General features: G+C 41.6%; 3 protein-coding genes across 18 annotated transcripts; 1 reads left to right on the top strand and 2 right to left on the bottom strand.

Moving 5' to 3' along the window:
• Nucleotides 1-1,746: 1,746 nt before the first annotated feature.
• On the bottom strand, nt 1,747-15,781 carry LOC118247493 (protein adenylyltransferase SelO-like). Its single transcript, XM_050709242.1, has 10 exons — nt 15,748-15,781; nt 14,914-14,997; nt 13,016-13,057; nt 11,964-12,008; nt 11,795-11,876; nt 11,610-11,702; nt 11,062-11,141; nt 9,826-9,869; nt 4,725-4,804; nt 1,747-4,378 (listed from the first exon to the last, which is right to left on the bottom strand). Exons 3-10 carry the CDS (start codon nt 13,048-13,050, stop codon nt 4,256-4,258), a joined length of 582 nt encoding a protein of 193 aa, XP_050565199.1. The 5' UTR covers nt 13,051-13,057; nt 14,914-14,997; nt 15,748-15,781; the 3' UTR covers nt 1,747-4,255.
• A 10,388-nt stretch (nt 15,782-26,169) lies between these two features.
• Nucleotides 26,170-49,287, top strand: PDSS1 (decaprenyl diphosphate synthase subunit 1). 3 transcript variants are annotated; one of them, XM_035545528.2, is made up of 11 exons: nt 26,170-26,348; nt 28,011-28,075; nt 28,991-29,114; nt 29,485-29,615; nt 37,085-37,226; nt 38,015-38,126; nt 38,217-38,326; nt 44,860-44,940; nt 45,123-45,236; nt 48,012-48,092; nt 48,840-49,287. In XM_035545528.2, the coding sequence occupies exons 1-11, from the start codon at nt 26,214-26,216 to the stop codon at nt 48,978-48,980; spliced, it is 1,236 nt and encodes a 411-aa protein (XP_035401421.1). In that variant the 5' UTR covers nt 26,170-26,213; the 3' UTR covers nt 48,981-49,287. The 3 variants fall into 3 exon arrangements, with proteins under 3 accessions (XP_035401421.1, XP_050565197.1, XP_050565198.1); XM_050709240.1 differs by lacking the exons at nt 48,012-48,092; nt 48,840-49,287 and adding an exon at nt 46,199-47,977; XM_050709241.1 differs by lacking the exons at nt 26,170-26,348; nt 28,011-28,075 and adding an exon at nt 35,469-35,563 and having other exon boundaries at nt 29,096-29,114.
• Nucleotides 49,288-50,580: 1,293 nt separating this feature from the next.
• Nucleotides 50,581-130,912, bottom strand: ABI1 (abl interactor 1). Of its 14 annotated transcripts, XM_035545515.2 has the most exons (12): nt 130,264-130,855; nt 106,932-107,099; nt 81,177-81,353; nt 70,509-70,523; nt 69,669-69,769; nt 66,149-66,289; nt 63,830-63,930; nt 62,587-62,667; nt 60,751-60,927; nt 57,786-57,872; nt 53,373-53,558; nt 50,581-51,630 (listed from the first exon to the last, which is right to left on the bottom strand). In XM_035545515.2, the coding sequence occupies exons 1-12, from the start codon at nt 130,639-130,641 to the stop codon at nt 51,455-51,457; spliced, it is 1,788 nt and encodes a 595-aa protein (XP_035401408.1). In that variant the 5' UTR covers nt 130,642-130,855; the 3' UTR covers nt 50,581-51,454. The 14 variants fall into 14 exon arrangements, with proteins under 14 accessions (XP_035401408.1, XP_035401411.2, XP_035401409.2 ...); XM_035545518.2 differs by lacking the exon at nt 57,786-57,872 and having other exon boundaries at nt 130,264-130,546; XM_035545516.2 differs by lacking the exon at nt 70,509-70,523 and having other exon boundaries at nt 130,264-130,545.
• Between the last annotated feature and the right edge of the window lie 5,271 nt (nt 130,913-136,183).

The following is a 136,183-nucleotide window of genomic DNA, read 5'->3' as shown; positions in this document are numbered from 1 at the left end:
GTCTACAGGGACCCCCTGTGGAGTGCAGACAGGAGCAATGTAAAGGAGGCCACACACTCCACACCAGTGTCACACCTCGCTTACTGGGTGTGAGTGCACTCCCCAGTGGCTGTTTCTTTGAGTCAGGTGAAGTACTTGACCAGTCTGGAAGAGGTGGGGGGTGTTTTTGGTTCTCTGGGGTCATGCAGATGTAGTAAGCTACTGGTGCCTGGCCCATCAGGGCAAAACTTCTTGCAGTCCTACGGTATTTGCAATTTTTGGTGGCTGCAAGAGCATATTCCTTCACACGACTGCAAAGACCAAGACTTTAGTCTGATCAAGCACATGTGGTGAACACGCAGTATCGAGGACACAGAAGCCCCTGACAAGTTGGAGCACCACCAAACAAGATGTGTCTGTTTTGCTACTTCACCGCTAGGAGGAGATGCTCAAAGCACTGCAAGCGAAAGGAGAGGCTAGAAGCGCCAGCAGGGATGGAAGGATGGACACGAGGAGCTTGGGGATCACAGAACAGGGATACTTCAGTCAGGGAAGTGCCAAACTGAGTCACCAAAAAAATGTTTGTGACATACCTCAGCTGCTAATGTTTTCAGCTGAGACAAGCTGAAGAAGCTAAGGCATGGTTTTTCTGCAGCAAGCGTGCCCATCCATCCCCACAGTTACTCAGGTACAGCCTTGGGACAGCCAGTCACTTTTTCCTCCTGCCTCTCTTTGAGCACCCAGGCTCCACTCCCAGAGGACAACATGGATGAGACTAAAAACTGTGCAGCGATCACCTGTGCTGCGGGTATGGCCTGTTAGGGTACCAGGCCTTTTTATTTAATACAGACAGAGCCCATGCAGGTCCTAGTGGTCTTCTAGTTCCCTTGCTTTCACCAAACTGAGCAAAAAGCTTTCAGCTGGAGAACTGCGTTCACCAATACAACAAGTGAAACCTGTAAGTTCTGAACTGACATGCAAGAACAATTCAAAAGGTACCTTACCATCTCCAGAGAGCAAATCTGAGACATTCTTTTGAAACCAGTGCAAGGATCGTAAGCTTAACCAACTAGGTTGGAGATTGAACTAGTTTTAAGTGCAGGAGAAAAAATACTAACTAGCTAAAAGTAGGAAAGTTAAAATTAAGAACTTAATAAATGAAAAAGGTTCTCTATCTCTCAATTGGTTTTCCTATCTACTTGATTTAAACAATGTGCAGAACCATCAGATGCGAAAGAGCTGGGTGGTTTTTTTGTGAATTATTAGGAGTGCTCATCTTTGAATCACTTAAGTGACACCAGCTGTCTGCTACCCAACTACTTATATTTCATAAAAGAAAATCGGTTTGATTTATGTACTCAGCATCAAAATAAGTGGCATATGTTCTTAGACAACTGCAGCACAATGAGTTATTTTCTCTGAGTTCACAAAGCACTACGATTTTTACACAGCCTTCCTAGCGTTCACTCTTCTCACATGAATGCCCAGCCTCCTGCCCTGTTTCCTCCCTTCTCTTTGTTACAGCACAATAAACCCAATTTTATACATTTTACAGCCTCAGTCAATCATAACTCATGTACTTAATTTTACACACAAAAAAGAGCTTTCTTCAATAAGAATCAAACCTGACAGAAAACTCCAGAGATTGATTAAAATACTGCGATGATTAGACCTCTATCACCTATTTTGTGTATGTAATGGTGGCACTGAATTTCTGAAATGTAAGTACTCAAACTTTCCATTCAAATAACAGAGCTACTAGCTCAATGATACACAATTATCTGGCTTTATTTGGCACCAAAAAAAAGATGCTACAAAATAGAAACAGATCTTCAAAGCATTTGTAAAAGAAAAGAGAAATCAATCCTTCTTCCCCTATCTAACCTTTTGCCATATGAAATTGTCTTACTCCTGTAGTTATGTACATTAGCGGAGACTGAAGTTGCAGCATGTTATTCTTAACCTTTCTTCATATCTCAAGTGGAAGCAGTCTCAGCAGCTGTCTTTTTCTTTGGGCTTTTACATCACTGGTACAGAAGGACCCACTCCAAGAGACCATTTTTTTCACATGGAAAAGTCCACACATGGGGGATCACCACTGCTGACCCTCGTAACAGTTCTCCAATACAGAGAGAAGATGGTACAAACAAGTAACTGTTTAATCAGTATTTCTATTTCCCATCTGCTTTTGCATCACTGCTGTGTTTATGTAACATGAAGGAAGAGGCAGCTCCAGAGCAGGAAGCAAAAGCCCATGTAAGAATTTTAGGGATTACATCATGAAACACAGTACTAATGTTTACAGTGTAATCATAAACCATCATAATTAAAATCTAGAAGTAGGAAGTGAGGTGGTACAAAATTCTGAGCATCATGTGGTCTCACTTCTCTACTTTGACAAAACATAAGGTAGTGTTAAGATAACCATGTATTTTTCAAGTACTCTATTTCAGGCACTTCAAGAAAAAGTAGAAATTTAAATGGACCTTGTGGCAAAAGTACAGGACAACTATTACATAGGGATTATTGACAGTCTCCTACAAACTGGGATATGTGCATATTCTCTTTGAGGGAAACAAACAGAACAGAAGAGATTCAGTAGAACTAAGACTTACAAATCGTCTTGGCCTTGCAGAACACCTGAAGGCAGCATGATTACCTGTAACGGTCAGCAGCACTATTATGAAATCGGAGTAGTCAGGATGACATTTCATCACAACACCTTATTTTGCAATTACCCGAGAACAGGTATCATTGGCAATGTTCCCACAGGTTGTAAACACAGCCCACGGCTACAGGGCTTTTACAGAACTCCCTCACCACCCCACTCCTTTTACCCGGAGCTGTTGCCAGCACAAACAGTAACCCAGTGGCTGCAGAAGAGCACTTACTGCTTGCACAAGGAATGTTAACTCAGGCTGAGCAACTGTATATCTGAGGGGAAACCATCCTGAATAAGTGCACTGATTGTATTTAAGAAGCAAAGGCATTTGTGTATTTTTTGTAGTCAGTGAAAGATTTCTAATAACGTAGATTTCTTTTCCCCCACTAATTATATTTCTAGAAATAGATTTGTGAAATGGTAATCATAGCACTTAATACCACTTCAGAAGCATTCCATTTCAGAAGCAAGTGAAGAGATCCAAATCTCTTCAGAAGAGATTTGGATATTCTAAACCAATCCGTTTTGGATTTGGGAAGGGCGGAGGTAACATCAAGAAATAACAAAACCCCAGATAAGTGAATTTTGCTAGCAGAACGCTGCACTTGAGAGCTTGCGTATTAGTTTTAGCTTAATTATACACAAAGTTTTGTGATGTGGAATTGGAGCGTTAAACAAAGATAAATACCAGGACCCTGGACACAAAACAAAGACCAGTCCCACACTGTTACAATCCAAGGCACTGCTATGTAACAGCTTCAGTTGAATTTTAAATATTTTCCCTGCAATATTTTTGTCAGACCAACAGCATCAGGAAGCCGACTGCAAAAGGTACGTTGACCTGACAATGTACCTAATGGGATGCAAGAAAGTCCTTTTCCATGTCCAACCAGTGAATGTTTCCTGAGTCATTATATCCGCACACCAACAATCTCTCTACTACTATCAGAAGATAAACTCAAAGAACAGTAAGCCAGGCTTAACAGGCACCTGACTCCGGCAAAGATACCAAAACCTATTCTGGGGCAAGTCACTCCCAAGACAGGTGTATTTGCTTACAATTTAATTCAATTTCCTCTAAATCTTCATTGGCAGCTTAATGGGACAAAACAAGGTCAAGGAGAGAAAAGGTAATAAGGTCTAGGTGTAAGGTGGTGCTCTGCAAGACTTCACCTTTATATCTTCAGATAAAACTACGTTTGGTAAGTGTGCAACAACAATGAGAACATTAATCAGAACATTCTATGATTAAAAAAAGATGTATTTTAAATTGACCAGACCTTTAGACATTAACACCTGATCAGATGTGAATTCTGCGATGTTAAATATGACAGTTTGGCAAAACTTAAATATTGGGACTCAAATTAATGCACAGCTGAATACACAGGGCAGAGTTATTAAATGCCAATATGATTTGTTGATGCAACCATACATAGTGGTCCATTTCTTTCATCTTTATAAAGTTGGTCAAGATCTTGTCTAGCAGCATAGCAGATTCCAGTCCACACAGAATAAGAGGGACAACTTCCTCTGGCTTGATTCCTGTTTGAAGGCCTGAGCCATTTTTCCAATGGCCAAGACCTTTACCATTTTTCTTGCTTGTTTAACTTCCTCTCAGGATGAACAGCTTACTTTAAGATCCTTGGCCCAAGCTGGTGGGCGTAGGGAATAGCTTGCTTTCTCTGCAGCCTTCTGTCTCCGAAAGGGATGTTGTAAAACCTGTTGTAGGAGGTGAACCTAGAAGCAATTAAAATGAGTAAGTTTTTATACAATATGTTTTCCTGAAATTAAGAAAAGTCTCTGCCACTTTATATTGTGCACCGTCCTGGCTCCAGAAATTGTTCCATGAGTTACTTACTATTATTAGAATTACTATTATAATAATGAACACTTTTTATAATTAATACTGTTAACATTGCTAATATTATTGATAGCATTATTGCTGTTATTAGTAGTGATTGGTATGACGGAACAATGTTGGTCAAAGTGTAATATGGGTTCAAAGTGCAAATGCAACAATTGTTTCATTAACATTCAGAACAATTACTAACAAATATATCAGGAAAGGATTAACTAACTTTACCTCTGAAAAATCATTCAAATTGGCTTTTTGCACTGCTGATTCTGCCATCCAATTTCTAAGCACGTATCTGGGATTAACAGCTGAAACCAAAAGTAAATCATGATCAATTCAGGTAGACGTGTTCAACAAAAACAGAACACAGTCATAGAAGAAAATTCACGGAAGTCTTCAGGAATCTTTAATTTGCAGATCAAAAAAACACATACAAGAAGAAAATAGAATGAATGCCTTTATTTATGAGCTGCTAAAATAATTCTTTAATCTGCAATGTGTAACACCAAAGTCCCATCACCTACATTTAAAATAAAAATTAGAACAGTGTAGAGCATCAGGTTGATAGAAAAAGAACTTCCTGTTTCCAGCAGACTTTTAGTTTAGCTGACTACAGTCTAGGTTCCTGGTACACTGTTGGAAAGTATATTTCAATGTCAATATATTCCTGAGACCAAAATAACGAATAATATTATTTAAGGTAAAAAGGAACTAGTAAGATATTCATAAAACCATACTTAGATTTTTCTTCTTCTATAGAATGTATCAAAAGGTTAGCCATAAAAGCCTTTAATGTTGCATTTCAGCTGTGTTTTTTTGAAGGAACCATTTTTTCAACTTCGTTGTTCCTTTTTATTTTTAATCCACACTTTTTTCCACAACTGCCTGCTGTATCTTTTTCGAAACACCCGTGACTACTGCCTTGCTTCTCTGACATGTTCCAGGCTGATTGTGTCTAATTAATGGTAGGGAGATCATAAGGACCCTGAAAATGAGACTGCTGAATTAATAACCCAGGCTACATCTTCGTGGATGGTAAATAACAGCTTATAAAAAGGAGCTCTACCAAACTGTATGCCAAGGAAAATGCTCATAAGCCTACATGGTTTTTATTATCAATTTGTTAGCAGATAGAACGTCAACAAAACTTTTATTTTTCCTCTGCAATTAAAGCAACGGATTCTGCTTCAGAAACAGTTTTCCCTTTAATTAATGATCAAAACAATGTTACAGATTAATTGTAACAAGTATTTCCAGCTTGCATCATACATCTGATTTTGACACTGGTCTGCATATTTTCCCAAATTCAGTAGCTGATTTATCCCACAAAGAGATTAATTAGTAATGTTAGAGACATTAGCACCTATGACCTGTGATTTATGGACATAAAAAAAAAACCTCATCTGTTCCTTCCCTTTTCACTGACGTCCCAGTAAGGTTTTGTATAAATAGATATTAGCTCAAGCCTCATATTTTATATAATATGAAATATTTCTTTCAAAAAATCAATGCAGCTTTATATTCCTCTTGTCCTGGTTTTGGCTGGGAATGGGCAAGTGGCTGTGTGGGGCTCAGCTGCTTACTGGGGTTAAACCTCAACCCTTACAAATTCCCTTACAGCTTATTTGAAAGAGAAATTAGAGAAAGCAAAGCATTCATGAAAATCTCCACCCCATATTTCCCTCTATTCATTCCTGTAGTCAATTTGTTATCATCTTATTTTATTTACAAATAATAGCATATTATGAGGGGGAGGATCAGAAACAATATTTTAGATAACAAGATTGAACTTAATTTATTTCTGTTTCTCAATTCACTCTATTCTTGCATCTCCTTATACTGCTTCTTCAGCTTGCAGACGTAACTTGTTTATCCTAGTTGGCTACCGAGGCAATTGACAGCTTTGAGGAAAGCTATGACAAACCTCCTCCTACGGTTTTGTGGTCAGACAATCACAGGACAATTCATGATTGAGAGCTCCCTGCAGAGAATTGGTGCCTAGCTCAGTGAACAGACTTCTCTGTAATATGCATTGCTCCTTAAAAAGGACCATTTTACCAGCTGACAAACTAGAATTTACTAAAGCTACGTAATCAGCGAAACAACACTTGCATGATTATTTTATGTCTCACAATACAACTAAATTCTTTATGTTTGGAACTGAATGATAGCCATTTTAAGCCACAGGATTTGACGTAAAGCAGCATTTCACAATGGGTCTTCATGTTAATTAGAAAAGTAAAGGGCAGAAATCACCCTCTGCTGTAAGTCCTGTACCCTAACCACTCACATTCCTGCCAGAAGAGGGAATGTGAAGCTCTTTGACAAGATGAGAATGTGGGTTGAAACCAGAAGCACTTCATCTCAGATGACACTGTCACTTACTAAACAAGCACAAAGCAAGACAAAGGGAACGTTCACAGAACCATAGAGTATCCTGAGTTAGAAGGGACCCACAAGCATCATTGAGTCCAACTCCTGGGTCCCCAAAGGACCACCCAAAAAATCAGACCATATTTCTGAGAGCATTGTCCAAATGCTTCTTTATAATGTTCCTCCATTATAAAAGCTGTCCAGGCTTTTATAATGACACTCAGGCACTGTGTCCAGGTCTTAACTTTCTTGAGAGTTAAGACTGAAATGCAGTGCATCCAGATATAGGAATTATTGTTTTACATATTGCACTGTATGTACTTACATAAATTAAACAAAAGCTGACAAATAGATTGGCCATTGGGAACCCTGATCACCCCTCACATAGCCATAACAACACCCTGCCCTGGCACTAAAAAAAACCTTGGCAAAATAATTTGCTCTGGCTGAGCATTTGATTCAATCCTGTAAATGGATTTTCAATAGTTAAGTGGGATAACAATGTAAAAAGAATACTAAAAGGTGGAGAAGTGAACATATGACTCATACAAAAATGGTAACTCACATTAAAACCATAACTTATATTAGTAAGAGAATATTTGTCCCAGAAATACATTCTTAAAAATTGTAAATTGACAAGTTTCACAGTGGAGTTAAAAATACCTGTAATTGACACAACTGACAAGATAATTATGAAAGAATAAGGTAAGTCAGATAAGAAAAGGACAAAGCATAAGAAATTTGGTGCCCTTACAAGTTTTTTATGATCTGGCCTACAATTTTTTTATTTTTCTCTTTTTAACATATTTCTTTTGTATTCCATTAAATACAATGATAGACTTGTATTGGGACTTGGATTGTCAAAACTTTTTGATTAACTCCTAAGGAACTAGGTGTATGTAGTACATGATAAAGTGCTACTAAGAACTAAAAACTCAGTGAAGAGAGAAAAAAATATATTTTTTTCAGACTGGGCTCTGCTCACAGAGGCCACCCCTGCAGCCCCTCTGCTATTAAACGCAGGTGGATGTGGCCTGGAGCCAGATTTGCGATGCATGTTGTATTGACAAGGGGCAGCTGGTAAAGGAAATAGTTTTAAAAATTATATTTTCAAGAGACCACAACAGGTATCTAAGAGATCAACATAAATGTATGGATGCCACAGAAAATAACTTTTTAAGAAACTTCAGTCACGCTGTAAAATGGAGAAGCTGGCAAAAAATGTAACAAAGTCTGTTGATCTTTGAAAACAAAAAACACAATTTTAAAGAAAACAAAAATAAATTGACCTCAGTAGCCTGTCAGGAATTTCTGCTTGCTCTGTTGCAGAAACATGGAGTGATGACAGATTATATGGAACTTATCTAATTTAACCATGGATGTTTGCATATCAAGCTTCAGTCTGCTACCAAAGCTGAGAACAGTAGCAGAAGTATGATCCTGGGGGAAAGCCTTCTCCTTGTTTTGTCTGTCTCCTATACCATAAAATCCTCTCAGATGTGTGTGGATAAACGTGATGCCGGTTTACAGAAAATCTTCCCAAACTGGGAGCCTTTCTGATTTGGAATGAAAACTCAGAATATCCTAACTTCTCTAAAAGCAGATTCACAAAAACATAGAAAAAGAAAAATAACAAAAATGAGAAGTGTTATTAGATGGCTTTCAGCATTAAATTTGAGCTAAGGAAAGCAGGGAAGCTGGGAACTTCAAAAGAGTAGTAGAGCTAAAAGCCTTGAGTACCACAGCTAAAACTTCCCAACCATACAAAAATACAAATAATAAAACAAGTCTTTATTCTTGGTAACTGTTCTCATATTAACTTTGTAAAAATGCATGTGAAATTGTAAGAAGCATTCTTAAAAATGTATGGAGCATTAGTTAGAAAATGTGGATGAAAACAGCTTGTTACTATCTTATTACTGAAACTCAGTGCTATCTCCTGCCATTTCCTACAAAATCAATTAAAGCTTTTGAACAAAGCAGCCAATCAATATCTAATGAAAGAGTGCAGCCATTTCCATTAGAGATGTGAATAAAGCACCTGCAAAGCAGAATAACAATGAAGCTTATACTACCTCTTGTGCAGAATTTGACAGATCCTGCATTCACTTCACTCCCCTTTGTCCAGAAATTTTCAGTTGTCATTGCCTTTTGTAGGCACATTTCACAAGTTTCCCACTGCTTATTCCAAATCCATAAAAAAGGAAGAAAAAAAAAGAAGAAAAAAAAAACTTTCTCTGGATAACTTCTAGAATTTCATATCCACTGTTTCTGCTGTAATAGCTATATATCTTTACCATTTTGCATTTAGAGTAACTTGGTGAATTAAAGTAAATGGGATATCTAATCACTCAAAACCACACCTTCTTTTCTTGATTGTACTTTCACAAGTATGAAGCTTTTTCCTCCAGGTGCACAAAAAAAAAGTGGTTGCCTATCAGAAACATGAATTCTTTATAATACGTAGAGAGGATTTGGACATATTTGAACGCTCGGATAAATCCTAGCCCATTGAGCCAATACAGGATGGCTATTAACTATTTCTTGATGTTATCAAAGTTTCATTACTGGAGAAGAACAATGTTCTTCTCAGCAATGCAAACTGTTACGATCACAGACTGCTAAAGGAAGGAAGTAAAGATTCAAGGAAAAGAGAATGGACTCAAGAAAGGAGATTTAGCTGAAGTGGAAGGGCATCTCTCACAAGGAAATCAAATCCTAGGGGCCTTTTAACAGAGCACCCTACTTTGTAATGAAACGTTAAATTTGGATAGAAGCCAGAATACATCCACCGTTTCAGGACACTAAGGTGAAGCCAAACTTGAGACATCACAAAACACTGACAATCAGGTTACATTTTAGTTCTCCTCAAGAGGAAAAATTATTAACAGTAAAGCAACGTAATTAAGAATTTAGTTGCCACCTCCAAGCATATGACTTCCTTTGTTTTACTTACCTGTCATTCTTTTTCTTCTCTTGATGTCTGTATCACCCTTGTTACTAAATATAAAAACAAACAAACAAAAAGGTAATTGTGAATGTTGCTCATTTACATTTTTCTCATTCACGTCTCTTCTCACCTTTTTACTACAATACCCATCTACTATTCACAGACAGTAAGCCAATAATTCCACTATTTCAACCACAAGAACTGAACAAACACTAACTGGTATATTTATTTTTCTCTTGTGTTTCTCCTTACCCTTTTTCAAGGTATCAGCCATGAAGTATTCAATTTCCTTTTCAGAACTTGGGTACACATACCTCCTCTGTGTTTCCTCACGGAAGTTCTGCATCCACTGTGCAATAGCTGATTGCAATTCCCATAATGAATATATTCCAAATAGCTTTTGTATCCTACTGTAGATATATATATATATTTACCTCATACTCTTTAAGTTCTAATGGCAAATATTATGGAGTTATTTGTTAAACATAACTGACACACATGCTTCCAGTGGATTTTTTAAGTACCAAATCAGTAACTACAGCTTTGATAACACAGAACATGACTAACACATTAGACTTGGAAAAAATGCACTTTCTTGTAGGTTTTGTATCTCGTATTAATGTTTTTCTTAAGAATTGTATTTACTGACTAAAATTTCTAAGTACCCAATATGCACTTCTTTCCACTAGTCAGCCACGCATAGCATATATGACTAAGAAAAATACATGCAGTCTTTATTGATTTAAGATAAAAGAACTGGTAGAAAGTTCTAACATGAATGTCCCTATCCACACAACTACAGTGGTGTCCAAACACAGTCTGCATATTCACAGCTGTGCAACTTCCACCCCCAGTCATCCCAAGGCAATACTAGTATACAGTAAAAAATATACGTATTGCCAGTAATGAAACACTATCCATTCCTATTTATTTGCACAGCCTGAGTTTCAGGTTCAACTATTAACTTGAAGAAATCTGTTCGGATGTTCACCAAATGACACCAAAACCAGACCACTCCTCCCATATCATTTTTATGTACCTGTGTGTCAAATCAGAACTATAATGGTAATTAAAGAAGTTAGCACCATGTAGAACCTTAAAGACAAAAAAAAGGCATTACAAATCATGTCTAGTCTAGCTTACCAGTCCCAATAAAGATTACAGAAAACACTGTAGATTCTGGCATTCTGGTCAAATACACAGTTGGTGATATTTTTAAACTTGAAACTCCATCAGACTTACTGTTCTAATCGCAAGAGGTACATAGCAACCCATTCCGAAAATAACTTGTGTTTACCCAGATCCTGGAGAGCCCAGAACTCCTAAAGAGAAAGAAAGAGTTAATGGTAGATAACAGAATTTTGTTACTGTTAAGCAAAAACCAAAGTGAGCAAATTTTAAGAGGATATAAAGGAGAAACATGTAATGAATCCTCAAGGATTTCTTTGCCCAAAATTCTACTAGCATCTTTATTTTCTATTTAGATTACTTTGTTTTGCCAGCATTATATATCTATTATTCCACCTCTGCTACAGCAAATTCTACCTTAATACCTCCAGCTCTTAACCCCTATTTTTCTTTAGTTTATATGCTGACTTATTTTATTTTCCTTGCCATTTAACTATAGGTATCATTCTCTTCTGTGCTTTGTACATTAGAAGTTAGGGAAAGGCAGTGGAGCTTCCCAGGAAAAGTAAACATTCCCCACATTATATCAGGGCTCTGTCCAACCTGATTTACTCACTTGATATTGAGTGTTCCTAAAATGGGGTGCCTGTATTAATTAATACCTCAGGGATGTGGAGCTCCTTTAACTGGTCTTCAGTAATTTCACTCAGCTCTCGAAACGTCATTGTAAAATCAGCCCTCCTATCTTCCATGAGCTAGTGAAATAAAGATATTTCTATCAGTGTTTTTTTAAAGTATGGGGTATAAGTTCAGATGTTTGCCAACAGGATTAGCAAACCAAACTCACTTTTAGGAGGAAAGCAATCAAATAGTTGTCATCCTCATCGTCCCCAAGAAGACCCAATTTTGCTCTGAACAATTCTGTAAAACTGAAAATAGCAACATAGTAAGGAAATTGTCACATAAGATGATTTATAGTATTGTGACTACAGGGGGTGAGTTCTAGAACTGCGTACCGGGTATAATAGCGTTGAGCATATCCCTCCAGAATCTGGGAAGCTCTGCAAAAACAAATGAAATGTCAAATTCTACGGAACTACAGTACTACTGTGGGTGCAACCCTACTGTACACTAAGCAATAAAAACTTCTGTCTGGTATCTCACAAACATCAATATGCTGAATCTGAATCAACTGGGATCTGTAGTGGGGAAAAAGACTGAGGGGAAACAATTTCACAGACATCGAATATATCAACAGCTGTTGCAAGGAAGAAAAATGCAATCTGCCTTTCATACTGAGTAAGAAATCATGAGTTTAAACTGCACAAAAGAAGATTCATATCAGGAATCTTTACAGAAGGATATCAAAATACTACTCCATAATTTCAGGAGGCTGTACGGTCTTCATATGTAAGCACCTTAAAGAATAAGTTAGAAGAACCTATAATAGAAAACTACAGGCAAAGATCCTACCTTAGGGTAAGAAGAATAGCCCCCACAATATCTAGTATGGCATTCTAGCTATGTTTTGCTATTATTTATGATTGCTGAAAAACTTTCTCCCCTCCCTCTACCTTATTCTGCCAGATAATTAATTCAGAATCAATTTTCACTTAGAAAAAAAAATGATTTTAAAAGCTAATCCCTTTCTTTCCTATGCATATGGTGATCAGGGGTCTCCCATCTCACTAGTTCTTTTAAGCGTTTAGATATTTTAACGATTACTTACAGCTGCTTTTGCCTGGGATCCAATAAAGGTTTTAGAGCTTGTAACAGCTTGTTCAGATTAAACAGCCCAACATTTGCCTGGTTTCCTATTTTATACCTCCCTTCATCATCAGATGTATTTGGAACAAAATCTGTTTCAAACAAAACATTACTTTTCCCCAATTGAGTAATTACAAAAACAATCAATGTTAAAATATTGAAGTACATTCAATCTTATACTTACACAGTAAACTAATAAAAGTGCTGAAGATATTAAAATATTTAAACTTAGATCACAAGGTTACTTATTTACAGTGGATTAACTCAAGATCTAATATTTGCAAATCTAGGAAGTACATACTTAACAGACGCATTTCCGTATGTCATTGGCGGCATTTTCCAACTTGAAGATACAAAGTAAATTCAGATGTTTAAACATTTTTAACACTAAAAATGTGTAAAAACATATGCAATGTTTTCACTACATATAGCGCTACTATTAAGTACAAAGACTAAGCAAATAATTGTACAACTAAGTTCTGGATTTACTAATAGTTTTGGAAAAGTAACACATACAAACATGCATTTTAAAAAAAAATAGGCCACCTGAACAGGACTTTAGTTGAATAAGGAAGTTTTATGTATTCATTTCTGAAAAATTACATGTGCAAGTAAAGAAATCCATATTTGGGAGATAAATGTGTGATAGGTAAGCCACAGGGTATCAAGAAGTTAAATGTACACATATCTACAGCACTGGTCTCAGAACAGATGCAGTATGAACCGCCTGCCCAGATCAAAAGCAGATAAGCTGATCAATGCATACTGCATTGCCTGAAACCTCAGAGGACATCAATACCAACCAGCATTAAGGAGGAGACCTGTGACACATCTGTCAGGTCTGGAGATCAGTTCAGATCTGAATCTTTAGCTCTAAAGCATTTCATCCAATTCTAGGGTGCAGTGGGTCTGGCTAGGATGGAGCTAATTTTCTTCACGGCAGCCTGTATGTTGCTGTGCTTTAGGTTTGTGACTAAGACCGTACTGATATCACACAAAGGCTTTAGCTAAGCAGTGCACAGCATCAAGGCCTTCTGCATTCTCACTCTGCTCTCCCAGCAAGTTAGGCTAGGGGTAAGCAAGAGGATGGGAGCTGACACGGTCAGGCTGGATGACACCAACTGATCAAAAGAATATTCCATGCCACATTATTCATCCCTGCCTATGGCAGGGGGGTTGGAGTTAAAATAATCTTTAAGGTCCTTTCCAACCCAAGCCATTCTATGATTCATTCTATAATGTCATATTCAGCAAAAAAAAACTGGGGAGTGCTCTTTCCAAGGTACTGCGTGGGGACAGTTGGGCATCAGTCTGCTGGTGCAAGTGACTGCCTTGTATCACTTGTTGTGTTCTCCTCTCCTTTTTTTTCTCTTCATTTATTAAACTGTCTTTAAGTTGACCACAAGTTTTTTCTCTTCTAATTCTCTCTCTCGCCCTGTAGCAGTGGGAAATGTATGAGTGGCTGGTGGGGGCTTAATTACTGGCTGGGGTCAACTCACCATAAAAGACAAGATCTGAAGCCAGAAAAGACCTGTTTTCTCAATACAGTAGAAGTCATATAAAATCTACTCTCATGAGACTTCCTTAATTTGAGGCTGTAATCTCATGAAAACAGATTATACGATAACCACTAGTGGTTCTGAAGCTTACTCAGATGGAAGTTCGAAGCAATAATCAAATGTAATACATTTATGTATGTACTAGACCTACATTTATTAATCTCAGACTGACTGAGTTCATACTTTCAGAGAAAAGGGTAGATTTCGTTTCTTTTCCTCCAATATATAATTAGCTGCTGTGACTACAAAGCCAGAGCATAATGCATACAAAGTTGTATACAATTTTTGGCATAGGCTGCTTATAGAGATATGCAATTTTAATTTTTTTTTGGGGGGTGAGGGGGTTCTATTATGGCATCTATTCAAATGAAGAAATCCATTAGGAAACATTCTTCATGAAAACGGGTTTAATAGTGACACTTCATTTTTAGACTTCTAGCACTTGAAACACAACCTGCATAGTGTATTATAAAACTGGTCTTTGATATATTTTCCCCTAAAATTCTTCAAACAATACACATACTTGGGATTTTTCTGCTAATAACAATGTATGTTTTCATGCACACCAAAATTACATAAACTAATATAAGACATTTATTTTAAGTCAAAAATAATATTTAAAAATGGGTGCTACACTCACTTGGATCATAGGAGTCCATAAATCCAAATGGACCATAATCTATTGTTATGGATAATAAACTGAAGTTATCTGTATTGCATACACCTACAATTAAACAACAAGGAGAAATAAAAGTTAAAGTTCTACCTGAACTCTGTAGTTTCTAGAAGACTTCCTGTGAAATCAATCCACCAAATCTACATAACATTGGAGCAGTTACCCTTAAGAAAACAGATTCAGGAAAATAAACTTGTGTCTATTCTTGACCTAGCAAGCATTTAAAGTATAAAAACTAGGAATTTTTGCTACAATATCTTGCATCTGGTTTTTATACCTAGGTGGCACTGTTTCCTTCTCCATTCAGCACAACACTGTTTTGAAACAGCATCTTGCACAACTTGTCAATTAGTTTTTTCTTTCCAAGTTGACCATGTGCTGTATTAGCAACACAATGCTCTTTTATTTTTCATAATGTAAATCTGAAACAAAGGTGGACAGCACTCTATTCTATACACTATAAAAGAACAGCTTTTTATGTAGGTGAATCAAATTCCCAGCAACACATGACATCAATACATGGTCTTTGTACATCAGACATCCACAACAATTCTGAGAAGCCCATATGCTTGTTCTGTTCCTGGCTTCTGTCAGATACAGTCATGCTTTGAAAAATCAGGAAGTTCTCTCTGTTATGAAAAGAACTGTTCAGTATTAATGCACAACAGATACTGCTGTAGGCACAGACATCAGAAGGACTGAAGAACAAAGTGACAAACGAAAGCCATCTTTAAGTATACAACTATAAAGAGTCACTCCTGTAAAGCCAATACAGTGACAATATCTACTGCAGCTTACCATGTGCAAAACCCACAGACATCCACAATGCAATCAAATTTGCAGTCTCTGATACGACTGTAGAGAAAAATTCCTAAAATGAAATACACATTTTACTTCAAATAAAACTATGGAATACAATTAATAATGTAAACATTTGATTCATTTTAGAAGTACTTAATACATTCTGGTTTTAAACATGTATCTTTGATCTCTGTCAGTTAGGACTGATAATTCACATTCTAAATGATGTGACTGCAAAACAACCTTATCCAGCAAACACTATAGTTAAATAGATTTGTTCAAATATACTAAAAGAAATGTAAAAGTCCTGAAAAGAAATAAAGACACAATATATACTATTTTTATATTAGGAAGAACATAACTGATTCCATCACGACCACAGCTCTTACACTTTAAGTCTGGGCAGTAAGAGAACAAAAAGTAATGGAAAATGGAAGCTTCCCAATAAACATTTCCATAATCGAAAGTGGTGAAAAAAGAACATTCATATTTGATTTTGAGAAAAACTACAAGAAGCAGGTTTTCGTTGTTAGTTTTTTTTGTTTGGTTGGTTTGGTCTGTGGTTTTTTTAGAAGAGTAAAAATTGCTTTTGCTAATAAAACCAGGAAACTTATCTCAAATTTTAAAACCCTATAAACTGAAAAATTAAATAGCTTTGTGTAATTTTTGTTCATGTGATTGTGGAAAATAAAAATAGCTTTATATAGCTAATAAAAAAAGACTTACCAGATATCGATTTGAATCATTCACAACTATTAATGGAAAATGTTCCTGGATGATAAAGTCAAGCAATCTCCTGTAATATGAGATGCAGAATTCATTAAATAAAACAGGTACTTTTAGAACTGATCATTCAAAATTCTTAGTTTTGAATAGAAAATGCTGATCTACAGCCTGCTGCAAACAGGTATTAGAAAACTTAATCTATTTATTCCTATGAGTTTTGGATTAAGCCCTTCCAAAAAGTTGAAGATAAAAGCTAATGTTCCAGTTATAAATATGACTGGAGACTGCCACATAGAGTTAAAACCCCATGTCTTACATTTCCAGAGCACGTTAGGATCTGGTTTAGCATACTGTAATATCAATCTTTTAGGAAAAAAATAATTTGTGGAGAAGAAAAAAAAAAAGTATCACTACAAGGAATAATTGCAGATCAGAATACCACACAAAGAAAAATTTTATGTCTGAATTCTTAGGAAGTAAGGTTACTCGCCACATTAACTGGCCATTAACATGTTCATTAAATCCAATGGGACACAAATACTTTAATTAAAGAAAAAAGAAAAATGCAGCGTTGTGTCATCTTAAATGCAGTTCCTTAATTCAGTCTTTCACTTTACAACAAAACACTGCTGTGAGGTTTCAAAAAAGAGAAAGAAAGACACTGTAGAGTCATTCAGGAATTTATCTTGAATTACCAGTTAATACAACATACAACAGCTGCTACTTCTCTTTCTTGATTTTAATCACCCCAAAACAATTTCTGTTGCAAGTGATTATCTACCAGCACATTACTCCTACGGGGGAATGACCAACATTTAAGTATTTAAAATGGAACTAAAAATTTGCCATGCTAATTGCTTGAGATGGAATAACATAAATTAATATAGCTAAAAGGCTTAAAGCTGTACAATAAATTCTTACCTAATATAATTCTCTGGTTATACGTGTTCCTCAAAAGCACAGCTTATACAACAAACTCATGCTAGTGACTTATTTCACATTTCTGCTAATTTAACTCCACAGACAACCGAAAAATCTAGGATCTTATTCACTAAGTTTACAAATCTTACCAAAACAAACAACTTCCCCCTCCTCCCAATGCTTAATTACCAGAACTATTTTAGCTATAATACCTCTCATTCTATAAGATCCTGGCCTTAAAAAATACGTAAGGGATTTTACCTCTGTGAGTTGATACATTTTGTATGTTTGTAAAAAAAAAAAAAAAATTGTTATCTTTCTGAATTATGCAGTCTTCCTTTCTAAATAACTTATGCCTAAATTTCAACTGTACATATGCAGTCCAATATATATTTAATTGTTAAGAGAATGGTTACTATGAAGATTAAAATCAAACCTTTGTTAAGTCCAGTTCCCCGGAATGAGCTAAGATTTCTAAGGATCCTATACGAAACCACGATTTGGCAAGACGTAGCACTATAGCACCTTAAATATAGACACATGTTTAAATGTAAACAGAGTATCAGCAAAACAAATTAATCCCATAGTGAAAGCCATTGTATGTTGTTTCTATAGACAAGTAATTTCTACATGCATAGTTAAACAAGTATTTCTATAAGTATGCTCAATGCATAACAGATGAATACATATACTACTACTTTACTGTATGCTAATGATAAAGCTTAATTTGCTGGAAAGCAATTGGTATTTTTTACTCCTCCACATCTTCATTTGTTCAGTAGGATACGCTATACCAGCGAACACAAGCAAAACTCTGGTATTAACTTTAGAATTCCCCCAGAGATGCTAGCAACAAAGAAAGAACCAACATAAATCATTTCTGATTTTTCCCCATGCTGTGCCATCCGGCTCCGTTTCAGAACTGGTTTAGAGGATGGAGCAATGGCACAGCCATGGCAGCGTTCCCATCTGGTATTGCTAAAAGAACGACGGGAATTTCCCCTAGATTTCAATATCATTTTTGTAACAGCATGTGAAAAAAATGAACCCCCTGCAACACATATGCCACAATCACAGCAAGTCTGTTCATAGGGCTTCATTTCTTTATCTAAGTTATGTTTGGGACCAACTTCCTTGGGAAAGGTTTTCTACCTCAATAAATGAAATGAAGCCTATTACACGCCTTTATTACACATATATGGCATTAAAGTTGATTTCTGCCATGGGGAATTAAGTTACAGTATTGTATCATATTATTCTGAAATGTGTTCATTACCTCTCTCTTTCTTAATATTTCCATTGTAAAACTGGTCTCTCCACACTTCATCGTCACTTACAACTATGCTGTAAGAAACAAGAAATGAAAATTAAAAGGTTACCTTAGGAAAAATAATTTGCATTGGAGATCAAGTAATATTTTATATACTTTTTCTTCAGGAAAAAAAAAAAAAGCTTTGTTTTCACAAATAACACACAGCAAACAGTAAAGCTGAGGCTCACCAAGCTTTGTTAGCAAGATGTATTTCTTTTTTACTTAAGTTGCCCACCTTCCATTACCTACATTGTTCTTTGGAAGGGGGTTGCGTTCAGAAAAAGTACTGCATTCATTTGAAACTTCAGTGACTGATTGATGTGATGATAACATAAAGAAGTCACAAGTCTCCCGAGGACAACAGCAAAATTAGAAAGACAGAGAAATTAGAAGCCAAATTGTTGCATCAGATGGAGGCTGCCCTTTATATGAGCCAATACTGTTGTCTCAGTAACCTCGGGCACAGATCTGGGATCCTCAGCAATCAGGAGCTCTGCAAATAGTATCAATGCACAAAAAAAAGGCATAATTTTGATGAAGCATTATAATTATTCCTTTCTTCTTCACTGCTACTTGTACTTGATTTTTTAAAAACAATATCCCCCTTTCAATTGCCTTAAAATTCTGCACATCCTATGCATTTTCACATTTATCTAAATATTGAGATTTACAAGTGCTTGGAAAACGACCGATTGTGCTTGCTCTAAAACACATCACAATTTGCACTCATCTTACAAAATAAAATATGTAATTTCACTCTATTTTCTTTTATTATCAGAAAAAGAAAATTGCATCAATCATCACAAACCATGCAAAGGAACTATTTTCTCCTAAAGTTAATGTGTAGGAAGTTTCTCTCCAAAGCAACTGAGATTACATCAACCATTCAGCAGAAGAAATGCTTGGTGCGGTCTTTTGAAGGAAATGTTCTCTTTTCAATAGGGGCAGAATACCTCTTGTTTAAGAGCCTAGCAGCAGGAAAAAATTACCTAATTTTATATAATTCTTTTTTGCTTGCTGAAAATTGAAAAAGGTCTTTCTATTCAGAATAGCTGGATGGCACAGTACTGGAAATTTAATGCAACTAAGTAAAGGTACCTTTTAGGTAGCTGAAGACCGCATGGAAAACAGAACCAAACCTTCCTTGGAGGAACACAGAAAACAACAACGGGCAAATCTAATATTTCATTCATAAATATGACTGAAGACAGTCAAGAGTTGAAACAACTCCCAAGTGTTAAATTTTAAGGTTACCATATAGTTTTTACATACTTTAGCATCAAGAGTTTGGAAAAAATTTAGTTGGACCAAAAATGTGGGGTGTGCATATACACATAAATATGTATGAAAAAATCATTAGAAGGAATAATTTGTCTGAATTCTTACAACAGTAAAAATCAACAATAACTGTGGCTTTGAAACTATATTATAATTCTTTTCTGTATTTCTGAAGGCATCCAGTAACTATCCAAAATGAATGCTCTCTATTAACTGCAAAGAAAAGGCTGTGTATTGTTCCAAAGGCAGGAGGGAAGAAAATATACAGAAATTAAAATATCAAAAGTATTGCTTCGCAAACAATTAAAAATGTATCAGAGAAAATATCAGAGGCTGTAGGGTGGTTTGCCTACACTTTCACTCTCGGTGCTGCTGCTAATACTGAAACAACATTAGGAAATTTTTTCCAGATAAGATTGTTTTGGAAACAATCATCTAATGATTGGTATGTCTGTAAGAGTAAGTATAAGAAGTGCTGACATAAGTGAGATGGAAGAATTGATCTTAATTGAAGATTGATCTCAATCAATCGAGAAAATCAAAAAATTTCAAAGCACTAGGAGAGAGCAGTCAGAACAATAATGTCACTCAGTTCTACTGTTCTGAACAGACCTCTCTGCCTAAAGGGTTGTTTCATTTTGACTGTGTAACTCTTAGCACACTTTCTGCCAAATTCTTACGGAACACCAGCACTTTTCTTATTGCTGACAAAAAATAAAAAATAAAATACAATGGGACAGCAACATTTTGTTAGTTACTAATATAAGTTAATGGACGAGCAACACTTAAGAGCTGGATAGATAACTGAGCAGCCACGTAAAGATACTTACATTACCACTACAAAATAGTTTTCAAATGGCCCCTGACGTTCATAAGTACCATTACTTGTTCAGCAGCACACCAGATGTACATTCAGCCACAGGAAACAGAGCACTGAAATTGCTGTTACATCAGAGAAGCTGGAAGAGCATTCACAGAAGGATGGAGGGACTGTACCCCACCCCACCCCTACTACTGCCTTAAGGGCTAGACTTTACACTCCCTGCATGCTGTTTTGCCTGACCACCAAGTGTTACACAAGTAAGGGCCATTTCACTCTGAAAACTATACGCATTGGCTTACTTTTTTGACCTAGCCCACAAGACTGCTAACTAGTAGTCCCAGTATGTGACTAAAATGGTACCATACGAGGAAGCGTTCTATATCTGGCAGTACAGTCGTAAACTCTAGCACCCCGTCGGGAACACAGTACTTGAAATTAATAGAGCAAACCAACCTGCTGGGTGTTCTGGGATAAGCCGTAAGGCTTATCCCCACACTTCTGCCAAGACTTGACAGGAAGTCTAAGTGAATCTCACCCGCCTCAGTACTACAGCTCCCCGTTGGGAAGAATATGGATATCAGCTGGGGTTTTTCCAAATGAAGTCTTGCAAGCAGTTTGGAGAGCCTGTACAGCAGTTAAGAGAGCCAAGCATTTAACCAATTTGCCGGCAGAGAACTAAAGCACACTGTGTACTCAATAGAATTTGTGCACTGTTAAGGAGTAATTTCATATTGTTTTGCACTGAGCAAATTGTTGAGACGACACCAAAGAAAGGACGTAACCTTGCCAGATGCTTTCCTGCTGATACTCGGGCAGATTTAACATTTTGCATCAATAGCTAACAGCAAAAGGTCTCAAGGTGAAGTCAGTGAATAAACCATCAAAAATGTCATTTACAAACACAGCACTTCAACAGAGCAAATGTGTTAGAATTAATGCTAGAGAGATTTGCAGGCACTTTGCAAATATAGAAACCTAGCCATGAGGCAGCTGAGTACTGGCCTTTTCTGAAGAACATTTACTTCTTTAAAGCTTGAAATTCCGGAGTACAGACATGAGATCCCTTGGAACACAAAATAAACTTGGCATTTTAAACACAATCATCTGAAAAATTTAGTTCACTTCATTCTGAGAAGGTCATCCAAATGAGTGAATTTATTAGTCCTCTTTGGTTCAGACAGAATTAGTTTTAAATGAATTTTTAATGCAATCTCCCTCTCTGCTCAAGGGGTGTTGTATAAATAAGGAATTGGGAGCAACTACCTACACTCAATACTACCTCCAATATTAGTATCTATTTACCAGGCAATTTTTCCTACCAATCTTAAAAATTGCAACTGCATGCCTATGACAATACATAGTTACTTTCAACATTTTCCTACTTGGCCAAATACTTAACTTTAGTGTAATAACAGACTCATTTATTAACCATGTAAAATATATTACTGGACTCATTGATTATCCTCATTCACTAAAGGTATTAGTATCATTTACAGAGCTAGTCCTGCTGGTTTTGCAAGCCTTTCTGGTGAACAAGAAGAAAAGAAAGAACTTCTCTTATTTTTTTAAGAGAATAAACTCGGATTGCAGTACCATAAAAACTGGAAAGGGGAGTTAGTGTCAGATACAATCACTCAAACTAATTTTCACTTCTTATTTTCTTCATAAATGAACTAGATTTCAAATTAAGGTAATTTAGTTATGACAGTCTTACATGCGCACAACAGCTGCTCACCACAATGCAAAGACAGTACATAATATAGTATTTAAACGAAGTAATATTTTAAAGCATACCAAAGATAAAAGTGAATGGATAAATGGCCGGAGCTCGTTATTACTAGAAAGTTTTATCCACAAATCTAAGAAACTATTCTGATTGCATACAGGCAAAAAGAAAGATGTGTCCTGGAAAACAGTTGTCCTGTTTTATGGATGCTCAGTGAAACTGAGAGACAAAATTGCCTTTAAATAAGGATATTGTGAAAAAGAAAAGAAAAATACCTGGCAGCTCTGCTTGTTGGAATTCCAAGATAGTGCATAGCCTCACTACACAAAAATTCTCGCACGGAAGAGCGAAGCACAGCTCTTCCATCACCATTCCTAGGGAGAACAAAGAAATAACCAATCAGTCATAAGATCTATGCAAATCTAAAAAAGAAAACATCCAGTTTTGGTATTTATGAATTAACTGCAACTCACCTGGAGTATGGGGTCTTTCCTGAGCCCTTCAACTGGAGTTCCCACCTTTCACCATGCCTGCAAAAATACCTTTAGAGTTTCTGACAATACTTCTTGAGGTTTGCATGAATCAGTTACACAGAATACGGAAGTGAATCAGTCTTTTCAAAAATACCGCACCTGTTTGTATATACTCCGATCAAGTGAGCTCTTCCATCACCCAGCTGACCTGCCCAGCTACCAAACTGACAAAAATGAAAACCAAGTTATTCTCTTCTATCGGTCATAGCAGTTATACTTAAACAGTACAAATCACATGCAGGTTCACTGTGATCTGTACAATGCAACACGTTTGCTCAGGTAGTAACTTAGATATTGATCCCTAAGGCTGTATTTCCACACTCACATCAACAACAAATCAGAAAACCGTGGAAAAAGAGTAATATGAGTAATTCCAATTTTCCCCCTCTAACTTTCAGCTTCCAGTCTCTTTTATATAAGAAGGTTTTTAACTGACATGGCTTGTAATATATATAAAATATATATACTTTTTTTTTTTAGTGGAAATTACACATCAAATTCTGCCACTGCTTTCCGTGAACAGTTTTATCTATTTCAATGAAATTTAACACTTATTAATCATGCTATTGCTGAATTCAGTGAGGCTCTGACCTTCTTCACTCCTCTGAGCTGGTAATACCTATCACAAATCAGAGCTTGTCAGGCTGCAGGGGTGCGAAGCAGACTCTGCAGCTAACGAAAGTTAAAAGGATAATTTGCTTCTGAGATAAAGAAAAGCAGAGAAAGCAGACATGGTACCATGAAAGAGCATTGTAGTTCTCTTCCACCTGTAGTCCCTATGTAGACCAAATCCACAACCCAAGCATCCATAAGCATTCATGTCCTTTAGGCACATATTCATATACTTACAGGTATAGGTACATATATATATATAATTCAAGTATATAATTAAGTATATAATATAATTCAAGGTATAATTCACATGAAAAGAACTACATAATTCCATCTGGAAGAACAAGCGTTATGGTTACCTGATGTCCTCCGTATCTGTGGGCCAATGGAACAGACCCAAGTATCACTTTCCCACCACTGACAAACTGCAGAAAATCAGATGTTCCTTGGACAGATATATGAAGATCCAAAATATTTTCAATAACATCCTGGAGAGAAAAAGGTAATACATATATATAGTACTCGAGTATAATCAAATTTTCAGTGGCAAAGAATGTGTTTTCTGTACAGGTTTTGTTATTAAAAGACATCTGATGGTATGTTTTAAATGCTCTATTGCTTTAAAGTGAATACTGTTAAGTGTATATCAAGTGTGTATTGTTTATTGACTTTAACGATAAACAGCTTATGAATATTAAAATGTATTTTAGTACGTGTGTTAACAATCACTATTAATTGGAGAGGAACAAAGAAAAAAATAATAGCCAACCTTTGAAACAGCTACAAGAAGAACTTTGGATTTAAAAGGTGTAGGATAGACAACTGAAAAAATGCAGTTTCTCACGGTACGGATATAATTTTCCTGGATTGGATCAATTGGAAAAGAATCTGTAAACAAAAAACACATGAGAAATGTTTAAAAAATAGGAATTAACCATATTATTCTTGATAACTTTCCTCTTAAATCCAATCAAAATGCTTCAGAAACAATTTTAAAAAATCACCCTTTGCCTGAATGTGTATTAAACCTGCATGAAAATCAAGCCCAAATAAATTTAGGGTCTTACTTTGTCTGGGATTTTTGAAAAGAAGGACTGAGTCCTGCAGTTAAGAAACAGGCAGAGCATGCCAGTTTTAAGCTCTAAAACTTATTTTGGAGTAGTTTCAATGAATAGTGATTGGAGTAGTCTCGGGGCAATTTTATATTGCAATTATTTTCAACTCTAAAAGGTATTGTCAGACAGTAAACTCCAGCTTAGCTACTTGCACAGCTGAACGATGCACTGTAACAGAGGAAGACACTGTGCACCCGTAACTGCAGTGTACAGCCCACTGGCAGTGATGAACACCGAGTAACCAGCTTGAAGTCTTCTCTGAGTAACGTAAACAGCAAATGAAAGGGGCAGAAGATGCATTTCTTGCTGTAATAATGTACTTCATCCTTCTGTCAGAGGTACTCTGAGCGATGATAAGAGAGGACAAACGTTGCTTTATGCCCCTGGACTGATGCTGGGGGTTTAACCATCCTTCTGGATTTTTGCTTGCAATAGTCACACAGTTCCATGTTAACTATAAAATTCCTATGCCTTGCAGACACCAATTTGTAAAAACACTAAGTTATTATCCCTGGACACTTGCTGTTGGCTATATTCCTCAATACCTCCAATGACAAATCCTGCTTTAGACAGCTGCCACAAGGTTTATCCCTGATTCTTGTTCTTACACTTGCAAGCAATTCTACCACCTGAAGAAACCATTTATCTGATAGCAATAGGGAAATTATCTTTGCTATTACAGGCAATTCTGTATGCCTGAGCCTTGGGCACTTCAAATCAGGTGTCAGTTTATCGATTTTGCATTAACACATAATTGGGACTCATGCATGATGATAAAATGTCAACTGGGGGGGGGGGAATCAACCAACCTCCGTATGGCCAATCTACTTTTAATATTGAAGGTAGTACTTGATCATCTTTGTCATCACCACAAATCCCTCCAGCTCTTTCGAAACGAGGCCTTAATGACTGCTAATGACTTAATGACAGGGCAGGAGACAGCGTACCTACGAGGCTGGCTGAGGAGAGCCCCCAGGCGTCGAGGCCGGCGGCTCCCCACCACGTCTCCCCGCAGCCCTGCCCCAAGGGCGATGCGTTCAGGCCGAGGGGAGCCCGGCAGAGCCCCCAGGAGGGGCAGAGCGGGTTCAGGTCCACACAGCCGACCCCACAAGCCCAGACGAAGCAGGCGACAGCCCACGGGACGCGGAGCCGCAGCATGTCCCCCAAAAAGCCCCCTTCGACAGGGGGGAAGGGGACATGAGGGTCGCAGCCACCTAAGATGGCGCCGCGCCCCCGCCCCGCGTAGGGGCGAGACGAGGGGCCGGGGGCTGCCCGTCCGTCCGTTTGTCTGCTTGTCTGTCTGTTCGTCCGTCCTCCGAGCCGCCCTGCCGGAGGGTGGCGGCGGAGCAGGGCTTCCGCCTCCGGGTCGCGGCGGGGCTGGGAAGGCGGCGCCGGTGTGGCGGGGCTGGGGGACGCCATGGCCTTGCGCTGGGGGTGGTGGTGGTGGCGGTGGAGGTGCGGAGCCTCCGCCCGCCGGGCGCCGCCGCCGCCGCCGCTGGGCTTCGTGCTGGGACCCGGCTCCCGGCCCCCGCCGCCGGCCCTCGGTGGGGCGGTGAGTGCCGGGGGGGCGCCTGGAGGTCACCGGCAATGAATGGGGCGGAGGGCAGCGGGGGGTACGGGGACGAGCAGGGCGGGATGGCTGAGGTGGGGCTGGGCGGCAGGAGGATGGGGGGAGGAGGTTCGGAGCGGTCCCCGGGGGGGTCCCGTGGGAATGGGGGGTTGCGGGTGCAAGGTTAAGTGAGGGCTTTAGGGTTATTGTAGCCGGGGGTGCTGCTGTGGCGAGGTACATCTCGGGTTGTTCTCTAGGTGGGAGCCCAGAAGGCGATTCATGTTGATAGGGGGTGTAATTAGCGGTGTGGGTTGTGGTCGGGGCTGGCTCCTTCAGTGCCTTACCCCAAGGCCACGCTCCCCTTCTGAGCCTTCCGGCTGCTTTGCGCCCAACCTCATGGCTGGCCAGGCCCTCGCAGCCTTAGGCAGTGTGGTAACGGGCAGAGTCCGGCTGTGACCTCCAAAAAGGAAGAGTGTGAAGAGCTTGGCTGTTTTTTGACAGAAAACGGGAGGTGTGGGAGAGCAGACTTGCAGAGGTCTCAGCCGTGGGACTTGACACGCTTCTCTCTTGGGATACAGGAATCAGACACCAGTGAATTGCAAGTCCTTGATAAGTTAGAGCTCCTTCCTTCCCTCCTCGTCTGCTTCCTTCTTTTCTGCTCTACTTGCCTGGCTTTTTTTGTCCTATACACAGGGAGGCTAGAAGGGTGCCCTGGGGTGTGTGTGGTACTCTTGTTTCTCTCCCTGCACACAAGCAGAGAGAGTTCAAGCTGTGTAAGAGGAGACACGGAGGGGTGAGGAGCACGCTGAGGGCACTCTTCTCCACCTCCAGGTCTTTCCACGTGTCTGTGCGCAGGCCTTAGGAGAGGTGGTTCAGTGAATGTGTAGATTGCCATGCTTTCAGGGTGGGTCAGCCTTACGGGGCCCCTGAGTCAGTGTGTGCACAAAGCAGCAGGGCTGGGCAAGTCTTGGCAGCATTGCCAGGAACATGAAACATGTTCTTGCCATGAACACAAAAAACCAGAAGTTTCCTTTCTCACTTTGTCCCTGCTGCAATCGTGTACCTGGGACCAAGCCTTCTACCAGGGACCTGGTCTCCATCTCCAGGGAAAGGTCTTTGGAGAGATTGTTGGCTTTGGAGGTTAAGTTCTTGACATCTAGCAGGGAAGAAGATATGCAGGTGTAAATTATAATAAGAAGTGAGCAAAATTGTAATTGCTGCAGGGGAAGAAAAAAGGATATGTTCTTCTGTTAATGTAGTAGTTTACAGAAGGCTCTTGCCCTTTGCTCTGTGACTGGTGCTATCTAGATTTATCTGCAAGGCAGGAAATGTTTGAAAACCGCCTTCCGTGAGTGTGAGTGCAAAAGCAAGATTTCGTTAGAGCTGTTCCTTGGAAGTGAACTGATACGCTTTCCTGGCTGTTCCTGAAAGGGGTGAAAGTTCACTGTGCCAGAACAGAAGAGTCAGTTTAAGTCAGAAGTTAACGTACACATTGGCAATTACGCCTCACGTGATACAGAAGGAGATTATGAGACTGCCTATGCTGCTGAGTTGTTAAAAGGGAGAAGTGGAGCAATGTTGATGCAGACTCATACTTTTGTAACCAAGTTTTTCATCAGTTTAAAATTCTGTATTTTAAATTAACCCTGTTTTTTCTTTGTGCAGATGTGTCACTTTCCTCAAAGAAGCTCAGTATTGTCATTTCCAAAAATATGTAATATATTTTGGCGGTAAGTTGGAGATTCCTGTTGTGTGATGGGTAAAGACACAGTTACTGGGTGAAGTGTATAGTTACAGATGTGAGCTGTAAGCTTAGACTGAAAATAAGGTTATTTGCTGTAGTATATCGTTGGATAATTCATTGTAGACCACTGTTACAGTGTGGAGCTGGAATCTAAGTCCTCCATTCTGGAGAGCAGCGGGCAAAGCAAGAGCAGTCCAGGGGAACCCATAAAGCTCATTTTGAAAAAGGAGACACATAATAAGAGGTATAAACTTCAACTCCAGGAAATATATTAAAAAAATATATATATTAATTAGGCCTAAGCCTAATGCACCTTGATTCATGCAGGTAGAACTTTGACCTTTTATTGCTGACCTTTCGTGGAATCATGATATTACCTGGAAGTATTGATTTTAATTTATAATTTAGATAGGGCCATCTAATATAGCTGGGTGTGTAAAGGGGAATTTTCAAATCCAAACCAGGAATATTTTTCTAGGAGGGTTCAGGAGATGGAAGAAAGCAACATAGTAATTGTGTTACTGGAAGATGAAGGCTTCATCTAAAAATGTACACTATATTGTCAATGGTGTATTCAAAAAGAATACATTGAGAGCAGCATAGTTTGTTTCCCAAAAGACTTCTGTAATCAGTCAAGTGCAAGAGTGAGTGTGGGGTTTGGTTGTTACGTTTTCTAAATGCTTTACTTCGCCAGCTCCTAAAAGTCTATGTTCATCAGTATGTAACTTTGCAGTTCTTGATCCTCATTAGCGGCTAAAATCAGTATTTTGATGTCGTGTTTATTTTTTGGCTAAATTTTGTATAAGGGGAAAGGAGGAGGAGGATGCTCTTTGAAACATTTTTGTCTGGGGAATCAAGGAAAGTTTGCTTTTAACGATGTTACTCTTTTGAAAAACACCAGGTTTCATCATACAAGTACATACCAAATGTGCAGCTGCAGTAAGACAGTTAGTGATGAAAAATACCAAGACCCTTTTCAACTTGGTAGAAAAGACTTGAAGAATCTCTATGAAGATATTAAAAAGGTAAGGGATTTTAGTGCCTATCCTGGGATGTTCTAATGATTTTGACTTTAATTGCAACCCTTGCTTTGGAGGATAGTTATTGAAGGAATATTCTTCATGCTTATGAATAGCTGTCTGAATCCTGAGTGAAGATAAAAAGAGCATTTCTACATATCCTGTAGAACCGGAACACAATTTTTGTTTTATCCTGATGTACACTGCTGGAATACATCAACTGTGTTTCAGATTACAATGAAAAATAATTTTAAAAACAGCTTCAGCTTACATTAGGTGGAATGAATACTGGCAATAACCTTTTATGTGCATACTGCTTACACTAACAGATTGGCTTTGTGACTTTTATGCTGATATATTATTTTCCTTTTTATAGGAATTACTTGTATCTACAGCAGAACTTAGGGAAATGTGTGAATATTACTTTGATGGGAAAGGAAAGGCCTTTCGACCAATGATTGTGGTGCTAATGGCAAGAGCTTGCAACATTCACCATAGTAATTCCAGGTGAGTCCGTGGCTTTTAGGTATATGGACATGTATCATACTAGAAATTTGTCATTCCTGTGTTCCCCACAAATATGTCTAGTAACCTTATGAAAATAAAAAGTTCCTTGGTAAAACCCAAATTTAAATTCCATTTCAAAGCTGCATTTTTGTACTTAGCAGTGCGAAAAGAACTACTGGTTTCATTACCAGTAGTGTAAAATGTGTAAATTTCATGTGTAAAACTGTTGGCTATACTGCAGCTGGAACTGGTGATAGATAAATAATGTTGCCGAATTCTGTTATTTGTACGGGGTTTAGCCAACTCTAGCTTCTTACATAAATGCTTTATTAGAACTTGTAATACTCCTGGACACTATATAAACTTAACTAAAACTATTTTTCAGTTGTAACCATTCCTGTAGCTATTACATTCTTTGAACAGGTAAGAACTTTGGCAAGAAGAGACTTTTATAACTTTTCTGTAATTACACAGAAAAGCCATGAAGTAGGTGGTATAATTATATTCAAAGCTGTGAGACATTCCAAGGTTTCCCCCACCTCTAGCAGCAAATTTCTATGCTTTCATGTAAGATTCTAAGCTTAGAGGTGCTGTAGTCCTCATGTTCTTCAAGTTATTTGTCTCTTGAAGGCAGTTTTAATAGAGCAGGACATCGTATTGCGCCTGTATTCTCTGTCACCCCTTGCTCTGGCTGATTGCAAATGCTTCTTTCCACGTGTTCCTATCAGTTACGTTTGCATTTTGAAGAAAGATGTTGGCTGGAGTGCTCTCCACATTCCAATTATGTTTCCAGTCTTCCCTCATATAGAATTTCAAATATGAAATTTTTGGTCCCTTGCCAGAAGTGTTTCTAGACTTCTTTATTAGTTAATGTATCAATCTTAAGGGATTTCCCAGCCGTTGGACCATTTTTTTCCTTACTGCCTTGCTGAACTTTATACCTCAGAGCACAGTGTATATTTTGTGGCTTGATGTGGCACAAAGCCCTGTATACCAGCAACATCTTATTTTTTCCCTTTCTATGTGAATATAATTTCTAAGGAGAAAGAAGAACCTAGTTGGCAGTCTCTTTCCTGTGTGTGCCAGTTCATCTTGTTTAGGAGAACATTTTCAAGAATTAATGAACTTCACTCCAGCCTAATTCAGTTACCCACACAGTACCGCTCTTTGTCATTGTGTTAGAGGTAACCAAAGGAACAGTATTTGTGAAAGTCCTCAGGGATGTCCTTTGTCATACCACTGGTTGGCTTAATATTTTTATGACTGATCTTGGGATGAGTGTGGTGATGGCACTTTCCAGTGACAAAATCATTCTTGATGACCGGCCATCTGTGGTGGAAGGAAAGGTAGAACAATGAAACCAAATTTTCTGCTTGAGCTTGGAGGCTCATGAGTGCCCCATTAGGGCATAACCCCAATGAGACTTACAGCCATATTCTATATGAAAAACCTTAAAGCGATCCTTGCATGTATCATGCATCAATCATAGAATATCTGGTTCAGTTAAGGAAGCACCAATACCATTGTATCGCGCTTTGTGAAATCATCAGTATCCATGATTCTCGTGCTCAAAAAAAGATAACTGCAGCTAGCTTCAGGGATGGACTGCAAGGATAATCAGGGAGAATGAAAGGCTTGTGATCCACAAATGTATCAGGAATGTGAGAGAGGGAGATTTAAGACTGCATTGGGTTTATGTGGCAAGGGTTCAGTAGCATGGGTTGCAGGGGTGGTCAGCAGCTGCCCCATGTCAGATCACAGCCAGCTCCAGCCGGCTCCAAAAGGGACCCACTGCTGGCCAGAGCCGAGCCAGGGAGTGACACTGGTTGGGCCTCTGGGAGAAAAGGAAGTTGAAATCTCCTGTGCAGAACCAGCCGTGCAGCCCCCAAGGTGAGTGCAGCAGGAGGGCAGGAGGTGCTCCAGGCACGCAGCAGCAGTTCCCCTGCAGCCTGTGGAGAGGCCCCTGGTGGAGCAGGCTGTCCCCCTGCAGCCCATGGGTACCACACGGAGCAGATCTCCACGCTGCAGCCCGTGGAGGAGCCCCCGGTGGAGCTGGTGAACGTGGCCTGGAGGAGGCTGCGGCCCATGGAGGGCCCCCACAGGAGCAGGCCCCGGGCCGGAGCTGCAGCCCGTGGAGAGGAGTATCTTCTTGTATTGTATTTTCTCACCCTGTTTCTTTGGGGAGGGGGAGTGAGAGAGTCTGTGGTGGAGTTCAGCTGCCCAGCAGGGTAAAAGAACCACAAAGGCAGTGTACAATGTTGATACGAGAGTAAATATAAATTCAGGGTAGAAATTTAGGAGACTTTTAGCAACGGAACAGTGAGGTTTTAGAAGATCCTTCTAGTCAGAATAATGAAAAATGTAGTTTTATCTTACTCTAATGTGTAGCATGAGATGCTTATGAACAAAATTACGTAAGTGTGCATGCAATACCAAGAAGTCCAGAATTGATGTAAAGAATTATACAACATCACATGTGAGCAGTGAATCAAAGGGAAGAAGTAGCCATAGGAAGAACTGAATTTGCCTTTATTTGCTCAAAGCATATTTGCTGCTTTTTGACCTGTATATGCTCATGGATGTGTTATTGTCCATGCATTATGCTGAATTGAAATGGTCAGGACCAGTTTTGAGACCTGACCCATGCTGGTGAGGAAGTGTGATCTCAGAGTTTGAGTGCTACACAGAACTAAGGCAAATAGCCAACCCTCAGCACGAACACTCTGATTTATAGATACCCATGTCATTTGACAGCTTTTGTACATCTGTTGCAGTTTTTGTCAGCACCTCCGAACTATGCTTGATGTTTGAAAGTCTCCTCGTTAATTTGAATGTTCCTTGCACAAGGACAGACTGAGTCATCATCTGTCATGGTTTTTTTTAGAATGAAATTCTGAGTAGGGAGAACAGAGATCTTTGAACAAAAGAAGATAATGAAATCCCAGGGTATTTACCTTCCTTTTTGCTTCATGACACTTTTCTCAAAGTCTGTTTTAGTAATTGAAATTCACGTATATTAATGCAAGTCTTCAATATTCTGCTTTTGGTTCATGCGTGATGACCAGTGCCTTTTTAGGACTGGGTAGACCATGCCAAAGAATATACTATCATATTTTGCGTACCTGCTTACTGAGGATCAATGAAGTTTCGTATGTATTTTTTTTTTCTTTGCTTTCAAGTTTCTTGAAGCAGGCTGTGTGTTAATGCCTGCTTTATATACATGTATACTTCCAGTTCACACTGATGGTAGTCTCATTATTGTTGCTTCTTAGAGGATTGTTGTTTCCAGGTGACAAATTGTTCTTCCAACTTCTTACTGTTCATGAGGGAAAATGTACATGTAGAGAAGAAAGCACTGCGTATTTGTTACTCTACTACTCTGCTCTAGACCTGAGGGGGGAAGAAAACAATCCTTCCTTCCCATTCTGCCTCCCCCGATTGTTTTTATTACTATTGTGGGCTTTTTTTTTTTTTTGAGATGTTTCTCCTCTTTGAACTTGTCGCTTCCCTTAAAGCACTTTATCATTCTTTTGCTCAGTTTATATTGATTCTTCTCTCAAACTTGTTTTACTTCGGTTCCCACACATGGAATCAAATATACTGGCCAGAACATCTGTAGACTTGTGGGGTGAGCAATTTCCTGTGCTTTTCATCGCTAGCATTTTTATTTTTATTTTTTAATTCTGCCTCTGGGGCTTGTGTTACTGCTGTTGACTTTCTGCCTCATCGTACTGCCCTTCTCAAACTATCATAGAATTTGCTGGGTCCAGCATGCTTTTACGTGTTCTTTTGTCTGTTTTTGTGTGTGTTTTTGTTTGTTTCATTTTGTTTGTTTTTGTTTTGTTTTCCTTTTTTGGAATACTACCAGGAAAGGTAATACTCTTCCTTGTTTGGTTGTTAAAATAACAGGACATAACTTTGTAAGTGTATAGGTCCTGATCTTCTGAGGCAGTCTGCAGACTTTTCCCAGAGCCCCTTGAGAAGATGAGAATCGCTGAGACTTCTTAAGAGAATGGAGGGGGATACCCAGGTAGCACTGCTTCCAGACTGGGTGGCTTGATCTCTTGTGTTTAGATTTGATAAAGGTAGCCATTTAGAATGCCCCTAGCAGGTCAGCTGTCTTTGTAGAGTAAGGTCACTTAGTTGTATTCATTATAAGGAGAATGACAGTTGCATAAGGCCATAAGGAATCCAGAATATTATCAAAAAGTGTCCAAAGCATTCAAAATGTTCTGTGCTGGTATGACTGTTTTTTTCCCCTTGAAGATCCAAGAGCCAAAAGTCCATCCCTGTCTTAGTCCTTATGCCCCTTGTGCAATGTGTTTTGTTTAACAATTTAGCAATTTATCTTTGTGTGAGGGTGAGAATTGTTGTAAAGAGATCATGCAAACCCTCAATTTCACACCTCCTCTGCCATTTCTTCACACAACGCCTGTGTGCAGAATTTCACAGAATTAGCCTGACTGGATCTCTTTCTGTTTTGGGTATATTCTCCAGAGGTGTTTGTAAATAGGAGTTTTTATTTTTGCAACCAAAATGAGAGAGACAAACAAAGAGAAGGTCAAAGAAGTACAGAGGCATCTTAATAGAGAAAATAGTGAGCACAGAAGATTTGGGGGGAAGAAGGGAAATAAATCATCAGAATGATGAGATAAATAATTAAACATAATGACCTAGCTAAAGTCGAGAATAGTATTTCCTAATCTATGACGACCTGCCAGCAACCTTAGCCCTCTTTTATTTCCCTCCTCCAAACCACAGTTGTCAGATGCCTGTACTGTACATTGTATTTCTGCTGTTCTGTAATTTGCTGCTGGTTAATACATCGCTTCTCTATGCTTCCCTTGGTTTGCAGTGCCCTTCTGTGTGACAGACCATGTTTCTGAACGGTTCATTCCTTTCAGCCACATGGACTTAACACCAAAAGTGTGCTTTGAGGAGTGTGGTCATACCACAGAAATTTTGCAGGTTGTTTTGCAGGTTTCCTGTCTTTTAACTGGCAACATTTACTTACTGACAAGCTCATTGCAAAGCTCTTGGGTTGTGTCTGTAAATATTTTTGTGTTCGTTTGGAGGGAGAAGGTTGGGTTGGTTGGTTCACCTGTAAGATCAGCCTTGGTCTTGTTCAGTGCATTTGAAACAAGTTTTGTTACAGAAAAGACCCCAGGATACACTATGTCTATAAAAGCTTATTATTCAATCAAGCAGGGGGTCCTAATGAAAAACCTAACATTTCCAAGGACTTAAACATGCAGTATACTCTTTTTTTAAAAGACAAAGGGACAGTTACATAGAATATTTTTGTAAATATGTATCATCTCGGGGTGCCTTTATTCTTGAGAATGACCTAAAAATGGCATAATTTCACTTAATGAACTTGTGGTGATCCAGTTATCTATTGGTTTGAGTTACTGCTGCTACCTTTTGCTCTTGTTTTTCAGGCGAAGCAGAATGAAAAATGGCAGGGAATGAAAAGGATCCTGTTTCTTGTGTGTTTTCCCTAAAATAAGCATGCTCCGATTCAGAATTTTTCTCACAAGATGTTTGTAGAAAACTCTTCCAAACTTTCTTGCCAGAGATGGGAAGAACTTTGCTGGAAACTTTCCAGAAATAGTAACTTTAAAAAAAAATGTTCAGGTTACATTATTCCGTTTGATATAACATCCCAGCAGCCAGACACATTAACCATGAGCTCTCCTATGCCATTTTTGGTCATTGTCACAGATGAACCGCACTGTGAAACAGAACTTTCCAAAACCCGCTTTTGAGAAGTCTGTCCTTGTGCTGCCTTCATACTACTGAAAGATTTTGGTGTGTCTGTGAGTGTTGCCATTTACTGCTACTTCCCAGCAGGAAGTCCAGTCTGCTGACATAATTAATGAAAAAGGGAGTCCCCAAAAGGAGGCCAGTGCATGAAAGAGGCTGGAGACCTTTACAGTTGTTTGAAGGTAAGTTCTCCTACTTAGTAACAATAGGTTGTTGGTTTTTTTTGAAAACTACTTACACTGAACTAGCATTTGACTAAATTACTAGTCCACAGTAAAACTTACCTTCAAACAGCCATGAAGGTTTCCAGCTCTTATTCTTGTGTTTCAAAAGCCCCATTTTCACAGCCTGTGAGCCACACATCCTGCTATTGTTCAGGATGTAGAACTCCCACTGACAGCAATGCATACTTCTGCATAGAGGTAGGTGTCAGAACACTCTGTTATGTCAGCAGACTGCAAGATGTTCTTTCATTTTGTGATTAATCACTAGATTTTAAGAGACCAGGCAATGCAAGATTTTAAATTTCATTCAGCTGAGCTGAAATGACTATCTTCTACTTTCTCTGAGTTCTTTTTCTCAGTTCTTTTTCCGCTCTGATGGAAAATAGCATGAATTGCTGTGTTACCTGTATATCAGAAGTAAGGTATCTATATGTCAAAAGAAATCTTATTTTATTTTTATTTCATTTTATTTTTTTCTCATCAATGTGGGTTGGTTACAGCTATAAGGCGGGGCTGACTGGGATAGACATTTCTGGGATCCTGCATGCAACTCTTGATGAAAACAGGTAGAAAAAGATAGATATTAGAATGAGGCAGTTACAAATGAATACTAAGGTAGATGGTCTTTTTTTTTTTTCTGAGCTAGGACAGGTTTTTTGTGTTCATTTTGCCAGCCTGGATCCCTAGATAATTGGTTTTATGTTCTTCCCTTACCTTTTTTTTGGTCTAGTTTAAAAAATAAAGTAGGTGTGAACTAGTGAGGGTTGAATCATCAGTGCTAGATCTTCCCAAAGGCTGAGTTTCATTAAGTGTTAGGTAGTTAGTGTTTACAGCCCTAAAGCGATTGCAGTATAATTCCAGTTAATTCCTCGGGCTTTTGAGGAACCTCCGAAGTCTTAAGATAATCAGACAAGATAAAGGATAAGATCAATGAGTTATGTTTTCAGATGTTGAATACAGGTTTTCTTTGTCTGCTGACCTCTCCAGCTTGCTGGTTAGTAGTGTTAGCAAGGTTTGGGGAGTTTGTGATGCTGCGTTTTATAGGTAGAGCAGTACAGAGGTAAGGAAAACTTAAAACTACTCTACAAAGCTACTTTTCTCTGCCCTTTTCCAGATTTCTGTCTGCTTGGAATGAAGCATCCTTAATGCTGTGCTATTTATTGCAGTCTGGATTTAGAGGGATTAGAGTCAGTAACTTAGGAGTTTCACAGTACTAATAATGCAGCAAGGCAGAAATAGGCCTAATAGGGATGGAAATGTCCCATGGTGCTCACTGTACTAACATGATCTTACTTTTCTCATCTTGCTAATTTCAGGTTTGAAAGATGGGGTTCAGACCATGGAAAAGCTGCAACAGCTGTTTTCAGCAAAACACTGTTCGGTTTTCACAGAGATTTCTTCTAGTGTACTGCAGCACATAAAATGTATTTAATTAAATGACAGTTCTTGTTTTTTTTTATTATTATTATTTTATTTTAGGGAGGTGCAAGCAAGCCAACGCTCTGTGGCCATAATTGCAGAGATGATCCACACAGCTAGCCTAGTTCATGATGACGTTATCGATGATGCAAATTCTCGCAGAGGCAAAATGACAGTCAATCAAATCTGGGGAGAGAGGAAGGTGAGTGTGTTGTCACGTGCAAGGCTTGCCTTTGAGTTCTGGAAAAGCAGAAACACCTGGGGGGGGTTGTCATGTTACTCTGCTGGGGCACAGTTTTACTATGCTTAGGCATAGTCTTGGGATATTCCAGAAAAAGTGTGAAGCAGTGCCTGTGGATTGTAGGTAAAACAAATGGATGTCTTCTTACTGAACTTTGGAAGCATTAAAGAAGGTATGATTGCAGTGTGATTCTTAATGCTTTCAGCTTCCCCATGCGGTGCTGTTGGAATGCTTTGCACTTGTACCTCATCCAGAACGCAGTAGGATAGCCTGTTTCAGTAATAAATGCAAAAAGGTTTTAATTCAGCATGGGGATTTTTTGAGAGAGGCATTTCTTTACAGAGTATTAGTAGGAAAGTCTTAATGAGCAAATGCAAGGAAACAAGTAAATTACGGGTACCTCAGAACTTATCAAGGCAATATAGAGGTGGTGTGACATAGCAGTCACAGCAGAACAGTCAAATAGAGAGGCAACGTTTTAAAGTTCACAGGCAAACAGATTCCGATATTGCATAGAGGGAGGACACTGCTTATATGGAAAAGTCTAAACAGCACTATAAGATAGGGATTCAGAAATGGTTCCAATTTTAATATTCAACCATCTTCTGTTTTCTCTCTATTACAGTGAGGAATTTATGTAGGAAAATGATGTGATGTGAGTAGACCTGCCAAATAAAGGAAGCGCTATTGTCTTTACTAACGCTTACAGGAAAAGACTTAAAAGATATATTTTTCTTTTTTGTTCTTAGGCTGTTCTAGCTGGTGATTTCATCCTGTCAGCTGCTTCCCTAGCTTTAGCACGAATTGGAAACACTACTATCATCTCTGTTCTAACTCAGGTGATTGAAGATCTGGTGCGTGGTAAGGTCTTTTTCTATTTTTATCTTCAGACTTGTTTGCCTAAGCAGTAAACCCACAAATAAAAACTCCTCTATCTGTGCAAATTTTTAGGTGAATTCCTCCAGCTGGGTTCCAAGGAAAATGAGAACGAGAGATTTGCTCACTACCTCGAGAAGACTTTTAAGAAGACTGCGAGTCTTATAGCAAACAGTTGTAAAGCAGTATGTACGTCTGTCTCTTCTAACGTTAACATACCATACTGTAAGCTTCACAGCTAAACTCCTAATTTTTTCTGCTTCCTCTGGAGACCCTCCAAAGTAAACACTTAAAATGGTGTTTTGCCAGAATGGGTTTGAGATTGTGAATTTCATCTCAATTCAGCTGTGTAGCCTCCAATATTGGTTTTAATTCTTTCCTGTTTTATATTCATACAGAGATTTATTGTTCTCCTCACTTGCATCAGAACAAGGTTCACAGCAGCAGCCTCAAATTTATGAGATTCTGCAAGTTTGAGACAGTGGTTTTTAATGTCAGTTGAGAATTCTCAAGCCTATAATTTGATTTTAAGACATCTTTGACATCTGGTCCCACTCACTGGTGTAGAATAAGACCTTAAATGATAACAGTAGGAGGAAACAACTGCTTGCATATACTCTGCATTACATTCTCAAACAACAGAAGTTTGTACTTCTTGATTTGTCTGGGGTTTTTTAAGATCTTGCTATATCTAACCCTACCTGTCATTCAGTTCTGTTAATTCATTACAGAAAGATCTCATTCAAGACGATGTCCTTATTCAAAAAGCTTGTTTAGTCATAGTGCAGAAAATGGAGAAGGTGGACAACAGTCTTATCCCAAAAGTTGTAACATTTAATTTTTCTTTCACTGAAGGAGGTATAGGTGGTGTATGCCATAGCAAGAGGGAATTCTAAGGGAATTAGATTAAAAACGTGTGCTAGTGCCCTTCTTCATCCTTTGCCCTCAGAAAACTGGTAGTTTTATACACTAGACAGCAAGTGTGTATTGCTTGTATCAAGAGGACTCATGCGGAGTGAAAGAAACTGTCGGGGTGCTATCTTATATATATGATATCTCTGTATATCTTTCGTTTATATAAATTCTTAGAGCTGGAGGAGAGAACTTAAATATTCTGGATTGTTCATATTAATGGCAGCATGGCCCAGGCAAGAATTTCCCTTTGCAATTCTTCTTTTGTATTAGGGGGCAATTGGAGTAGTAAGGAGTAGTAAATGTTTGTTGTTGTTTTGTTTGTTTTTTGTTTTTCCTTTTCATAACTCACAGAAGAGTTAAGGACTTAAGCACTTACCTGCACATTGTAGCTGTGATGCTAGTGAATGGGAAGGATGTGTGTTTGGCTGCTGTTCTTCAAGTAGTTGTTCTGAGTTGTTCCAATGCTGAATTACTGGAATTTTATATGCAGTAGAATTTGTGTTAGAAATTAAAGCAAGGGAGAGGCCTGTCTTTAAGGCAAAACCATGCTTACTGCCCACAGAATCAATGACGGGTCTCCTCGTATATCAACGTACATGTCTCCTTCAGTTTCATGGATTGGGGAACTCTATTGATACTTTTATCAGTGAAAAATGATAAATTTGTTTTTGTGGTTTGGTTTGGTGCAAAAAGGAAAACAAGGAAAACTTAGGTGTTTTACACTACTTAAGGAGAAGGAAGAAATCAGAAGGGAGTTCTGTTTTCAGTAGTGGAGATAATCAGCAGGATCATCAGTTCTTGCTCAAAAGGAAATTCAGCTGGAGAATGAAGAGAATGAATCACATCTGATTTTCAGGCACAAAGCTAAGGAGAGAGATCACTGGTTTTCATAACATCAGTTATAACCAGGCTGGTGTGCCATTAGATGCAGTTCAGTTCCTGTTAATGCCTGGAGAAGACATTGTTTTCAGTGTCTAAAGATGTGAAACTAGCTCAGGAGGCATCTTAGAACTCTACGCTGAGAAGGGGGAATAGAGTATTCCTCATAAAATGTCTGAACAAGACAATAGCTAGTCTATCAACACTAGTATATTCACTGTATTCAGTATTTTTTGTATCCAAAGCATGACTGCATTTGAATCAAAAGTCCCTTAAGATAGCATTTTTTTCTTTAATGGACAGAACAGTCTCTTGAAGATATTAGTCATCCCAAACCACAGTTTATTTCTAGAATAGTTTTAAATTGGGAAACATCACCAAAGTTGCAGTGAAAGTAATACATTGCAAAAGTAGATGGTGGCAGATGGCTCAGAGGGTCACTGAAGCCTTAGTTATTTATTTATGAAAGGCCTTTTTCAGAGAACCATTGCAGGTGACTTTGGTTCAAGATTTAAGAAACAATAAAGCTGATGTGGAATTTCCGTCTGTCATCAGTCAAGCTGGAGATAGCAAAATAAGCTTAACAGATTCTCTTTGTCTTTTTTTAATCTTACTGTAATGTGAATTCCTAACCCCAGTAAAGCTATCTATATTCTGCATAACATACTCTCAGAAGAGGGATTAATCATGCTTGTTTTGCGATCTGTGTAAAGTTTCATTAGAGATTCTTGATTTCCCTGACAGGGAGAGAGCATGCAGCCGCTGTGAGTAAGACAAGGCTGGATATGGAAGGTCTGCCTTAGGGACTGAAGAAAAAGAATAGCCTGCAGCTCTGGATCTACCTGTGAGCTTAACGAGTTCATGGTTTCATGTGTGCACAGAGCTCCATCTGAAAAAAACGTAGAAGGGCATGGAACTGCTGTGACTTCTGAAATATTAGAAGCTGGAACACCACCAACAAAATTGATCTCTGCCCCACACTCAAACTAGGCATGCAGACTACAATGAAGTCCAATGATAGATGTAGGCTAATAGTATCAGTGGCATCAGAGGGTCAGGCAATAGATTTCCTCACTTCTTACATAATGTAGTAGTTCCTCTGGCAGTGTTTCTTCTTCATAATCTGTTTACTATGGAAAAGATTCCCATAAATAGATTACAGATATTCAGGCAGGTAACCTTCATTTCTGTAAAAGTTCAGTTCTTCATAAACAAGTACCTGCCTAATATGTTATGACAATATATGAGTTAAATAAAATATGAATTACTTGAGAACAGGTAAAATGTATAAAAATGCAAACTCTGGACGACAAGAGGGTTGTCTGCTGTGTGGGCAGGCTGCTGCTGGATCGAGATCTTCCTCTCTCAGGGAGGCCTTCATAACCCCCCTCCCAAGCGTAGTTACAAAAAAGGGTTTGAGGAGGCTGGAGGATAAGGTAGCAGTGAGGGCTAAGCACATACGGGGCGGTAGCAGCATAGCCCATGTGTCAAGGGCTGTGGGTTTTCCTCTATTCAGCGTGAGACCTTACTGGCAGTAGCGTACCCAAGGCTGGTTCCCTCATACAGGACAGACATTCGTTTTGTTGAGTGAGTTCAGTGAAGGGCCAACCATGATGGTAGGCGGCGGGAGCACACGGTGGTCCAAGAGCTGGCTTTAGTCAAGTAGAGAAAGCTAAGGAGGAATCCTCCTGCTGTCTCCAGCTATGTAATGAGAAGGTGTGGGAGAAGATGGAGATGCACAGTGAAAGGACCAGTTGCTACATGAAAGAATTTACTATTACGAAAAACTTCTCCGTGAGGTTTGTCATGCACTGAAACGTGTTGCCCATACAGGGTGTGGGGTCTTGATCCGTGGGGATGTTCAGAACTCAATGGGACACAGCCCTGAGCAGCCTGTTCTGACTGTGTAGTAAGCTTTGAGCATATGACCTGACCAAATAACCTTGAGAGGTCTCTTTCAACCCAAGCTGTTCTGTGGTCCCACTGGAAAGAGGACAGTGCTATTTGGAACCAGTGCTGGATGAGCCACAACTGAGATAGCAGGATCCTGACTGCTTCCGGAGATGGGCATGGAGCAGAAGGGCTGGAGAGCAGGCAAAGGGGAAGATTTCAAAGGCTTTTCCTTTCCAAGATAGCCAGCAGCCTTTGGAGAGGGAGTTTGAGAGCAAACATCTCTTGTACCATGTATACAAGCGTATCTGCCCAACAGTGGGTTTTTCTGTTTGACCTACAAGTCGCTGGTATAGATGTACAAGTGTTTTAAACCCCAGCTGCTGTATTCTCACATGGTAAGAGAGCAGGATGTATCCAGAGTTGATGTAGGATATTTTATGGATGTGAAAAATCAGTAGGGAGGCACGATTAGTTTAGAGGCTCCCATCTAACATAAAAGACCAGAAACAATCATCATTATTTTTAGTTTTGAAAAGTGTGTTTGAAATAATACTAAGCAGATTGACTTGCTTTACTGAATTTAAAGAACCTTTCTAAGGAATTCGTTCACTTGGTATTAGGGTTCTTTCATCAGGATTTACTAGAGACATAGCTGGATTCTTGCAAGATTAAATCTGTAAGCAACCAGTCATACCTTGGGAACTATAGGATGTTCTCAGAGGGTGAGCTTTATCATTTAAACACATACAATTTATTTATATTGTTACACTGTTCTTTATTTGTAAATGCATGCTATTATCCCAGCATGGCTTCAGTTTACATTCCATCGCTGCAGAGTGGCAGGCTGACTGGGACAAGCCTGCCTGCATCCCAGTGAGTGCCCATGTGGGGGCAATAATCCACAAGAGCAATTTCAGAAATTGGTTCCTGAAGGATCTCGGTAGACGAGACCCAGTCATGTTGCAGGTTTATGATGTGGTCGTGGTAAGAGAGTTGCTCGCTTGAGGAGTGATAGGTATATAAATCTGCTGGATTTGTTTTATTTTGTTGGTCCTCAGAAATGTTCATAACTTGAAAAGGAGTTGTGATGGTCTTCTCTTGCAAAGATGCAAGAATTCATTTTTACATCGATAAATTTTGCTCATGTAAAGATGTTCTATAACTCATCTTACGTTTTTTAAATGTACATATACTGTAATTATATAGGTAATGACAGTGTCCCCAGAAAACTGTCTCCCTACAGAGATAGCTCTGCTCTGACCTTTCAGGTTAAGTGAGAAAGCTCTGTACATGGCATTTCCTCTCTCCATCTACCAAGCTGTCCTCGCTCTAACCTTTTGCCATCAACCATGATTTTGTCATTTAAAAACTGTTCTATTAAATTCCACATTTTAATTTTTCCCATTAAATGTAGCGATAGGTAAAGGTTTCATTGGAACAGGGTAGGTGCAGTCTTTATTGTTACAGAAGCAACCGAAAGTATGCTGCGCACTGTACAGCAGCACATGCTGTTAGCTCTTTGGGGCAAATACTGCTATTTAAGAGACAAGCCTCAAAAGGAGGATACAAGGGCAAGATGTTCTAATTGGACAGTCATTAGTAACTCCTATTTAAACACCTTATATTTGAAGTTCACTGTTTTAATGGCCTTCAGAATTTCATATGAACAGACATAAGTAGCATCATTTCCCTGCTATACTGCCCTCTTAAAATTGGGAAATGCGAGATGTTAATGACTAAGGGATCCGGACTCCTGGGTTTTAACTGTTACCCATTGATAGAGGTTATGATAGGAAGTTTTCTGGTGCTTAGTTACAAAATACACTGATGCATAAAATAATCTCTAGTCTTAATGCAAATTGCATCATGTTAGGGTATATCCTTCAGAATCTAACGCTGTTTGTATTTGCATCTTTATATTCACCTTCAAAACTACTCTTGAACTTTCTTTCAGTTTGTTTGCTTTTTTTGCTTTTTGTATTTTTAGTGATCCTACCTTACATACTCTCTTTTAAAGATGACTTTTTATGTACTTATTTTTATGTTGCATGGCTCTCCTAGCATGTATTTTTAGTCTGACATTAAATAAAATGTACCTTCACCCCTTCCGCTAGTCACAGTAGACTTGGATGGATTTTTGTCCCCTATTCCTGACTGCTTTATTGAAGGCTGAAATAAAACTGAGTCTTTAAATGTAACCAACCTCCTTTTGCAAAGTGTATAATCAATATGTAAGTGCAAAAGTGTAAGTGCCCTTACTTTAGGGCAAGATATTAATTCTCTGATCTTACTCAGCATCCTTTATTTTAGTTTTGTGGAGTTTATTCAGCAAAATCTGTCTCTCAAGTAGTCAATTCCTGTATCTGTGCTCAAAATGTTTAGTTTAGTGATACTTTTGTCTAGCTTGGTGTGTGCTTTTCTCATTCACTATCTTATTTTTCTTTGCCACTCATTATCCCTTGATACCTCTGTCTGAAAACTAATCAGTTGTCTTCCCAAGCAATTCAGCTTTAGACAGTTAACATCACCTTGAACATAATTTTCCTTATCTGAACTCCCTCCTGTATTGGGTGCAACACTTCCAATTTTGTGGATCTTTTATGAGGCATGTAATGTCCATTTATCTGTTATCTGACCTCTAATTATCCCCTGGCTGATTTAGATACGTAATAAATTTAATTTCTCTTGTCTCCGGACTGTGTATGACTACTAGCCTGCCCGTGCAATGCATTTGTATTCCTTCCCTCTCAATCCTTGCATTATAATTTCCAACTGATTAATATTTAATAAAGCTAATATCTGTCCAGAGTTGCATATATTTCTCATACTGCGCTGCAGTTCAGCCTTGTTTTCTAGTGAGCTCGGCTATTTGTGTGTATCCAAGAGATAAGCAAGAATGTGTGCCTGACTCAGCTTTTAATCCTTTCCCAGATTCCTGCTGCTTGCGGTTGCAGCATTGCACCTCTGGTCAGAGACTAGAAGGGGATGCTAACTAAAGCTTTCTATTTATTTGTTTTGTTTTTCTTTTCAGGTTTCAATTCTAGGCTGCCCTGATCCCAAAGTTCACGAGATTGCATACCAGTATGGAAAAAATGTTGGCATAGCTTTTCAGGTAGTGCTTTTATTGAACTAAAAGGAATCTAAACTTTTCCCCAACTGCCTTAGAAATCAAAGTGGGTTGTCTTCATTCTTTCTATAAATTTTAACAAGGATTATTCTGTATTTAGTTTTCTTAACAAAACGAACAAACAAAAAACCTGCCTTAAATTAATCTGTATGTTTATCTTCTTTCAGCTAATAGACGATGTGCTGGATTTTACATCATGTGCTGACCGTCTAGGCAAACCAGCAGCAGCGGATCTCAAGCTTGGATTAGCCACAGGCCCTGTCTTGTTTGCTTGTCGGCAGGTAAGTCAAAAGGGACACGTCTCTCCCAAACCACAAGCCATACGCTGCTCCTGACAGCCACACAGAGGTCTAGCTTGAACACATCAAGTCTACAGCATGGGCGATGAACATGGCCTGGGCACGTGTGAAAAAGCAGTGCATTCAGGATCAGCCAGATTTAGAGAGCACATGTTTTTTCAGATTGACAAGCACCTTCCTCCACAATCACTCTTACCATTAGGCCCTTTTATCAACAGAAGCATTAGTCTTCTGCTGCCTCAAATGCCTAGCCTTGGCAAAGGCACAGGTATTCAGAGATTCTGCATGTTTTCTGCAGGTTATTCCTAAGTAGCTGCTTGCTCGTGTTCTTTCCTGAGACATGTTCTCCCTAGGCTCTCACTATATAGCCCTTTTGCCAAGTTTTAGGCTTTGTATCTGTTCTGGGGCCAAGTCTTGCCCAGCTAAAAAATATTGGAAGCTTTCTCTTTTTTACAGTTGTGCTACTGGAGGTAAATGTAACAGTAGCTTGGATGAGAGAAAGGAGTATCATAAATAAGCTTAAAAATTGGTCACAATATTTAGTGGCCTGAGAATGATTTGGAGGAGTGCAAAGTAAACAGAAGTGATAGCAGCACCAACAGGAGCATTCAAGCTTCTACTAATCCTTAAAAGGGAAAGAGGCTGGTTTAATGCACCTTGCTCAAGCTTTTGGTTCACCTGAGGGAAGATGATTTGGGACTTACAAAGCCATCCTTCTGACTAAACTTCACGATATGAAAACTGGCACAGCCAGTTCAAGTGAGGGCTGTAGTCTGTGTTTTCTCATTGGAATTGCTCAGTGCATGACATGGGAAAAGTTCAAAATAATTACAAACAACAATGAAAATTTTTTAACAGTTACATCTCTTTCTTAACAGAAAGAGGCCAGGGGGAGGCTGGAATGTATGCATGTGTTTGTTTCCTCATCCTTTGCGCACTTACAGGGACAGGTATCTCACAAAAGACAAGAAAGTGAAGATTATCAGTCACTTAAGAATGCAGACTTGCTGAGAACATGCTGAGAACAGCCTCCTCCAAGTTCTGAGTTCCTCCCCACAGGCTAGTCTGGGGAATTCGTGAACTTGTTCTTGAATCATCTTGTTCGTGAACTTGTTCTTGAATCATTATTTCAGAATTTGTTGATATGCGGCAGGATGTTGTTAGTCATCAACAACTGGAGTTGTCTAAAGGAACAGTGAGAGCCAGGTACTGAAAGTGGATGCAGTTGTGTAGGGTTGTTTTTTAAGATACCTGAAGGGAAATAGGAGGACATAGCACAAAGACTGAACAGGGTTTGGCAGAGAATGGGTGACACTAATTGTCTTGTGAATGTTGAATATTCCACTTTTTTTTTAATTAGAACTATTCCTTTATTCATGTATTTGGGTTGGTTGTTTGTCTCTGACTTGCAACCACCCCCTATTCATTTAGTTAGTTTGATAAGATAAATAATAATATGGAAATGGCAACAAAAAAATCCATCAGTTTTATTTTAAAATCTTACTTGAACTTAGTAGGTCACTTTTAAATGTTTTTAGTCATTTTTTTTTTGATAGATGAGAAATGGAAGCTTCCCATTCAAGCTTTTATTGAAAGGTAACTTGATCATCTTGCATTAGATATAAGACTTCTTAGCTGAACATTTCCTGCCATTTTCAAGAAACTGGAAGAACAGCACTACAGACTTAAATGATATATAAACAAAGTATAAGTGCTAAAAAAAATCTGGAGCTTCAACAAATGCTTCTCTGTGTTGCTACTAAAAGATGTTTCATCTATTTTTATCTGAGAATAAAAAGTCCTGAGCCAAGGACTTGAAGACAGTCCAAAATGTAATTGTTAGTTACAGGCTGTCTTTTCTCTCAGAATTAATATTACTGCTATCCTACATACCCTTTAATTTATCTGGTAATCCTCATGTTTTCTTCTTGACAACAATACTTCAGTTTTTAATGCTGTCTGGATCTTAAGTGATAGCCTTCTTTTCTTCTTGTCCTCTACCCTCTGTCTGAAATACATTTTTTTGCATTGAAATATTGAGTGGCCTTTAAACAAAATTGTTTAGCTTGACATAAGACCTCTTCATTTAGTATTTTAAGCTCATTCACATTGTAAAAAATATCCTGATCATTTTTAAAGAATTATACTACTGTATGCTAATTCTAAAGTTACTCTTTAACTAGTACAGCTGAAGAATGAGGGTTTATTTTTATTATTAGCATTGCTATCAAGTGCTTATGTACTACCCTTAAAATCTGTACAACTATTAAAAATAGCTTTTCATTACAGGTTTGGGTATATTCTTTGGAGCTTAAATGTAAAAAGTGAAAGCATGTACCTCCTGTATCATTGTAAATATGAATAATACGAACATCACAATTAACTTGTCATTACACGGGAAGAAAGCTAGAATCTAAAGAAAGCCAGGTATGAGTCACCAGTAAACTTTTACACATATCTTGCAAGATGACTACCTCTGACTAACAGAGAAATGTCATAACAACGAGGGATGTTGCATGTTTGTTCCCCAACAAGAAGTTTGTAGATCTGTGGTTTCAGGCCCAAAGGTGTGTGTGCAGGGAAAGTAGATCATTGTTTATGAGTGTACTGCAATATATCTGTTTACTGGTATCTGTAGTAACAACAACGGCAGGGAAAGGAGGCTCTACTTCAGTTTCTTTTTCACCTTAGCATAGCCAGCAGCTACATGGAGAACAACTCATAAGCAGTACAAAAAACTTTTCACTTTGTGCTTAGTTTCCAGAAATGAATGCAATGATAATGAGACGATTCAGTAAACCAGGAGATGTTGAACGTGCTCGGAAATACGTGTTGCAGGTAGGACTGGTACCACCTACTTCATTCCCAAAGTGCTGTTCCCACTGAAGTCCATATGAAATTCATTGCCTCTGAAGTAAAATGGCAGGGTTGCACTTTTCAAATATACATTAAGTAGCATGCTGTGTGCAATACCAAGTTAGTACTCTACAACTGCCTTACTGGCAGTGTTTTAAAAGTTACTGGTTACTGGATTTAATAGCTTTTTCCCCCTCAAATAGCATAAAATCTCCATAATAAAAACAAAAAGCTCACGCATAAACTCAGTTCCTTCAGTTGAAGAGTTCCTGCGTCCAACAGCTGATGAAAGCAGCAACTGATTCTTGCAACTGAAGCACACACTCCAATTTTAATTGACTCTGATGTGAAAAGATTGAATAATTGTCTGTGCAGAATTAGTACATATTTAGTCAGCATAGCATGTTTGTGAATTTTTTTTTTATGCCTCTATTTTGGGTAGGATGGGGAGGGGTTGGTCAATTAGTTTCCAGTCCTACTGAATCATATCTTAGTAATAGCAGTGTTGTTTTATAAATATAATTAAGTTTAGCATGGATGCGTTTTAGTATTTCAAAGCTTTGGGGAGGAGATGTAGGATTCAGTGCATATAGAATGAATCCTCTTCCCCTTCAGAATATAGGTAGGTGTTCAGGGCACTTACTGACTATAAAACTTCCCACTGTACCTGGAAGAAGCAAAAGGGGGCCGATCAGTTACCCATTATGTTTAACTGTCTTCCCACATAAGAGTGATGGTGTGCAGCAAACGACCTACCTCGCCCAGCGCTACTGCCATGAAGCTACAAGAGAGATCAGCAAGCTACGACCATCCCCTGAAAGAGAAGCCCTCATTCAACTGACAGAAATGGTACTCATGCGAGACAAGTGAGAGAACTCCTTCCACTCGTTCTGGCAGCTACTTACCAGACTGTGCCTAAATTTACTTCAAAAGTTATCTGCTTCCAACACAGGCTACCAAAAATTATTTTTTTAAGAAACTTTTTTTTGGGGGGAAGTTCTACTTTTTTTTTCTAAAAATATAAAATAAAAATTAAAGTGTTTTATTGTAGGAAACCTTACAAATTGTGCTGTACAAGTTTTAGTGGGGGGCTATTAATTGTGGGGTTGGGAAAGATGTTTACATGTTGATGCACGAAGGCCACAAATGAGAATAAATATAAATCAGTGTATGAAAACTGAAATTGCTCCAAATTTCATTCATTCACAACAATAAATAGAACATGCATGTGGCTAGCTGTTAAAAACATCTGTGAAAATAGATGGTTTGAATGTTTTCCTGGTTGTTAAACTACAGAAGTACTTGGAATTTTATATATGTGAAAGGTTTATAATAACAAATTATATGTAGACTTTAATAGGTTATATATATCTCATGAGACTCCCCACCTGGAGTACTGTGTTCAGCTCTGGGGCCCGCAGCACCAGAAGGACATGGATGTATTAAAATGAGTTCAGAGGAGGGCCATGAGGATGATCAAGGGGCTGGAGCACCTCTCCTACAAAGACAGGCTGAGGGAGTTGGGGTTGTTCAGCCTGGAGAAGAGAAGGCCCCGGGAAGACCTTATAGCGGCCTGCCAGTGCCTGAAGGGGGCATGCAGGAAAGCTGGGGAGGGACTCTGTCAGGGAGGGTGTAGTGATGGGAATGGCTTTAAACTAAAAGGGGGAGATTTAGATTAGACATTAGGAAGAAATTCTTCACTGAGAGGGTGGTGAGGCACTGGCACAGGCTGCCCAGAGAAGCTGTGGATGCCCCATCCCTGGAGGTGCTCAAGGCCAGGCTGGATGGGGCTTTGGGCAACCTGGTCTGGTGGGAGGCGTCCCTGCCCATGGCAGGGGGTTGGAGTTTGATTATATTTAAGGTCCCTTCCACCCCAAACCACTCTATGATGCTCTTCTATGATATGAAGGTATGTTATCGGTTGTTACTTGCCAGTAGTTAAGAAAATAAAAGGCTTGGTATTCCTAACTCGCTCCAAAATGAATGAGTCAACAGCCAGTCAAAGCTTCAACTCCATCATTGCCCATCACTCATTTATGGAGCATATTCAGTACCTTCCCCCTACAAGACTGCTTTGAAGTCCCAGACACATTCCTATGGCAGTAATTAACCGGTACTACCACATTCCTTTTCCAGGTTATTTCAGCCAAAGAATTTGTAGACCAGAGAAGTCTCACCTCTAACCATCTCTGCTTGTTAGCCCTTAATGCAAACAGCTAAGTGCCTTGCTCCACTCCCTGTTAAAAGAAGCCACATCCTGTTGCGGTTGTTTCCCCTGTGTCACATCTTGAGAGCAGCCTCGCTCTGCTCAGCTGGGCACAAAACCAAGTCCAGATACAGTTTCCACTGAGACATGTCAGTTACAGATAATGTCCGAATTACTGCATCTTGGTAACTAGATTCAACCAAGAATCCTTGCTAAAATTTATTTTGGAAGAAAAGAACTTTTAGGAGTTTGTATAATGGGTAATTCAGGTTTCATATCTAATTTATTTGCCCTCTGTCAGTGATAAAGTCATGTTACAAACATTTGCTTTTAGTACATTGCCTGGGATAACACAGCCATGGTTTTGCTACGTTAGCATTCCAAACTTCTTTGCCAAGCCAACCAACAAAGTAATGGACAAGACCTTTGGTTCACTTATATATTTATGAATGGAAAAAGTCATAATGTAAATTTACTTATTAAAAAAACTTGGGTACAAATTACACATACATAAGACCACCCATTTTTTGATTCACATGGACACCTTAGACCCAAACAACTCATTATAATAGACTTTAGTGAGAATACTCCAGGTAAAGATTACAACAATTGGAAGCATCTTGGATTTTTAAAAAAGTATATTTCAATACATAAGTTTGTATGCATGCTTTAAACAAATATAGTTCAAGAATGAGCAAAGAGTCTAAACAAAAAGTAATATGACCAGCACTAACATTAAACTTCTCATCCAGATTTTAATATGTTAGTCTAACGTAGTGTTAGTTACCATGCTGTACTGAAAAATGTAATGGCACAATCTGAATCATGGTTCATTAAATATTATACCCTACTTCCCCAGAATATTTAGGCTGGTCATAAAATTAACAATGCATAAGTAAATAAGTATAACCAGTTACAGACAGTTGCTTGTTTTACAAATTGCCATCAGGTTAAGACATACTGTCTCCAGAGACTTAGAGAGATGGACATTCAATCATACCATTAAAACAGTATGGCCTGAAGAAATGGGCACATTTTCTGAAAGTATATTAAGACAATTCTGTTAGCTTTTAGTTACCCCTTGTAAATAATCATGGTATGACTGAATACAAGACCCAACTTTGAAAAGCAAAGGATTTTAATCGGCATAGTGCATGATTGATTCGACGTAATTCCCAGGAAACAAGCCAGTTACTCGATTGCAAACTCCTTCATACCAGCCATCATCGTTCTTCTTTATCACATAAATGATTGCACCCTCCATAAACGACAGCTCATCGTCTTTGTCCTTTGTATAGTCATATATAGCAACAACTGTGGATTGAACAGAGGAAAAGTTTAGCATCACGTTAACAGCACCAGTATGAAATTCTTTTGAAGTACAATTGTATTTTGAAAAGACTAGTTTGCCATCCTGGGGCTTTCCATTCCGAATTCACAGGGTTTTCCTGATCGACATCAAGTACAGAAAGTGAAATTTCCCTTTTCTTGCAGTACTGGCTACCAGTAAGTGGGTGGTGACTGCACTGAATACGCAGTAAACCTTTTGGTGGGGAGAGGTACAGTTGGCTGGGACACGGCAAAACAGTGCATATGGACTCTTAAAAAATGAACTATGGAATAGGCGGTCCACTAAGATGGCAGTAATTTCTGGTCAGACTACCTCAAAAGCATACAGACCCCTGCACAGGGATCTCTTGATTAGGAAAGCCTAAAAAGACACCACTCTTAAAAAGGACCTACAGGAAATTTTTTTACACACTGGCCCCTACAACTGTGTAGTGAGTGCTGCAATGTGTGATTTTGTAAACTTAGCTGCTTAAGGCCCCTCTGCAGAAGTGAATGATTTCCTGCCTTTTCTACAGAGTTTCTAAGTGATGGTAAGTTTGGGCATTTCTTCTAAACGGCTGTGATGAGTGCAAGTGTTGAAGTTACTGTGGGAAAAAGTGCAAGTGAATTTACAGCAACATCCCCTATTGTATGGTACCTGCCTGGTAAATACATTACTCTTACCAACCTCCCACTTACTGTGCGTAATCAAAAAAAGCAAAGATCTCCCTAAGGAAAGGCAATGTCACCACCTCTAGTACTGGAATTAAAAGATACCACCACAAATACACAAACTGTGGACATCACAGCCACACCCTCTAAAACAGTAAATAGGAATTTACGCAGTCGGTTATATAGATCCCAAGAACCTACTACTTCACATGTAGGTAAAATAATCTTCTCAGAAACAAAATCTTCTCAGAAACCCGATGCCTTAATGCCTAGCAAATAACAATGCAGCGTGTCAGTTATTTTCACTCCATGAGGACACCCTGCACGGAGTCCAGCCAGCAGGGAAGGTGGAGCAGAGGAGTTCTGTCACTGCTGCCATGACAGGTATCTCAGACATCCCCTTTCGTACGCCCTGCAGTACCAGCCAGGTCCTGAGAAAGCTTGTGACACTGCTGTTGACAAGCTGGTCACTGTCCTAACACAGACAGCTCTATAGGCAGGAAATCAGCACCTCAATTATTCATGGGATGAAGCATTTCCTGTAGGAGTCTGTGTCTCAGCATAGTGACAGACCGCTGATCTAGACTCACTGGAAGTCCCCATGGAAGCCTCACTACATTTTATAGCTAAACGTCCACTGATCCACTCTGGCTAGCTCTCTGGTTTGATAGGACAGAGACTTCCTGGCATTTCTGCAACACTTTATAGATGATTGCCCAGCAATCCTGAGGTAGCTTCAGACACAATCCAGCAGCTCAGAAAAGATGAAAAAAAATGAAAAGCCATCCGATTCACATCTGCTTCTCATAACTGTTCTTTTTTTTTTTAATCCCTTCATTCTAGAATGCTTGAAGGTATTTCATAATCCTTCTAAAGAAGGATTATATTTTATCACATCAGGTGTAGCCACTGACAAACGACGAAAAGAATGGTTAGAGTTCCAACTTAGCAGGGAAAATGGTTGTTTTCACCAGACCCAAGCTAAGTCCTTCATCCTCTTCAGATACCATTAATCCTCCAGCACTGCAGTAACACGGAGTTGCCACACTTCTTACCTTTCTCTATATAGTTTTTAGGTGCCCAGGCAGGATCTCCATCCGCGTAGGGATCGCTGTACTGCACAACAGCAGCCTCCTCATCCTCGTAATCCACAGGGGGTGGGGGCGGAGGAGGAGGAGAGTCATCGAACATCGGCATCTCGTCGGGGGGTGGTGGGGGGGGAGGAGTCGGGCTATCAGCAACTGGAAACGTTGGGAAATTGTTTTTTTTTAAATCAAAACCAGCGTGCAGGCACAAACCAACCTGAGGCTGTAAGACTGTAAATAAAAGGGGTGGGGACGAGGACACACACAGCATGCACTATGATCCCATGCACTGATTAGAAACAGAGGCTTCGTATTAAAAGCTACGACATACAACTACGTTTGTTATTAGTGGTCAAATCTAGGTATAAATGCTACTAGAGTCGAAGCACATGCTGCAGGGCATAAGCTGACCACCAGCAGAGAGGAAAGCTTCCTGCCCCGACTTCCCCGCGCCGAGGGCTAGCAGCAGCTGTTAGCTATGGGAGGACTCCGAGCGGCACCCTCTGAGCCAGGCAGCAACAGGCCTCTGGACTGCACCAGCAGCTCAATTTTTAAACAAATCCTTTGCCTAGACAAACATTTTCATTTGTTTCCAAACACTACTGCCTTGGATTCCTTCTCTCTCAGAGCTAGCCTTAAGGGGGCAAAAAGATCTGGTGCAGATCACAAAACAGGGAAGAGACCAGAGTTTGAGATCTGACCAGGTAAGAGAAAGCCAAGTAATCCTTCTGTGGAAGGAGAGCTTTGAACAGATCCTTATCTTCCAGACTAGCTTGTGCACATCCAGGATTCATCTAATAGATGGAAAACTACAACAGGCAGCTGCTGTTCTTGGGGTTAAAGTGCTCAAGGAATGAAGTGCGTAATCTAAAATGTCAAATCCCTGCCCTGAGATTCTCCAATCAGCACAATTACAAGTTGCTTTGGGAAAGGGAAAAAGGAGAAAGGCATTATGGTACAAAGCACTCTTCAAATTAGCTCATCAAATTAATTTTCAGTTCACAGCAGCTGGCAGCAAAAGGGAGAGAGAGAGAACTCAGATGCAAGCCATCAAGTCATTCCTCTCACTGCTCACCAACTGCGGTCCACTACACATCAACCTAGGTGTAAGCACTACGAAACCAGAACTTATCGAGAAGTTACTGTTATTAAACATGGCTTTTTATACAGGAATTACAAGCAATTTGGGAGCCTGCACACTGAACACAGACATGGGTTGAAAACCCCTGCTCTAGAAAGTTTGACTAAGGGAGCAGGGCACATGCTCCAAAGGCTGGGCGCGTGCTCCCGAACACGACGCCAGTTTTAGGGAAGCTACGCTGAACTGCACGGAACGAACACCACAGTGAAGCTCCAGCTACTGCTAGTTACAGCGGCACTGAAAATTACGACGAGGGTTTGTTTGCTTTAATGCTCTTTATTCCTGCCTGGCCGCTGCTCCAGCAGTGACTAACCTCTGGGCTTCGGCCACGTGCCCCTGATGAGGGGCTTGAGCTCCGCTGCCACATCCCAGCCGTGTCAGATGGGCCGTGCTGGTACAGGGGAAGCCAAATCCCCTGCTGCAGGGGCCAGGAGCTGCCGGGGCAGCAGCCACGGCAGCCCTGGCACCCAGCCTGCGCTGTACCCCCTTGGGGAGCTGCTGCTCTTCTTCCCCTGCGGGCCCAGCTCCTCTGCAACGTGACCAGCTGGGCCACACAGCCCACAGCTCTGCATCAGCAGGCTGCCTGCCACTGTGTCAGGGATCCCTCGGCCATACAGAAGCCCATTTGTGTCTCTTGGAGACAGACTAACAAAGTCTCCAGCCAGCTGAACGCCGTGTCTTGCCTGCGTTACTGAGCAGCACTCCCAGGCAGGCTTCATTAATCCACCGCAGACACATGACAACACGATTTATAAACGGACTGGGTCTGTGCAGTCTTCTCGGCACATCTTTCACAAAATGTATTTCTACCCTTAATTTTCATCTGCAGCCAGGAAAAAAATAGTATTGAGGCAACGCTCCTTTGAGATGCTGAGAAATCCTTACCTTAATAAATGCAAAAAGTTTTATTTATTCAACAATGAGTTGCTTATTTGAAAAGAACAAAAAAGGGGAGGAAATGCAAGCGTGAAAGTGCCAGCACAGACAGACCCTAACCGAGATGCAGTGCTGAAACTGCGTGCTTCATGGGAAACGTTTACAACAATTCAACTTCACATTAAAACAAAGGGAGAAAATGGAACAGAAAATTAGACAAGTACCACCCTGTGGACATATCCCCACCTCCGGGACTTTAACCTAGATGTTTCCTGGCTCTGAGCTTAAAACAGGCAGAACCTAGAATACCACTAATCTTCCTAGGAGGTGGAAGAAAAAAAGAAAAGAAAAAAAAAAGCAAACAAACAGAAAAACACTCTAGATGAGAAAGGGTAACCGGACCAGTATTTATACAGCTCCAAATTGAAACATCTTCTCTTGTGTGTTCACATTCCTGTTCTTTAAGTGGGTACCAGCAGAGCCCTCTTTAAAGGACTGGGTGACGGTGACAGTGCAGCAGTCTACATCTGATCAGAGGTCTCTGGGCACATCAGAAAACCTCTCTGAAGAAGAAGATACCCACAGGTTGGGCACAGGGCGCAGGAAAAGAAGAATAGGCCTGGCATATTTCGTAATCCATCTGCCCTAGAAGAAATCTGAAAGACTTCCACGTAGCAGGGGATGTTGCTTTCCAAACCCACAGATCTTCACGATAAGGAAGGAACATTTTCCCATAAAAGACAAGCCTACCCACGCGTCTCCGTAACTCCACTCCATGTAGACATTTGGTAGAAAATGAGGCAGATGAAGCACACAAGGCCAAAACTCAACCACAACAGCCTCTACAGCCAGTTTTGCTGAGTGTATGCGTGGATTGCCACATGCACTCCTATCTCCAAAATGCAGCTCAAAGCCATACTCATCAGATAACTTTAAAACCCAAGGGACTATTAAAGAAGGAAAATAAACAGAACAATTCCTAGACCAGATTTCAAGCTTCAGCTCTTTTTGCTGCAATCTCATTCCCAAGTCAGCTTTATTTCTTGTTGTGACACACACAAGTAAGTCTGTCCCTTTCACCTTGGCTCTCCCAAGTGCTGTGTTATCTCCAGGAGGACAGTACTTGGAACAATTCAGAAGCAGGTGTCAATTTTCTCAAGTTTATCTGCAAGCGAAGACATTCAGCAACCTTCATCTTTAGGAGGTCTACCTCTACGCCTGGCATTTTGGAAGGGTTTGTCAACACATTTTTGTGGCATGCTATTCTACAACAACATGATTCTTAGCATTTACCTGGCATAACACCAAAACATCTTCGTTATGAATGGGAACCATAGAGATGCCTCCTATCTCTAGGGGAATGCTCAGAACATGAGCACTTAAAAGCTCGTACGGGAAGCTGGACAGCAGCACTGATCAGATCTGAGGGCCCCTAAGTACACGCTGGAGCATCACTACGTAGTTAAGAGCCTCCAAGGTTCTAGCAGACTTTGCTATGATTCCCAAACACTTTAAGAAATGTTTTATACTCATTATGTATGTTTTATATTCATTTCATGCCCTATCTACATTCCATTCACTCTTTTGTTTACTGAACTACAATTCTCCTACGACAGAGATGTCCCTGCAGCAGGAGCATGACTTTACCCCTGTGCTAGCATTCGGGACAGGAGCACTCACCTGAAATGAATCAAGCAAAAACAGTAAAAGCAGTAAAAGACCAGTGGAAAACACCTTGCAGCACAGATCATAGCCGGGAGGCATCTCTTTCACAAACCTAACTAGCAAAGCTATGCTGCAAGAAGCTCTGCAGGAAAACCTGGCTAGAGGACACAAAGAAATGGAGAATGAAAGGCTGACGAGAGGAGAAATACCTTAGGAGCTCCTCTGTAGTGGCATTAGATCATAAGACTGCACATTTTCAATTGACTGTGGAGGTTCCTAAAAACTACTGGAGGATTAGAGCCAGTGGTTATGCAGTACATATTTTGACAGTCTACATAAGCCTTTCTAATAAAAACTAATCAATTATCCCTACTGAAGAAGACTCAGGCAGGATGAATCAACATGAAATTAATATTTTTAATTAAGATACACTTCTATATTCAGACCAAGCAGATGCCACGTATTTCACGCTGTTTTTCTATAATAAATTTGCAGCTCAGATCTTAAATGGGTCAGTAATAATCATGCACGTTATAAAATATTGAAGAGTGTGCCCTTCAGCTCCAATAGCATATCGACACTAGAATGCAAGATGGTATTAGCTTCTGGAAAAGGAAACAAAAGAGAGTCTGACTTGCCAGCCATGCATGCTAGAAGAAAGTAGGCTCTACCCTTTAACAGCTCAGCTTGTCCAAACTTACTGTTTTCCTGCACCCTGGCCACGAAGCCTGTGAGAGGTATCTGTGGAGTCAACTGAGGCATAGGGGGAGGGGGTGGAGCAATAGAAACTGGTAGCAATGCACACAGCATATCGGGGGAAGTCAAAGGACACAGGGGAAAAAGGAAAAAAAAAAAGAAACAAACAAAAGCAGCCGTCAGTAACGAGGACCACAAAAAACAAAGTATGTAAAGAACAACAAGAACACACACACGGAAGAACCTTCTTCAAGCTTGTGTTTCCAACAAGGCTGAATTCGTGGCTAGCCAATTGAGGCTCACAAAGCAAAACGTGCCCGTGTCCATCTGAACAAAAAGCAGGGCGCAGGCTGCGTGTCGGGGAGCTGCGTGTGCCGAGGGGACCACTCAGCCTCACTTGGGCAGCATGCAACACGGGGCTTTCCATCATGCTGCTCACTGAGTAGTAGTTCTCTTTAAAAAGTGTGCTACCAGAAGAGGAGGTGATGCTGTAGAGGATGCTGGACTCCTCCTCTAACACAAGAGCAGGGAGCTACAGCAAATGCAGCGAAGCAGCCCTGCTGCAGAGCAAAGACGACTGCTTTACAAAGGCAACAATGGTGTCATGTCGATGCTTCGTGTCCACACAGAGTGCATCTCCCATCATTTTGCTCTGTTCAGGCTTGCGAGGGGGGCAGTGGAAAAATGTGAAAAGGGACCTTGTTGCTTGTTGGTAGGAAAACGGGTGGGTTTAGAGCTGAATGGAGCTCTATTTTAAATTATCAAGTCTTCTCTGGTTAGAGGCGCTCAGCAACTTAAGAATCTGGCAAAGGCTTCAACAGCTACCACTGGCTACACTGGTGCCCAGAGCTGCCCAGGAAGCACTCACAAGCTCATCTCCTGTGAAGTATGGACCTCCTCAGCGAGAAATGAGGTGTGAAACACAGGCACCAGTGCTCAGAGATGCTGGGCTGACAGCTGAGGAGTTGCTCTTTCCTCAACAGGTAGGAGAGAGGCATGGTGGTAGCAGGACATGCCATGTAAAGTACCAGCTCTGGTGGGACATCTCCCAGTGAAGGAGGGGGGGGGAGAACAAAGCAAACAAACCAAAAAAAAAAAAAGAAACAGAAAAAGAAACAATAGAACATAACTCATTTGTTTATACCATGCCCCTTCTCAGGAGAATTTCTCTTACACTGAAATAGAGAAGTTCCTGTGAAGGTGGGAATTCAGCAGCATAATCCAGTTGGAATCAAATTTGAAAGAGGTTCTGTACTTCCAAGTAAGCAACAGTTTTAAATAAAGCCATAACTAAGATTAATGTCTGATGAATAAAAATGAAGCATTTAGTTCATTACAAAACCAATAATCAAATCAACTGTATGGGGGAAACAATCAATAAAAGAGGGACAACAAACAGGTTTCTCACAAAATTGAAGTAAACATCTAAGAAAAAACAGAATATTTGTTAGCATGAGAAGTAAAATCTTAAAGAAACACGGAACCTAGATTTAATGTCAAGACAGTAGCATTAAAAAAATCACCAGTTACAGAAATGGAGAAAAATAGTTTAAAGTAGAAAAACACCCATCAAAATACTGTTCAAAAAAAATCTTGACAATCAGTATTTTGAAAACACCAGAGAGGCTAGACTAAGGAATAGCACCTGCATTTGAGCAAAAAATTGCTTTGGAAAACTACAACTGTTCAGAAACAGTGGTGTGCAGAGCATTCGAGGCAACTGAACTATTTCCAGGAGTAATGCCCTGTTTATTCAACAGAATACGACTGTTTGAACAGGAAGGAGTTTCTATTGCTATGGTGAATTAATTTCAGGGAACACGAGTGTGGAGGAAAATGAAGGGTCAGCGTGAGTCAGAGACAGTAGCAGGAAAATTAGAATTGGGAAAAAAGCTAGATAGGTACTGTGCCTGCATACAAAGATGCTTTTGGACAATATAATACTTGCAAACCACTGAGAAAACTCTTCACCTCAGTGTCTCAAACATTCTGTAACTATTCTTTCCTTAGGAGTAAGTATACTAACAACCAGCACTTGTCTGTAGTGAGCTTTAGCCCGAACATCTACGTTTTGTTTTAAAGAAACATCACTTTGAAGTTTAAGGAGTTGGCACACCACCAGAAGCCACTGGAGTACTATCACTCCTCTATGTATATTTGGTCAAAATTATCCTTGCTGGAGTTCTTCCTTGCTGGAAGCAGCAAGTCAGAAGTTCCTGATCTAAACCTAGCTTTCCACCAAGATTCTGTTATTCAATTCTAACCCTATTTTGCAGAGCTTTCTGCAGTCAACCTTGCTTGCCTTGCTGGGTGATTAGGCAGAAAGCTGATGACTAAAACTAGCTCAGCTGCCCACTGCATCCCACCCCTCATTCATCTCCATCTATACCACTTGTGTGGAAGCACAGAGGAGTTGTCTGCTGTAAAGAAAAGAGGCTGAACTCTTCTGTCCCTTCTTTAACAGTTAAGTTTAAAATAAAGAACAAAGGAGAAACTTGGAATCAGGAATAGGATTTGGGAATGAGACAGAGACAGGGAGAAACTATGTAATGGGAAAAGCTTGTCATAGGAGCGCTGTGCTCTGACAGCACTCTCTTGCCACTAGCCCAGTAGTGGAGGGAGTGTGCTACAAGCACGTTAGGTCTCCTGAAAAAAAAATCTGGTTTTAGTTTATGTTCCCCAAGCACACCTGAAATACTAAGTATAATGTGCCTATAATTAGATAGGCAATCATAATAATTTCTTGCCATGAGTAACAGCAAACAACTCAGAGGGGAAAAACAGTGTAATTGCATACAGTGCAATCACCGTACAACTTAAAGAGGGTTTTTCTTGTTTGTTTTTCCTTCTATTTTAGGAAAGAAAGCAATAATCTTATTGATGCTCTTCACAAATGAGTTAAAATGCCATGCATGCTTTTACAATCATTTTGCTCAAAACAGTTCGTGATTTCAGAGCTCAGAAGCTTACTTGAATTTTGAGAATAAAGAGGCCCGCCATTAACATGAGGTTGAGCAGAAAATGGGGCAGTCACAGAAGGATTCCGTCTGTATCCACCAGAAGATGCTGAAGAAGTGGTAGAGTTGTGTCGCGAGATTTGCCTGGTCATTGTGCCATACTGGGAACCAGGAGCTGAACCCGGAGCAGCTGAAAAGCATTAGCCAGAGGAACCGAGGAAAAGACTTAAGCAGAGCATTACTTGGAGCAGAATGCAGAAAACAGAAAAAGCCCAGAACATGGGAATCACTTGATTACAGACCACCAATAACTTAAGGCAGTACCAAGAGATTAATAGAAAACAAACATCCCTGTTATAATCAATAATGACAAAAAACACACAGGACATAAAATAACACTGATATAAAGGGCATTTGAGAAATGCTGGGAGAACTACTTCGACAGACTGGGTGGGACTGGAAAGTTGAACCAGCTTCCAACTTGTAAGCATATCTCAATATTCTACATGCAATACCCTTTATTAAAAAGCGCACACAAAAAAATCCACATTCTGCTCAAAGCAAATGTTTTCCATTGTGAACCAGAACTTGTCTCCAATCTAGTATCAAAAATTGCTCTAATAAAACAGTAAATTAAATGATATGAGCTTCAGACACTTGGCATGTTTGCCAATCATGTTTGCTAGTTGTGGTTTTGTACTCATGGAATTTATACTTCTACTAGATCAGAATCACCAGTGCAGGCTGACAGAAAGACATGTCACTCGCTCATCAAGATGAACGCCCATTTTTACCTTCCACATGCTTGCTGCACAAAATTCAAGGTTAATAAAAACAATTTAAGTGCTCTTTTTGCATTAACCTCTGACAGATGAAAGACTCAAACCTTGCAAACTAATGAATCTCACACGTTGAGGTCACATGGATCAATGCACAACTTTGCAATGTTTAAGTGCAAAAATTGTTTTGCAGTAGAATGTTCTGTGCTTTTAAATGCATACGTATATATCTTATAAAACCATATAAAAATATATACTGGAATGCATACACACACACACACGTACACACACAAACTGTGTGTGACTGGAAGTTTGCAGTCCTGTAGTGCCATCCACAGTCACTTTCACTTAAACACTTCAGTAAGAGAAAGTGTAACAGGTTATGTGGGTCAAAGCCTCCAAAGCTCGTCTCTTAACAAGATCAACGAATTTTGCCATCAGCCTGTGACAGGAAAGGGGTGGTGGTGTCTGTCTTTTTATACTTACTTCTTTTAAATCCATTCCTAACAGCTATATGTAATGTTTGAGGTAATTTTTCAAGAACTGTCAGCTTGTATCCTCAAGTCTTCCAGTTTGGCATCTGCCTGCTGCAGTACAGCATCAAACCCAAGCCACTGTGACAGACACTACTGCTTTCCAGTCACCTTATTCCCACAAGATAGATCACATACATCGCACATCAGCTACCATTTTTTAAGTGAGAGTGCAACCGTACTGGCTTATTTTCAACTGCAAGAGTGATACAGCAGAATACCAATACTCAAGCTGATTTGGAATTATTACAGATCAGACTAATTAGATCTCAGCTTTATTGGGAACAGAGATTCCAAGCAACTAGCAACCTTTTCCCCATACCTTGTGCATTTACCTTCAGAGGCTTTAACCACAGGAAATTAGTGGAGATTAGATTGTTTAAAGAAAAAAAAAATCACCCCAGAATCGATTTGTGTACTAAAATCATATAGCACCCACTACAAATGAAAAAACAGCTTCGCTAAGTCCATTAGGAAGAGATGATTATTGATTATGCAGCACGACTGCAATCACTTCAGCATTGACACAAGTCTCACCTATCAGACTGCCCATCGGGAGAGGTGGTGGCAGTGGTGGTGCTGGCGGGGCTCCAGGAGGAGGAGGAACAGAAATGTGTGCTAATAAAATAGTTTATATTCCCAATTAGGCCATATATTAAAATAGCAAATAAGAAAGCATGGGCACATGATAGGCTTCCCAAATAAATATGAAAATTCAACTTGAGTCAACTGATAATAGCTCAGGCCCTGATCCTACACAGGGTTCTGTATCTGCAGATCTTTATTCCCATTGATTTCAATGTATGATAGTAAGATTCATGCCTATTTGTACAACTGCAGGATCAGAAACACCTGGGAAAAAGAAAGGAAAGCCTACATGTGCATAAAAAAGTGAAGACTTGCAACCAAGGAACAACGATTTAAGAGGTGCAATAGCATAATTACATTGCACCAAAATTCTGCTATTTTCTTGTACAAATTAATTTTATGTTCTTACAAAGACACAAGTGTAAGCAAGTGTCAGAGTTGGTTTATTATCAAGATAATCCTGCAGTCTACTAATAAAGAAGGATTCTACACAATCACACAATTCATCATTATTAAAAACAGGAGAACATGCTTTTGGTGATGAGAGATCCTTCATGGCTCTCTTTTATTGCTGTCCTAGAGTATAACACTTGTTCTCCTGCCTCTCACAGTAATCTCCCTCATAGCTTAGCAACTTCAGACTGTAACAGAATAAATGACACTGGTGGATGAGCCTGAATTCTACCACTGGCAATTTTTTGGAGGTCATCTTCTGTATTTTATTTGAGGTAAAGACTTTTATTTAATTAAGAACACACACACAAAATCTTTGGCAGATGGTAAATTAGTAGACTATTTTGGAAAAAAAGATTTCCCATCAAATATGTACTGACAGTTGCTGCTGCTTCTCAGGACACTCAGAAATGCCTACTTGTAGGCAAGGCCTTTGAAAATGTACTGAAGCTTTAAAAGAACATGCTCTTCCCCTTTAGTGTCTCCTGTCCCACAACCGTCTTGTCAAAACACGGACAAAGGTGTTTTAGCCATCTGTTATTCCGCGAGTGACTGTTCTGTAAGTACTTCTGGAAAAAATTAAAACTTTAGATGTCCCTCAGCACTTGTAAGTGATTTCCTGACTATGACTGTGCTTCGGGACAGTTTCTCCTCCATTGTGTTCAGTAAAAATTCCCTCTGCAAACACATGACTGACATTACAGCCTTAAGTTAACATGGGAAGAAGAGCCCCTCATACCTGGTCCAATGGTTGGCGGTGAAGGTGTAGGCACGGCAATGGGAATGCCAATACTGCTGCTTCCACTGTTCTCTCGACTGCCACTTCCTCCACTACTACCGCTATAAAACAGAAGAACATAAAGTATTAGCACAGCATTCCTACAAAGGCCTATCAACAGTCACGTTCCTTGTGTGAACTATGCTGGCCTAACTCAATTACAGACTTAAAAATCCACTTTAAAAAAACCCTGTCTCCACCTACAATCTCATATAGCTAATCAAGTCAGGATGCATTACACTCCTAATAAATGGAATTAGCTAAGCTGATAAACATCACTACGCATAAAATGTCTAATTAAATGATTTCAGAAATAAAAAGGTAAGCAACCATACTAGTTCTAGGCAATGGAGTAACAACTGCAGGAATAGTTCAAGCGCCCTGTATTAATTAGAAGTATTAGACTGGGGCTGGAAGAGTTCATGCCTCAACTGTAAACAATTTTTTTAAATTAGTTACACTATCAGCTGAAGGAATCTTTCCTCTGCTCAGAATAGAGCTTGAGAATAAGAACTTTTTAACTGAGATCAGCCAAGATGAACCAAACTGAGCAGACAGGAAATAATTTTATGTGTAGCCAATATACCTTTCCGCATACACATACTTTTTACGTACAAAAAGTTTGTTTCTGAGATAGTCTGTAAGGTAACAGTACAGCCAGGCGGCAATTTGTCTCAGTACTGTTTACATGATATTCAAATTCATGGCCAGCAATAGAGATTTGTACAGAACATACTTCTAGTGAACTACTGAATAATGTTTCTAACACATCTTTCAGAGGCCACATCATCTCTTTTCACTGAGGGAGACAAAAAGGAATCAATCAGGGCTCAGATGGAATCTCTCCTTATTCTTATCCATGAACATTCCTTAGGCCAAGGCTTGAATCTACACGGATTAAATGGATAATACAAAGAAAACTAAGTAGTCAATATGCCTTTAAGCCAAAACACCACTTTAACCCATTCATGCTAATTAAGGAGTACTCGGTGATTTTATAGTTTATTTAAAATTCCTGAGTAGCTACAAATCAATGCTGTCAAGAGTCAAGAACAAATCATTCAAATATATCTTAAGAAAATAACACTGTTACAAAAAGAAAACCAGTGATCTGAAATGGAAGCCAAGATAATTCCTTCAAAATCAGTGTTCTGTCTGCTGAAGACCTTGATCTTGTCACCATGGTTGCGGCTGAATTTCTAACTGCAGTCTACATAAAAAAAAGATCTTGTGAGACAAGAGTTGGGAGCATTCACAGTAGCCAGCTAAACAGATTAACAAGATCTTCACTGCAACCAGATTTAGTTGTTACTTAATTCTGATAGTATTTCATGAACAACTGTGTCCAAAATTCTCTCTCAACCCCTCAATTAGAGACCTCCTGTGTTTAATTGCCTACTGGGAGTTAAAAAATAAATAAATAGGGAAGAAGCTGTCTGAAAAAACTACTGTCTTATTTTTAACTACACTGAACTCTTTTATCTGCTTTTTCCCTGCAGTTTGAAGCCTCTGATACAATCAAATTGAATAAACCAAACTTGCTCCACAGACTTGGAGAAAAATCTAGCCTTGCAATTTGAGAAGAAATTTACATATTAAAAAAGAAAAGAACAAGGTACACATGAACACCTTTCTCATCCCGAAACACACTGCTCTTTCAAAGCCTTTAAGTACGTGGAAACAACTGGCTAATGCCAATACCTGCTAGTAAGTTTAATTTTCTACTTCTATCATGCTAGCACTGATTACAAGCATTAAGTTTTAGCCAAAAGAAAGCAATCAGCTTTTTCTATCTTCATCACAGCATTTCTAAAAAAGAGAAACTTCTCTTTGCAGTTAGTGGTCTTGAAAACAACAATAAAAAAAGGTATTTTATAAAAACTAACTATATTTAGGATAAGATTAACAATGTACCTTTTAATTTAACCCAGTAGGAACCATCAACACCCCACTTCTCAACTGCATAAATTTTAAAGTTTTGCTTATTTGGGGGAAAAAAATAACACAGAACACAACAAATGAGGTCTGTGCTTATAGAATTATGTTGTTAGATATAACGAGGCTTCAGTAGAGCACAAAAACGTTTCTGTGTGTTAGAGAAGTCAAGCAATAACTACAGTGAAGTTCTGTGCATTAACGGAGTGGTAGAATAACTCACCTTTTGCCTTTTAACAAAAAAAAAAAAAAAAAGAGCACAAAAGTTCAAAGCTTTTCTGTGACTTCAGTAAGCAGCAGCATACCAGGCAGGAAAGAATTTGAGTGAGGAAAAAAATGCTCTACCTGTGTGTTCTTGGTCTCTGGTTCAAGGAAGCTGTCCTTCCTGGGCTGTGCTGGCTGCCCAGTCTGGCAGGGCTGGTCATGTAATCATTAGGAACTGTTGGCGGTTTGACTGGCTCCAGGGTTTTGTAAGGAGTATTTCGTCTGGTCAAGGAAAAAGATTTGAAGACAAAGATAAATGACCAGAAGAGCAAAAGGATAAATGCATGAAGTACTGATGCCATTTGTTTCCTTCAGTTTCTGTGTGAGACCACTGCACAGTGACCTGCATTACAGTATATTAAACAAATTCCACCAGAGAGAGGTGGGGTGAAATCACCTTCAACTCTTCTAAAGTGCTTTTACGTAGAAAGATCCACACAAGTTGGCCTAGAGCACATAAACTGATTTAAGAAGCCTAAGCTAAATTTAACACCAAAAATACCTTCGTTGAACTACATACCATACAATAGTTACACCTGCATGCTATTCCAGGGTTATCTTTTAATACACTGCATGCGACCAGTTCTTCCACAGTAACAATGTCCTCTTTCTCTTCCTCCCCTCCAAATGCTTAACTGTCCTAAAAGCATTCTTGGCTAAAAGGTATTCAACTCATTAAGACAGGAGCAAGTCTGAAAGATTCGCAGAACAAGTTACATTTGCAATCACCAGTGCTTTTCCTAGCAGCATTGTTTTATGCTGTAATCAAGCATATCACTTAAGCAGATCTTTAAGTGCTTCACAGATCAGCTTCATTGTCTCCATCTTACAGACAAAGAAAGTGAAGCTCGGAGACTTCCAAGGTCACGTAACAGGCTGCATCAAGTCAGAAATATAACACAGATCTTTCCAGATCTGTTTACCCGACCCGTTGCTGCCTTAAGAACAGTCTGCGCATTGTGCTCAACTGCAGAGCTCCTCGGTTCGCGCTAGTAACTGAGAGATCCCTCGCAAGACACAGGATTTGGCAAAGCACCAGCTAAGCAAAAACAAAAATAGTAAACTACTGGCATTTAATCGTTTCTTCAATTACTGATTATAACCGAGCTGGTGAGTTCCTTGGCCTCACAGTATTTTAAGAAATGTATCGACTTCCTTTTGACAATATGGAACAAAACAGCACTAAATTTTAACTACAATGTTTTATTATTAAAACCTCTCTAAATAGAAAAACGGAAATATCATAACTGTTTGCATGAGCTATGGTGTTTGTAAATTAGTTTGTCTATACAAAGAACTGCAGATGAGTTTGATGTGCAGACTGCTACCACCTATAGATCTGCCAGAAGAGATCAGCCATGGGAAAAATAAATTTTCGTATTCCAGCTGTAAGAGATAGAGCTCTAAATACCACCAAATAAAATGGTAAGCACGCAAGATCTTAAATGTGCTTCCAACAAAAATAGCTTTGAGAACTAATGTTTTAAAGTGTTCTTGGTGGAAATGCACTGGCAATAGGAAATGCAGCCCCCCAGCTCTGTAGTACTATTTATTTTGCCAATCAGATTTAAATATCCTATCAAAAGCAACCCCCTGCTACATCCTCCAGTTCAGCCAAGCTTTAGTTTCTCCTTGTTCTTCTCAACTTCACTGAAGGACTCAAACTCCCAAGCACCAGATAAGTAAAAAATAATTTCTTTCTGCCGCCCGAGTCCAGTCCTTGCCTTTGTTTTTCTGTCTGCCTTACACGGGGGAGGAGAACAGCTCTGTCCTGGCACAGCCCACAGCTGCCCACCTCAGCACCCCCTAATTCTTGCCACTAGGGAGCTAAAGGCAGCCCAGGGCTGCGCTCTGCTCCAGGTCCCTCACGGTGCAACTGCAACTACTCCCTCCACCCAGCTCCCTTCGTTTTGTCCCCTGGTGTATTTCCAGCCTGAGCAGCTCTGATGAAGACCCCCTGCTGCCATTCCTTTCATTTTGCAGCTCGGACCTCGGAGCAGGAGTCCCTCCCTCCTCACAGCCTTCCTTTGGACAGCCCTGCCCTGGAGGGATGAGCTGTACAATAGGCAGCACGTACTTAAAGGCCCGTGTTAGACACCAAGCTTGTTCTGATTTTACACGCTTATCTCTGGTTTTGTGGATCAAAGGGAGAGGAGTAGCATCCTTGCGGTTTCTAGCAATTTTTTCTGCATATGTTAGGGGAACCAGTCATGCCGATGATATTTCATGCCTTGGCAGAACGCGGCTGCTCAAGACAAGAGCTTCCTGAACAAGAAGGGCAGATAGAAATCGCTGTACGAGCCCACATTATTCCTCCCCCTCAGCCAACTGCTGCCTCTCGTCAAGCTCATCTGGAAATGACGTTCAGCTGATTAATCCTTATCAGGCATCAGCGGAGGCAACCAAACAGCTCCGGCTTGTTCGGGGGAGCAGGAGAGAGGCAGCTCACCAGTGCATCAGCGCCGCTGTTTCACTGGGAGCGTCCAAGAGGACATGAAAGCTTTCCCCAGCTTCCCGGGGCTGATAAACAACTCTCTCTCAGCCAGGATAAGAGAGACAATTGGAATACTGATTGCGTGCCCTCGAGCAATGGGAATTTTCACAAAACACGCTGAGGAAACCCCTAGGGTAATTTCTCTGTAGAATACACAATAAACACAGCCATCTTGAAGCAGCAAAGCAGCAAATCAGGATTAAAAATCACTAAGTCTTTGACAAAAGCAGTTGCTGCTCCTAATTTTCCTCAACCGTTGCTCCTGTTCTATCTCATTATTCCTCATTTTTCCAGCTCCCCACTTTTTCCAGACAACGTACCTGAAGCCAATACAAGCACACCAGCCAGCTTTACAGCGCCTCAGTCTCCCAGAGCATAAGGGAAACACTGAGAGGGACAAATAGGTAGATCTTGCTTCGGATGACTTCTGAAAGATGGGCATACAGAATGGCGTGGCACATGCTCTGAGCTTTTCAGGTATTAATGCTTTGGGCCCTAGCAACAACTACTTGCTGGCACACAATGATAAGCAGATTTCCCTCCCCACAGGGCCACGGCAGTGAAATTGATGCTACGGTAGGGAACTGAAGTCACAGGGGGACTTGGGAATAACAGTATCTTTCCTCATTTAAGCATGCAAATAAAAATTCACAAGCCAATGAGAATCAGTGTTGTCCATGTGTTAACGATGCCATGAATTTTGCTGAGATAATTTAACAAATAGGGTATCAACAGCCTGTAATATTGAGAAACAAGCAGACAAAGAACTTCAACAATGAAGTCCTTCCCCCACTGAAGTTAAAACCTTATTGATATTCTCTCATGTCACCAAAGATTTCTGTCCAAAATTCAGGAATAACAACAGTCTTCTCATTCACCCGTATCTGTAATAAATCCTCTCCCTCATGAAAAGTGGCTCTTTCGAAAGGTCACCACGAAAATAAGAGTCAGTGCAGCTGAAAGGGTTTATACAAAAAAAAAGCAATTGCGTTATTTACTAAAGGCAATCAGAACTACCATCCATTCCACCTATTTAATAAAACCCCACCACTGGCACAATTAAAACTATATATTACGCAGGAGGCACCAAGCAGCTTTCATTCTTACCCCAGAGTTCCCCGGCCTGACATGGGAGGACTTGGTGGTTTTTGTGTAGGCGGATTTGTTCTTGACAAGGTGCCAGTTCTTGCAGGCTGGTTATTTCCATGCTGAAATAAGGGAAAACATGATTTTATTTTTATAACGGAGCAGCTTTATTATTGACAGTTTTTTATTTTTTTTTTAAAGTGTAAGAATATGAAGTGAGAATTCCCAGACAGCTGTCAAACAGCAAGTTTTTAGCTACACACAAGACAGACACCAGTATATACAAAGAGTCTAAATACAAGCTTAATGTTATTTTTGCTATTAATTTACAACAGACATCAGAAAGCTAGGCAGTTGACAGGTTCATGCACAAATCTCTTATGTCTCTTGTCTTTAGAGGGAAGCCACATTTGTGTTCGTCCCCGTTCGAGTGTTAATAATTTAAACCAAACTTTAAGGCTGACAGTACAACACAGTCAGCATGGGCCCAGAATTTCTCAGTTTGCCCCTGCTATTTGACTAGCAGAGTCATTCAGGTTGTCTGGGAAGTCTCCTGCAAAAAAAAAAAATGTAAGTGAAGGGAATCAAGGCATCTACTGAATTCAGAGCAAAGCACTACATGTGTTAGAGAAATTAATGTATCTATGTATAAATGCAGATGTCAATGTATCGCAGATAGATTGACACACGCTAAACGCTGTAAATAAAACAAAAATCAAGTACAGCATGTTTAATCTAAATATCCTATGGAAAGCAGAGGAGAGCGTAAGAGCGCGCTAGTTTTCAGTTTTAATGGCTCTGCAGCCTCTACTATCAGTCACATGAGGCACTGTGGGTCAAAGGAGAAATAACACTTCTTACCTTGGCTTTTAGCCACTTAACGTTGGCAAAAAAGGGGGGAAAAAGGCAGAAATTAATGGCAGGTCCATCACAACTGACAGGACAGGTTAAACTACAGATAATCACATTCAAAATATCATTTCTGCCTACTGATAATTAGCCACATCCCAGTACACTAACAAAGATTTTACTGGCTCACATAGTCCCAAGGCAGAACTTTCAAAGATGAAGCAACCCAAAGAAAAAAAATACTGTCATAAAAATGAAGCTTAGCTCAGCTTTGATGGATTTGTTTTACAGGTTCCTCATGGCCAGGAAAGGGTTGAAAAGCCCTTTGCTGACTAGTCAAGTCCAAAAGCAGATCAATGCTATTGCAATGGCAACGTGCGCTTACGAATTTGCTCACAAAACCACAGTTGCAGCTACACGGTGCAGAATGGGCTGGCCTCTTGTTTTGACACTTAACCTTCACGTGTTTTGAAGAAATCCTAGCTGCTGCGCTGAATGGTAAATAAAGAAAAGGGAGTCCTCGGATGGGATGAGCAGCAGAGCCTTTCACCTCTGGTTTATTGATTGAAACCTGATTCAAGCCAGCACAGCGCTGGCTGCTCAAATCTGTGTTGGCAGTGCTCTAATGATTGTTATTCTGAAATTTTAGCTCTTAGCATCAAGTCATTATGTGACTCCACTCTATCATTTTTACAGCCTTCGTGACTGCAGAGGAGAAAAAATCTGAAAACTTGGCCTCCATTCTGTAAGGAAAAGTCATGTCATTTTTTTAATTCCAAGTTGAGTTCTTTAAATTTATTGAGGGGGCAGGGGTGAGGATTCTTCTTTTTGAATGGGGAAAAGGGGTTGTTTCACTGATTAAAAAACCCCCACCAACTACAACATAAAACAATCCTAGTGCTATTTTGGAGGGTGTTTAGAAATAAACTGTCATTTCCAGAACAGGCCTCCTAAGGCGCAGCTTTACAAACTGCAGTTTGCAGGCCTTCTTCTCCTCCAAGATCCACAGACTAGTCCAAAGCAGTTCATGCACTCAGAAAAAAATAATTAAAATACGCTTTATAACGATGTACATATGTGAGATGGATTTCTGATGGGGCCCGCACAACCAGTGAGGAACAGTTGGGATTTACAGATCAAGAGGTTGGAAACTACTGCCCTGAAGTTATTCATATCACAGGAGCAGAAGCCCAAAGCCCAGTCCAAAACCCAAATGAAAAAGCTTAGCTGCGGTAAGTAAACGTGAAGGTCATCCCATTCGCTCCCAGGCTGGGCAGAGGTTCATCAGCAGAGTGGCAGAATTGAAGCATTTCAACCACTTCTGTCCCTACATGTTTATTTTGCGGATAAACACGAAGCTCAGTTTCCAGGATGCCCGGGTACTCTCTCAAGTATTATATTTTTACCTCAGGCTTGCAGCAATTAAATTTGCTTTCCCTTCTTCCAGGAGTATGTGACCCTTCCCCTTACTTCACCAGTTGCCAAGGGCAATAGCATAATACGAGGAATTTGTTAAAAGAAACCAAATAGTGCAACTGTCGCCCTGTCCTCCCTCCCCCAGCAGCCAGACAAAACCCTCACAAGGCTTGCAAGGAAGGGTGGCATGGTTCCTTACCCAGCCTCCACTATTACATTCGCCTGCCTGAAAAATTTAAAAACAAAAAGCTTCCTCGCTTTCCTTCCCTCATGCGGTGTCGCTCAGCGCTCACGGTGAGTCTTTCCACCCCCTCCTTAATCACTGCTACATTCTGCCTCCGCTGCCGCAGCACCGTGGCTGCATCTAGCACTGAATCTGGCATCCTCATCTCGTCTCCTACCTTCCTCGTGCTAAGCACTGTTCAATTCGCTAACCATGTATCTCGAGTCCAACTCCTGACCTTTGTTCCTGTCTGTATGACTCCGTCAGGTGAGCTTCGTCGCCTTTGCTACCAATTAAATAGTACACGGATACGCAAACATACAGATATTTCTTTATTGTGCAGAAGAGTTGGTAACTGCTGTCACCCTGCTTTCAGTTAGTAAAAAGCTCTGTAGAGTCCTCTGTGCTGCTGTCAGTATAAACAGGAGTCACACGGGCAGGAAAACGCAGAAGGAAGGAACCCAAAGGGAACGGGGACTCTTAGGGGAGAGAAACTCCTGATCCAGAAGAGAGAAGTATGGGAGGAACGCAAATGAATCAAAGCGAGATGAGCCATATGGCTATTTAATCATGGTTACTAAGCTAATTAATTAGGAGGAGCCATTTTCTTGTATTTATTGGCTGAGCTCACGAGGTCAGCCTTGCTGCCTTTCTTGGTCTGAAACCCAAACTCCGTGCTCTCTAAACAATTCAAAAAATCGCTTAGATCTGGGAACGGTTTAGGCAGCAGGGTCCAGACTCGCTATGAACTCAAGAAAAATGGGAAAAAAAGCAGAAAACCAAAAGGAAAAGCAGGCATACGCTCCATGTGGGTTCAGGCATCCCTCTCCAGCTGCCTCGAGGCCAGCCAGCTGGCAGAGCACGACCAGCACCCCCAAACCACCGCATCAGCACCACGAAGGTCAGAGGCCGGAAGGAAGGAAATGGAGGCAGGGCACGAGGAAGAGGCAGCAGGGCACAGGGTTCACAGCTTGAAAAAGGGAGAGACTGTACCGAGAGGGAGCTGTAAAATTAGAGACAGGAGGTGCAAAAGGTTTCAAAAAAGCTTAGTGGGACAAAGAGCAGCACTGAGGGCTCCTGCAGAAGCTGTAAGAAGCACGGCTCCCTTCTGCTAGCTGTATTACTGGAGGTGGTCTTCCGGCAGACACCAGCATCCTGGACGACGTACACATGAAGACAAAAAGAGTGCACAGGCTTGCTGGGGGCGTTTGTGATGCTGAGGCAGAGAACAAGACATAGTAGGATGCTCCCAGAAACAAGCTAAGTGGTAGGAAGCAGCAGTACTGGCTGGGGTTTCTTGCAAGCATCCTAGCAGAGAGGTGTTTTCAAGACAAGAACAGGACCATTTTGCTTTTCCTGGGAAAACCTACCAAGCATGTGGATAAAGTTTTAAGGGCTGACACAAATTTAAGAGACAGAAACCACAGGTTCAAGAAAGAGGAACCAACCCCCCTGCATTTCTAAAAGCAGCAGCAGCAGCACACCTGCAGTGTTTTCACTACTAAGGAGAGTGGGGTGGGCGAGGACTGAGAGCCAGCAGTGGGTTGGAAAGAAGTAAGATAACTCAAGTAATGGGCAAAACCAGGTGTTTGTAACAGCCATGCAAGGCATTTAACAAAGGCAAAAGTAAGGCTGCTTTTGTAACTGATGCAGGGACTTCAGAGAACCTGGACTGGGAGTTTAAAATGTGTTTGGACAGGGCAAACAATGCTTTGGGACAGTCAAGTGATGACTCTAAGTGAGAGGCTTACTTGCTTAAGGGAATTGTTTCAGCCTGCTCAATTCCGACAGTCTTAACAGTCCAAAAATTAACTACAGAGAGAGGCAGTACTGTAGGGCTCTGCTGTATGTGGCCAAAGGGACAAGGCCACAAATGGCCCAAGATTCATGACCGGCATAAAAGGGTAGGGGTCTGAGGCAATCAGAAGTATCTGGTAGCCAAAGGATGTCCAGACATCTGAAGGGCTCTGCCGGCTGGCCTCAGGAGACAGCCATCTACAGAACTGTTTTTAATAGTTTCCATGCCAAGCAACAAGTCATGGGGGAACATTAGTCATGATTCAGGGAACCAGAAAGCTATTATTTGAGTTACAAATTGTGTTTGGAAAACTCCAGTTATGAACACTGCACATAACTCATTTATGTGAGCAAACCTATCTACAAGCACAGAAATACAAAAGGCCAGTTGCACACAGGAGCAAAACTCTCACCCCACTAAAGTCCAGGAAGCTCCTTCCATACAGTTCATGTGTGAACTTTTCAGTCCGAGACTGCAGCGGCTTTACATTTCTGTGCAGGTCAGCTGTACCTCCCCTGCTGTATGCTGTTGCTATTTTTCCAGCTCCTGAATTTCCAGAGCCAATTTCACTCTGTACTCTGCCATACCTAGCATCTCTGAAAGCAGTCATTAAAGACTACCCAGGATAAATGCTGACAAAAGGGAAACAAAGGTTTAGAAAGTGCTGTTGCTCTCATCTGCATTAATAGAGAGTGTATGGCAAGCTCAGAACTTTAATATGTATATTCTGTAAAAGCAATAACCAGCCTTAGATCTGCTACCTTTGACCAGTAATCACAGTCATCAGCTGCAACAGAAAAGCACATGATAGCTCTTGATGACTCTTTAGCCAACCTCCCCTTTTACTTAAAAAGTTATATCCTTTATTAGCCAAGGGAGAATCATCTGGGACATCCCTGCAACAACTGCAGCGGTCCATAACACCTTTTGAAGTGCTGTTATGTCGCTGCAGCTAGGCAATCCAATTGCCCCCCAGGCATCCTCACAGGTTTTTGCACAAGGATTGCCTCCTGCCTTATCAGCGGAGCAGTTTGGGATTTGGAGTAACGCAAGATAATACAACTGGAGCAGGAAAAGCAGCAGGAAGGGTAATTGTACAGGAAGGTTTGGGATGCTTCAGAAATGGAGACAGTAAAGCACTAGTCTAGAAGTTTCCCCACAGAAATCAAAATAAGGACTTAAGGAGAAGGGCATTTGTGGTCAAAGATGTTTCTCAGAAGGCATCCTGTAGGTAGGCATCAGACACTCACGGTAACACACTTTTACCACTGGTTCCAGGCAGTTTTTTAACGGAACTATTCCTGTGTCTGTTTCCTTACTGGAATGGTTCAGAAGTTTTTTTGGTTTTGTTTTTAATCTTGATTTTGCTATAGTCTATTGTAAGGCAGCTATTTTGAGAAAAACTTCAGCTCCAAATCAATATTTCTTTCAAAATTGAATGTGAGTAGGTAAAGCTTCTGCAATTAAATTTTATTTTCTATCTATAACATCTCCTAGTATTATTTGCAACTTAGTAATTACATAGCTTATTACATAGTAATTACCGTAGCCAGCTGTAGCTTGTCACTATTCCTTCTCTCCTTTATTTCCTCCTTTTTTAATTTCTTTTAGTTTCCAAACTAAGCAGACAAAAATTTTCAAATCATTTTATTTTAAAATGCTTTAACATGTTAAATGACTGTTAACAGAAAGAAACTATTTGTAGATGATGGACAAATTTAATATTGTTCCCTCAGCAGTTATGGGTAGTCTTGTTCAGAGAAAGATACACTGCATTCCTGCTTTGGAATACCTCAAGCTCTTCGAATTCTTTTAGTTGGTAATATTGAGTAACTACATTAAATAAGGTTAATAAAAAATATTTTCAAAATTAGAAAAGAGAGACCTCATAGCGTCAAGTTTTCTTTGGAACGAGAAAGGCTAGAAACCTACATCGTATCAGATTGCATGCTTCTGAACTTGAACTATGCACACTTCTGAACTTCCAGTAGCAAGTGTCCGACGAAAAGCACTCGCTGTCAGCACTCACCCCAGTCACCAGAGCTGGCAGCAGGAAGGGTTACTTTGTCCCCCCAGAGAAGCTTCTTTACCCTACAGCAATATTTACTGTTTGGCCACAACCCGCTGAGTGATGATGTGACAATAATGAAATTACATCCTTTGAAGCACGAGTGTCCGACAGCGGCTAACGCGGGAACGAAGGCAGCAGAGGCTCAGGTTCAGGATCCCTGCCTCACTTTATTTTTATTACAATGAATTATTTAAAAGTTAATACTCACGTGGCCAACACACACAAAGCCTTATCCTAAAGGGAAAGCAGGCACGATTAGGTGGCCTTCCACCCTCACACCAGCACCTCATCTGCATTTTCCCTTGCACAGAGAGGTAAGCACAAGGACTGCACGTGCCTGGAGCAGGCTGCGAAGCATGACACGGGTGAGAGCAAGACTCCCTGCTGGAAGCTCAGTATTGGTTTGGTAAGCTTAGGCCCCATCCCTACTTTAAGGGAGTCCTTCCAACTTCCATACGTGCATTTTATGGTGAGGAAGTTCCAAATTCTTCCTTCAAACAGCTGAACACAGCTCAAGGGAGTTTTAGAACTGTTTGTTGCATACAGCAAACTCAATCCAATTACAACTATTAGATGTTTTAATTTAACATGTGTTCAACATTTTTATCTCCTTTACCATAAGTCATCATTTCAACTTCCTACTTTACTGCCATTTTACAGATTGCTGCAATTCCACCTGCCTCCTATTAAAAAAAGGCATTGGAACAAATTCTAAGGCCATCACCAGGGCTTTCAAGGCGGCTTCCAAGCTTCCTCCTCCTTCTCCCCCCTCCTAAACTGAGGATTTTCTGTATGAGTAATTGTATTTGACCTATTTATTTGCTGGCACATTGCTTTTTTTTTTCCTCCTTTCACAAAAGAAGTGAAAAAGAAGGAAGGAAACGTTAAAGCAACCTCTGCCTAAATTTCAAACCAAGCTCTCTACACAGGAAGGTGGGCTCTCACATCACAGCAGTTACTCTCATTTACCAAGAATGACTTCAGTTACATTCCCTTATCCCCAGAGGGTGACAGCTGAGCCACTACTTTGCAGACTGGCACAAACACTTGCCTGTGTGTTTCTTGGAGCTATCTACACACAATATTTGTGTAGCAAGGGAAAGCCTTGTCTCTAGAAAACAAATTATAAAATTGTTTTGTCCCGATTGTGACTGATGCTAGCCTTGACTTCACAGGCACACATAAAAAAAAACAGCTTTACTCCCTATGGGAATTTCATCCATATCAGGCCTTTCAAAAGGAATGGTAGGGAGTGAGGACTCAGCACAGCTTGGGGCTGCTGTGGAGTTTCGGACTGAAGGAGAAAGCACCTCAGCAACCCTAGGATAGTCTGCAAAAACTTTTCTGTCAAGATGCTACTGGAGAGGGTGCTAGGAAACTGCACTGCCTTCCAAGGAGGTTTCCCACAGCAGGGCAGAAACCTGCTACAGAGAGCAGCTGCCTACCACCCCACCTGCCCCCTCCCCATCAGCTGCCTCACAAAAATTGCTGCCTGCATGCAAGAGGCGGGCAAGTAGAGCCCTCCTCCGTGCCCCAAGCACAACTTTGTTTCTGCCCCAAGCACAAGTTTCTGCTTTTGTGTCCCCTCTACATAGCCAGGAGAAGCATTACAGAGAGACAAGGAAAACAGAGCGTTCCTATAGAAAATGTACAGGGGAAGCAGGTATTTACTCTGAAGATTACTTTTTTTTTTTTTTTTTTTAAGTCTGAGAGGTTTTGTTTATATTTCATTTATTATTTTTACATAAAACAGTTCCAGATCACTCCTTAAAATATACTGCATATTCTAAAGACATTTTCACCATCCGAGATCAGTATTTCTTGAAATAAATAAAAGCAGGAACAGGATACAATCCAGCCTGTATCTTTGATCCCTCTTCCTTGTATTTTCTCCTTTCAGTTTCTTTATCAAATCCCATACCAAACCACCAAAAATAGAGTCCTATTAACAGCAATAAATCATCATCTATGTATTTCAAAGTACTGCATAATTTTTAGTTAATACTAAATGTCAAAGTATGTGTTGTACTTTATTGACTGTTGCACAGCACGGATCATCAAGGACCTGCAATTAGTAAAGCTGAAAACTCAAACACTTTTTTTCCACCTAGAAAAAAAACACGATTCCTAGGCCTTAGTGGAGATGTTGCTGCCTATCAACCTGGAGAGAAATTTTTCTTAAGTCTTACTTTCTTGACCATAGTCTGAAGTATCTTCTAGGACCATTGCTGGCATGACAATCCTTGCAGTGCAGTTTCCTGTATGCTTCTAATTCATATGTGCAAGAGACAACCCAGCCTTTCAGCATCACTAGTTACTTGTGCTGACTTCCAACAGGACCTGATCCACCAGTTTCTGAAGTTATTTTGGTTTGACTTTCTTAAAACAGCACTGTCTACATCTAGGTTTGCTACTTCCTTTAGAGCTTTGCTTTCCTTTAGAGCTGTGACCTGTGTCACGCTCTAGTAATCCCAGTAATATGCTGGCTAAATACACGTAATTATGTCATTCACTGTCTCAGCCCAATCTTCTCAACAATGTGTCCAGTGAAGGTCAAACTGATGAAGGTGTCAAACATGTGACAGCCATCTTAAACTATCTACCTGAGGCCTGACGAGCAGCTTGTTTCATTTGTTTAAGATGTCTACATACTAAATAGCAACATCATCTTTCTACTCACTGCTTCACGCTCCCCACAGTAGGAAACAGGCTCAGGCACATCACTCAGGCAATCAATGTCACATTAACACACTAAACTGGGAGGATCTGTTCACTCTGTCAAGAGTATAGAGGCCTTGCAGAGATCTTGACAAATTAAGAGGGCTGTGCAATCACCAACTGCATGAAATTTAACGAGAGCAAGTGCCGGATTCTGCACCCGGCAAGGGGCAACCCCGGCTGTACACAGACTGAGGGAAGAGATGCTGGAGAGCAGCCCCGCGGAAAGGGGCCTGGGGGCTCTGGTGGAGGCCGGCTGGCCACGAGCCAGCGGTGTGCCCTGGCAGCCAGGAGGGCCAGCCGTGCCCTGGGGTGCGCCAGGGAGGGCATAAAGCTGTCAGAGAGCCTCCGAGGGAGGGCTGCTGAGGTGGTGAGGGGTCTGGAGGGGAAGGCGTATGAGGAGCGGCTGAGGGCCCTGGGTTTGTTCAGCCCAGAGCAGAGCAGGCTGAGGGGAGGCCTCATGGCGGCCTGCAGCTCCCTCACGAGGGGAGCGGAGGGGCAGGCGCTGAGCTCTGCTCTCTGGGGACAGCGACAGGACACGAGGGGACGGCATGGAGCTGGGACAGGGGAGGGTCAGGCTGGGTGTTAGGAAAAGGTTCTTGACTGAGAGGGTGGTCGGCACTGGGACAGGATCCTCAGGGCAGCGGTCACAGCACCGAGCCTGCTGGAGTTCAAGAAGCATTTGGACAACGCTCTCAGACACATTGTCTGATTTTTGGGTGGTCCTGTGTGGAGCCAGAAGTTGGACTCAATGATCCTTGTGGGTCCCTGCCAACTCAGGATTCTATGATTCTACGTTTCTTACTCAAAGAAACAAGAGCAAGATATAACTTCTAGCTGACTTATGAGTTGCTCATGTGGTTATTACTGGATACTGTTTCACTTCTGAACAGATCAAGTTTGTAATACAGAATTAAACCACTGAGAGTTAAAAAAGCTTTATTAAAATTATTCCATAAGACCTGCCTGAAAATAGGTAAACAGCACTCTTTTCCACTCTCTGAATAAAAAGGGTCCCATTAATAAAGATGCTAGTACTCCTAAGAGCAGGTAGTCATATTGGAAAATGCAACTGCTACAGCTTAACAACTTCAGTATTTAGGGATCAAGTAGTTTGTTTTGAGCCTGCACAACACAAGTAGTCTTTGAAGCTGATGCTTTGCTGCACTAATTATTCTATTAAAAAAAAAGTCTTCTACAGCACCTGAACCCTGGAGCACTTAAACATAGAAAACAGTATCCTGATGTTGAATTTGTGGATTCCTGAATTTTCTATTCACTGAGTTCTCTCCTTGCATGCAGGCAGAAAAGTCGGTCTGACTCCAGTGTTTCTATTCTACAGCTATTCAAGAGGCTTATCTTTCGGGCTTCTTCATAGGATTGTGCTCAATCCAGTCCATCTCAAATTAGTAGTGTGAAAGAGTTACAGATTTAGTACAGGTTTGGCTACCAAAAAATAAATTTAAAAAAAAAATTTAAAGTCAGGTAGTTGAAAGCCACTACATTAATTCATAGCCTTGAGCTGTCATGGCATAGAGATGCTTTTTAAGCTGTGTTGGAATTGGACCCCTCTAGGCATTCACAGGGTTACTACAATGCAGGAGATACTTTGGCACTCTTCTGCATTAATTCTGAAAGATCTGTTCCTCAAGAGCTCAGCCATTCCAATGGCACTTGAAGGGCTGATCTAGCTGCTCCAACTGACCAGAGTACATCTAGCTTTAGAGGACACACAGGTCTTGAATAAAAGCTTTTTAATTCTATTCAAGGGAAGACTGTTGTGAACTGAATATACCTGAAGGCCTGCTCTGGGGGAATGCACGGTTATTATTTGCTATGAAAAGATGTCCAGGGAGCAAAGGGTGTTATAGTAATTCATTTTAACCATGGTGATTTCACAAGATGTAGACATTAATTTATGAAAGGTTTGATTTAGAGAGAAGAAAAATGAGGCTGCCAAAAGCACAAATGGGAGAGAGATATCAAAAGCCACTGAAATTTTAATACTAACTATCTGTCCCCCCCGTTCCCACTTCCCCCTCTCCCCCCCAAAAAAAAAACACTAGCCAGTTTCCCTATAACAGGTGACTTATTTGTCTCAGTACTTTAAGAAATAAAGGGAGTGGCAGAGACAATCAGGGGAGGAAGTAGTGAGAATTTTAGCAGTCAGTCATGTCTTTTTTTTGACAAGTCACTAAGCTAAGATCATGAGCCAGTATTTCCAGACACTGACTACCATAGACAGTCACAGGGTTATGGCAAACATTGCTCAAAAAATGTCTCATGGTAAAACAATCTATTCTGTTATTGAAACATTTGCATGTGGGAGTGTATCAAACCCACAGTCCTTCCTACCGTAAGTGAGCTAAACATTCTTATGTCAGTAACATTCTGCCCCAACCCTATCTTCTGGTCTGTATTACTTGGAGTCCTGAAGTGTCCAAGTATTCTTACCTTTACGCCATGGCCAACATCATCCAGCACCGTGTAGTCTATAGGTTTTCGAATATACCTTACAGGACGCTCCATGTTCGCTGGCGCTATAATTTTGTGAGTTCTTGATGTGTTCTTATTGGTCGTCAAAATGCCTATCTCTCTGCGAGCGACCTTTTCTTTATGGATGTCCACAGTCTAGATTGAAAACAAGAAAGTACGGGTTTCTTTAGGCATTTATTGTTTTCTTTTCAGAGCTATCTACATGTTTAGGCTACACTATTAGACAAAGATTCTGAACTGTGTTAATGCTGCTGGAAGGATGCCAGATTATTGACGAGATGAGTTTAATCTACATGAACATTGTTTGAAAATTACGCTTTAATGAAATAACCAATATTAATAATAAAATTACAATTATACATTACTGCTTTGATGCTCTAAAGACACTATGCAGATACAGTATGTGCAGATTAACCCTCAACATTCTTATGAGTGACAACAGCAATAAATTACTCCCACTCCCCAGCTGGGAAACCAGGACAGACAAGCTCAGCAGTTTGCCCAGAGCCCCAGAGGGGGACTAGGCTTGGGAAGTCTGCGAGGTAATTTCTTTCAGCAGAGCCATCAGTGCATATCAAATAACAGTGTGCAAAGGGAAGGACCAATCTCAGCACTGACACTAGTCTCGGTCACACTGTTTACAGCATGTTTACTGAAAGAATAAAATGGAGCCTTAGAGATGCAAGTAAGGGAATATAACTGCCACACTCATGTTAAGCTCCATTATTATATTAGGAAATTCCTAAAGAGACAAAGAAAGGTCAGCCCTGCATTGTGTGAAGGATCATACTAGGCTTCACGTACCAGATGCGTGCTTCTACATGCAAGATAACTGCTGCTTAAACCCTTCTTGAGGTAGAACAAATACAGATCAAACATCAGATGGACATAGCAAATCCCACCTCTAGGAAGCCTATTTCAAGGTCCAGGGATTTAATTTACTGGTTTAAGTAGTTACCAGAACCTCAGGATCTCATTGCTGAAAATGGTACCTGACAAAAACCACCACTCTAAGTCACTTTGAAGAAAACCTATTAAACCATCACTTTTTCCACTAAGGAAAATAATTCTTAGTCTATAAGCATCAATTTCTCCTGAACAGACAGAGTGTCAAAGCTCAGAAAAAAAAAATTCTTCACCCATCAGTACTGGTTTGGGTACATCTCTAGAAATGCCCTAAGCTGAAGTGGATATTAGCAAGAGCAAGGTTTTGTTTAGTGAAGCAGAACCAAAGATGAAGCATAAAATTAGTTTGTGTTTCACTCCACATGAGGCAGGATGAAAAAGAAAAAGGTAAGCATCGAGGAAATGACCATTTCTAATTTCTAGAAAAGTCAGCAGTGTTCAGAGTTCACTATCAAATTCCTTCAATTGATAACTCTTCTACCCCCCTCTTTTACCCCCTCTTTACCAAGTGTATACGCTCTCATACTGTTTAATTTTCTTAAGTATAGAAAGAAATTCTTCAACAGCTTTAGTACACGACATTGCAGATTGCAAGTGGGAACACAAGTGGAGAAGCATCTAAAAGCAGTGATATCGAGCAAGCTTGTTTTCACAGCTTAAAGCTAAATAATAGACAGCCTGTAATACTGCAAAAGGGTCTTACTTTGAAAGGTAAGGAATCATAACAGAAATAAAAGTTCTGACTTTTCCAGAGCAATGCAAGACATTAAGTGTGTATGTTTGCATTAGCTTTTTTGAAGTAAGTTAATTACATACCCCAATGAAGTTTTGGAAGCTTTGGGTCAAGCTTCATTGTTCTAAATACTCATACCCTGAAAAAATGCCAGTCAGGGTGGAAAAAAAAAAAAAAAAAGCACCTTTCTAAATTAGACAACCCTAGACATGAAGCATTTGTCATTACATCAGTATCAAATACATCAGCCACTGCACCCACGTTCGTTCTGGAAGCTGATTTCACAGAAGACAGAGCAAAGACTTAAGAACAAGACTACCTGTGTTTCTTCAACTCAAGCTATTATTTGTCCTTTTCCTTTTAGAGACTGAAATGTGTTAGTGCTGTCTTTTAGTTGGCTTTCAGCAAGATCAAGAGCCATTATTTGAGTATTCTGCTACACATTCTTAGATCATCTCTCTTCCAATTCCTCTGTACAACTTGAACCCTTTTGTTCAGTGAGCCACTAAAATGCAATGCCTCAAACTATCTTGCAGAACTCTAAGGTGCAACTCCTCACATTTGTAATACATGAGGACTGCACAGGTAAAAAATAAACGCTTCAAAGTCACCTAAACAACACGGGATGCCACAGAGAATGTCATCTTAAGGCACACGCTACAGGGTCTTAAAAGAGGACGTTTTAAAATGCTACTGTGCACACTGAAATTCATATTTTTACTTCACTCTTATGAGCAGAATCTGTTGCTACTAATAAATTAATTTTTGTTCAGTGTGGACAAAAATGCATCTTTATACTAACAGTTCTCTTAATGTTGATGACAAAGAAAAAAAACAAAGCTCTTCACAGTACAAAAGCATGCATCTTTTCCTAGCAGGTGGCTCATGAAGACTGACTTTTCCTCCCTGCAATGAACAATGAATTCCATAAATTACTAGAGCAGAGAATAAGAGATTTGCTGCTCAAAGCAAGCGAGACTGCAGCTCTTACTTCCCGCATCTGGTACACTAGAAAAGCAAGGTGGTGTTTTGCCCTGTGCAAAGCCAAGGCTCCAAACATATGCTTTGCACATAACAATGCATGTGAACTGTTGCGTGCTCAGCAGACAATACAAAGCACAACAGTTGTTCATTGTTGTATTTGTATTAATTTGCTTGATGGTGATGTGGAAGTTTATCGTTTAGTCATAGGCAAGAGAGCCTTGATTTTTTCACTTCCAAAAAGAAGAAAAAGCCATTTCTAGGAGGATAGCATAGCTGTCCAGCCAGACAACAGCTAATTCCCAAGTGAGACAAGCCAAACACACCGGGTAACAGCCAAACCAGGCCATCCTGAGCACTGGCCACAGCTGGCACCTGCAGCTGTGAGCTGGTGCCCACTTGGATGTGGTAACGGGACGGCTCAGCAGTAGGTGGCTTGCCATTTCATACACGAGACCTAATTCTAAACTTCAGAGATGAGGAGAAGCAAAATGTGGCAAACAGGCTTGGGTTCGCACAGGTTAACATGCACCAGGGAACATGCAGACCAGCTTCAAGTACACTGGGTTCATTCTGAAACAACTGTGTGGCGTAATCTAAGGTTTTGGAAATGGGGATGGGATTCTCACTCCTAGACGACATCATCCAGAAGGAAGAAGTCCAGCACTGTACTGATTTGGAGAAGAGGAAAGCCAGCCCTTCCAGAAGCACATGTTTTCTTTAGGAAGCAAATTTAAGCTAAACCCCTCTGCCACTGCAACTAAGTGCTAGGGAACATGCCAGCTAATTCCAGAAGCAAAGTTGAGCTTGGAGGTTGAAGGGACTGTTAATGATTAGCTGCCTCCGCTATCTGTCTGCTTCCAACCATTTGAAAGAAGCAGTGGATCAACAGGATGTGGAGTTAAACTTTAACTGTTTGCTTTCTCAGAAGTAGCCTCAAGGCCAAGTGGAGTGCAGCAATGATGCAGCAAGAATTGAATTTTTTCCTTTTGTGTGCCGCTGACACAGCTCTACCCATGCTCTAAAGCGTGCAAGATGCCCTCGACAAATCCTTTACAGAGACAGAGGCTGCAGTATACCTGGCCAAGCTAATTCAGGGAAATATCTCAATAGTTTAATGAAGCCCACATACATAAGGATCAGATTAAAAAAATCAACTTCAAGCTTTGGTCATCTCCATAATATTGAGCCCCTGCATCTCAAACCACTTTTATGAGCCACATACTCACAGAGCCACAGAATATATCATTAAATGTAAGCCCAGTTGGTAAAGTGCAGACTTTTTTTTTTTTTAATCAACTCATCAGCTGTTGCCAGTATCAGGCTGTCCTGAAGGCCAAGACAACTCACTGCACCAATACCACGGATTCACACCAGATAAACACCTTTCAGATCTGTGCTAAATTAACTGATATGCCAGAAGCATCGTGCAGAAAAACTCTGCTTAAGGCTTCCCACTATGCTGCTCTCCAGCTCCTCAAGAACCAGCCTAAATGAGCGCACACCCTCACCTGGTGAGGAGATGAGGAAAAGCTCTTTGTGGCACTGAAGACCCAGGAAAAGCTGCCAGGCTTTTGGGAAGAGTGGGCTAACAGCAGAGGGAAGAACCCAGTCCTCATGGTTATCACATAAAAACAGTAGGCAGATGAAACCCCAAAAATATTTTAATAATTTAATTTATAAGAAGCTACAAACTAAGGTTTTTTTTTAAAAATCAACACCACTTTCACCCATGTCTTCACGGGTGAGTGAAAAGTCACTTCAAGGGCATTTCCTTGATTTAAAACTGTAATATTCAACATACATTAGACAAAAAAAATCCTAAAATTATGCCACCATTTTTAATGACAGTTTTTCAGGCCATTTCATACAAAAATTTAAGATTTATTTTTTTTAAATCATATCATAAATGTCCTTCAAACAACTGCACTGTGCTGCAAAGATCTGCGAGGAGGTAATTTTTCAGTTTGGCTCCAGGTTCATTCAGACAAGAACAAACGTAGGCTCAAACTCCACAGGCCACCTGAAGCTGCTATTTAAGAGAAAGCAAGGAGAAAAGGAAGGCAGAACTGCGTGTTATTAGCAACAGCGCTCCCTAATTTTGACATTGTTTCCCTTTTTCCCCTTTTCAGTTTGTGGTTGAATATGGGGTTGAGTCTATTACTGAAACTTGATTTGAAATGAAGTAAAGCCCTGATTACAGGGCAAATCAGCATTACACACACCTAGATGTTAGCAACGTAGGTTAGAATTACTTTATATGAGCAAAAGCACAGACACGAGACAGCAGCCTTGCATGCAGCACGACCCCTTACCACTTCCCAGCCCCATCTTCCCAGCATATTTGGTGCAACTACACATTACCTGCACTGAGTCTTGGCAAATGGACCTGCACGAAGCTGGTGCTGGACTGCCTGCAAGTCATCTCTACAAACCCGAATTGAGAGTTACAGGCCTTGCTAGGGTCAGTGCTATTAAACAGCAAGTTAACAAAGAGAACAGGACTTCATTCATTTCATATCTGAGGGCAGTGAAATCCCCGTCATCAAAGACTGAATTGCTGGCAACATAAGGGAAAAGAATGCCATAAAGATAAAAGTAGGATTTCTAGTCAACAACAAAACAATTGCAACACTAGATTTGACGTATCAAGTCAGGCTAGCAAGCCATCAAATACGGTATCTGCTTTCAGCAGAAATTTTGCTTGATGTTATAAAATACTGGGCAGAGGCACAAGCTTCAGATTGAGCCTAGTCAATAAAACCCTGCAATGCATGCGGCAGGGAGCGGTGCAGAGAAAGGAGTTTCATTTCCTTCCTGGTACAACTGTCTTGATTCCAAGCTTGCTTGTATTTGAATATGAATAGTAAGATCTGTTTTACTATCTGTGATTCTATCTGCAGCTTCTGACTTAGCTGCTTATAGCAGTAAAATATGGAATCACAGAATCATTAAGGTTGGAAAAGACCTTCAAGATCATCTGGTCCAACCATACCCCTACCAATGTCACCCACTAAACCACGTCCCTAAGCACAAGGTCCAACCTTTCCTTAAACACCCCCAGGGACAGTGAGATAACTACACAGATGTTAATTCTACAGATTAACAAACATCAAAATAAACATTAACTTGTTCTAGTAAACACACATTTTCTATTAAGTACTACAGGTTCATACACCCAGCCTGTCAATTGTAGTGTTAACCAAAGGAAACTTAAGAAAGAAAACACTGAGGTGCTTTCAGCATCCCCTAAATAAAAAAAATTACTCTTTACAGTTCTGTTCCTAGATCCAACTTTAAAATTAGCCCTTATTGTCATTCTCCAAAACAGCAGATTTTATTTCAGTGTCTTGCTATATAGTCTACACCCTAAGTTTTCCTGAAGTTAAACAATCTGATGAGACTGGAAACATTAACCTGTTCTGGTTTAGAAACACTTATCCCACTGCTACTTCCATAAAGAAAGCACATTTAATGAGACTTTTTAAATAAACAAGTTACAGTTAATCAAATAATGCCACTGAAGGGACCCTGGACAACACACATTGTACAGACTACCTGCACTGAAGTCCGTTCGACCTACAAAAAAGATTAGTTAGATCTCCAGCTTTAATGAGCTCAGACAGTTAACTTCAGGGAGAGCCCATCTCACACTATTATTTCGTGAAGAAAATTCAAAAGAAAGCTTAGTATATTCGACAGATGGAAATGTGAACATACACTGCAAGAGAAATTCTAGAGAAAAGATCAGTCAGGAGTTCAAGGCACAACAAGCATGAAAAAGCATGAATGGTTTGGGGTTCTTTCCTCCTCCTTGGAGACATCACCTACAGATATCTACACAGTATTACAAATTATATCTTTCATTAACTCTTGATCAACGTGCAAGGAACAAGTATTTGACTTCATTATCATTGCTTATATATTGTGTGATACCCATCAAAATAGTGTTCAAGAGCCTCAAGAATTCACCTACAGAAATAAAAGCCTTTCATCTTGCTTAAGAATGAACAAACTTTGTAATGATTATAAAAAGATCTGTTAAGGAATTTGGCTGTTTCTTTCCCCTTCTTCTCCTTCAAGATACATAAATACATAAAAGAATCTACTAAAGAGAACTAAGGAGTTCCAGGCATGTATAGCTGCTATCGTTCCTGACTATCAGTTATCAACTGGAGATGAAAGAGATGTAGGTCTTTATCAAACATGAGGATGCTTGGTACCCATACTCACATTTCCTCACACGTGCAGATTTAAATGTCTGTCAATAAACAAACAAACATACAGGCTGCACCCACAAAGAGGTGAATCCTCCCTGGTTTGAGGCCCTACTGGCACTGGGAATCCCAACAGTCAACCACTGACGAGGGGTACCTTGAACACCCCATCTGTGTCTGCACCGACCCAGTTACAGAATGGAACCGGGCAACCTGGGGGGCATCTGCCTCTTCCCACCCCTCTTCCAAGCCTTGATCAAAGAATGGATCAAAAGCTTAGTCAAGTCCTAAAACCTCATTCCCTTCCCTGAATTTTCTTTAATCAATGTTTAAAGTGAACAATAATCCGTAATAACCCAGAATCTCCTGCCATGCTTTCTGAAGCTGCACCATGCAAGACAGGTTGCCCGTAACCTCTAGCAACGTAGGAGGCAACTGAAATAGATTTAGGAGTCACAGTTCCTGAGCTGCAAACCCAGCAAAGTTTTCTTGTAGGTTTATAGATAAGAGTTTCTCTCACATTCCCTTCAGCATACAGACAAGTTCCAGCAGTAGGACAGACCTCTCCAGACAGCTTCATCTCCTGAAGCCCTGAGAAATCCCGGCCTCCTAAGGTGAAAGGCTAGAGGACCCAGATAAGCCTTGCCTCTTAATCTGATGTATCACCTTCCTTTTACCACAGGCAGGGTTCATAATCAAGAGATTTTATAGATTAACACAATGAACTAAGGTCATCAACATATATACAGCAACTTAGAATTTCTATAAAATGTTTACATCCACCTGAAGGGGAAAGGCTATAGACAGGACAAAGGAAGAATTGCGAAAGAAATATCAAGTCCCATTTCCAGAGGTAACACATACATAAGTGCATACAATTTTTACGTATCTGCAGATACACACACTGCTAGCAATGCCTTTTACTAATATCATTCAGTGTTGGGGAGGAGAGGATGCTGAAAAGTGATGAGTGTGTTTTATTTTCACAGTTTCAGTCTACTTATACAACTGGATGTCATCTATGTCTGAAGGCAGATTGTTTTTCAGTTTATCCTACGAAGCTGGCCCTTGACTTTAGAATTTAAATCTTTTTCTTTATACACACCAGCAGATTTTTCTCAGATTCTCCTAGCAACAGTCATCAGCATAAAGCAGACCAGATTTTCTGCAAAACTGAACTAAAACGTCAGAAATCTAAACATATTTTCTACCTTTACATAAATATTTTGCCTGGGATATCAGGAAAATTGGGCATGGGAGGCAGTGGGGTAGTACACCACAGAAGTCCATAGCACATCCTGCTCAAGAAATTTAACTCGATGAAGGAATATCTGAAGCTGGAGCAAGTCAGATGCAGGGCAAACTTAACAGAAAACTGATTTCTGACCAACAGAGCAGGTGCTTGCAAGCGTTAAAGTGTTAAAGTACTGATATATCTTTTTAAAAAGTGGGGAGAGGGGGTTGCTGATACACTGATGAGCCTCATTAAAATCAAGAAGCTCAAAGGAAGAGAAACAGGCTTAAAGCTTACTGGCCATAGACAAACAGCCTCACCTTTGGCCCTCTTGCTGTTCTGAAACTAGAAACCTTCCTTCCAAAAGAAGAGCAGGGTTCACTATTGGACTGAAAGACCACAGACTGCATTTTGGAAATTGGGAAGTTGCACATACAGCAGCCTTGAAAAGGAGAGAGAAGAGCTTTGTTCAGCAAAAGGATTATTTATATAGATCCTTTTCAGAGTACCCTATTGGCAAATCTAGTCACATACTTTGCTGGAGAAACTGAGCAGAAAGGGGACAGAAAGCAAGGACACGCTGGAGGGGCCGGCAGCGGGTGCGTGACACTCTAGGACAAGAATCAGAGCAAGGAAAGCAACCCACTAGTCCAAGAGCTGGACTCAAGTTCATGCTTGACTTTTCTCTCCTGGTGCCAACTGGAAACAGGACTGCCATGGAGGACACACACTCATCCTTCACACAGAACTGGAGGAAAGAAAGGAGGCTCCTCATGTTATCCTCTAACAGCTACTAAAACAGCCTGCTTGCAGGAGATGCTGAGATGAAATGGGGCAGCTGAAGGAACTCAGCAAGCCTGGCCTGTGAAATGTCACCTCGCAGAATTAGGCTCTGTAAACGAGGAACATCTCTGAAGAGTCACAAGGGCACCTCATCACATCCTCACCGCCGGCCCCGCAGCTGAAAGGAAGAGGATGTTAACACGGCATACGGAGGGGAGACCTACAGAGTATTTCTGGGAACAAGGAGAGAGATGTGGGAACGAAGGCTGGCAGATGGCAACTGACGACAAATGGAGTTGAAGTCCTGCAGAGGAAGAGAGTTCAGCAGCTCTGTGGAGACCCTCATTGCGGAGAGAAAACGGTTAAGGCAACAGTCTTCCCTCCTCCCCGGCTGCATTGGTGAAATGCCAGAAGCACTTTGCTAAAGTTCACAGAAGCATGGGGGAAATGGAACTTCAAACATCTGGAGCACGGAGGTCAGAAAGCGCCGCGAAGGCAGCTGGCCCCGAACGCAGGAGGAGGCTGTCTGCCGGGATGTCAGTCGAGTGAAGGGAAGAGGTGGGATGGCTCTGCGGCTAGGAGCAAGAGACTGGAAGACGGCAGATTGCAGCAGCTCTATTCCTGGCTCTGCCAGACTTCCTGTGCTGTGCCAAGCCAGTTGCTCTGCTGCTCGGGCTGGCTCCAAGGCCGCCACCCGCGCCCCGAGCCCACACAGGCCGAGCTCCGTGGGGCTTGTGTACGGGCCGGGCTGCCACCAATACCTGCCCCGAGCGCTGCCAAAAGCAGTGACAAAGATACCTGGGGTTTCTCCGTCAAAGAGTGTCCATCGATGTTTTAATTGCTGGTGAAAATACAGAAGTGAGTTAGGTATCAATTCCTATGCTTCGGCAAACCCTACTACCGATTTTAACCATTTGTGCAGACCAATTATATATGCACTTCTTATTGAAGTGTGCTGTGTACACAATTCATTTTTTTAAAAAAAAACAAAACCCTCCAATCACCTCTAATACATGTTCATGGGGCACACAATATGATATTTTTTCTAGCTTTTTTTTTTTTTTGGTCTTTCACATTCAAATGCTTCTTCAAGTCCCTCTTCAAGAGCCTGTGTATAATAAACAGGTAGGAAAAAAAAATACACCACCAATGTAGATCTCTATGGGAGAACACAAAGAAGTGGAGACAGAAAGATTATGTGAAATTGCCCTCTACCTGGCTTTTCATCATCAAAAGTCAGGAGTTGTGGGGGACAGCAGCAGCTTCCATGGCATTATTCCCTGCTCTAACAAAGTCCCCAATCTCTCCAGAACACGCTTTCCAATATTTGTGGAGATTGAGCTGTGGGTGAAGGCACACCACCACTTCACAACTGTTTTGCGACAGGAAGCACAGAACCAGCTCTATCAGCTCAAAACCACAGCTCCTGGCAGGTTAACAATCGCTAGCCATCCACGTGAGTTCTTTGCTCTGCAACAAACCCCTTTGGGAAGGACAGTGTCCTTTTTGGTCTATTCTCCCACGTGCCCCGTGATAGGACAAGGGGGAATGGGCTAAAGTTGCAGCAGGGTAGATTTAGGTTGGATATCAGGAAAAACTTCTTTACTGAAAGGGTTGTTAGGCATTGGAATAGGCTGCCCAGGGAAGTGGTTGGGTCACCATCCCTGGAGGTCTTTAAAAGGGTTTTAGATGTAGAGCTTAGTGATATGTTTTAGTGGAGGACTTGTTAGTGTTAGGTAAGAGGTTGGACTCGGTGATCTTGGAGGTCTCTTCCAACCTAGATGACTCTGCATGATTCTGTGTGTATTCAGTCGTCCCTGCTCCCCTCATCCTTTCTTCACCAAGACACGATCCCGATAAAGGAACAATAAAGGTACATCTACAGCTTGCTAGAAGAGAAGAGATGTTCTACACCATCAACCGAGTACACATTTTAATGATTAATTAACACCAGTTGCATTGCTAGCACAAGTTTCCAGACAAAAACCCACCTAAACGGAACCAATGGCTTATTAATTATATTTGAAAACAAGCCAAGAATGCAACAAATCTGCCGATTAGAAGTGGTCTTTAAAATAGAAGACACTTCAAAGGAGAAGTGCTTCAAGTGTACAGCCCTCCTGATTGATGCTGACAGAACAACAGTTGGGACGTGCAGTCATAACGTGTTAACTTTGTGTTCAGTCTTCAAAAAGCACAAAATCAGATAAATGCTTTTGCTTATGCAAAGTCAAAATCCCAACTGTATGCACGGGTTTATTTCAGTACCTGAAATTGGATTTTAGTCATTCTGAATTGCATTTTTGCTGGGTATTCCTCAAGATATGCATGCATGAGTAGGTTCATTTGAAAAACAAGAAAAAATACGCTTATGCAAGCTCCCACATGAGAATTTCAGCATTTTAAAGTGGCTGAATGAGTCCTCCTTTTCCTTACTGGAAGCAATGCACTTGTCTAGAATTAAACAAAACATACAAATCTAAATATAATCTTGACTGAAGAAAAGCACAAGGACAGAAAGGAAAAATTAAAAGGCTTCTTCAGTAGTTTGGACTCGCTAAAGAACCACCATGGGAGTAGAACAAAATTGTATGTCAAATGAAAAGCATTTTGTGTGCCAGAAAAAGCAACTTCATAGGAGATGAACATGTGCAATTGCAAAGAGCACTGCAGGTGGCTGAAAAGGAAACCATCTAAAAAAAGGCTATAAAAAAATAAACTCAACAGAACAAGTTTGAACTTTCTGAAAGTCTGTCAGAGGTAAGGAACTGAAAAAGCTGGAATGATGAGCCAGAATGTTCACGCCTAAAGGTAAAAAAAAAAATAAAATAAAAAAATAAAAAAATGTAGACCTCCCCTTCCCTCCCCCCATTTATTTTTAACCTGGCATTTCAAAATTTAAGTGGAAAAAATCATAAAAAGTGACCTAACACAGCCTTAGTTTTAATTACTGTGGTTTATTTTATCACCTCTAACAGCAAAAATAAAAGATTTTCCAAATACAAAAGTATGCTATGTGGTTAAGAGAGTGGATCTACTCTGCATAGCATGATTATTATTTTAATAAAGAAAAACAAAATTCCCACCTAAAATGTATTATTTGTCACATGCATGTACTTGAACGCTTTCTGAATTAATTTTCAGATGTGTACCTTTCCTAAGAACACACGAGAAATCCCAATACCTCGCAAAGTCACCTCCCTTGCCCAAAAAACAGAGGTGAATTGAGGGCCTATACAGTGTCTAAGATTGAGAGTCCTGGGACAGACTGTTTCCTTAAGACATAAAACAGGTGCAATACAGGTGGAAATGACGTAGAGTATCCTTCAGCCACCTGCCGATGTAGTTTTGATTACAAATCATCCAAGGGACAAGTTATTTCCATACCTCTTTGATCCTACCTCATCTGATGGCAGCGATAACTCTTAACGGGAAAGCTGCTGGTTTTCAGGTGGGTCAGCCCTGCACCAGGAGGAACTCATGAGCAGTAAACAAACAGCCATCAGATGGCTAAAGGCTGCCACATCTTCACCATAAAAAAAAAAAGATATTTCATGTATGGTAAGCTGTTTCTTCTTTATTCTCATAAACATTCAAGGGGTGAAGACTGATGTGTATTTTTCAAGGTTGTGTACAAGGCGAGTCCCCATAGCAAAAACCTTTTCACGACACTGTGAGGTGCTCCTCCAACAGGAGGGTAACCAGTAAGGGCCATTTTTCTCTCTTAGGCCCAGTGCTGGCGGGTACTGTAAATAAGATGGCAGAAGCAACCCTCAGCCACTATAGATCCCACTTAAAAGCTCTCAATACACTTATTTTGCCCTGTAGTTGACTCCCTACCCGTGCTACTACCTTCGGTGCGTTACTGCAGCAAAAAGCACTTCCATGTCACTTCAACACCAAAACAATGAGTATCTGACTAGCTCTTCATTTTTGTTTTCAAAGACAAATATAGAAAAAGAGTTCAACTCTCTAATCCAGTCTCTCCTTTCTCAATCCCCCTTCTGTAAACAGCTCTCTCCTGGAGGTGTATCAGAAGACAAGCCATATGCTTAAAAGCATCGTCAGCTTCACTCAGCTCAAACCTCTTCCAAAATCCCAGTCTCCACAGCACTGTGCATGGGAGCAAATGAAGACATTCTAGCAAAAAAAGGAGAGTTAGCAAAATCCCCTCACAAGTATCGTAAGAGAAGGAACTATTTTGGACTGAGTCATACAGGCTTCTTGCAATTTGGGATAAAAAAATCAGAAAACAGACAAGCTAGTCACACGCACGTATGACATTTAGGAGTTTAGAGGGAGGGGGCAGGGCAGAGAGGGAATTACTAAGGCTGCTGCACTTCTCCATTGCCATTGTAATTTACACACGCACAACCAAAAGAGGAAGTTACACACTCCTGTAGGTGGATTTCCTTCAGTCTCCTACTCTTGGCCGCCACCCATGTGAAATACTGCTGTTGCATCTGCTGGGAACATCCGCGTGGCCTTGGCAGTCCCAGCAGGCAGCACTTATGCCTACTGAGTCACAGCCTTCCCCAGCCAAAATTCTTCCAGGCAAAGCCAGGGCACTCTGGCAGAGGATCCCAGCCTAAGAGGAAACCATCCCAGCACCTGTCCCCTCCTGCAGCATCACTGCTCTGCTCCATCCTGCCTACATGCGCTGATGGCAAGCTGAGAGCAAGTGCCTACCGGTCCTGAAGACAAGTCGTGCGTGTAGGCACGGAGGGTATTACTACGTTCCCCTGCTGAACATATTATCCCAGCACTGTTACCCGAATTTCATTAGCCAGACTGATCACATACAGGTTCAGAACTGGGTGGTCAGTTAGATATCTGTGCTGTTATTGCCATCAAGATTTAATGTGACTGCAAATGCTTGCGGAGAAAAAGAACGCCAGCCTTGGGAGACGACATGTCGAAGGCAGTCTGCAGAAGAAGGGCAAAGTCTGTAGTTTTCATGATCTTGGCTCCAAGTTAACTGATCCCACGGCTGGGGGCAGGCAGAGAGAACAAAACGCTGCCTGGCACAAGAGAATGGCAGGAAAAAAGCAGATGGGACATGTCTTCAGTGTCACTTGAGGCAATGTTAAACACCACGCAGATGCTGGCCAGCAAACTCATCAAAGCAAGCTGAGGAAGGTATATGGGTGTCCTGTAAAGACATTTCTGTTCCTCTGGTGGGTTAGAGGCTGCAGCAGCATTTCAAGAGAAAGCCCCACAATAAGGAGCAGCACTGACTCATGCACAACTGGCCTTTGACCCGAGCAATACCACATAGCTCAGCACACACACAAATTGCTGAGCTCCTGTAACTGCATGGCAAAGCAACTGGGATCAATTCACTGCTACACTTACCTGAACCGGTGGTGGGCAGTGAAATACTTCCCTGAGAGATAAAGGGGTACATCGGGATGCAATTTAATGGACTATAGAGAGACAGCTGTGCAAACTTCGGTGGCCTGCTCCTCCTCATTGTTTTGGTAAATCCTGATCTCCCTGAGGTCAATGTACTTTTTGTATTTAAGTTATGTATATCTATCCAGCATTAGTGTTTACTCCTAGAAGGATATAGCTAGTGTAAACAACAACTACACATTTGTTTTTAAAACTACCACGATGAAGAAATCTAGGCAAATGAGCAGCAGGGGAAGAGTACACAGAAAAATTACTGAAATCTTTAGTCTAATAAATCTGTAGACTGTTCACAATCTGTTTTTTTTTTTCCCCAAAATGTTTGCTTAAGTCATGTAATTGTTTGCAGAACCTCTGCTTTCTAAAAATGCATTTGGGAAAATTCACACCACGTTTTCTTTATTCTGTTCCTACCGATTAGATAAGGCTTTTGAATAATATAGAAGTAGGTGGCCAGTCACTACCCAGCAACAAACAATCAGCAGCATTCTCTTGGTCTTACGTCAGGCAAACCTTTCACATGAAAAACAGCCTTTAAAAAGTTTTGCAAGTACTTTGCAGAAAGAAAAAATGTTAGGTATGTTTATTCCAAGTAATTCAGCCAGCTCTAATAGAGAGCATCTCCAAAGTTTTTATGCACTGTTTGACGAGCTACACATTTAAGCAGCCCAAAGAAATACAATTTTATAAAACGCTGAGAGATAACTTCAGCTCTTTGAAAATAAGATGCTACTTGGAGTCATGGCCACATCAAGCTCCTCTTGCTCCCAGGTCTGGGGGTCTAGAAGCAAGAAGCAAGCTGAAGGGGAATGAAGCTTGATATTCTCTGCCAGTCATGAGGCATGCTGCACTAACAGAGGAATGCTTAAAGCAGCAAAATGCCAAGTGATTTAACTTCAGCTTCTCTCAGAAAGAACTTCCAGAAACCATCCCCCATTTCCTGAAGTCCCACTATTTGTTAGCGTGCCACAGCTTGTACTAAGGAAAAGGAGAAAACACTAACAAAAAGACCACGAACATCCCCAAAAGTTCCTTAGCAGCTTTAGCAGCCAGAGTGGCACCAAACACTATCACTACAGCTGGGGTGCTTCCAAACTGTGATATGTGAAGGATGAGCACTTCTGTGCTCAGTTGTCTTTCTACTTTCAAAGTAAGGCTCTGATGGACATGTCTACAGATCACATGGATGAATTCACATACCAGAAACAGATATACTTCATTACATCGATTTAGAAGGAGACTAAAACAGTGATATGTAAGTGGTGCGCAGACAATTCACAGCACGCAGAGGGGAAAATAAAACAAAGGATGGTTTGGCTCCATCAGGTTACAGGCTGATAACCCTGTCAGTGACACATTACGTTGCTGTCTCAACATGAGAGTTAGGGTGTATGAGGAAACCAAACCCAAACTTAGTGGCACAACTAAGAGATTGCATAGTTGAGAAAGTCTAATTTGTTTCAGGCTGTTTGATTGCACTTCTCTCTTTACCTTAATGCCCTGAAATTACATGAAGATAGTGAATTTCTGGCTATGACTTGCAGGTTGCACCTCCCAAATGGAGATCGTCCTCAGTCACTTCAGCAACTCATCCATCACCAGCAGGTCAGGAAAACAGTGCCCGGAGCTGCAGCACTGGAGTAACACAATATTGCTACCTGCTCTCAAATGCCATGTTTCACCTGCCAAGATACACATGCAGATCAACTGCATAACTTTAGGTTCTGTTTTTTTGTTGTTGTTGTTTGTGAGAACACACAGGTTTAAATAGCATTTGATTTTTTTCTAATTAAAAGGAACAAACAATTTGCTCGTCCACAAGCTGGCATGTTATTAGGTTAACATGCACTACCTATCAGCTATTAAGACACCAAAAACATGTATGTTGCTCAAAAACTTCAGCAACACCTCTCCTAGCCTAGTTCAGCAGACGAGCCTTATCTACATAAGCACTCATCTCCTTTAGTCCTGTACTACATCTGGCCATTGCTGCATTTTGCCCAATATTTGTCGTAACAACACATGCAAGGAAATCCTATAAATGCACAACAAAGGATCAGCTTCCCAAAGATGACGTTTATCCCCTACCCAGTCAGATAAAGTGTGATTTGTGGTTTGAAGGCTTTTCTCGCCTCCTTACCCAGACTAGTTTTGTTCAAAACCATACCATAAAGAAAAAAATCCCCTAAGACACTGAGCTCAACAGGGAAGCAGAATTTCCTACTAACAAATCAAGCCCTTTGGCCATTATTCAATGCTTCATTGTTCTTATATTTGCAAGAGATGGCTCAATAGACCTCTCCCGAAGCACTGATATGTTCTCTAATTTCCATCAATATCCCTCTAAACTGTAGGATCCCTATCCTACCTGCTCTCACGTTGTACAGAAGCCTGACAGCTTTTAATCATACCCTTGTTGCTCCTGTTTTTGCCACGTATAGGAGTTCCAGATGGCTTGACAAGATCAGACCTACGCTTGACTTACAAAACATTATTTTCTATTGCAAGCAAAGAACAGAGTAGCAAGTTAGAGGAATCACAAGTTGTGCTTCGGTCTCCATGGCACTACACTGAACTGTGCTGATGGATCCCCTGTAAGTAACAGCCATCCCAGGGCAACACGTGAGGGAAGAAACAAATGCTTTTAGGCACAAACAGGTGAAACTATAGAACCACCGTACATTAGTATTCATAAAAGAGTTTATTCAGGAAAAAGCCATTCTTATTTAGCAGATTCTCAAAGAGGAAACAAAATAGAAGTTCTGCGATCCTGTGCTGCTGCACTACATTCATTTTCATGCCCACATAATGTAATTAGACACAGTTCTTAACGTAACCATTTTCTGGAACTAGAAATGAAGATTAAACTCTCCTCTGCTCTCATGAGATCCCACCTGGAGTGCTGCCTTCAGCTCTGGGCCCCCAGCACAAGGAGGACATGGGCCTGTTAGAATGCGTCCAGAGGAGGGCCACGAGGATGATCAGAGGACTGGAGCACCTCTCCTATGAAGGCAGGCTGAGGGAGTTGGGGTTGTTCAGCCTGGAGAAGAGAAGGCCCCAGGGAGACCTTACAGCGGCCTGCCAGTACCTAAAGGGGCCTACAGGAAAGCTGGGGAGGGACTCTTTGTCAGGGAGTGGAGTGATGGGACAAAGGGGAATGGCTTTAAACTAAAAGAGGGGAGATTCAGACTAGATATAAGGAAGAAATTCTTTAGTCAGAGGATGGTGAGGCACTGGCACAGATTGCCCAGAGAAGCTGTGGATGCCCCATCCCTGGAAGTGCCCAAGGCCAGGCTGGATGGGGCTCTGGGCAACCTGGTCTGGCGGGAGGTGTCCCTGTCCATGGCAGGGGGTTGGAGCCAGGTGATCTTTAAGGTCCCTTCCAACCAAAACCATTCTATGATTCTATGAAAATAACAGCTTTAACAATCTATTTTTTAAAACTGAGAAAGAGGCAGACATATTTTATGGTGGGTACTTATACACAGCCAGCATTCCAAGTGGAAATGACTGAAAAAGCAAATCATGGCATCCAGTAGTTGTTACTCAAACCATGTTAGTCTAAAACATATTACTATTTTTCTCAAAAAAGAAAAACCCTGCCTACAGCACAGCTTTTAGCCAAACAAATCTTGATTTCTGTTTCCTCCCCACTTTCTGTCATGGCACTAGCAACAGGATCAGTTAAGAATCACAAATATTCTCCAGGGGAATAAATAGTTCGGAAAGAATATAACACGAGCCTATTTATAATTAGCTGTTTTGCCATAAAGGATGTGAATACGTACAATTTCACACACACTGTCTTTCTGTACATTAAATGGAAACTTTTGTGCTCTGCAACTGCCCCCATCACGCACAAGCTCGTACTGTCCCACTGGTGCTGGAAAGGGATGCTCACCTGGGCCCAGCAGCCACACGACAAGTATTTGTTAAGGTTAACAGTCTGACACACTTCCACACTCAAGTTACAACAAAACAATAGAATCTGTCTCAGCTTTAAAAGAGCATCTAAGAAGTCACTTGTATACCTCCCATGAACTAGTCTGCAGTGACCAAATTCTTTCCTATGTAACCTGGAAAAGGTATTTTACAAGACATGCCAACAGACACATAAATTGGTCCCTATAGGCTGCTAGTAAAGAGAAGAAGGCCAAACCAACAGCAGTATAAAGAGTGTCAGAATGTTACCACTGCCTTATAAAATACTCATGTGAACCATTACCTGGTTCTCCATTTACAGATCACCATTAACGAAGTACTTTCATGCCCCCAAAACAAAACCAGCCAGCAGAAAGTGCTAGGCAATTCCTGTCCCGGCTGCAGGAGAAGCCCAGCCACAAGCACCCAGCTCACGGCCCCATGCTGGAGCAGCCAGCAGACTGGGAGGGCCAGTTTCAGTGACACCATACAACCGAGATGCCAGCTCTGCAGTACAGCATCTCGTACCTACCTTCCCCCTCCCTTTCCCCAAATATAGTTAGCTTAAGGGTAACACTACCCAGCCAACAACAAAGATAGCTGTGCTGGATGGCACAGATATGGTGAGCAACTTAACGCTTTGGCAGCTGGTTACCCGCTGCTGCATCTTACCCCCATCTCTTCCTCCATTTCCTTCCTCCTTCGCCCTTGTGCTAGTAAAGCATTGGCAGAGGTGAGAAAACCCTAATAATACAACATGAAACAAGAGCTCTTTAAACAAACGGTCTTTATGTGAATAGACCTGAAGTAGAAAGAAAATTAATTTTGGCCAACAATCTGATCAGATGCATCTGAAGGGAAAAAAAAGCCAGACTCCTGAAGTCTAATATATGACTTCACAGGAGGTTAGTGACACATTTCATTTATGTGATATATCTACCAGATATGAGAGGTTTTCATTAAAAAAAGATTGCACAAACATCTTTGATTCATTTGTTGTACAAAGTCATCAGAAGGAGCCTTCCAGAATAACGTCCACAGTCCTGGGATTTTCGCTTTGATTTCAGAAAGCAAGAGGCTGCATCAGGCCTCTTAATTCAGTATCTAAAGCTTATGGCCAAAATCCCATAGAGCAGAAAGGAGGCTTTAATGGTCTAAAAGAAACTGGAAATGATCTGTTCAGACTGCCCTTCTACCAGTGTGGATTAACAATGAGCCCATGACAGATTTCACTACAGTGAACAGCTATTACAGTTAGCTATTCCCAAAAACCACCTTCAAACCCAGTACTCACAAAAAAGGTAGGAATAAAGAATGACAGGAAACAGAAGTTTCTGACTCAATTTCTTCTTCTCTATCAAAGCAGCTGCCCTAGAGGAGTCACTGTGGTAGTCACTTGGTCATCACAGAAAGGGTTACGGTTGGTCTTTTGCAGTCAGACATAAAAATAAAACATTCCCATGATAGTTAACTCATCAGGAGTTAGACGGATCCTATGTGTGTTCATTTGTGGTCATGAAGAGGAGAATTTCCCAACAGAACAGCTGACAGGGTAAGCATCATGTGTTACGTTACCTTCTAAGCAATTCATACAGAATGTGTAGAAGCCGATATGAAGAAAGTTAACAATTTTCATAAGGAGACAAGATAACCAGAGCACGCACAATACAACTTCTGAGCTGAAGCAGCTTCTGGGAGCCTTGGCCTCTATCACAGAGAGTACAGGAAGAACAGGATGTGAAGCAAAGGCCACAGAGATAACTGTCAGCACTTTATTAGGAAAGCAAATGCCACCCAAGGCAAGGTTAATTTAAACAAAGGGGGCAAGTTTCTTCACCATATTAGGAATATTTGTGTCTGCTCACAAGCAAAGGAAGTGCAAGAAAAGCAGAAAGATGCCATTATCTTTCCAAGGTATACATTAGATAATACTCTTGTTCTTGCAAAAACAGCACTTCCTCATGCACTTCTGGATGCATGGAAAGGAAAGCTTGTACAGAAGTGGAGCTAGCACGGATTTGTAGACACAGAGGGGCATTTTCTCCCTGACTTAACTGCCTCCACCTTCCCCCTTTGCCATTTGGCTACTATTGCTTTTGATGTGCCCTGCAAGGGCACAAAGTCAGATTTTAGGGTATGTCCAGCTACTGAAGCGTAGCACTGAAATGAGTCACACCAGAGGGTAACTTGTCTTCCCAAGTTCACGGCAGAACCTGCCAAGCTGCAGCTTACAGCTAAGGCTCCTTTTTACACTGTCACTACCAAGAGAAACTAACTACAACGATGACAGAGCCAGACTCAAGTATTCGTTGGCCACCGTTGTGTCACTGCTTTTCTTCCTCTTTGTCAGACTCAAGAAGCACAACTCCTTCAGTCTCTCCCTGTAGGCTTCAGGCCCCTGACAACCTCAGTAGCTCTCTGCTGGACTCCCTCCAGTTTCCCTACATCTCTCTCGAACAAGGCAGGGGTGACAAAACTCTGGACACAGCATTCCAGGTGACAGCCACATCACTGCTGAGCCGATGACAACCTTGTTCAGATGGCCTTGTAGCACTGGTTCATGCTCAGCATGGCATCCACTGAACACCAGCACCTTTGCAGGACCGTGGCTCAGTCACTTCCCAGCCTGCACAAACACATGGGGTTACTCCACCTTGGGTACACGGCCCTGCACCTCACCAGCTTTCCTGCATTTTTTGCTGGCTCCATCCTCAAGTCTCTCAAGGCTCCTCTGCCTTGAAGCTCACTCATTCAGCATATGAACCAACTTTCCTAGTTTAGAGTTATCCCCAGATTTGCTGAGGACATGCTTTATGTTCAGAGTGGTCTCTAAAGAGCATTCAACCATTTTTTTTTTTTATCTGGCTAATTTTCTTCCCACTTAACAGTCATTGTCCAGCCCTGGTGTTCTTCATGTCAGAAAAGATCAGAGTTTTATGTATCCTGTTCCTTTTAGAGGCAACTTTAGGGTGAAACAGCTGAAGATGTTCCTTGGAATCATTAGGTGGAACTGAAGAGTACCATCCATAGGAGTACCAAGAGTACTTGAGTAACTCATGCTTGTCCCCAGGCATGGCCATCCACAGTCATCAGCAGATGATTTGTCGTGTTTTCTACCCTCCTTCTGCTTTGTTTTCAAACATGAATTTGAACTGTGCTGTGTTCATATGCCACAACCCATGAATGCAGTATTGCATTAATCCAAGACAGACACACTCAGAGAAAGCTTCTCCCCATAAACTAAAACATAAGGAGTCACCACTGTATGTACACTACCTTATGCCTCTTTAAATATCAAAGACCTGCTGACCACTTAACAGCTATTATGCTCTTTTTTCCTGGCATCGAAAACCAGCCAGCCTGCTCAACTTGCTGCTGCTTAGAAGTTTACCCCTCCAAGCCCCAGAGCATTGCTGGCAGAGCTTCCCTGAAGCCTGATTCACACGAGTCCTGTGTGGTTACCTACCAAATGGAAAATGCCCCACTCTATGGGGATAGGAGCAGTGTGTACATGTCAATCAACACACTCTACAATGTTAAGATCCAGAAGTCTGACAAAAGATCTGTGTGCGCCTTTATTGCCACTGATTTTAGCCAGACAACCATGCTGTACAGAATGCATTTGGCTTTCTGCTTGCCAGAGTTGTGTGAACCTGCTTGTGTTCAGTTACACGTGCAAGGGATTAGATGTGGGGGCGACAGGCAAAATTCTTCTAAACCAACTCAGTAATTTTCTGCTTCTAAAGCTTTAGTGGTGACAAAAGATGCACATATATTTTCTTGCTGAGAATTATGCTTTCAGAACACTTTTCTGTAATAGCCCTTATTTTGCACTGGAGAACAGCTTCAGATGCAGAAGGGAATCTTAACACTGAACATTTTAAGGGGTGCAGTGTTTCCTGGTGCAAAACATTTCTTAAAAAGGAGTCTATTCCTTTCTTCGTGATTTAACAGGCATGGACTTAAGTACTGAGCTATTTAAAAAACTATTTATGACCAGGAAAAAAAATAGTTGCTACACCCAGGACTGCAGCTGCTCAGACATAAACATTTGTGAGAGCTCATCAGTTACATTTTTCAGTTTGGACACAGTAAACAAGGATGTCCCTGTCAACATCTCTCTCCTCTGACAACTCTGGCTCTGTCACATCTTCACTTTCCTCAAGTTTGTGGAAATGAAGCAGCAAAAATGTATCTCATAGTACGTTTCCTAAGTTAGCTCTTGTTCCTGGGGGGAGGAAAGGCATAAGGGAGCGGGGAGATGGAAGAACCACCAAGAAACTTAAGCCAGAAGAGCAAAGAAGTGTAGGCCCAACTTTCTAGAGGGGCAGTTCTCCCCTGTCAAATGTTTATGAAGAGCTCCCATGTGAAAGCTATGAAGAGATGAACTGTCGACTCCTCTGCTAAATGACAAATTTTTAGAATAAAGGGGAAGATACTACAGATTTTATTCATTTATTAGAGAATTCACTCATGGGCTTGGGGACCCATGCAGGACTGACACAAATGAACAACATTAGTGTAAACAGCAGACTAGAATTTCATTTAATAGCATCAACTTCATTCAGAGTACAAGTACAGTGTTTACGATATCAGCAAGGAACATGGCAAAATGCTTCATTTATTCACTGATTTGGCAAACACCTTCAGTGTCATATACTAAATGTTAAGGTCTTCCTTCTTGTCCCACCTCGATGTCCAAGGTCCTTCCCGCTGCCGGCTGACCCTCAGTAACTCTTTTGTTCTATCATTGTCCAGTCTATGCATTCATCCATCTTCCCTAAAATCACTATGAAAGAAAACAGTACCTGTTCCAGACACCTCACATTTCAGATACTACAAAGAAAGCTAAACACTTAGCTACTGCTGTTCAGTCTTCAAGGAAAATCTCTTTTGGGTCGCTGCAGCTGAAGACAAACAGCTCCTCCCTAACTGAACCACTGCTCTGCTAAAACCCAGCATTTGTGGGTGCACAAGTCATGTGGGGCTCAAGCCCTTCCCCTACTGCCTTTTTACACCAGTGTCCCATAGGGAAAGTTCAGAGGCCACACCACGACAGCACATCACTCAGGCTGGTTGTCTTTGTATCCTACATCAAAACTAGCTGAACTCCCACCTGAAGTTTCCTCCCCAAGTATGTATTTGCCTTGAGAATGGTCAAACTAAAGCACCAAAGAGGAACTGACAGAAATACGCAGTGTAACTGATTGCAGTAGGAAGCTTGTAGTACGGAGTCCTAGAGATATATCTAATGTAATACCTTTAGTATATCCTTCAAGTTCGAGATGGTGCAAAGTATCGATTTGCTGTCTTTTTCCTCAAAATCTTACCTAACAGGTTCTCTTATACCAAAAGAGTTTTCAAACTTCACAACATCAAGTATCCGTTCTGCTGTACCAGAACAGCTTGGAAAGGTCAAAGTCAGTAACAAGGGTTTAAGTTAAAGAGCTGGGCTGTGTATGCACAGCTCAGTACCATGGGTGCAATAAATAATTATGTTGCAGGCCACCTCAGACCGCCACATTACAGCTGAAAGTCAACTATGACTGCAGAAAATAGAGATGCAGCTGAGCTGGCTTTCATGTAGCAGTCAGACTAGAAGCCTTTCCTGGAGCTGTTCACTGTCTGTGTTCAGAGTAGTGCTCCCTCACCCCAGTGTGATTACTCACATGAAGCCTCTGCTTGCTCTCAACACACAAAAGGAGCTGAATTCATTCTTTCCCTATAAAAGCAAGCAACTTTTCCATCTGTACGGTTAAGTTCCAGTAGCCAGAACAGAGCACACCTCCCCATTTAACTTTTCATGAGTGCTTTTTCCACAGAAGGCACATAGCTAGGAAAAATGTCGAGTGGCTACTAATCAAGATTAGCTGTCTAGTCACTTAGCCTAGAGTCATTCTGGAAAACATGCACAGAGAACTGAAATAGCGTGTCAGTACTGTGTGACGGAGGTGCAAGGGAACAGAAACTGCCCTTCCAGGGTGTTTGTTACCAGAAAGATTTTAAATCAAATTGAACCTTATCCCACAGGTATCTGCTCTGTATTGCAAAATCCAGAACTGAGTTATTTGACTGACAGTGCCTTAAATCTGTGTTTCTAGGTAATACTTCTGTGTTGAAGAATTCCATTTTGAGAACACAGTCATCCCCATGCTTTAGTGGTATAGAACTATTCATGACTGATACGAACATGGGAAAAGATGCTCTGGAAACTCAGAATATAGGAAGTCTATCAAGAGACTGCACAGCAAATTTAAGATATGCAGTTTAAGCATTTGATCAAGTACATTTGAAAGCAAACAGCTGAGCTAGTACATATTATCCATATCTAGTTTAGTTCTACAAAATTGTTCAGCAGAATTTCATTTATTAGCAAGGATTACTTTCAGGAAGGACCAACCAGCGACAGAAACTACAAGTGACCTTGCTAAACACTGCTCAAAAGCTCTACAAAGCACTGATTGTTCCCAGTCTTTAGCAAACAGTTCATGTATCAGGTGACCCAATAGCTTTCAGCACAGTGCCTTCAGTTCAAGCAGCAAACAGCACAGAGGGTTAACAGCTTTTGTGCTAGTATCAAACATTTGGGGCTTTTTCCATGGTTAGTCATATCAGTGGGCCAATGAGGATTTAACAATAACCGCCTCACACACTGAAGCTCTGAAATGCCTAAGAAAAGATGCGTTCAGTACAACAGGACACACAATGGCCTGCCGGCTCAGTCCTTTACGCAGTCACTTCTTTGGAGGTTGTCATAATTTGAGCACCACGAAATCTCTGACTACTACTTGACAGAGCACCAAACTCATCTCCAGCAATTGTGCTTCATCCTACTTCACTGTTTTGGTGGCAACTACTTTTTAAATACTTGATGCTGCTTTTAACTCATGTAGTTCTTCACACAAAGTCGACAAGTGTTTTAGAAAGGTTTGTTACTAGGAAGGCCTGTCCTCACACACTGGAATCTCCTCCCTGCTGACACACTTTCAAGGGGAACCACTGAGCTGCCATTTCACAAAGTTTTTGGAAACCATAATTACTCTACGAATAGTAAACAGAGGTTAGCAGGACCTACAGGGATAAGGACAGCAGAGGCCATGAGAAGCATTTTCTTTCAAGTTCTAGCAGTTTGGTCTAAGATGTACCACTAGCACAGTATTGGCTGACCAACAAAGGTTTTAAATTCACTGACCGCACTGAAGAACATTTTCATTTGAATCCTCTGAATTCCTTTCCTTCAAAAATAGAATACTTTTCCTTACCCCTTCCTCAACTGCAGCTTCTGATTCTGGAAGCTTAATTATTAACTCCAGCTTTAAGTCAAATATAGTCCTAGAGTTTTTTGGTAAAGGATCTGTTTTATTTCAGTCATGACCTCCATCACAAAGTGGCTTTTATAAATTTTAAAAGAAGAAAGTCTTACCATTTTCAGTCGCATTACTCAGAGAATTCAAAGAAGACAATGTAAACTATCCAGCTCTCAATAATACAGGAGGCAAGATAATGCCTCTATTAAAAAAGATTACCTGGGAGATATGATTGATTGAGGACTCCATCCTCCGTAGCTGGGATGCCTGGATGTCCAGCAGTTGTAATACATTGTTGGCCAGTGCATTGATCTGATAAGCAACACTGGCTAGAGATTGAGTTGTGTAGGCTTTGGTCTCTTCTAACGCTTTCCTTTTATCTGGAGCCTGTAAAGCAAAAGAACAAGATGTTTGCTTAAGGCCAGGAAAAGGGTGGGGGTTGGGGGAAGAAAGGACAGGAACAAAAAAAATACAACCTATATTTAGAAGAATCTGTAATCAAGAAGATCTGACTGTGCAGTCAAAGTACTCTATATGCATTTACACTAAAAAAATCTCAATAATAAAGAGCAGACAAAGAATTTGAAAAATATTTAACCATAACATTACATGCCAAGAAACAACTCATTCAGTAGAAAAAAATAACAGTCGTGATTTGTTGGAGCTGTGTTTCTGAAGCCTGCCCATCCTTCGTTTCCAGAAAAATCTCCAATTCCCCAGGAACACTGAAGCGTAGCTTTCGCCATCCCTTATGAGATCACATAACCCAAGCCACTTAAATACAGAAAATATTTTCCCACAGTCGGGTATCCCCTGCTGCACACGCTGCCTGCAAAGCCACCCCTCCGGCTGTGCTGTGCTGGCTGCTGCCCTTGCAGCCCGGGAGCAGGGTGGTGAGCAGAGCATCAGGAGGGCGCGCAGGGGGCTCCTGGACGCAGCAGCATTCCTGACACTGCCCCTCCTCACGCGAAAGCTTAATGAACGTTCCTGGATGGCTGGGAGCTTACTGCTGCCCTCGCTTGCTCAGGTACCATTAATGTGCAGCAGCAGGCACGAAGAGAAGAGCTGGAAAATTCCCCCCACATTAAGCGGGTCACTGTCCATGACCAGCAGCTGTCTATGCCTTGAATCTCATGGCCCAAGCCTTCTCACGGGCAGAACAGGAGGAACCAACGCCACCTCCACCTGCAAAGTACACAAACCCCACTCCAAAGCGCTCTGTGTATCACAGTTTGGGAGGTGGGCACTTCATCTGCTACCCAGCTCGCAAGCTGCAGCTACCCAGAACTCTTTCCTCCCTTGGGAGGAAACGTGCTGGGCATGAGGAAGGACTCTCAGGTGATGACTCAGTACTAGCATAGTTTCTGCTGCATTTTATTTATTTGCAGTGTAGTCAGCATCAGCAACCGAAAGGAAAGGTTCATGTTAATAGTCTCTTCCAACTAGACTTCTATTTTTATTGTTGATTCCTTTGAACAATGTTGCAGGCAACCGTATGCATCACAATATCAAGCACAAACTCAGCAAACAAAGTTTGCATTCAAGTGAATCCTGTGCCTCCTGGCTTCCACGCACTTACCACCCATTCTTGAACCCTGCCTCTGACTTCACCTCAATATTTTAGAATTAGAGTATCCAAGTTGGAAGGGACCCACAAGGATCATCGAGTCCAACTCCTGGATCCCCAAAGGACAACTCAAAAAAATTAAAAAAAATCAGACCATGTGTCTGAGAGCGTTGTCCAAACGCTTCATGAACTCTGGCAGGCTCGGTGCCAGAGTTCAGTTAAATTTTAGTTTAACATCCACAAGTATTTAATAATCATGCCCCTTACTTAAAGGGCTGATAAGGCGTCCTTGTCTCTTGCTTTAAGGAGAGAGAACTGGGAGGTAAATGGCTTGGATACATTACAAAGTTGCAGCATGGTAGAGGTACTGCAACCCAAACTATGTTATACTACCTTTTAATTAAAGATGATTTTTAAACAGGAGTGAATCCTGCCCCCCAAACCTGGAAATTTGTTTATATTCATGATTAATATTCCTAGCAGTGCTTTGACACGCACTAGAACACCAAGTTAAAGCCACCCTTCAAACAGACTCACATACAGATGCCTTCTAAAATGCGAAGCAAGCAGCAAAGTTTATTGTCATCTATTACCAAAAGGTAAAATAGCATTGCATGCACTAAGACCATGCCAGGCAAAAAAACAAATAGTATTTCTGAATGCAAACAAAGCTACCTTTTTAAGGCAGCTTAAAAGAACGTTGATGTTTCTAGATGTCAGAAAACTTTATTAGCAGTCACTTACTTTAGAAAACAAACTTGCATGGTGAAGGACTTGTTAACTATGACAGGCTCAAGAAGCAAGCTTCCCTAACCACCCTGGCTCTCCAAAGAGGCATTTTAAACTTCAAATCACTAGCAGCAGCTTTAAAAGAAAAAAAAAAACGACAACCACACTGTCCTATCAGGTTGAAGCCCAAAGAAAACAGCAGGTGATTTATACCTGAACTATGGTGAAAAAGCAGGTAGGAGTCTGAGATATCTAAAAGGGAAGTTTTTACTGAACTAGACATAGCCAATAAGAAGCCAGTCACCATAATTCTAACTTCGTATTCATTGAAGCATAGATGTAAAGCCTTTACTCAAGTATTTTATTACCAAGTTTTAAGTAAAGAATGTCAGACTAAACACTAACTTATTACGAAGCCACAGCACCAAATTACTGAGCATTCTCAAATGAGAAAACTCCAATGTGTAAAAAGTTTATTTTCTTCTCTCATGATTTATTGATCGAATGCCTCGCCCTTATTTCCCTAAGCACCTAACACTTCGGTTATTTGCCCAAATGACTGGTTTGGCAACCAGATTAGATGCAGAGTATTTCATGTCCTAGCAGAACTACTTTGAAATATTTTCAAGCCCTGCAGATAATGCAGGCCAGTTTCACTGTGCAGTTTCCATAACAATTTAGGCTAAAACTAGCTTGACATCCAGTCTTCTGCACTGCTGAATTAGGACTGCCGGTACCTGCAAGATACAACCTAAAAGCTTCACTGTGTGCAAAAATTAGGAGTGGAGAGGGAAAAACCAAGAGCAGCAGCAGGAGGGAGCAGGGATTTCCGATGTCCTTCGACTTATTTTCATCTGTCTCTAAACAAAAACTAGAAGTGGTATGGATCATAATGCATGTTTACAATCTTTCATATGCTTTAGTACAATACGTGAGGACCAGTTAACCATTCAGAGATGACAACACGTTGTCAACCGACTGGTACTCCTGACAGCACAGAATTACTTTATGATTTTGTATTAAGAACTTTAAAGACAGTGTTGTTTCCCCCGTAGTTCTGTGTATAAGCAGAAATTTTAGCATTGTTTAGTAGCAAATTGAATTTAAATCAAGAACATCATAACTTTTGAAGTTTCCCCTGTAAAAGGCTCCCACTTGTATCTCCAGCATATCCTTAATAGCGATATTAGTATCGCAAAATTGCAGTTTGAAATTGCTTTCACAAAACTGGGTTTACTATTAAAACAAAGAAAGCTTCTCCTACAATCCAAGTGAATACACAGAGACAGGTGGACCAGCATGGCATTCCACACTGCACATCGTATATTTTTTGTTAAATCCAAACTTGTATCATAGTACTTCCTTAAAAAAAATGTTAATTATTGTATTCAAGTCAAAATTGACTCTGCGCCCAAGCAAACTGCCACTTGTCTACTGATTCCTCAGTTCAGCAACACTTCAGTGTCAAATGATGAGGAATCTGTCCATCAGTCAGTAACTAACCTTTACAGGTTGCATCGTCAGCCAATTCTACCCCCCAAAGCACCACTCACACAGGCACATCTCCAAAACAGCGTCTGTGCAGTGTACAAACCTCCCGCCCTCCCAACTCTCACTCCCAGCTCATTCCCACCATTTTCTAGTTCATATAGCACGCAGCCAACTACTTGTATCAGCTTCCTCCAAAATCACATCAGTTCACACTACAGAGCATCTCTGGAAGCCAGGCATTACATTGCAAGCGCACTGGTCCATATCCTCCATACCTTTTCTCCAGCCTCTGTTTTTCCTCTTTCCACTTCAGGCCTATTTACTGTTCTGGAATTCCCTGTAAGAAGATGCCCCACCAGAAAAGCAGGCTCCATTTGCCAAAGGTCAGACAGCAGCTAATCAGGTCGCCCTAAGACAAGCCGCCCTGCCAGGAACAAATTACTTTGCCTCCTGAGTGTGTGCCATGCATCGTTCCACATTTTTCATCAACTGTTGGAATAAGTGCAACCTCAATTATAGAAAAAACCCCTCCATGAAAAACTACTAATAGAGCACTGCCCTAGAGCAGCCCAATGATCATTGAACTAAATAGAGCTGTTACTTATTCAGTGCCCAATATCCTTTCAGATGCTTAGCATTCTGTTCAAGGGCCCGATCACTGCAACCAAGCTCCACGAATCATTTATAGTCACTTTGCTGTGCCTTTGCTGTTCTTGCTCAGGATACACTTAATGAATTCAGCAGTGTGGTACGTTTGTTTTTGCTTCAAGGTAAGCACAAGATAATTGTTCCGTTTTGCATCTTGGTCGCCTGATTAAAAGAAAATCAATATTACTATGATCAGTTGCCACATGGGTTTAGCAGTCTCTGTCACCTATCAGTATTCACAGAATACAACTATGCCATTCAACAAAGTTGTCAATACACCCATTTGTACTCCCTTTTGTTCGTGTCATTAATCTAACTTTCAAGCTTATAGAACATACAATTCCTGGTAAGACAGGTCCTATGGTTGAGGTTTCAAAATTCTGGTCCTGACAGAGTCTAGAATGAACTTTTACCAAAAACAAACAGCCAAAACTTTCACCTTAAGCTAACTATAACCTACAGCACCTCATTTTTTCCAGTCAATTAGAAATAGTTTTGTAGAATGGAGAAGACATGTATCCAAGTAGTGGCTTGGAGGCTTGTTATCAGTACTTAACCTCCCTGAGAGCCAGCTGGTGCCACTCAAAGATAGAAGTTTCTGAACAGTGGCTTCTCCACTCAGAAAACAGGATCACTTATAAACCTACCTAAAGCAAGAGCTAGTGACATTACATGGATCTTTTAGAAGCAGCTATGAGCTTAACATTGCTGCTTCACTGATCTGAAAAGTCTTCTAATAACTCAAAGCTGGACTACAGTCTTAAGGGCTTTTTTTTTCCTTCTGATTGCTATTGGCAAAAGGTTTGGACATTTCTAAACTATGCACAACATATGTTCAGCTTTGACCAAATATTCTGCATTCAAGCTGCAGTAATGTCTCAAATATTTAAGTACGCCAAGTACACTAGATAAAGTTTATCTGTTTAAATCCAGAAGTCACTGTAAATACAGATTCCCTCTTACCCATAGCTCATGAAGGTTGCTTATAAAACACTAACATGATGTATTGAGAGAGACTTTTCAGGCTGTCATTGACAGTTATTACAACAGATCAGTTACAAGTAAGAGAAGAAAGCCTAACTGGCAAGTCCCAGCAGCAGGTGCCATGAAGTTGGATGTTCTGGAGAACTTTCAGGAGCCAACAACTTAGCTGGAAGCCATCCAAGGAAATCAGTACAGACCGTGGTTTTTACTAGAAGCTGCTCACTGGGGAGCATTCAAGTTTTCTCTCGTCACAGGTATAGCCTTAGGGGATATACATTATTCCAGAGTGGCAGTGGATACTAAGGCTTCAAAATTTACAAGTAGGTGTTGCTTATAGTCTTTACATACATCATCCAGATAAGGAATAGAGTAGAAACCAGGTGTGTCAATGCCTCCTGGAACAGCCTTACTTGATGTATGTCATGAGCACATGATCTACAACACATTATGCTAAGACATACTTCAATGGGACGGTGCACTAAGTACTTCCCAATATCCACAGAGTTATGCTAGGCCTGGTATTTATCTGCCAAGAGTTACAGATGGTTCCTCATCAATCAGCACCTCAATTCCCTCACTGGAAAATGGAGCAAGCCACCAGGAGATTTGGTTGAGAAGTTTAAGCTCAACCTTTGCCCAATATACTAGCATGAGACATCCCGTAACACCCCAGGTAAGACTTCAGAGGGTTATCAGCACGCTTTGTCTCCCGCCCATCTTCAACATAGTTAGCCTCAGACCAGCCACCTTCCATGTTCTTGATACTAGAACCACCTGCTTTGCCACTCTTATCATTGCTACCATCAGTAAAAACAATTGTGGGAAATTTAAAAAGAAAGCACTTATGACAGGGAACAGGACGGGACTTAGTACAAGCACAGCCCAATAAAACAGCAAAGCAAACCCAGTCTCCATACAAAGAGGAGCAAAAGCCAAAAACACAGATTCCAGAGCACAGGTAAATCTCAGCTAAACCGCCTCACAAAAAGCAGCGCTACAACATGTCCAGTAGAAAAACATTCAGTGTTTTACTGAAGTGACTTGTCATAACTTGTCATTTTGTTGTACTTTTCTACCATTCCTGAATTTGTGTGGGGTGTTGAAAGCTCAGGATTTTAGAGCCCAATAGCTTGCAAGCTATGAATAGTAACACATTGCAGCCACTGAACATGTCCATCTCCCGTCCAAGGCCTTCTCTCCAGGGGACTGGCAGTCAATCCTTGCCCTGACAATGAAAACAAGAGAAGGAACAGGCTACCCAACACACCTCCTCCTCCTACGCAGCAGGGAGTAGTGTCAAGTACTGAAGCTCTCAACCACTTAACTGACTGGTTGGTCCAGCAGCACGAAGGAATTTAAGATGGAGGAGGCACGGAAGGATGCTCAGCCACTCAGAACAGCTCTAAAAACCTAAGATCCCTCACACTACGGTAGCCCCAAAATTAAAAGCAGGATGATGAAATGCTTTCAAGTCCACTCAGTAAACAATTCCTCCTATCTACTGAGGCAGAAATCCACAAACACAAGGAGATGGGCATCTATAATTCACGGAATCCATCGAGCATAATCAGACGAGCACCTACCATCAGCTGAACTCCCCTCCGGCGCCCACAAGCACTATCCCAATGGTATGAAATAAGACTCGGTCTGTTTGGTTTCTCCAAAGATAAGGTGCAGTAACTCAGCCCTACCAAGCGCGGAGGAACTGGCAGAACTTGAATCTCCTCTCCCCAGGTAAACACCTTGCAAAACAAAGCTGGCGCTGGTTCAAGGCACCAGACAACAAGGTGATCGCTGCCACAGCAACAACCCCACCACAGCCCACAAGCAGGGTTTCAGTCTGATCCTTTTTAGAGACACTATTTTGGCAAAAATCACTGACTAGCCAGCTATTGCCTATCAAAGGTCAAGGCACACCAAGTTACTGTAGGGTGACCAACACACAGGACAGCCTCCCAACTGCTGTCTGCGGCTCACAAGCTCTGCTTCAGCCAGGCCCTTCCCCCAAATCCTGTATATGCTAGACAATCAGCTAGAAGCAAATCCTTCATTTCCATCAATAATATTCCCCTGACCGGTCCTGAATAGCCTTGATAGCAAATTAGCATCTCTATGGGCCGAGACCAATTTAGCCAATCTGCCCATGGCCTTGCAGATCCTCTTTTAGTTGAAAGTTGCTCTTTATTCTGGGGAAGAACTGGAAGAAGAGTCGCATTTTTTCTAATCATCATCTCTTTTGGGGAAGGTAGAGGGAGAAAAATTCTTCGTTAGTGAGAGAAATTCATTCCAAAGGAGAGTTTGAGGGACATGCATATATTAAATGTACTCACATGTATACACCACAGTGGTCAATACTTCGGAGTCTTGATAACAAAAAACGCAAGCTGAGTACGTACATCAACATTTCTAGAAAAAGCATTTACTTTTCTCAGATTCAGGTTACCAGGTCCCAGCCCCTTTTGACCTGTATACATGGCACAGAACCGTGTCTCTGAGATTAAGCCCCCCATAACTACCTTACTCTCATAAATGATTTTTACCTAAACTGAGACAAATCCGTGAGATGTGACATTCACAATACCCTAACACAGACTTCAATAGGTCTATGAGCAAGGGCAGAAGCAGCTTATAAAAAAAACCACTAGGATCACCCTCACAGAAAATAACTTTAAAAAAAACAATGGAAGAATTCCATTTTAATCCAGGCAGCAAACATCATAGCAAGAAACTAATCTATCCAACGGGAGAGGGACTCACAAAGCAGGGTCGGCTCTGACAGATGGAGCCCAGGCAGATATGTGCCAGCTGCTCTAGCAGCGCCTTCTGCCCAGCACTGCAAGCAGTGCTCAGGCAGGCTCTGGACTAAACCACTCCCCTTATTTAAAAAAGGGAGAAAAAATACATATAGCGTTAAAAGCACAATTTTCAGTTCTCCTGCCAAATCCAATAGAGATGTCATAGTAAACATGCGTGTTGGCAAAACACATTGTTAATATTTCACTAGTTAGTGTCTGTGTGTACAACAAAAATAGCACACAGCACTGAGCTAAATGACAGAGGTAGCCATGCCCAAGTGTCATTTTCACACAATCCCTGTACACTGGATAGGGCTTCAAGACCACATATGCAGCAAGCTTAACAGATTTTGTCTACTGGGTCTTATTTCTGTGTTTTACATGCTACAGACAACAAGCTCCAGGGCAGAAACCGCATCTTCCATGCCTGTAAAGCACTGCACAGCATTAGTGCTTACAGGTGCTTCCAGATTATGCTCCTGACTTCCCTGCAGTGCCTGTGATTTGCCTTATGACATCCCATGATTACACACACAAATTCCTTCAGAGCTAACCGAGCCGGCTCTGACAGCAGAAACATCAGCCACGGCTCCACACACAGACCGCCAGCCAGGATGAGGAGCCTTGGTGCCTCCACAGCAATCTTCCCTCTGTAACGCTAAGAGAGCTACCCAAGGCTTTGGGGAGCATGCTTATTTTGGCATGCTAAGCAACAGATAATAGGGAATTAGAGAACTCATGTTCCATTTGTTTCCTTATAGACTGTCTCTCAAATATTGATCTTTTGTTTTCTGGTTGTAATGGGGCTTGAAATTAAAATGGCTCTCTGTTGACTTTGCTTAAGTGCCAGCATCCACCCACAAGTTTTAGCTCATCCAGCAGGGACAGGCTCACCAGCAAGCCAGAGACCCAGAGGAAAATACAGTTAAAGAACTGCTCCTGGTGTAGGTTGGGTTTGTTTTTTTTCTGGTGGGAACAGAAGGGAGACACTTCAGCATTCATGAGTTACCTTAACCTCCTCTTTCTAATAACAGTGGCAGCAACACAGGCCCTAACTGGAGTGAGCAATCCAAACTGGGGGAATTTTTATGTCGTGCAAGCCTTCAAATCAAGGCAGCTCAGAGCACCAGTCTGGTGGCAAAGTTCTTTAGTTCACATTGCACAAAAAGTCACTTCTAAAAATAACGATAATGATTTCTTCTAGGGATTTTACTTACCTCTTTCAGTTTACTTTCAAGTAATGGTGGGCACTCAGTCAGTCAAAGATTTTTCATCTCAGTTTTGGCAAATTAGATTGAAGGAACAAGCCTAGAATATCACAGTAAATCTACACCCGAAGATAAGCAACATGCTAAAACTCAATGACCCTCTACAAGAGAAGCTTCCAAGACCACCTTTTCTTCCAAGGTCCTTGCTTTCCAGCCCTCCCTACCTCCAGGCGGGCCTGGAAGCACACCAGACAGCCCTGAGCAAGCACGGTTAAGACAACAAGATTTAGCATCAAGGGTCAAATGACAGCACTGCCTCACCATGTTCAGGTAGCACAGATTGTATGTCAACATCGCTCTGAACTCATACACCAGGGTAGCCTCAACAGCTGTTTGAGGGATAGCTGCATACAGAACACAGCACCTGCAGAAGCATTAGGTAGAAGCAAGGTGGCTCAAAGCTATGCTCTGCCCTGCTCAACTCCAGGAAGTATCCCAGCATGCCGAAACAGAGCCAAGAGTCAGCCAGGCCTTCAAATACTGGCTGTGAAAAATGCCCCTACTTCAGGAAGAGCTGGCATGTTGCAGAAAGTCACTGAAAAACAGCCTCCGTAACTGTAAAATCTGGGCAGCTGCTGCTAAGGCAGCCTACAGCCATCACGGTATTTTTGAAACAAAGAAGAAAGCAATGACCATTACAGGGTCAAATTCTCTTTGCATACTTTGTAGTACTACATGCTCATTTAGGTCTTTTTCAGTCTGAGAAGATATTAAAAATAGCAGGCATCTCTCTAACCATGGTCAACATTCAGCTGTGCTTGTGGCCTACAGATGTTTTTGTATTTAAGTTCAGACACCTCCTTTCTCCTCCCAGGACACTTCTACATCTCTTCTCTCTTAGAGAGATTAGGAGCATGCCCAAAACCAAGAGACTCAACACATTTTGGAGGTTGGGGGGAAAAAAGAAATCTAGAAGTGGTAACAATGACTCTCAGATCTAAGGGGCTCTTTACGGAAGAGATACCTCTTGGTTACGGCACTACAGAAGCGAGTCCACATAGCACAGAGCTGCTGCTTATCACTTAGCATTTTGAGAAATCGGTATACCCTCTCCAGCAGGAAGCCATCCGAGGGCTTGCACATCTCAGCACTGACACAACATCCTTAGACCAGGAACCAGTGGATCCTCCCAGTTTTGTAGTAGCTTGCTTCCCAGAATAACATGTACACTCATAGCATGCAGTGATCTCACAGTAATAAAGAAATGGACTGCAATACAAGGACTGATTTTTTAAATTTTTATTTAGCATGCGCAACTTACATGTGCAAGGGGAAATAAAAAAATACAAACAGCTGTTAATATTCCTTAAGCTTCTGTGCAGCCTGGGCCTGACTGTACACTTTTTATCTGATAGCGCTTGTAAGCACGTTACATCCAGCCTCTATTTGAGGAATTATTTCCTATAACACTAAAATTTGAGTCTATGGTTAGCAACAGCATTCCAAAACCTTACACATATAAGCTCATTTGAACACTGGATTGTTTCAATTGCAGTAAGCAGGAATTTAACTTGTCAAAAAAACACAACAGAACAAAACAGATGGCTCAGGAGAATAGAGAGGAGGAGAAAGAGAAGAATGGAGAGTCAGTTGTATACCACTATTTCCTTCTCAAGAACAAAGTGAATAGGCCAGCAAGTAACTACGAAATAAAAGTGAACGTGGTAATCTTCACATTCACCAACATATAAAAATTAGAAAAAACAACAAAAAGAGCTTAGAAAGTAAATATCAACATCAGGTGAGGTGTCTGTACATATATATATATACATATATATATATACACACACACACGTGCACATATGGGAGGGTTTTTGTTTCAAGTCCAAATTGGAAAGAACAGTGCCGTGGTGCTAGTTAACATGGGAGTACTCAAGAAAGGAAGTTTTCCTACAGATACAGCTGCAATGCCTCTGGCAGATGCAATTATAGCACGGTTTTTGAATCCATGCTGAAGCCAGAGAGGCTTCACGCGATTTTTTAAGACAACGCCTTCACACACGATGCGGAGGGCAGCTGCTTTAGGCTGCTGCAGAAGGTGCAGACAGACAGACAGACAGCAGAGCTCACACTTCCACGCAGCCAGATGAAGGAGGAGCGTCCCATCCCCACGGCTCCCAGTCCCCCCATAGCAGTATCACAACCCCAGGACCGTTTTGTTTCACAGCCTGCGGTAAGCAGAGCCACGAGGCCTTCTCACTGCTACCTAGCCTGTGATCAGCTTGACAGATGAGCAGCCTCGTTACCAGCACCAAGGAGCTGTGTAGCGAGCAGCAGTCCTTCCACAAGAGGAACATCGGCCACAGCCACCCTGCCGCGACCTGAGGAGGAAGCACTCCAGGCAAGGCTTAGCAGGGATCTTATCTCCTGGCAGCTAACTGTGATCTGAGCAAACGCAAGCAAGGCCAGGGCTGAGACAATTACATTTCATAAGCCCCGTTTGAAACTGGTTAATTTAAAACAGTAAGCAGCAAAAAAAAGTTGTGCGCTATAAACACGCACTCAAATTTACCTAAGAATTTACAGTATTTACGTGCAAATAAAATGCTGCATAAGTAGGGGGACAGAAGAAGAAAGACTTTTTATAAGAATACAGCTTAAACACAGAAGATAAGTCCAAAGCAAAGCTAAGATACACCTACAGCAAAGCTGGAGACTGCTCCTTTTACCACCTCCCCTCCCAACCTAAGAGCTGGTTAGCTCTTAGAAGAAAAACTGCTTTTCAGCTTCCCACCTTGTCAATCTCGAAAGGAAATTGAAAAACATTTTTCTGTTCAACAACCAAAAAGCATGTTTTCCTAACCACAATAGAAGAATTTTCTTATCAATCCGAACGGCCACATTTTTGCACCCATTACACTTAACGGTGCATTTTTCTTAACTTTCGCAGCGGTTAGTTTGCATTTAGTCATTTTCTGAGGAGGCAAGAAGCTAAATGAGTATCTCCTGCTCATTATTTATGCTTTCTATTTGCATAACTCCTTCATAACTGCTCCATTAAACACCTCTTCCCCTCCAAGGTCGATTTTAAAAAGCCTCCTGCTTCCTGAGACTGCCGAGCGTGACTCACGACCTTCCCCACACGCAGTCCCCCGGGCCTAGCGGGATGTCGTACAGCCACCACGTACCTGCTTCAGTTCACACTCCCCCACTCCCACCGGTGGGGAAGTAACCCCTTAAAGTCATCCAGATTAAAAGCAAAGCTACCTTTCTAGCTGTCTGAGGTAGGCAGCAAGCAACTAGTAGGGGTATTTGCTTTTAATGCTGTCTGCCATGTCGCAGCTCGCAAGATGGAGCGGCTGAGTAGGGGCCCACACCGAAGAGGGTTACATGTGCTCCTCTATTCCTCCTGTGCCTTATTCCTGTCAGAAACTTGTAGAGCTGCTCAAGCCCCTTCCAACCACTCCTATTTTTTATTTATTATTCACCACAGATTGTTCTTTATCAACTCTTAAGCCTTCTCCACAACGTGCTTGAGCTTCCCCGCCTTCCCCATTCAGGACCAAAACCAGCAACTTTTCTCTCCCCGGCAGAGGAGCAGCAACTGGTTTACTTGGCTCAGCGCTCCCCAGTTATCGAGCCTCTCTCTCAGTCACAACAGATACCTCTCTCAGTCTCTGAGCAGTCAATATTCACCGCATCGTATTGACAGGAGCCGATTCTACAGGTCTTGTTCATGGGCAGGAGGTTTTCAAGAGGGACCGTGCGCCAGAAAGCTTTCCATTGATTGCTATTCTTCTCCAGCAGTTTAAAAGACAGACTGCCAAAGAGGAATGTAATACACATCTAGAAATGACACAGCCACTTTTCAAGCAACACGAGACTTCTCACCAAGTAAGAGGCATTGTACGAGCCCAAGCTTCAATTACAGCTATGGCAACAACAGTTTCCCCCAACACTCAAAGCAAAAGACGTCTTAAGAATTAGATAGGAAAAAAAAATCTGTTGCCATTTAAAACAGCATGTTCTTGCAACGCTCCCAGACAAGTCTCAGGACTACTGCAGCAACCAGATCATTTCAGTGCTGCGAGAACATACGGTATGCTGCAGCAGGAAACACACCCACGGTATTTCAGAGAGCCCTTCCAGAGCCAAGCACTTCCAAACCAGACACACATTTTTATCTAATGCAGCTGAAGCCAGGAGTTTGCATCACAGAAACAATAGCTCCTCCCAGAGATTTAGAAATCCTGCAAGTCAGCCAGAAAATCAAAAGCTGATGTCCAGCCAGGTCTCCAAGGATCTTGCCAACGTAAGTGCACTGATCCATCATACCTCTATTTGTTAGTCTGATACTCCCTGGACCTTGGTTGAAGCATCATCCAAGCCACTCGCCACAAGGACTCACGGGGGAACCCTGGAGGCTGTAATCCTTTTTATAAAAACCCTTCAGGATTAGGTCCAACCCTGCTTTATCAATACAAACCTACTAATGTGTGCTAAAAGAATACCACCCCCGACATAACCAGCTTTCCCTTGGTGTTACAGGATCCAAAGCCTCCAACCAGAGAGGTTTTAGTCCTCTCTACCCTTCGGTCTCACAATAACAAAGGCACCAGCTTCCTAAACAAGACAGATTTCTTACAAATGAAAGGCCTGGCTGTATATATTTGAGGCCCCCTAAGAGGTTTCCTAGTAAGACAGAATCACATAAGTCTCAGTGCTCACAGCATCTCCTGAGCTGCCTTCTATTTCTCTGTACCCTACTCATCCTCGCATCCCCAGGTGGCTACAGACCACTTCAGAGCCAAAACTTCAGTCCAAACTTCATGCCAATAAAGATAATCTAAAAGAGAAGCGTATATAAATGCCTTCGGTAGCTGCAGTTTTACAAGATGATCTACTATTCAATCCCATGCTGCTGGAAGCTGTTTGTCTGAAAGGCATCATGAAAAATAGCTGCATAATTTAAACTGTAACAGTAAAATATGCAATTAAATAATAGAAAGATTAATTACAAGAAACAGGCAAGGGAGAAGAGGTTTTCAGATGAGATCTGAAATGAGACTGAAAGTCAATGAGGTAGAGAGCAAGCGCGAGAGAAACCGTCTGTTTCAGAAGCAGAAGCTGTGATGAGAGCACTTGGCATTAATGGCAGCGAAACAAAGTCCACAGCATTTGGCAGCAGGAGAAGAGTCAGACAACAGATCTAGGAAACCGCCTGCAGCAAACAGACGAGAGACTTTAACAGGGAGAGAAAAATCAGCAAATTCACACTAAGATCAGAGCCTAGCAGAAACACCTGGAAAGAAAGAAATGTTGTCAGTGGTAACTTTTAGCAATGCAATAGTGACTAACACTACTTGCTGCAGGGACGTGAGAAGACAAGCCATGGCATGGCAATCTGCAACTATGTCGACATTATTGCAGTAGTCTGATGCAACTGCCTGGACAACTTGTCCTCTTGTCTCAGAGGTTCTCTTATCTTAGGCTCCAGAAATCGTGGAATTGTTGCATTGGGACCACAGTTCAAGTATTCATTTGCAGCACACCTGCTACAATAAAGTCAAGCAAGATGCTCAGCTGACAATGATTGCCACAGGACAAATACTGGTTGGCAGATTTGCTGACCGACCCCCCCCTCCCCCCCCCAGTACAAGGAGATCAGACAATGAAAGTGAAGATATGCATCTTGTGACAGATTAGCTGGAGAGAAGAAAAAAAACACACTTGCCTGATAAAGTATAGCTTAGAAAAAGCATTATCTTGTGAAATACTGGCATAAAAGTAGCCAGAAGAGTTGACACATCAGGTTTTTTCCCAAGGAAATCAAAGAATTGTTACAATTCAAGTAGTAAACGAGCCATTTTTCCTTGGAACTATTTATAACCTTAAGACTACCCCATAAGAACGTTTCATTCAACTCTAAAGATATCAAATCAGCATCTGCTTTAGTAAGCCTCTTCTATCCAAGTACCAAGAAACCTTCCTGCTTTCTTAAGAAGAGTCCTAGCAGCACCACATTTTACTCCTGTCTGTCTCAGAGGTTACAATAAAATTAGGAAAGCAATTCCAAGTCTCTTCTCCACGAGTTCTTTAACTGCTCATCACCACGCTGCCAAAACCTCCTCGCACACGAAGCAGCATGCCTGCTCTTAAACTTCTGCTGTACGAGGAGAATGCGTAGTTGGTGGCTTGAGGCTTTTTGGAGAAGGAGGAAGGAAGAGGGAGGGAAGACAGTGTCACAAATACATCTGCTATCTTAACATAAGACCTAGTGAAGGCAAGTAATCCGCATGCAAAAACAAAGCGTAAGGTAAGCAATAGCCCTTCTCAGGGCAACAGTTGTGTCCTAGCCCCCAGAAGAGACCACCTTTACTCTTTTTTTTAGCATATTCCACTGTGTCAGAAGATGCAACAAGGCACACATCTCCTGCAGCAGCTGTGACATGACTTTATCAGAGGAGCAGGCCAAACCAGCAGAAGTTTTAATTTTCAGATCCTTTTTCAGTTTGCCAGACCCAGCAGTTACTAATGGAAAATATTTTATCTGGAATCTCAGAAAAAAAATGTTATTAAAAATAAAGTCACCGTGTAAATGGTCAATCTTTTTCAGAGTAAAACTAATCTGTTTTGTGAGCTTAACTGACAGGTTGGCTAGCAATTTCATCTCACGTTAACACAGAGTGCTGAATCGTACAAGTTATATCTCAAAATGTTGCCCTCGCATTTTTTAGTTGAAATTCTCTTGCAGGAGGTCCCCCCTCCTTTATAAAACATCTGCATCTGAATAACAAATCCACTCTCTGCAAGGAAGCCTTCTTACATGGCTGCTGTTACCAGCATTAAGGGCTTGCATAAGCAATGAGTAACAGCATTTGCATAGCATCAAGCAGAGGTGGCACTTACATTCTTATTAACCCTCGGAAAAAAAAATGCATTCCCTCTAACACCAGGAAGAGAAGCTTTGAGTTCTGCTTTCAGCAATAAATGGATTCCTTGAAGAACCCACCTGGCAGGAGCCCTGTATTTTTATTTTGCTACCAGGCACTAAACAGATAAAATGTTTGAGGCAGAAGGGGGTCTGCCAGGCTGGAGGCGAAGGGGGAAAGGCACCTGCAGATGCCACCTTGCTTACAGGAGCACACCATGACCTCTTTCACACAGCACCCCGGTTTTGGCCTCCAAGCGCCCCGTGCAAGTTTTGAGCTGCAAGGGGCTGTTTGTACAACCCATGTGAGACACCACGTCTGTCTGTCTGCAGCTGCTGCCCCGCCGGCGAGGTCAGGAAGAGGGAGGAACCGTGCTGAGGCACCCTATCTACCACTACAAACGCAGCGGTTACTTCCCTTTTCTGCAGGGTGGAGGGAAGGGAGGATCCCTGGGACCGAGCCCACCCGTCTCCGACACCGGTGCTCAGATTTGGCAGGCGAGGGGAAAGGAACGGCCTCGCACTAACACCAGTGCTAAAGGGAGCAAGAAGGCTGCACCTCGTAGCCAGCCCGCTCGATAATTACAAACAAGCCTGGGCACTGAGTAACTGGGGGCCCACAAGTCATTTCCTACCGGGTAACAACAAATAAAAACCACACCACGGCCCTTCGACTCCCAGTCACTAATGAAGGACTGAGCACAGGCACCGAGAGAGCAAGATACCCTCTTATCCCTCAAGGATGTCTCACTACATCGGTGCTGACGCTGCCTGCACAGCTACCACCCCGCTGCTCTGCGGATAAATAAGATTTCAGAGCTGTCAAGCACAGACTGCTTTCACTAACGGGAAAGAAGAGTGACATCTAGATCCTCTGCCAAGACAGCAATGCCCACCAGCAGTCAGGCAGCGCCGTGAGCACCACGTAACTGCAGAAGTTTACGGGACTGAAAATCAGCATCAAAAGGTTCTTGTAAGAACAGATAAGCAAAGCTCCGAAAGGAATTGCTCCTAATGAATTTAACGACAGTTTCAGGTGCACGTTTCCCCAAGGGATTCATTGCTCCGTCTCTGGACACCGCGTCCCTGTTTCTGGAAACACGCACTTTCTGCTGCGCTGTAGTGTAACGGAGGCCATCCGGAAGGGAGGCGGGGGGAGCCCTCGTGCACGGCACTGCACGTCCCAACAATCGGGGTCTGTTCCCAAATCTGACAGCACGTCCCTACACGACCTTCCATGAGTTGGTTATGAACTCTATGCCTCTATTTATGCTTCTGGGAAATGAAGGCAGTTCAAAATACTACACAAAGATATTGGGAAGTTGAATTGTATTTCTTTCAAAGTTTGTTTTTTGTTGTTAAACTTAGACCAGTAACACAGATTAACGGGAACTTTGCCCTCGGAGGTGCAACACTTCTTATTTGTACGCAGCCCCTCCCTCCATTCTTATCTTCCTTACATATGATCCACTCTATAAGCCATCCTAAAGGCCCACCTATTTTCTCTTTACCATGAGTTACTGACTGCAACGAGCTCCCAGAGCTCTGGAGGAACAGAAGTACCAGACAATTGCTCCTCTTACAGCTTCTCTCTGCCTTGCAACAACTCCACGTGCCTGGCGCAGGGAGTGCAGCACGAAGATCACGCTTAATGTACACCCACCACAGGCGACCTGCCAGCCTCTTCATTCCAGCTCAGGAGCAAAAGGAAGGGAGCAGAGTGCTTCCTTCGTGCAGGATGTGCTACTCACCTGTAACAGCTCGACCCGACCCACGCCGCTCAATTCAGGTAGCACAGTGCCGACAATCATCTGCTGAAATGCAAACGGGAAACGCAGCAGCAAAAGCAGCTGACATCTTGCTGGCTTCTTAAAGCGAATACACTAAAATTAATGGAAACATTTCAGATTTGGAAAAGCCGATTTCCTATCGACCACCTCTTCTGGACACAAAACAGACGTACACTACTTTAGGATCCATTTCCTGTACGCACAGGGCAATCACTTGGCCATTTAATGAAGTTGTCCTCCTGCCTTATTGCTGCTTCCAAGCTCAACATGCAGCTGTATTTTCCAAAACAAAGACAACGCACTGGCGCAGACGACCGATAATCCAAAGCCACCAACCCGTACCCAAATGACTAGAAAAAACACACACACCTACAAACAACCAGTGCTGTTAACCAAACATTTGCTGTTAGTATAAAACGACCTTAAAAGGAACAGTGTTTCAAGTATAAGCTAACATCTTTTCTTAATTAATAGAAAGAGTACGATTTAAACCTACAAGGGATAGTGGATGACACATCCATATTTTATCTTACAGAAAGAGGGCTGGCTTAGTTTGCTTTTTCCTGTGAAGCGTTCCAAATTTAGCAAGGAAACCAGAAAAAATACCACTTATTTACTCTCTTGATACAAACTAATTAACCTATGAACATAAAAGCATGTAAGTTCTCACAGCACATAAAAGATTTGTATTAGGGACAATTTAAGAAGTTTATCCTTTTAAAGCAGGCCATTTCCTGCATCAGGCATTCTGAGTGAACCGCTCGCTTTGCACTGAACTAAGCTACGCTACGTTCCATACTCCAGGCATGAAACCGAGTGTCAGAGCAGTTACCAACATTTAAGGAAAAAGAACCACCATAGAAGAGGTTACTTCCCTTCCCCTACGTACTATCTACTGTAGAGGAAGCACAGAACATTCAACTGGCCGAGCAGAAAGGATCCTTATACACATACTGGAAGATCACATCAGCACTTGTGAAACTTCTTGCATGCAGCATTTCCCCTCCACAACACACATCCACTTTTCTACCAGCTGGAAAGAGACTTTCAATTTTTTGTAATAGTCAAACTGAAATCTGTCTCTGCTTTTGTCTGTTTCACCCAGAATAGCTTGTTAACTCACCATTCGGTTTCCACATACCAGTTGGAGGCTACAGAAGGAAATAACACAACGACAAAAAGGCACACATTTGGGCAACATGGTACTTACTTCCTTAATACGCCTTTCACTTAGTTTATTTTCCAAAGCTGCTGAGTCTACCCACTGGAGACCACCAAGACCAGAATTTACACGAGCAGTACGTATTCCAAGCTATTTGTTTAGAGGGTCTCAGTAATGTTAAAACCATATTTGAGCTTAAGAAAAATTCCAGATGGATCTTCAAGCGCACCAGAAATAAAGAAACTGATGAAAACTGACAATTATGCACAGGCGGATTCAAGGCTATACAAGATAGCAAATTTAAACTGTAGGGGACGTTTTATAGGCAAGGCCTCCATGCTTGAGTCAACTGAAGTTATTCAAAAGGAAGTCATCAGTACACTGACACTGGAGACGCTCATTTCCCGTGTCATTTCTAACACTCTTTAAGCTAGTTATTTAAAATGAATTCATTGAAAAATGAAAACAATTCAGTTCAGCCTGGAAAGTGATTGGAGAATCTCTCCAGAAGCTCGTATTTTCAGCTGAAGAATCGTAATTAGAACCACAAGTACTTTAACTCCATCTGTTATTTCTGTCTCGTGCTGATAAAGTTTTCATACTTTTCAGGATACTGATAATACAGTTCCTCACTTCCACCTTCAGCTTTATGCTACACATTTTCAGATAAACTTTCACGATTCCACACACCCCGAAACGGCTACTCTCAGATTTTATTTGCGGACAAGAGAATTTGGAGAAGGCTTTAAGCACCGCAACTTACATGTGTATGGCATCTTTTTTTAAAAAAAAAAAAAGTTTCTTTTATTTTCATTTTAAGATAGTTCTACCACTCTCCCCACCTCGCTGATCCCACTCTACATTATAACAAGTCTCCATCACCAAGATAGCAGTTGGACCACTATTCTAAAGAGTGCCAAATATAAAACATTTAGAAAATGTCTAGAAAAATGTAACTTCCCTACCTTTAACAAAACTTACTTAAGGAGATGAAAATGTACTTTCGGTAAGTATTCAAGGTTTAAAACCTGCTCTTAAAACTACAGAGAGTTTAAGTCTGATCTAAAAGAAAATAATCTACCTACTTGTCACTGAAGCTTCTGACCAGAAACATAACAGATGTAAAGTATCTGGCTACAAATTAAATACAGTAATGTACCTATAATTTCTTTTGCCTTGTAGTCAAAGCCAAAATCCCCACTAATAACATCACAACTTCCTTCGATTACTACTTCTACATTTGGTTTCTTTTCCCTTTTTCTGTCTCCCTCTCTTTCCCCAAGCCCCTCAAGACTGCCGTCATACCGTGGCACTGCAGATCTTTCTTAAGAACTTATTTGCTTCTCCTGAATTTTTTCCCTTACTATCAGATAAAACCAGATTCTAGATAACCAGAATATATACGGTCTGGAGGGCAAACCGTGTTACTGCCTGGCATTCTAATTTATTCACGATTTGCCCTAGCAAGAAACCGCTTCCCACTTTTCCAAGAACAGTGATTTTCACCTTGAGAGCCCCAAATGCTATCATCTTTCCTAAATGCTTTAGTAAAAGGATGCTTACTGTCAGAGCTACAGGCACCATTAGGGAGGCAAGTTCCACTGAGGCAGATATTTTCCTCCCCCGTCCCTCCCTTTTTTTTTTTTTTTTTTTAGGGATCCCTAAAGACACTGAAGACAAATTTTCTTCAAGAAAACAGCACAACTCTGAATTTTACCAGAACTATTCCTAGATTAAGTGATGGAGATAAAGATGATTCATATGTATTCTAATATTATAAAATCCTAGAGTTTGAATACAGCAATATCTTGTGGGTGGGGGGGATAACATGACTTACCTGTTAAAGTGAACAGAGAATAAAGAGCATGAAGGGGAGAATAACAAGAGTTTTGAATAGAGAGTCAAATGCTGTTAGTTGTTAATACCAGCACTTGGAATAGCCAAACTTGTTCCATCTCCATGCCACAAAGCAGCACAGGTGGCAGTGCACAGTAACAGCCTTCCTACAGAGGGGCACATAGCCTTTCAGAGAAAACAACCCAAATTCAAAGCTATCCAAGCTCCAAGAGGCCAGACTGAGTCAGTTTCACACTACGGGTTCAGATATGAGGTGTAGCCTCTTCATATCTACTTTAACATTACCTTAATGCTCAGATTCTCTGTTCCGGCCTTTTAAAATATTATTACTAAAGTAAAATGCTCCCTGACACATTGACTGTTAGTTACCAGCTCGATCATATAAAACACAAACACTTTGTATTTTGTGTTAAGCCTCTTCCTCTGCTTCCCTCACACCCCTCCCATCACACAGGCACGCACCCACTCTCCCAGCTCTCATAACCCAGCGCCCGCTGCCTGATCCTTCAGCGGCTCCACAATGGGCACCAGGGCCATGACCTATTGGGCAGTCCAACTGGAGAGCAGGTGGCTTGGTACAAAGCGCTGATTAAAAGAACAACACCCGCCTTTATCATTCCAAAAAAAAGTTTTAGTGATATGTGATTTTTACTGGGTTGAGTAAATGCACAAGGGATACATTTTTCAAAGCTACTGCTTAAGCCCTTATTAGGAACTTTAGCTTCCTTCCAAAAGGGGTAAACACAGCTGTACATGGATAGCAAAACTGCAGCGATCCTACATCCAGCTGACCTTGATACCCGAGGTGAAAGTGAACTAACAAATTAAAAAAAAACACACCACTCCACCCCAAATGACTGGATGGGAACTAGCTTAAATTTTGTTTTACTTTTTGCTTGATTAAAAAAAGGCAGTTTTAGGACCCTGCAGAAAGTGATGTAACCGAAGATTCTGTAACTTTCTGACATAGGGAAAAAGTCAGGAGCAGGAGACAGGTCAAAACTTGTGCCGCAATTACCATGCTCATGTATTTGTCATATTTCCCATGAGTAAAACCAAATGAACCTCGCCTCTTAGAAGCATTTATATCAGCAGCTTTCTTTGGGTGGAGCAAACAACTCGGAAGAGTAAATACACATTAACTCATATTACCTCACATACCAAAATTAAAGAAAAGAAGTCTTAAAAATATGGCTTCTTCATGCAGTTTTAACCCAAGTACCAAAATTAGCTCTTAAAAAAAAAAAAAAAGGACTTCACAACACATTATTAAAGCTTTATTTTCAAATTTGCTGCTCCATGATTACAAGTAGTAAGACAGCTCACCAGCAACAAGAGGCCAAAGATTTTAATAACCTGTATTAAGCAGTCATCGCAGGTAGCCTCCTAGTATTACGTTTAACAAGTTCACTGTACAAGCTGTCTAGTAAAGAGTTTGTTTGCTTTACCCCTCCTGTTTTCTGTTCCTCAAAAAGGTTTAATTTCAGCATCTCTCACTGGCTCTGTATCCACACCAGCACGGCTATATCTACAGACCTACAATGAGAGATGCGCGCTGCAAACCCTGGAAAAAGCCCTAACAGTAAAGGGCGCACGAAGTAGCTTCACAAAAAACAGACTTAAAGGGAGGCCAAGAAGCAATCCAGGGGGAAAAATGAGAAATCCACGCCGAGCGGTGTGGGCACGCTGCGGCCAACGGAGCCTCCTCCAGCATGCGACCCGCAGCTCTCGCTGCAGGATGTAGGAATCGCCGAGCCCCCGAGAGGCACCGATTGCCATTTTGAAACACCGCCTCCCGCCCGTGCTCGGGCAGCTCCCTGCTCCCGCAAACCGCCGGCTTTTTAGGGCTGCGGCACGCCGGGAGGGCTCCCGGGGGGCGGAGAACGGCTCGGTGCCCCCCGGCAGCCCCTCAGAGGGCCGCGGATGTCGGCGGGGAGGCGGCGGCCGCACGTGAGGCGCGGAGCCGCCCGCCTCAAGCGACCGCCGCCAACCGCCGAGGGACAACCGGAGGCACTGGGGCCGAGCCGGCGACACCGGGAGGGGCTCACCCGCCCGCCCTCCGTGCCCAGACCGGGGAGGTCTCCGGGATGTGACTCATAACGAATAAATACAGAGGGGGGGGAAGAGAGGAAAGAAAAAAAAAAAAAAAAAGACACACCCTCCAAGCCCGACTGACATAATACCCCCCCTCCCTTCCCCTCCGGAGCGGGGAGGGGGAGGGAAAGCCGGTGGTTCGGTTGGGAAAGTTGAAAGAAAAGGCAAATCCGAGGGAAGGGGAGCGGGCGGGCGCCGCGGTGCCCCCAAGGCAGCTCCGGCCCCGCAGAGCCGAGCCGAGCCGAGCCTCCCCGCCCCGGTGCCGCCGGGCGGGCGCTGCCCCGCCACCCCTCACCTGGATGTAGTTGTTTTCGCAGTAGTCGGCGACCCGAGTGAGGTTCTGGTAGCTCTCGAGCAGAGCCCGCTTGCCAGAAGGGATTTCCTCCTCTAGTAACATCTGCAACTCTGCCATTTTCCACCCCTCCGCATCGCTTCCTCTTGCATTAAAGAGACAGCGGCAGCGCCGGGCTCGCAACCCGCCTGGTATTGTGGGATTCCTCCTCGCCTCGCTTTCGTGAGCTCTCGCTTTCCCCACCCATCCTTCCCCCTTCCGAGGGAGGAAAAAAAAAAAAAGAAAAAAAAAGAAAAAAAAAAAACGATTTGCAAAGCAAGCCGGGAGCTGTAGGCGCAGCTGCTCCTCGGCGGGCGCCTGCGCGGGGCGGGAGCGGCTCATGGCGGCCAGGAGCTGCACTGGCCGGGCTGTGGGGCCGACATGGCGGGTGCGGCGCTGCCCAGCCCTGTGGTGGCCGGCGGGAGGAGCGGGCGAGGGCGAGGTGTCTCTCCCCCGTCCGCAAATAAAAGTCCCGCTTCCACCCGTGTTGCCCTCAGGCAGCGTGGTCTCCTCAGGAAAAGGCAAAAGGCTTCCTCAGGGAAGCGCTGCCCCGGTTATCCGGCAAGCGTCCGCCTCCTGTCAGGCTAGGACGAGAAATTTGGGAAATGACAGCAAATGGTGGCAGGAAATTGCTAAAACAATAGGAGCAGCGCAGCTAAGCGGCATTTGGGCCAGGGGGAAGTCCCTGGCTATCCAGAGGGAGAGGGGAATTGAATTAGCTGTGTAGAGCTTTGCAAAGGTCCGCCCATAAGTAATAATTGACAATTCGCATTTGTCTATTTATTAATACCAGAAGAAGAACTTCAGTGTTTTTCTGAGGTAAATACATTATTCCTGCCACTCTCTTACCTCAGCTGTTATTCATCGCTACTCATCAGCTAGTAAGGGGCTGATAACTCATCAGCTAGATAAGGGGCTAGTGATTTTTTGGGACAATTTTTCTTTTTTTTTTTTTTTTTGAAGTAAAATCCTGTTTCTGTGGTCATAGCAGAAGAAAAGCCAATAACAGCAGGTGGTTTCTATGCTGAGATGGCCAAGCCTGCCTTTCCAGTGAGTAACAGTCTGAGACGAAGCTGTTTCCAAGGCCCGTTACTCATGCCTTGGCTTTGCCTGCTTTTTGTACACACTTTCAAGTGCAACTGGTATCGGTCCTTGCATTTTATTAGTTGTCCCAGAGAAACCCACAGCAGTGAAATATCAACATATTTTGGAAAAGTACTCTCTAACACATTATAGTAAGAGAAGACAGCCTCATCTCTCCACACGATTAATTGTATGGTATATTGTATGTCCACTGTCCACCAGAGTCCATTTTCTGTTTGCAGCACTGAAAACTGCTGTGGTCTGGACCCTTTGGTATAGCTGCTGGTGTGTCTATGTCAAGGTGGAGAGAGGAAAAACAGATCATCCCCCTCTGAGTGCAGCAAAGTCCAGCATCTCAGTCTTGAATCATGGAAGTGAGGATGAAGGGAGGGAGCCTGGGACGGACTGCTGGGTCCATAAAGGTCTTTCCAGCTCCCTCTGGCTGGCAACAGCTAGACAGATGCTGGAATGGGTATTTGAGTGCTGTCTGGGACAGCAGAGGAAGGAGCTGGTACCATCACAGCACTTGCTGTGGGACAGGGATACATCTATACTGCTATCTTCAGATGGCTAATTCGTTTGGCAGCTTAGCAAAATTGTTTCCAAAGTGATTTAAATAACTCTCTTTAGGACAGCATGTAATTTCCAATAAAACACTTTATTTTGGATTCCAAGTGCCTTTTAAATGTGAAATAATTAAATGTGATCTGCATCAACATTGAGATATAGACAAGCCTTTAATAGGTCCCAGGGCAAGTGTGATTACAAACCATCCTGGGCATTGACTTCTTCTTGTTTTCAGCTATTATAATACAAAGACAAATTTGATTTCTCTATTCAGTCAGGCTGCAAATTGCTGAACGCCCAGTAGCTTGGATGAGTCTGTAATTGCCTACAGATCACAGAGTGACTTCATTGAAGCTGTTAGCATCCTCAAACGTAGTGCAACTGTTGTCGGCTGTTCTTAAAATGTTATTGCTGCCCCTGTACGAAGAGTCTGCAGGTGCATGGGACCTTGCACATCAACTTTTTTCAGTATGAGAAAATTCAGTCGTGTGTGCTTTGTTTAAGTAAATCGTGCTTCACATCAGCAGGCAGCCAAGTCCTACAAGCAGATGGCAGAGCAGCAGCTGAGCAGGGCAGTGCTGGCTCCCAGGCAATGCACCCACCTCAAGCAGTAGAGCAGAGGCTCCAGGAGGGCTCACAGCCCCTTGCCCTCCCAACGGATCTCCACCCAAAAGGCCTTGCACAAAACCAAATACATGATCTGCCTCCAAATGTGCTCGCAACTCAAGAGGACCTTTGAAGACCCCATCAAAGAGCGCCACCTTGTGACATCTCTGGCTGCACATTAACCTTCCTGGCACAACTGGGGTGTATCCCGATGGTGGCAGGTAGGTAAGACCTGTTGTAGATGGGGGTACACCCAAACTGGCTCCAAGGTGAGCCGGGTCATCTCTAGCAGGACTTTTTAACTTAGTGCCATACAACCCCGGCAGTAGTGCTGCAAGGGCCAGGCAATACAAGACACACTGGGGTTCATGGTGCAGTCACGCTCAACTGTTTAGACAGAAAGCAGCCTTATTAGCTGCTGTCCCGTGTTAGTCCTCCTTGGTTTCAGAATGGCTCTGCAGGGTCACTCGAGCATCTTTGCAATAAGTTCTTCATGTCTGAGGTTCTTAGAGGGTTTATTGACTCTGATGCAATAGACCCAATTGTCTCCATCAGCATGCATGGTGCACATGCCAAGCGATTCCAAAGCACCTAAAAGCATGGGGATATTTGAGGAGCTATGCCACTAGCCAGATCTCACAGAACCAGCACTGATCCAGAGCCAATAAACCCTTGGACATGAGCTGACCTTGTCTGAAGACACTGGTGTGTGTCTAAACTACATTCAGTGGATTGTGCTCTAGAAATTGTTACTTACTCAAGTTACATGCAAGTGTGCAAGAGAGCTGGGAACTAAACTTTTCCTTGCTGGGGAGGCTGGACTGAGAGAGAAAAGAATGTAATGATGCTCCTCAAGCTCCACCCAAATGACCACCTAGATGAGATCCCATTCAAAGTCAAATGAGCTTATATACCTCTCAACTCTTTGTCTGATATTTGCTCCCCCTCAGTGGGCCAGACTGATCTCAAGGGGCACTGCTGTCCTCATGGGACATAGTCCATTTTTGACTGAAAGAGAAAAAATGTGACTTTTAAACGCATCCATTTAGAATAGCATCAGAGTAGTAGTATAAAGCAACTTCTCCTGCACTGTAATTTGTGTAGCTCTGTAGCTGTCTATTCCCTTTTCTACAGCACAAATTGACGTGTCTTTGTTTTTCCCTTGAGAGCAGTACTTCCTTCAGTTGTGTTGATTGGAAAATAACCATTTATTTCTTGTTGGGCTGTTTCTCGGCTGAATCAATTCCTGATTCAGCTGTTTAGCTGCACAAGCACTTTTGACAGTGCCATGGAAAGGGAGGTGAGGGATTTGAGGGGGCAGCTGGAAGCACAGAGGCCACGGGGCCTATTCGGATCAACCACATCAGCTCTGCTGCCAAATGCCAAGCCTCATGTTCCTGCAAGAATAAAAAAATGTTGATTACAGTGATACAGGTACACAAGTGTAGCTGTACTGGGACAATCCTGTGTGAATACTTAATGATTTTTTTTTCTGGGACCAAAAGTCACCTTTTTAATATTTCCTACAGCAAATTAGAAGTAACCACCCAAGAAGGTAGGTAGCTGTATTAGTTTGCTTTCCAGTGCTTTGGATCTAGCCCAGAGAGCCTTAAGAACCTGAATAATTAACCACCTTGATATTTCAGTAATCATCGAGGGGTGTCTGACTATTTCAGAGACATAGGGCTGCTCCCACTTCTCAGAGACAATTTACCAGGCTCTCTGCACTCCCGTGAGCATCTCCACATGTGCTTTTCTTCAGTTAGTATTTCTAAGGTTTTCGTCACAGCCGAAACAAGCAGCGATGCTCCCTCATGCCTGGCCAGGGCAGTGGGGTGTTTGGGGTTGGGCTGTGTCCCCGATCCTGGTCCAGGGCCCCCTGGCACCCCCCTGCCAGTTGCTAGGCAGCCGGCGAGCTCTGCGCAGCAGAGGCAGCACACACCAGCCAGGCATTGCTAGGCAGCCCGAGAGCACAAAAATAATAAGATTCACAAGTGCTGCTTCCAGAACGCGCAAGTTAAGGGCGGCACAAAAATAAATAGTTCTACTGTATTTTGGAGCGACCTATCATATATTTTCACTTGCAGGATTTCGCCTTCTGTCTCAACCTCATTTTTCATAAAGCTCTTTCCTCTTCATCCCTCCTGTGTGCTTATCATTGCTCCTCAGCAGTGCTCTGATGTCAACAGGCCTTCCTCTGCTCTCACCCCCACGACCCTTTTCTCAATCTGTCATCTCAGCTGTTTCCCTCCTGTGCTCTGCTGGATCCCCTGTTCCTTTGGCCTCTTTCATTTTGGTTTTCATTCTTTCATTTTTCCCAGCTCAGCCTGCAGGCACCTGCCTTTCCATTTTCACTGCACCAAAGAATTCCTCCCATATTTTGTGTCCAGCTCCTGATCTAAGCCCCCACTGCTGCCGTCCCTCCCAGCTGTTCATCACAAGGTAGACTGTTTTTCTTAATCCCCCAAAATGCTGCATGCCATGGAGGGGACAGCATGCACTGCCCTAAGAGCGTAGGAAAAGTAGATGATCCAGACTGTTGTGATGCAGTCATAGGTATGCAGAGCCTCAAGAAAGTTCATTTCTTTCTTCCTTTCTTCCTAGACCAAAACCAGGTCACATAGGTATTGTGTGACAAATGACAAGATGATCTGCTTCTTACACCAGTAACAAATATGGCTAAACTGTTGAGGAAGAGTGGCTGGAAAGCTGTGCAGAGGAAAAGGATCTGGGGGTGTTGGTTGATGCTCACCTGAACATGACCCAGCAGTGTGCCCAGGTGGCCAAGAAGGCCAACAGCATCCTGGCTTGTGTCAGGAATAGTGCAGCCAGCAGGACCGGGGAGGTGGTCGTCCCCCTGTACTCTGCTCTGGTGAGGCTGCACCTTGAGTGCTGTGTTCAGCTTTGGGCCCCTCACTACAAGAAGGACATCGAGGCCCTGGAGCGTGTCCAGAGAAGGGCTACGAAGCTGCTGAAAGGCCTGGGACACAAGTCCTGTGAGGAGCGGCTGAGGGCACTGGGCAAGTTTGGTCTGGAGGAGAGGAGGCTCAGGAGAGACCTTATTGCTCTCTACAAGTACCTGAAAGGAAGGTGTGGGGAGCTGGGGGTCGGCCTCTTCTCACAGGTAACTGGTGATAGGACTAGAGGGAACGGCCTCAACTTGCACCAGGGGAGGTTTAGGTTGGAAAGGAGGAGACATTTCTTCTCAGAAAGAGCAGTCAGGCATTGGGATGGGTTGCCCAGGGAGGTGGTGGAGTCACCGTCCCTGGGGGTGTTCAAGGAAAGGTTGGACACGGTGCTTAGGGACATGGTTTAGTGGGTGATATTGGTGGTAGGGGGATGGTTGGACCAGATGATCTTGGAGGTCTTTTCCAACCTTAATGATTCTATAAAGCAACCACATAAAGTAGGAGGTGGATTTCTGGCTGTGATCCTTTTTACTAGCAAATGTTTTTTGTCCTTCTTTTATATAATGGCTTTGGGGGTGGTTAGTCTCAATATGAAAAGAATCAATCCCATTGAAGAGAGAGGCTCTGAGAGATAGTCATCTTTCTGAGTGGACCCATGCAGGTTTGGCTCAATCATTACTGAGCAGGTTGGAATTTCCTAATGAAATACCTGTTGGAGG

This window comes from Cygnus atratus, chromosome 2 (genome assembly GCF_013377495.2).
Source record: "Cygnus atratus isolate AKBS03 ecotype Queensland, Australia chromosome 2, CAtr_DNAZoo_HiC_assembly, whole genome shotgun sequence".
Lineage (NCBI taxonomy): Eukaryota > Metazoa > Chordata > Aves > Anseriformes > Anatidae > Cygnus > Cygnus atratus.
This window is presented reverse-complemented; position numbering and strand designations above follow the sequence as displayed.

Excerpts from the sequence above, each read along its gene's own strand:
- LOC118247493 (XM_050709242.1), bottom strand. The coding sequence starts at position 13,050 with ATGCCGCCAATGACATACGGAAATGCGTCTGTTAA. Across the intron at positions 11,703-11,794 it reads TGATTGCTTTCCTCCTAAAA|CTCATGGAAGATAGGAGGGC; the intron begins GTGAGTTTGGTT and ends TTATTTCACTAG. Across the intron at positions 9,870-11,061 it reads TACCTCTTGCGATTAGAACA|TAACAAGGGTGATACAGACA; the intron begins GTAAGTCTGATG and ends TTTTATATTTAG.
- PDSS1 (XM_035545528.2), top strand. The coding sequence starts at position 26,214 with ATGGCCTTGCGCTGGGGGTGGTGGTGGTGGCGGTGGAGGTGCGGAGCC. Across the intron at positions 28,076-28,990 it reads ATATGTAATATATTTTGGCG|GTTTCATCATACAAGTACAT; the intron begins GTAAGTTGGAGA and ends GAAAAACACCAG. Across the intron at positions 44,941-45,122 it reads ATGTTGGCATAGCTTTTCAG|CTAATAGACGATGTGCTGGA; the intron begins GTAGTGCTTTTA and ends ATCTTCTTTCAG.
- ABI1 (XM_035545515.2), bottom strand. The coding sequence starts at position 130,641 with ATGAGCCGCTCCCGCCCCGCGCAGGCGCCCGCCGAGGAGCAGCTGCGC. Across the intron at positions 107,100-130,263 it reads GCGAAAACAACTACATCCAG|GCTCCAGATAAAAGGAAAGC; the intron begins GTGAGGGGTGGC and ends TTTGCTTTACAG. Across the intron at positions 53,559-57,785 it reads GGCCAGGGTGCAGGAAAACA|TTGCTGATAGCCCGACTCCT; the intron begins GTAAGTTTGGAC and ends CAACGTTTCCAG.